Genomic DNA, 144,179 nt, shown 5'->3' with positions numbered 1-144,179 from the left:
CTCAGCTCCTTGCTAGCTGTGTGATCCTGGGCAAGTCATTGAACTCTGCCTCAGTTTCCACATCTGTAAAATGAGTTGGAGAAGGAAATGAAAAACTACTCTGGTGTCTTTCCCAAGAAAAACCCAAAAAGGGTCACAAAGAATCAGAGAGACACTGCTGAATGATAACAGCAAGAAGAAATTATTAAGTTTCAGAGAAGTGTGGGAAGACATATAAACTAATGCAGAATGAGGCAGAACCAGGAAGATGATATACACAGTGTAAATAAGAAGATAACAAGTAAAAAGAAGTTGAATGCTGAGCAATTATAATGATCTTGGAGAAGAGCTGAGATAATGTTTCTCCCTTCACTGCAGAGTTGTGAGATCACGTTGTGCAATGTCACACACACACAATCAGTTGTAACTGAGGGGTTTTTGTATTTGAGGTTGCTTTTTACTGAAGTGCCTTTTTTTCCTGTTTCTTTTTAAAATTTTTGTTACAGGGTATGCATCATTGAATAGTGGAAGGGAGAGGGTTACATTTGGAAAAAGAGTGTCACAAGAAAAGTCATAAATAATTTGTAAGCCTTCCCCGTAGGCTTTAAGATGCAGTATCTTCCTTCTTGTTTATTTGGTAGAACACTGCAAAGCTCCTGTCTGTTTGGATAAATGATATTTTGTTTTTTTTTTTATTTTTGAGTGAGTTCTTCATGTTGCTCTCCTGTGCTCTCTGCTTCCCTTCCTCATCGTTGTCATCATGCCCTTGCCCAGAGTTATATGTGTAATCATCTGTTCCATCTTTGCCCTTTCTGAAACCAATCTTCCCTGTCTTTTAGAATTATGTAAAGATGTTTTCCTCAAAGCCTACATAGCTATGGATTTATAAAACCTAGAGAGAAACCACCCCAGTTATGATAATGGATTCATAGGATCACATACTTTGGTCTGTAAGGCACCTGAAAAGCCATTTAGTTAAACTACTACTGCCCTCCCCCCTTTTATAGATGAGATATTGGTACTCATCAAGGTTCAATGATTTGCCCAGGGTCGGTGGAATTCAAATACACACTGTTCAATATGTCCTGTTGTTATTTCCTGTATTCAAAGCAGAAATAAATATATGGTAAAATCTCTTAACTAAAAATTTCCCTCCAAAAATAAGATGGGAAATCATTTTTATTAAAGGACAAAGAACAAACACAATAAACTTTAATTACTTTTTTGGAACTTTAAAATCTATTTCTGTTTTATCTTGATTTTTTAAATGCCCTTTTCAACATAACCATTTTGAAGTAAACTAGAAACTTTCAATAGGAGAACAAATTATGGAAGGAGGGAGAGGGAGACAAGAGGGACAGAGAAAATCCACAACAAATGAATCTGTAATCAATGGAGTGCTCCTCCTCCCCATAGTTAGATTGAACTTCAAGCCTGGTCATTTCTCAACCCGACATCCAAACCATCATTTCGTTGGTTGCTAAACTACTAACTGTTGATTATTATGCTAGCCTTGAACTAATCTAATTAAGTAAAATGGAAATCCAATTTCAAGCATTGTTGTCCACATTTGCATATGACACAAGGAGTCAAAATCTTTCTGGAGTTAAATGAATCACATATACTGTAAAGTACCCTTATCCATTTGAATATGGCTTTTCCTCCCCAAGATGCTCATTCTGAACTTGTGCCTTCCCAGCACCCAAAAATCAATCATTACCCAAACACCTTCACTAATGGTTGTTTTCTTTTCCTATTGCCATCACACCTCTTAGGGAGCATTAGTAACTACAGTAGACAAAATCTCATCTGTGTTTCAGAGAAATTAAACCTCCTCTGGGAATTTCTCAGTGAGAGAGAAAGCAAATAGATTTAATAACTCAGTGCCAAGTCAAAACAATCAAATTCTTCTTTGGGCACCAAAGAAAGACGGAGAGAAGATTAAATCTCTTGCTAGCTCAGGTGCTGAGAAGGAATGATTTTTTGACTGGAGGGTACTGAAGAAAATAGAAAGTCAAAAAATTTTGACTCCAGGAACACATGAGAAAACAGAGGCCCAGTGAAGTTAAACTACTTGCTCAATCATACAGCAAGTTACAGCTAGAACTCAGTTCTCCTGACTTCTGCCTCATCTATTGTGTTTTCTACTGTACTCTGACAAAAAGTGTATCAAGAAAATTATGTAAGACCACAAAAATATATGTGCTTCTTTAGCAAAGAAAACTGAAAGATTTTGAGGTTCAATGAAGAGTGAATAAAGCCAGGGACCATTAAAATAAAATTTGACCTCTTTTACTGCTAAATTTAAGCCCAGGGCAAGACAATGATTTCAGATACCATTTGGAATCTTACCAAATGTATGATTAGTTTTGTAATTCAAACACCTACAGCTTTTATAACCTTCATTTTTTTCTATTTTTTTTTTTATACTGGCAATATGGATCTCTCCCCACTCCTGATTTTGAAGTACCCTACTTTGAACTAGGAATATCTATTAGAGCATAATTGGATGCTGGTAAGAAGCCAATATGAAAGTAGCTTCTAGTCTCTATCTTTTCCCTGTCCTCAGTTTTCTACCCAAGAGGCTTTTAGGAACTTACCCTTGGGTGAGATCTAGGACTCTATTGATTGACCTGAGTTACCTCATTCCTACCTAACAAGAATGCTCCTTCAACCTGGATTGTCTGATACACACATACACACACACACACACACACACACACACACACACATGTACATATTTTCTTATGTATACTTTCTCTGATTTCTGTTTCACTATCTAATTGGATAAATGGGTTTCTTTGCTGATTCCTATGTATGTTCATTGTGGAATGCATATTTCATGGAAAAGAATATAAAACTTGGGTCTTCCTTTCCCCATCAATAAATAGCAATCACAAACAGAAACCTAAAACTTGAACCTGAAAAATCACATTCCCTGGATTAATAGTACTCAAGGGAACTGATAGATATAACTATTCCAGTACCCCCTCTCTTTAAGAAGAGCAGAGTGGCCAAGCTTCTGACCCCAAACTCACATTCCCCCTCTGTGAAGAGCCGAAGACTCTGGGAGAAGGGTGTGGAAACAAACATCTAAAGATGACCACTCTGCCTGCCTTCCTTCAAGTCACACTATGATATCCCCATGATAGATGGGGGAATACACTCATGATATATATATATATATATATATGTATATATATGTATATATATATATATGTATACACACATATACTCTCTATGAGATAAACAGATATGCACACAGTAATTTCAACTGGAGGAATAATAACAGCAGAGAATATGTAATCAAGAAAGATCTCACATAGAAGATGTCACTAGAAATAGAAAATAGAAGAGTCTACAACACATTTTTTAGCATCCTTAATTCACAAATACTGAGAATGGACTTGATTATTCAAAACAGTCATGTCATTTGAAATCAACCTTATTTAATAAGGTAGTTTATGAAGTTAGTTAATACCACTTTTTGCTCAAAAACAGTTAGTATAAAATAATAAAACTAATTTTCTTGTAGCATTAATGTAATCCTTATGTCTGAAACTCACTCCTAACACAAAGGAGTAGGTACGCTTTAGTGACCTCTTACTTATCTTACTCATTGTCACTCAACAGGACAGTTGGGGAATTTTAGTATACAGTCTTTCTCCAAGAGTAGCCATCACAGACCCTTATAAGCATTTAAACTCACAAAGTTTCAAAACACAGGAAAAAAAATATTTACATAGTAAATGTAAGGTACTTCCCCTTTCATATAAAATAGTTTTGTGTTATGAAAAAGGGGAAGAAAAATGGTGCTTTTATATAAATATAAATAGTTGTGTCAACTGATAAAGGACGTAAGATATTTCCTCAGGTAAAAATTCTGAAGGCTGAAATGAATAACAAAATCACTTCTGTTTAGTAAAAAGACTTATACGTGTGTGTGTGTGTGTGTGTGTGTGTGTGTGTGTGTATTAAGAAAGTTTTTACATGGGATTTGAGCAGTTTAGGACATAAAATGTACTGAGGTATTGAAACAAATTATCTTGTGATAAATGATGAATGATACCTCCTTTGTATAGGAATGGCTTAATGGTCTAAAAGGGAAGAGAAACATTATATACACATTATATATACATTAAAATTAAGAAAAATATTAAGAATGCTTTGATAACAGAAAATGAGATGGAGGACTGCTGGCAACTTAGTGCTGCAGACCATTATTGTTCCTCAACTCATTCTCTTACTGCTGTTTTAAGACTTTAGAGGACAATATCTTTTTTAATGAGATGTCATATAACCTCTTAGAGGATGAGACACAATTAACAAAGAATTGTCAGTTTCTTAGGGAAATCTGTGGAGTTTTTACATGTTAAGTGAAAAATGAGTCACCAGTGCCAGAAGGCTTTAACTCCAAAGAAGTTGAAGAACTTAGGAGAAAACTCATCAGGAAGGTTAAAAAGAGTAGCTTTGTAGATACCGTTTGAAGAGTCAAAAAGCAGCAGCAATCAGTCCACAGAAAGTTTCACAGTTACCTAATGCCTGATTGAGTGTAAAGAAGTTCACTCTCCCTGGACTAGAACTTCAGGTCCAGATATTATTCTTCAGTACCCCCATAGGTAGAAAAGTGATAATTCTTTGACCCATCTCCAATTTTAAAAGGGGGTGTTGTGGATACCACTCATGCCCCAGCATGAATGTGTTAACATTTTGGGGCTCATTGATCAGGATTTTTTCCTTTATATTGGCATAGTAAAGATTCATTCACTAGGATTTTCCACCTACATTTTATATATATATATATATATGCAAGAAGGATGTGTCTGGGAATTTCCGAGGTTCCCTTTGCAATGACTGAGACTCAATGGAGAGATTTTTTTTATCTATTATTTAGTAGATACCTAGTGTTACAGTGATCAGTTTAGGGAGGGGGGAGGAGAATTTGAAGGTGTGAATTTCTTTTATCAACAAGACCATTTATGTGATCTACTTTTTAGTATTTGAATATTTTAAGTATTAATTTATATTGAGTCACTAAAATCATTATTAAATATAGTTTAACATGAGTTACCTCTAAGTAACATTTTTAGTACATTTGTGCTTAGCAATGTAGATAGAATCGCAGAGAGATTAAGGATATTCTTTGTAAAATAGTGTCTTTTGCAAAATAGTATTGAAAATATAGGTAAACAAAATTTTGAGAGGCAACATACTCAAGATGCAAAGTGAGACACACGTTTCGACATTATTAATGTGGGAATTTGTTTTGCTTGACTGTGCATATATATTTGTTATGAGTGTCTCCCTCTCTGCCCCCCACAATGGAGGAGGAAGGAAAAGGAGATTAGGGATAGGATCCCTTCAAGAAAAATAGGAAGAGAACAGAAATAACAGAAGAAATCACAGGCAAATAAGCTTTCAGTTTTGAAAGTTATATGTTGGGCAGCTAGGTGGTGCAGTGGATAGAGCACTGGCCCTGGAGTCAGGAATACCTGAGTTCAAATCTAGCCTCAGACACTCACTAACTATGTGACCCTGAACAAGTCACATGACCCCGAATGCCTTCAAGACAAGAAAGTTATACATTGAATTTATTATACACCTTTTTAAGAAATAAGCTCTACATAATAGAGAAAAGCAGATTCCCATAGAATTCTCTCCTGTTCCACAACATCAATGAAAATGCTTATTTCACTTGGTGTTACATTAAAAACAAAGTAATGAATATAACCAGCATTTATACAGTGCTATAAGGTTAGCAAAGTACTTTAAAAGCATTATGTATCTTAGTCTCACAACAACCCTAGGAACAGACATTATCATTTTCCTTATTTTTCAGATGAGGAAACTGAGGATAAGAAAGGTTGAATGATTTGCCCAGGGTCACAAAGCTTGCAAGCATCTGTAGCAGATTTGAATTCAGGCCTTGTTAACTCCACATCTAGCATTTAATCACTGTGCCACCTAACTGGGAAGTATTAACTATAACATTTGAGAAAAAATATAAAAGCTTATCTGTTTCCTATAAATTACCAGAGGATATACACCATTCTTAGTTTTAAATAGGCTAGATATTTTAGGAAATCATCGGAATTTAATTATAAAATATTTTATAAAAGAGGAAAAAATATTTAATAGTTATTAATTAACTGAAGACCACCTACAGATAAATTATTAAAATAAACTTGGGGAAGCTAGGTGGTGCAGTGGATAGAGCACCAGTGCAGGAGTCGTTCAAATCTCACCTCAGATACTTGACAATCACTAGCTCTGTGACCTTGGGCAAGTCACTTAAGCCCAATTGCCTCATCCTGGGTCATCTCCAGTCATCCTGATGAATATCTGGTCACTGGATTCAGATGGCTCTGGAGGAGGTGAGGCTGGTGACCTGCACAGCCCTCCCTCACTCAAAACAGTCAAGTGCAAGTCATGTCATCATTTCCCTGATGGCATGGTCTTCTTTGGCAACGAAGGACAAACACACAAATTAAAATAAACTTAGAATGAAAAATCATTTGAAGCACAAGAAACAGCTCCAAGTGTTAAACAGGCTCCTTTTCACTATATATCATAGTAGAACTATAAACCTAAAGTAGTAATTTTCTCAGAGAGGGAGCCATGTCCCTTGGGGAAGAAAGTATGGAATGTTTGAATTAGAAACGAAACAAAAACTTTAGAAAAGAGCATGCTGCCTGAAGTAGAAAAAAGAGGCAGACTGAGAGAAAACCTTAAAATAGGATTGTCCAAACTATATTAAAGCTGAAATATCTGATATAACTTGGCAAAAATATTTGCAGGGACTAAAAAAGAAAATTGGGTGTTGGTAGGACACTTTTACCATTTTATGCTAATTTTTCTAAATATGCTATCCAGCAAAAAAAGATGAAAGATTATTTGAATTTGTAACTATAGAGGTAATCATCTTCAAAGTTTAATGCTGAGAGGAACTGTAAGACCTGAAGAAAAATATGAAAAGCAGAAATCAAATAGACAAAGTATATTAAGGTATGATATAGTTTTAAGGGTTGAAGGCAAATTGGATTTGCTTACTAGGAAAAGATGTCAAGTTTTGATGAATTATTGAAAATAGTTTCATTGTTTAAGTACTCAACTAATACCAGTTCCATAGACTTAATCCATGTGTATGCTACTGAAATCAAGAAAGAGGCACTGTCAGATTGTGAAGATTCAAAGGTAGGCATAGATTAACATGCTGATAATAGAATACCACTGACCTGGTACAAAGGAGTAAAAGATATCTTTTATTTTACCTTTGGTTTGAGATGGACATAGCAGTGATACTTATAAAACTACTGTCAAAAGTGAAGAAACTGCATGATCTTATTTCCAAGGAATAAAATAAGATTACAAAATTTTGTGAGAAAACTTCATTGCTTCATGAACTACAGGAGAAGCTTTGTCAATTAGTAAACACACACACACACACACGCACACGCAAAGAAAATCAATGACAAATAAATGTATAGTCAATGGAGAGATCACCATGGTTAGACTGATATCAGACTTAGAACTTGCTCTGTAGTGCTCAACCCTAGACTAAGACTGTGATTTCATTCTTGGCTAAAATATTGCTGATTATAATACAGAGTGCAACATAAGGAAACATAAAGAGCTTGTGTCCAAACCCGTGCAAGCAAGAGAGTTTCTTCCACTCATGGTGAGTCCACCCTCCACTTTCACTCAGGACTCGTATAAAATTGCTGATTCATGGAACTAAGTTAGGCAGGAGAGAATTCTCATTTCAATTGTCCTTTCTAAGCTTCCATTTCTATATTGGTCTCTTGCCACATGATTCTTAAATAACTCTAGCTCCCCAATGGTGCTGCCCTCTCTTTCTCGAAAAACTGAATCATTGCTCACCTTTCTGTCACTGTTATAGCTTCCGAGCCAGGTATTCTCCCTATTACTCCTAGGGTCCATCCAACTGCGTGAGAGAAGGGAAGGAACTAGCTCCTCTTTTCTGTAAGTACCACCACTCAGAGAGAAGGCCTGCGCCTGAGAGATAGGGTTTTTGTAGTTTCTGTTACATTAAAAAGAGCTTACATTTTGAATAGTGTATTTTTTATGACAAACATGTGAGGTAGGTAGGTATATTTGGCAAAATAATTAGAAATGTTCTGTTCATTTCCTATCACATACATTCAGTTACTTGTAACATCCGATGTTCAATCTGGCCAGTTAAAAAACACTGCTCAGATATGTTTCTCCTTGATTAGCCAGAGCCAACCAACCCTTGGAGTTCATTTAGCTGAGCGGCCAGTGTTGCCATAATAGAGGTCTTCCATAGCATGGTATGAAGTGTGTCGATAATTAGGTAAAATGCTATGTTTAAAAGGGCCAATTAAATGTTGCCATATCATCCAGGAAGACCACAAGAACTCAAGTCTATGATGGTCACATAAAAGTAGGCAGTCAAATATTATTGCCCTGTATACAACAACAAGAAAAAAATAGCACTATGTATAGGAAGAAGGAAGTGAAATAATACAAATCCAAATTTTATCTCATTTGATCCTCACAACAACCCTAAGAGGTAGGTGCAATCGTTGTCCTCATTTTAAATTTGAGAAAACTGAGCTAGAGGTAAAATGATTTACTCCATGCCACATTGCTGTTAAGTATCTGAGGCCAGATCTGAACTATGTTCTATCCACTGTGCCACATAACTGTATTATCATCTGTCTTTGATACCTGACTGATCTGTAAATAAGTATGCCGCTAAGACAGATAAACCTCAGTCTAAAGAAGCTATGTAGGATGCCAGCAGAGAACTGTCTAGCCTACCCAACCCCTACCCCTCCCCCCAAAAAAACTAATGTGACCTAGGGGTGCAGTAAGAGAGCCATTACTTCCAGAAAAAAGGAGAGGCAATAGTCCCTCATTCTTGGAACCTCATCAGTCCTGCTATAGAATCCTGTGTTCATTTATGTAAGTGCCACAGTTTAAAACTGGTAAGCTGGAGAATATTTAAAGGAGCAAAGGGGCAACCAGGATAGTGAAGGAACTTGAGTATGTATTTTGGAGTGCTGATTGGACGACTTGACATATTTTGCCCAGAGAAGAGAAGACTCAGACAAAACAGGAAGATGATAAAAGTTGGAGAAGATGTGGGAGAGCTGTTGGTGGAGCTGTGAGCTGATCCAACTATTCTGGAGAGCAATTTGGAACTATGCCCAAAGGGCTACAAAAATGTACATACCCATTTATAGCAGCACTCTTTGTGATGGCCAGAAACTGGAAATGTCTATCAATTGGGGAATGGCTGAATAAATTATGGTATATGAATGTAATGGAATATTATTGCACTATAAGAAATGATGACCAGGAAGACTTCAGAAAGGCCTAGAAAGACTTATACCATCTGATGATGAGCAAAAAGAGCAAAACCAGGAGAACTTTGTACACAGCAACAACCACAGTGTGTGAGGACTTTTTGTGATGGACTTAGAACTTCATTGCAATACAAAGACTTAAAAAATTCCCAATGGTCTTTTAAGGCAAAATGCCTTCCACATCCAGAAAAAGAACTATGGAATTCAATCACAGATTGTAGCAGATCATTTTCTTTTGTGTTACATTTTGATTTGTTATATGATTTCTCCCATTCATTTTAATTCTTCTATATAACATGACTATGGTGAAAACGTATTTAATAGGAATGTATGTGTAGAACCTATAAAAAAATTGTATGCTGTCTCAGGAGGGGGGAAGGAGAGAAAGGGAGGGGAAAAAATCTAAGATACATGGAAGTGATTGTAAAACACTGAAAACAAATAAAATAATTTAATTTTAAATAAAAGACTCAGGAGAGAACATGTCTCTAAGTATCTCAGCTAGAAGAGAGAATAAGCCCTTGGGCAGGATCAGGAACAACTTGTGGTTGTTGCAAAGAGGCAAATTTGGGCTTAAAAACTGGGGAAACTCCCTAATGATTATAACTGTCCCAAAGGGGAATGGACTGCCTTGATAAGCATGATTTCCTCTCCATGAAGTTCTTTAAGCAGAGGCTGGAGAACCAAAATTAAATTTATTATACTGAGCTTTCCTATCATGTATGGGCTGAACTCATGCCAATTCTCGAATTCTGTGATACTGTAAGAGAGCAAAAGTTATGATGTGAGAATTCCCACTTGACATTTATCATGAGAGCATTGCTATCACTTTCCATCACTACTTGAAAGGTCTAAAAGGGCAGAAGTTGGACGTGGCAGTGACCAGTGAGAGGGGAGTTTGGGATGGGACATGCTACAGCTCCAATAGCCATACCACCCTGTCCTGAGATGTCATGTAATTTCCTGAAGGTCTATCACTCTAATACCTCAGAAATCTAAGGGGATTGACCCCTTAGAGATCTGCACAGGAACTCAGGTGACCCAGTGTGAGAATAAAGAGGACTGATCATAGAATAAATTAGCAAATGACAAAACATTAAATAAAAGCTCTGGATGAAAGAATTAGAAAGAGATTAAATTGCAGAGGAGACAAAAAGGTAAAATTTTTTCCAAGTAACAGATGTTCTGAAAATCATAATACATCAAACCGTCAGTAACTAAGCACTTATTCAGTGCTAACTATATGGGAAGCATTGTACTTGCCATTGGAGATAGAAGGAAAGGGGGAAACATGATTCTTACCTTCATACTCTAAGAAGGAAACAACATTAAAAACAAGAATGTGCGATATGAGATACATACAAGGTAAATGGGAAGTGATCTCAAATAAAAGGTATTAGTAGAAATCAATGACTCCCTAAGAATGCTAAAATAAATAAATAGAAAAATGGCATAAAATCAAAAGATTGAAAAGTTGGAAGGAAACTTTGAATTGCAATATGAGTCAAATTAAACCTAAAAAGGTAAATTTATTTGAGTAATTAAAAGAGGCTATATGATGTGAATATTTTTTAGTGAGGTAAAGAAGTGTCTCTTTAGAACCTTGATGTCTTTAAAGACTACTGAAAAACAAAGGATCTAGGAGGTGAAGTAGTTCTGTTTTGATGGTTTCAAATAAGGGAAAAAGAAGAGACAGTAAAAGGAATACAGTAGTATAGAAAAGAACAATGAAATGGAACTTGCTATTTCTTGTAATGGGAGTGCATGAAGAGTATACAAACATGAAGGTAAAGGGGAATGGAAGCATACATCAAATGAACCTCATTGAAAAGAAAGAGATGAAAGAGTACTGGATGCCCAAACTGCATGGTATAGAAATACAGCGTATTGAACTGGGAAATAAGGAGAGATAGAGACTAGTTAAGAGGGAGGATAATACTGAGAATGGAATAACTACAAGCAAAACAAGCCTCCTGATCCCAAAAAAAGAAAGATTAAAAGGAAGAAAAAAATCAAAAACTGGACTCTAAGGAGGTACTCATTAATAAGGAGAATGACTAAACAAATTAATACTATGGCACAATAAGAAATTACAAAAAAAAAAAAAAAAAACAATGATTTCAGAGACTCCTCAGTGGTATAACTGATAAGTGAAATGAGCAAAGCCAAAAACTCCAATTCATATTGGACAACATCTTTGTAAAGAAAAACAACTTTGAGAGATGTAAGAGCTCTTATCAATACAATGATCAACAATGTCTCCAGATGATGCACCGGAGGATTTTATCCACAGGTTCTTTGTTTTTCTTATTTAACTCCTTCACATGTTACCCACCTCCTGACAGAGAGGTGATGGAGTCAAGGTACAAAGAGACATATATTTTTGGATGTGGTCACTGGAGGGATTTGTTTTTGCTTGACTATGATTCTTTGTTTCGAGAAGATTTTTTCTTTCTCTATTTTTTTTTTCCAATTAGGACTGGGATAAAGACAAGAAGGAGATAAGTAACACTATTAGGGAAAAAAGGACACTGAAATTTTTTTTCCTAATGTGTAGAAGAGAACAGAAGGAATTCCAGATAAGCAAAATGGTTTGGAAGTACTACATGAAATTATCGTATGTTTTCTAAAAAAATCAGTATGAAATGGAGATTATGGTTTCATAAATAGTCTTTTGTGGTTTTACATGGAAATGTTGTTTTTTGGTGTTTAAGTTTAAAGCTATTTTTCTAATATATATATACATTTTTAAAGAAAAAATAAAGGTCATTTAAACACCTTCCAGGAGATTGTGAGCCTAAGGAATGGCTCTTATTTTGATTTACAATTACCTTTATTCTTGCAGTGAGAGAACTTTATCCAGCTGAGCAAATTGCCTCTCTACTATAATAAATGACATTCCATTTTTAAAGAGTATAACAACCAGTTTCCACACCAAAAAAATGCTTAATTTTAATCATTCATAGGGAAGTCTCTGAAAATTCATATCTATTTCTCATACTTGAGGGGTGTGTGTGTGTGTGCGTGTGTGTGTGTGTTCTGAGAGCCAGATGTACTTTTTGTTGAGATTCTGCTCAAAACCAATTCTTAGTCCCTTGTTTTCATTCTTGGCTTGCTTAATACATAAATACATCCTTTTGGCCATGAGGCTGAAGTATTCAAATCACCAGTGCATGTTGTAGCCAAGGATTAACAATATCTCCTTGTATACTCCAGAGTAATTAGAATATGTAGTTACAGGAAGAGCTATGAATTGGTTATGCACCTGAAATTTTCTCAAAGACTCATTAAACAATCAAGGACAGTTGGAAGCAAAAAAAACAAAACAACACAAAACAAAACAAAGCACTTCTCTGTTTGTTCCCCAGATGTTTGCATAAGAATCGAGCTCTCAATTTGTCTCAGAGAAAACTGGTTCACTTTTACACCTGACTCACTGTCAGTTTAAAAATACATTACTTCTTTTGACAGAAAGCAGTTGCCACTAAATTATGAGTTGCCAGGCTCCTCAGTTCCATAATTTTATAAGTGTAACAATAAAATTCAGCATCAGACTATAGGGCCATCAGAGTCAGGTAGTAGATCTCAGAGAAGTGGAAGGAAAAAATATATATATGTAATATACATTATAACTTTGTGTGTGTATGTATACATATATGAATATAAGCCCTGTCCCAAAGCCCACTTATTTGGGACTCTCTCTATGCTGGTGAAGATGAAGACCCTGCTGGAGGAGTAAGCTGGGGTTGATGAGAGAGCTCCAGTTTTCACCAGTTTTGGGGGGGACTTTTCAAGTGTCAAGTCACTTCTGGCATTTCTGGCTTCCAGTCTCAAGAGGGAAGATGGAAGAGGTCAACTCCAGTTCAAGTTACTGAAGGAAAAGACTCTGGAAAGACATGAGAACAGCGAGAAGTGTTCATCATGTCCCCATTTCCAGCTTGCTAAACTAGAGATGGAAAGAAAGTGTTTCCTTTGGATGAGATCTAGAAATTTCTCTCTTAGTTAAGCTATCTCATTCCCAATGGGAGAGTTCCTTCATCTTGTATTATCGGATATACATTTTGCTACGTATACCTTCTCTGATTTGTGTTTTGCTATGATTTGGATAGATGGGTTTCTTTGCTATTCACTATGTTTATTCATATGTTGTGACCCTGATATTTGGTGGGAAAGGGGTCAGGTTTTGGACAGAGAATTTAGAGTCACCCTTCCTCAAAAAATAATGACAAATTAATCAGAAGTTAAATTGAACCCAATCATATCCTCTGGACTAAAAATATTTAGGGAAGTAGTCAGATAAACTTCTAGGCCTTCTCTATGAGGAGAGCAGATTGGCCTCTAGTTCCAACTTCCTACATCCCCTCCTAGGTAGAATAAAAGTCTCCCTTGGGGATGAGATGAGGGAAAAAGGCTAGGGATGTCCATTCTACCCAAGTCACAGGACAGCTTTCACTACATATGGGGCCCCACTCCTCCCCTATACATGGGGCTTCCATATTCTCTCACTCTCTTTCTCTCTTCTATTATAGACAGATATATACATAGAAAGAAATAAAGGAGCTTCACTTGCTAAGCTAAGGAAACATATATATACATGCATATGCATACGTGTGTGTTTGACAAAGAAGACAGTGCCATAAGAGAAATAATGGCATTACTTGCATTTGACTTTGTTTTGACTGAGGGAGGGCTGTGCAGGTCACCAGCCTCACTTTTCCTTCAGAGCCATCTGAATCCAGTAACCAGATATTCATCAGGATGACTGGAGATGACCCAGGATGAGGCAATTGGGGTAAAGGAACTTGCCCAAGGTCACAGAGCTAGTGAGTGTCAAGTGTCCGAGGTGAGATTTGTACTCAGGTCCTCCTGACTCCTGCACTGGTGCTCTATCCGCTGCACCACCTAGCTGCCCCAAATACATATGTATATATATATATATATATATATATATATACACACACACACACACACACACACGATCGAGAGATTAGATAGATAGACAGACAGACAGACAGACAGACAGACAGACAGACAGACAGACAGACAGACAGATAGATAGATAGATAGATAGATAGATAGATAGATAGATAGATGGACAGATAGGCAGACAAACAGGCAGATGTTTCCTCTCATTTCCCTATACTCCAGGTACTAAGTGTGTTTATTTACATGTAAGTAGAAACCTCTCATCTTCTCTTAAACTGTGCAATAGCTTGATGCTAGTAATATTTCTCTCCATGTAAATAGTTACCCTTGCTTTACATTATAACCACAGATTAGACCCCTACCTTTAGCTATCTTATGAATACATACTGCTGGTCATAAGGGGAATCGCTCAGATGTGATTAGCACCAATCACTGCTATTGGAAAAGTAATCAAAAGCATGTGCCTGGTAAATCTGTAGCATTATCTTTCAACAGTAATTCATTTCAACAAACATTTTTTTAAAAAATATTTGACATGCAGAACACTGTTGTGTAAACATTAGGGAATACATAAGGTTTAGTTAATACACCATTTCTTTCCGTAGGAAGTTTATAATTTAGTGAAGAAGAGGACACATACAAATAACCCAAAATATATGCTTTAAGAGTGTAAGAGAAGTCAAAAGCGCTACGTGTGGTCTGAGTTGAATCAATCAGTCAATAAACGTTGATTAAAAGTCGACCATGTTATCAGACACTGTACTGTGTTGGGGATGCAAAGAACAATTAAAAAAATTTCCTTGACCTCTAGGAGCTTACAGTATAATGGAAAAATCTGGCCTGTGGTAAGGTAGAGTCATTCTTCTGAAACAGAATGCATGTGATATGAATGGATGTATATTAACATGCACAAGTGCATATATATTTACATATACACATCTATACATATATATGTATGTATGGAGGGGCGTGGGGGGTGGTTGTGTGGGTAGGGAAAAATGTTCCCTTAGCATAAAAGAATGCCATGATATAGGGAAGGTGAAGAAGGCACAACACTATCAGTAAATACAGAAAAATCAATGCAAAAGTTATGGGCTAACTAAGCTTTGAGGATTATGGAGGCTGCAATAATGACTTAGAAATATATTTATTCAGCATGTAAAAGCAATCTCTCTATACAATTCATTATTCTAAGTACTGAGGAAATACATAAAAATTTAAAAATGAAGTCCTTGTCCTCCAAGAGCTTAGACTGCAGTAGGTCACAGCATGTCTTATCATAACTTTATACATCTCCAAGCACCAGTCATAGTGCACTGAAGGTACTCAATAAGTATTCTTTGAATCCATGAATAAACAATACACAGAGATCAAGCCAAAAGCAAATAAAAGCAGGCCAATATCTGACAGACCTGCTAAAAGTGAAGGGAAATCAATACCCAGAAAAGAGATGCTTTTCCATCCAGGACCTTAAATTTCATTTTTCAAAGAAAAACTACTAAGGAACATATGGGATCCGTTTACCATATTTATTTATCATTTACCATATCAATAGGATTATGGATTTGATCATGTGTGTATGATTAAGAGACTAATTAATTACCCCAATGACCTCAGAATTGGAGCTACAGGATGGTGGCTATCCAAGGCATCATCCTGTTGAAAGCAAATGTTTGTGCACCAAAAGCTGCTAAGCTGCATTTGCAAGAATTAGAGCTCTAACCTATCAACAAAGACTCACTATCTCAGTTATTGAGTTTCTGTATACAACAGAAGGGGCTTTCACCCTGAATAGGAGAACCATGGGATAAAAACATGATGGAAAAATGAGCCAAGTTTTGCCGAGTCTGGAGCACAGTTTAAGGAATCATTCTTTATAGTGAGGGCAAACAATAACAAATTTAAAAATCAAAATCCCTTTTTCACAATCAATTACCTAAAGGAGAAAGGTGACCCTTTTGTTCAAGACCTTGGTGACCATCTAATCCAACACATACCTAAACAAGAATCCCTTCTACAAAACATCTGAGAAGAGGTCATCCAGCCTTCACTTGACAATATCCAATAAGAGGAAGTCCACTACATCCCAAGGCAGTTCATTCCATTTTTGGATAGTTTTAATCACCAGGTTTGTTCCTTATATCTGAGTTTAATTTTGTTCCTTTGCAATTTTGACCAATTGTTCCCTGCTCTCTGAAACCAAGCAAAACCAATCAGTTCACTCTTCTATTTGCCAGTCCTTCAAATACCTGAAGACTGCAATTATGTCCCTCTTTAAATCTTTTCTTCTCCAGGCTAAAAGGCCTACTTCTTTCAAGAAATCCTTATACATATGAATTTATGACCCTTACCATTCTGATTGTCTATCTCTAAATACTCTACAATTTATCGATGTATTTCTAAAAATATGGCACCTCTGAACTGAACTCAGTACTTCAGATGTGGCCTAATCAGGGCAGAGTACAGTAGTATCATCACTTCTTTACTCTTGGAAGCTAAGCTACCTCAGGGCAGTATAAGATCACATTGATTTTCTTGGATACCTTATCACACTGTTGACTATTGAAATCCCCCAAATCATTTTTCAGACATACTGCTGTACTACAGAATTCAAGATTATGAAATAGTCTAGCATTCTGGTTTTTTCATTGATTTAAATTAAATGGAACATTAATACTTAGAAATCTAATATTTTCACTCAATGTCAAACCAGGACAGAAAGAACAAACTTCAAGTTTTAAATAAATTTTGATGTGTTACAGCTTTAGAATTAGAAAAAGGACTTTGTTCTTTGAAAAGACTGTTATCTCTTCTTATTTTCCTTTGGAAAAGAACAAGAAGAAGCAACAGAATTTAGTTTGTCCTAGACTGTGCTTCAATGTCATGACCTGAGTATGATATTATGTTATGAATTTTTTCCCCATTTCTTTCCAGTCCTACATGCCACCCATTTTGATTTTGCTGCTATTAAATTTGTGATCTATTTAGCACAAGACACCTTTTCTCCAATTTTTGTATTCTTTATGACCGTCAAAGGCCTAGAAAGGGAAACTAAAACGAGCTAGTATTCTTGATTAAAAGCTAAGCATTTTCCACATCTAATTTGGCATGCAAAGTAAATTTAAAATATTCTTTCCCAAAGTTTCCCCCAATCAAGATGCAGACCCTAACATCACAGTCTGTTCTGTACCATATCATGGCTTACAGTGAAGGCAAAACTTAGTGAATAATTTATACTGCATTCAGGCTTTCACCTCTGAAAAGAAAGCTCTCTATATATCATTTTGGGCAACATTTATCCCAGAAGTATATAAATCTCCATTGGATGCTTCCAACCTGACAGGAATCCGACCTACCACTTTGTGACTTGCTGCCAATCCTGGTTCTGAATCACCAGCCAGCTACACACATCAGTAAGTACCACAATATTAAGACATAAACTGTTAATGCCACATTGCACACTCTATTCAAGGCATAACCTTCACTATTTTCATAGAATAAGAGAGAATTTTTTTTAAAAGTCAAATGATTGAGTACCATCTATTCTTGGCAGCCTCATCTCTTTTAAACAAATGTTTCATGATTAATTTATCTATTCCCGAATCTTTTATGAAGTTTGATGTTACAATTATCAACTCTTAGCATATTCCTTAAGCTATACATCTTTCATTAGGATCTGGTCTTTAAAACGTTCTCTGTCCACTGTTACTCACATGTATAGATCAAGAGTCAGCCTGGGGTTAAATGCTTTGAGGGTGCTGCAAAAGCCCAGTTGCCTAAAGAGCTGCCTGATATCATTTCTAGCATTATAGTTGTTCCCCTGGGTGCAATCAGTGTGTATCCAAAACATTTCTGTTAACACAAATATGTTGCCTGGAAGAGGCACTACATTAAGAACCAATCATTATTTTAGCAGAGTAACTTATAAGATTATCTAGCTATCATCTTGTAGTGCAGAGAAAAGGCCTGGGAGGGACTAGGACACACAACAGGTAGGTGTTACTGGAAGGGCCAAAGGAAGAGGAAGAGAAAAGTCTGGGGGAGGAGTGTTTTCTATTTAGGAAAGATACAGGAGGGGAGTCACGGTGGGAGTCACATACAACATTAGTACTAGGCACCAATAAAAAAGGCAAAGTGCCAAAGAATATTCATTTATATACTTCATTTTGCCTGACATTGTCCTTTCATGGTGCTTTTCCTAACAAAGTATTTGCAAGAACATGTACTTATACATGTACATACATACACACACATATATACATACATATACATATACATGTATGTGTGTATATGTTTTAATTACCTTGGTGTTACCCTCAGAAAATTACTTTGAATATCATATGTATCACCATGACCTAGAAGTGAATCTGGCTGGAGGTTTGGGGTAAGTGATGTAGTCCTGTACACAAGCCATCTCAGACCCAAGAATTTAAAGTCTGATACCCTATTTTGACCTGGAGGACGAATTCAAATCCTAACTTTGACACTTTCCACTTATATAATCAGAAGCAAATCATTTATTATGGGCTGTCTACTGGTTATGCCTTGCTTTATTATGTGACCAGCCCATCTTCTTTTTCAATTATACATTTCTTTGGTGACATACTTAAACCCTTTCTTCATAATTCCTTATTTTGCAAAAATCCTGTCCATATCCATCATGTGCTTCTCCAGTGCCCTTTGCATGATCTTCAATTCAATTTTTCAGATATTATTGAAGTGGACATTATTTCCCCGCACCCTCCCCCCCCCCACCAGAGCCCCTGGGTTGAGAAATGTCTGTTGAGTTTCTAGGCAGTGTTGGGCCTAGTAGCCACTTTCTGTTGTGCCCCTTCACCTAGCAGCTACTCTCTGTTGTACCCCTTTGCCTGGCAGCTGCTTGGGTCCCCCTCTCTGTTGTGTCCCCTTGCCTAGCAGCACCAAGCAACCCCTGTCAAAACTGTTCTGTGAAAAATGTGTGCTATTGGAACCGCAAGGCTGTACCAGGAGGTGCTAAAATGCTTAAAAGGCACACACACACCTTTGTTCAGGGCTGCCTCCTCTGAGGACATAATAAAGACGCTCCCAAATTCTCAATTGACTCTTGCCTGTGCTTGTCTCGGTCTGTCCATTTCAATTATAAAATTATACAATTCACAATTATACAATATGACCAAGAGAGTTAGAGTTCCAAATTAATTTCTAGGAACTTAGGGTATAAAACAAGAGAAATTATAACCCCATTGCATTGGGCCTAGTCAAACCATGTCAACAATGTTGTATTTAGCTCCAGTTGTTATAATTTAGGAAGGACATTGACTAGCTTATCTGGAGAAAGAAAACAGAATATTGAATAAATGGGAACATTTCCATGGAAAGATTAGTTGACATCTAACTTACAGAAGAGACAAGGGAAGGCATGATAGGTGTTTTTAATGATTTGAAGTGCTGATATGTGGAAGGTGCATTCCATTTGTTTTAATTGGCTCCAAAGGACAAAGTCAGGAGCAATGGATGGATGATGTAGAGACAAACTTCCTAATAATGAAAGTTATCCAAAAGTGGAATGTGATGTCTCAGAAAGTAATAGGTCTAGCATTTCCAGGAGGCTTCACAAGTACATCAATAGCCACTTATGGGGAATGCTGCAGGAGAATAATTTGGATTAGATGACTTCATTAGTCCTTCCAGCTCTCAGATTCTAATGTCTAGGGAGCACCAAGCAATGGAAAGAGCAATTGGAAGAGATAAGCAATTTCATCTGAAAAGTCTAAAAACATCATTGTTGAAACATACAAAAGGTCACAGAATTCCAGTGGATTCAGAGAGCATCCAAGTAGGAAAGAGAATAGTACAATGGGATCAATAGCCACATGACTGGACTATAGATATCATAGATCTTATTTCAAGAGCTCAATGATTTTGGGAAGGGAAGGAGAATGGAAGAGTAACCCAGCCCTTTGAGCAATTTCCTCTATATATTTAGAAAATGGCAAAGATTTGTAGAAGTATCATCAACTTACTTTATATAATTATTCCCATTGCCTCCCCAAATGTTCTTTTAACTGTATTCCATCCTCTGGTTCTAGTTTGGAACAGAATGATTCAATGGAAAGAATACTGGAGTTGGAGTCACAGGACATAGATTTGAACACTGTCTCTACCACTATGTGACCTCATACGAGTAACTTGATGCTCTCTGTTCTCATCTCTGACATGAGTTTAGGTGAGTAGACAGACCTCTAAGATCCCTTCCAACTATAAATCCTATGATTCAATGTTCCTGTGATCTTAAGAAAAATGACAAGTCATAGTCTCTGAGTCACCCAACCTCTCCATGTCCATACCTCCCCTGAGTTGTCTTTCTCAAAATTCAAAAGGGATATTTCTCCTAGTCTCAGAGCCATCAAGGAGGGAAAAAAGAACAGCCATACAGGAGATGTGATTAAATTAAGGTCCTGCCAGTACTGCCACATGCTTATTTTCAGAATGGTTTAATTAAAGTCTCTGACATGAAGAGAGCTATTTCTGTTCATCTATTCAGCACTGGTTATGGAGGGGGGGGGACCCAATGAAATAGGCTGTTGCAGTCAATTTGTAACAATATAGATGTACAATTAAGCTTGAAGGGTAAAAAGGAGTTAGTCCATATAATTTTTCCTCTTGTTGAGGATACTCATTATCTTATAGAGATATTCATTAGAGTGCAAATTGAGGCTCTCAGATAGAATAATGTTCAGACAGATCAGTCAGAGAAAAGCAAAGTAGTTTTTTCAGATTATTCTACTCTTGACTCATGGGTTCATGGGATTTCAAATTAGATGGACAATGACAGATCACCTACTCCACAACGTCCGTCTCACTCCTTAAAGGAGAAAAATGAGGTTCCAAAAAGTTTAAGTGACTCAACCAACTTAACACAGGCAACAGAAGAGCCTGGATTAGAACTCAGGACTTCTCATTTCAAATCCAAGGCTTTTTTTTTACTGTATCACACTGCCTTTCTCAATGGGGAGACTGACCATATTTTATTAAAAGTTGAGTCTAAGAAACATACAAGAATCAAACTGAACTAGCATATATTATGATCACAGAAGAAACTAGAGATATTTATTGTAGAAAAGAAAGGTGGCAGAGGAGGGGTTACATGATAGCTGTCTTTGAGTACTTGACAGATAACTAATTAATAGTTATGCAACAGCAGCACTTATATAGTATTTTAAGGCTGGCAACACGCTTTAAAAATATCTTCTTATCTGAGAGGTAAATGTTATCATTATCCTCATTTTATAGATAAGGGAACTGAGGCAGACAGATGTTAAGTGGGCCCATTCTTCTTGTCCCTAAAAATAAGGAGAAATGAGGAAGAGTTGTAGAGAAGTTGACCAGCTTGATGGGAGGAATGTTTTCCCAATAATTCCAAAAGTGGAATTGATTACCTCAAGAAGACCACTATTTAGGTTACAGGGCAACTTCAAGGGCAAGTTGGATATCATCTTACTGAGCAGGTTGTAGAAGGAACTACTGGTTGGGTACAGGTTGAATGAGATAACCTCTTAGGTCCCCTCCAGTTCTGCAATTCCAGGATACAAACAGGTTTGCCTGCCTTTCAAATATCTCCATTGCACGAGTGATGCCTTAAGAATAAAGTGGCAAAGTGTTGAGATCAGACAATCTGATAAATAAATTATCAGAACAAACTTCCTATACAAGTGCTGAGACAGACCAAAAGTGGATAAATGCTGTAGACTGTGCCTTTCTCTTCTGTAAGCAGTCTTGAATGCTAGTACAAAAGTCATCACTCAACAGATAATAATAGTATTAGCCTACCCATCACAATATTCTATAGAAACTGAATTATGTGCTCGATTGTGTGCATTTTACTTCCTAAATAGGGCTATCGATTATATATCAATCCACCAGCAGACATTTATTAAGCATCTATCATATGCTAGATAGCTAGGCAGCTGTGTGGCGTAGTAGCAGTTAGGTGGCACACGACTGCTAGACCTGTCAGAAAGATTTGCCTTCATGACTTCAGATATAGTCTCAGACATGAGTTGTTTGACTCTGGGCAAGTCCTTAACCCTGTTTGCTTTGGTTTCCCCATTTGTAAAATGAGTTGGAGAAGGAAATAGCAAACTATTCCAAACTTTGCCAAGAAAACCCCAAATGGGGTCACAAAGGGTCAGACAGGACCAAAATGACTGAACAACACATGGCAGGCATTATGCTAAGTGTTGGGAAGAAAGAGACAAAAATCAGGCACTACCTGACTTCCAGATGCTTACATTCTATCTGAGAAACATAATGTATTTATGTAAGTTTATGCAAAATATATATAGAGAATAAGTAAAGTAATCGAGGGAGAAGAATGCAGCTTTTCCCTTCCTCTTTTAATAATTGAAATAGTGTCAAGAATAATTTTCTCAAAAGCTATCAAAAATAATAGGTGAATATAATGCCTATACAGTCAAAATAAGGTAAATGCCAAAATAAAGGAAAATAAGTAAAAACCAGTTAAGCTTTCACAATTGAATCAATATAGAATTTTTAAACTCTTTGCTATCAGACCTCAGCAAAGGTCTGACAGGTCATAGAGTACAACACATCTATTCCAACTGCTTACAGCCTGGGGTACCTAAAGAACTCTTTATTTGGTCTGTAAGGTACAAAATCATTTGTCAGTCTATCTGTGCAAGAACAAGAGGAGGATTTGTCAGTCACCTAGGGGGGTAGCAGCTGCTGGTATTCTACAGGCATGCAGAGGAGAAAAGGCAGGCTCCCTTCTACTGTGCCAGGATCCAGCTCCTTAGCTTGGATCGGTATCCAGTATCTACACACCTGGACAGGGGTATTAAACTCCATCCATTATGTCAACAATCACACAGGCCTCCAGCTTCCCTGGAAGCCAAAGGGAGGGATTCTTAATTGTACCACAGAAGGGTTCATTGGCAACAGATGCAGCCCTTCACATTCTAGTGATCTGGGCAGAGAGAACAGGAAGAGAGCAAGATAGGTCTGGAGAAATGGGAAAAGATGGAGAGCAGGGCCTCCTAACCATATTTCATGTCTTGGACAGCTTGGGCAGTCTGGTGGTAGCACTGAACCTCTTCTCAGAATAATATTTTTAATACATGGAATTAAAAAGGAAACTATTTACATTGAAATGTAGCCATCACAACATTTAAAAAAATCAAGTTCACAGACCTCCAAATTAAGACCCCCGTAGAGAGAAGAGGGGCCAAAGGCGGAGAAGATATAAAATCACACCTGAGTTTTAATTGAGTTATTAAGAGTCTGGGCTATGTTTCCTTCTGTTTCCACAGAATTATAATGGCTGAAGAAGAAAGAAACTATTGGCAGGTAGAAATCAGTCAGCCAATAAGTATTTATGAAGTATTTGCCATGTGCCAGACACTTTGCTAAGCGCTGACAATAACAAACGTTATGAGTCCACCTTTCAATGGTATTTAGACAAACCGAATATTTGATTCCACCTTCTTTCTTTTCCCAGGAGCTGTTTTGAGTGGTAAATATTTCACCATTTAATAATAATGCTGAATGATTATTATATTTTATTATTTGTTACTAATAATTAATATTAATAATTATGTATAGCTTTATAGATGTTATCTCTACCTATGCATGTTACATATACATATATAAATAAATTTATACATATGTTATATAAAATGGCTTATATATGTTACTTCATTTGCTCCTCCAAGCAATCCTGTGAGAATAGTACTTATTATAATTTCCATTTTGCAGATGAAGTTACCGAAGCTGAAAGAAATTAAGTGATTTACCCAGGGATTCACAGGTAATACGACTGAGGCAGGACTGGCCCTTAGGTATTTCTGTCTCCAGGTCCAATAGTCTATCTTCTTCATAACCTAGCTGCCATTCAACCAATGACCTATCCCAATATTATCTTCCACTGAAATATTTTCAACCCTGTAAGCTGAAATTATTACTTCATTCTTTTGAACCAAAGGTCTCCCACTGACTCCTGGGAAAGATTATGATTTATGCCTTTATCAGCTATTTTTATAGTTCTCCATGAACATTTTCCCAGAGATTAGGAGGAACGGGGAACAGTACAGGTCTCAGGAAAGTAAGTGTATATCTGGGGAGGGGAGTTAGTATGGGAAAATGTTTCATTATTGAAGAAAAAGGCATTAATAAGCAATCCTACAAGATGGCTTGTACATTTAACCCTCTTTACAAATAAGAAAAATAAGTCACTTGATTTCCTTAGGGTCAATGAAAAAGGTAGGACTCTAAATAAATGGCAGAAGCCAGCTGAACGCAGGTCTCCATATGTCAAGCACTATGCTCTTTTCTCTATATCCCAACATTATTTCTTCAATATTATCCCCAAAGACTAACTGTGCCTGCTTTACAGATAGACAGAAGTCTGACCCTGGCACTAGCCTTCAAAGAGCTTCCCACTTTTCCACCAGGCAAACAAAATCACTTGCTTCTAATCTGGAATGAGCTTTAGGAAGAAAGAATAGAAACTTTGTCTCAGAAAAGAAAAAGAGAAGAAGGAGTTTTCAAGGACGAATACAGTTATGAGTCAGAATAATGATCTGTATGACTCACAACCACTGGCGGATCATTCAGAGAGCTCAGGCAATGCTGCTATTCCCAGGATTGATGTACTGAAATTTGTAATTTCTACTTACAGATAGAGTAACAGAAAACATGTTATACTAGAGCTGATCAGAACTACCCTCTCTCCCAAAGAAGGGGAAGCAGTTTCCAAGTCAGGAAGGTGAAAGCAATAGGCCTACAAAGGGAACCAAGGGGAAAACAGATAAAAAAGAAAAACTGAGAAGAATATAAGCAATCAATAAGAATTTATTACGCATCTAGCATGTCTCGGGCGCTAGGGATATAAATGCAATTAATGAAACAATCCCTCGTCAGAAGCAGCTTGCATTCTAACAGGGGAGAAAATAAATCCACGTATATTATAGGTACTAGACTTGTGATTTCATTTTCACTTTTGTCATTCAGTTGTTTTCAATTGTATCTGACTCTGTGACCCTTTTGAGGGTTTTCTTGGCAAAGATTTCCTTCTCCAGTTCATTGTACAGATGAGGAAATTGAGCAAACAGAAGCTAAATGATTTTCCCTGGGTCACCAGGTCAGCATGTGTCAGAAAAAGGACTTAACCCAACTCTTCTTGGCTTCTAGAAGAATTTTCCACCTGCTTCAAAGGCTTTGCAGAACTTTAAGCACTATGTAAATATGCTTATTATCGTTATTATTATTATTAATTATTATTATAACTAGAGTTAATGGAGTATGACAGAATCAGATTTGTTTTTAAGGCAAATCTTTTTTTTTTGGTCCCCCTGACTCTAGGACCCATGCTCCATCCACTGTGCCACCTAGATGCTTGAGGCAAATCTTTTTGGCAATAGTATAAGCATGCCTTAGAAATATATCACTATTAAATGTGCAATAGCATTATATCTAAAAATAAGATGTATATATCTTAATTTAAAAATATCTTATTGCTAAAAAATGCTATCATCTGAGCTTTCAACAAGTCATAAATTTTTTTTGCTGGTGGAGAGTCTTGGAGGTCCCCAGTGTTGATGGCAGCTGACTGATCAGGGTGGTGGTTACTGAAGGTTGGGGTGACTGTGGCAACTTCTTAAAATAAGACAGCAATGGAGTTTATCATGTGGGTTGAAACTTCCTTTCACATAAACACTTAAGAGTCCATTGTAAAGTTATTAATTGTCCTAACTTCAATATTTTTCCTTTTCAGGGAATAAGAAGACCTGAGGACCAGTTGGTGGAAGAGTCAGAACACAAACATTTATTGATTAAGTTTACATTAGTGGTGCCCCAAAACAATTACAATTGTGACATCAAAGATCACTGATCACAGATTACCATAACAGATAATATAATAATGAAAAAACTTAAAATATTGCAAGAATTATCAAAATGTGACTCAAAGACACAATGGGACCACATGCTATTGGAAAGATAGAGCCAATAGACTTGCTCAATGAAGGGTTGCCACAAACCTTCAATTTGTAAAAAAAAAAAAAAAAAAATGCAATGTCTGCGAAGTGCAACAAAGCAAAGCACAACAAAACAAGGTATGCCTGTGTAGAAGCAGGGAAAGACTGGAGGCTGCTAGGAGACTACGAAAATTATCCAGGCAAGAAGCAACAAGGAAGGGCCTAAATTAAGTGGGTAGGTCTGTGAATAGAGAAGAGGCTGGATTCCAGACAGGGATCCAATCCACTGATTGGATATGTTGAGGTCAAGGAGGAATTGAAGACTACATTTGAGGTTATGAAACTCCAACACTTGAAAAATAGTGGTATGTTTAACAGAAATAGGAAAATTTGGAAGAAGAATAGGCTTGGGCTAAAAGTAAGGAGTGCTACTTTGGAAACTTGAGATTTGAGATGTCTCCAGGATAAGCAAAAGACAACAGGGCTTGGAAGACTGGAGCTCAGGAGACTAGGACTGGATATCTATATCTGAGAATCATCAGGACAGAGATGATGTGACCAAGGGACAGTGTGGGTATGTGGGGGAGACGGTAGAAGTGTGTGTTTGTGTGTGTGTGTGTGTGTGTGTGTGTGTGTGTCTTAAAGAGTCATCAGTACAGAGATGATGTCACGAAGAGAGAGAATGGGTTTAGGGGGAGGGGAGAGGTGTGTGTGTGTGTGTGTGTGTGTGTGTGTGTGTGTGTGTGTGTGTGTGTGTGTGTGTGTATTTCAATGGATGAAAAGAAGAGAAATGGGGAAAGGTAGGAGAGGGAGAGAGAAAAGTTGGAGGTGTAGGACAAAGACGGGGGTACCACGACACTTAGGAGGTGTAGTCTGAATAATGAACAAGCAAAGGAAATGGAAAAGGAAGCAAGTAGAGAGGTAGGAGGAGAACTAGGGGAAAGTATGTCATAGGACAACCCAGGGAAGACAGAGTATACGGAAGAAGAGGATGGTCATCAGTTTCAAAAACTGCAGAGAGGTGAAGGAGAATTGCAAAAGAACCATCAGATTTACCCATTAATAAGTTTGCCAATTTGTAACTTTAGAGAGAGCAGTTTCAACTGAGTGTGGAAACCAAATTTCTCAGAACCAAATAATGAATAAGAGGAAAGAATGTGGAGAAAGCAAGTATAGACTGTCCCACCCCACCAATGACTTTGGCTGAGAAAGTGAAGAGAGTTTAAGGGGATGCTAGGCTTCAGTGAAGGTTTTTTGAGGATAAGGAGACATGGAGGTATTGGAAGGCAGCACAGATGGAAACAATTGATATAGAGGGGTTGAAGATTAGAGAGAAGGGATAGATGATGTTGCAATCTTCTGGAGAAGACAGGAAGGGATCAAAGGCACACATGGATGAGTTGGCATTGGCAGGGAGAAGGGTCATGTCTTTGTAAGATACTGGAGGGAAAAAGGGGAGAATGGTGAATGTCTAAGCATTGCAAGATAAAAGAGAAGTGGGAGTTCACATCGAATGACCTAAAGTCAAATAACCTAAACTTTTCTCCCTAGAGTAAGAGGTAAAGTCCTCAGCTGAAAGAAAGGGGAAGAGAAGGCTTGGAAAAAAAGAAAAGATTTTTGTGGAAAAACCTTTGTGTGGAGTGAAATAAAGAATCAATAGAGAAGAATAAAATGATTGCCTTATTGCAGTAAACAGCACAAGAAAGCAACCAACTTCTCACACCTCAGAAAGGGCATGACTCCACCAGCCAAGGCCTCAGTTTCTTCATCTGCAAAATAAAATCACTGGACTAGATGACTTCTCATACTCCTTTTCCAGATTCAAGGTGCTGATCCCATGGTGACTACACTTTAGTAAAATAACAAAGGGGAAAAGGGCATGGATACCCCAAATTTTGTAAAGATGAAAAAGGTATGAGAGCCTGTTACCCAGCAGATAGGCCAATCACATTTCTGAACTCTCTTCTGTTCATTTAAGAAAATATCCTAAAGGCCAAGCAGGTTCAAAACTCCTTCATACACAGAATCATAAGTTTAGAAAGTAGTGGTAGAACATCAATGATCCAGCAATCTATTTTGGTCACTTCCTTGGTGGGGCACCATATTTAGAGCCATCAGCTCCTAGACTTTGGAAGTTCAGGCTTCCAATAAGCCAGATGTTCAAAGAAGCAGTGAGATTCCATCTTAACTTTTTTTAAATTGAAGAACTCAATTAAATGGAATTCTGACAATCATCTGAGAGAGGGGAAGAGGAAGATGGAGAGATAAATGATAGAAGAGACAAGAGAGATAATGAGAAAAAGGAAAAGAGGAAGGAAGGGAGGTCATCAAAGGTAGCAGAACTTCAGACTTGGGGTAGACTCACAACGAAAGCATTCGTGTGGTTTCACCTTGCTGCATGCTAAGAGTTTTAGGTTAAATATTATACCTTATTTTGTATGTTTATTATTTTGTTGACAGTTATTAAGTTTGTCACTTAAAAAATTAAATAGTTATAGTGTCATCTGAGGAAGATTTTTAGTGCTGGAGAACTTCAAGTCATTGGCAAATAGGAAGAGGTAGAAAAGTCACCATTTAAAAGAAATTCATTTTCTATCAGTACTTTTTGACATTACATTCACCTTGAGAAATATAAGAAGCACTGGTCCTTGTTCTATGCCTTTTTGAACACTGAAAGTCAGAGGATTATTGAACATAGTTTTATGTATGCAGCTACATATACATCATATACATATGTATGTACATATGCATACATATGTAAATACTGCATATATGAGAAAACTTGTTGAAGAAAAGAGAGCATTTTATTCCACCAAATCCAAATTTTTGCCATCAACAAATTCATAAAAGGATGTTATATTCTCTATGTACCTCAATCAATTACTTAACCATGACGATTTGTTCTTCAATAGAAAGAGCTTCTGCTTTAGAAGGCTGAATTCTCTTTTATGTATTTATCAAAGGTATCGTCAATATGTACACAGATCTATCTCATAAACATTTTTAAATGAGAAAAGAGATACAAGGGTCAATGGTTTCTCCTATCTTTTCATTATCTTTCTTCAAGTCTTGGTCTCTAAATGCATCTTGTGATTGTTAACTGTACAGAAACAATTTACAAGAGAACAAGGACAAGGACAAGATCAGAAAGCAATGGTGGGTGCTATCAGCATTGTTGGAGAGTCTACTCATATCACAGAATAGAAGAGCTAGAAGAGACCTCAGCTGCCATCCTATGCCTCAAAAAGGATCCAGTGGCACTTAGTAGTTGTGTCACTCTGGGCAAATCACTTAACCCCAATTGCCTCCAAAAGAGAAAGGAAGTTTTTTTCTTTTCTATCAACTCCAGTTTTGCCTCTTTGCAGTTTCAATCTATTGCTTCTTGCTTTGCCTTCTGGCACCAACTAGAACAAGTCTAATCTCTCAGTGTAAAAGCCCTTCAAGTCCCTGAAAACACCTACCATACTTACCCATACCCAAGTCTTTCTTTTCTTCCCCAGGCTAAATATCTCGGGGCTACTAGTTAGCACAGTGGTTGAAGTGCTGGGCCTGGAGTTGGGAAGACCCATCTTACTGAGTTCAAATCTGACCTCACACACTTACTAGTTTGTATGACCCTGAGCAAGTCACTTAACCCTATTTGCTTCAGTTTCCTCATCTTAAAATGAGCTGGAGAAGAAAATGGCAAACTACTCCAGTACCTCTGCCAAGAAGATCAGGAAGGGTTGGACATGACTGAAAAAAGACTGAATGGCAACAAAAAATATCCTCAGCTCCCTTGTCAGACCCTTACAGTTTATGAAGGCAAATTTCTTTACCATTGTGGTCATCTTCCTCTGCATATTGGCCAGCTATCAATGTCCTTCTTAAAATGTAGCACCAAGAATTGAACACAGTGCTCACAATGCTCTCCCTTTTCCATTCTATTGGCTGACCTCCCTAGTTTCCTTTATGTCCAAACTGAAATCACATCTTCTACAGGAAGCCCTCCCCAACACTTCTTAATTCAAGTGTCTTCCCTACATTAATGATTTCTATTTAATCTGCCTATTGCCTGCTTGGTATATAATTATTCACATATTGTCTGTCTCATTGGATTATAAATTCCTTGACAGTTGAGATAATCTTTTCATTCTTTAGTTTAGCACAATACCCAGCAAAATACACAACAGGTGTTTAACGAACGTTGACTGTTTGATTGAACTGGGTGGTACCATGGAGACAGTGCTGGGCCTGGAGTTCAAATCTGGCTTCGGACACTTACTAGCTGTGTGACCCTTAATCTCCTAAATCACTTAATCTCTGTTTGTGTCAGTTTCTTCTGCAAAATGAGGCTAATAACAGCACCTACCTCCTAGGATTGTTGTGAGGATCAAGTGAGATAATCATTGTAAAGTACTTAGCACAGTGCCTGGCACATAGTAAAAGCTACATGAATGTTAGTTATTATTTCTACACGTGTGAACTCACCAGGACTGAGCATATAGGGGGATTAAAATTTCCCTAATACCCTGGGCATTCCATCATAATTTGAGTATATTAGTCAGTCAACAAATATTCATTAAGTGCTCACTATGTGCAAAGGTGGTGAGTACACGGTGCCAAATGTTAACAATACCAAAGAAAAAAGAGAAAACAAAAGCCCTGTCCTCAAGGAGTTCACATTCTAAGCGATATAACACACAAAAATTGAAAGCAATCTCAGAGGGAAGGCACATGAATCCCATCTATGGAATCACAGGTCCATTAGAGTATTCATCATCAAATAAATGTCAGAAGGAAAAATAGTACTTTTATAATGCAAAACTTATTCCTGGTTTCTTGAAACATGTGATGTGGCTCATGCTGTTGCCTTTCTTTTTGTACACATGGAACTTGGGCACTGAGAGGTGGAGAATGAATGGCCATCTGGGTCACATAGTATGACAGTCACAGGTCTGGGACTGAAAATTGCCTCCTCTTGCTGATGGCCACACCATTGTGTGTTGTTGCCTCACTGAAGAGTTTCTTTCTCAGCCACTCGTTCTATTGCTGTGATGCTCAAGCTTTGCCTTTTTCCATGAGAAAATAGCACTTTTCCCAGCAATGCTAATTTTAAAAACTGAGATACATGAAAGACTTGGGCAGTGCTCTTCATATTCTGATAACAATCAAGATTCTTAAAAAGTAGGAGCTACCACTCAGCACCCATCTGCACCCCTACCTCACCCCACCTCCACCTCCCTTGCAAACAGACCCAGGAACCAAAGGGATGGACTTCATCTGAAGAGCACCAGACTGGGGAAGCGAACCCAGTCACATCAACATTTTAAATCTACCTTGGGGCTCCTTCGCCCTACATGCTTCTCTACCTGCTCAGAGCTTGCCTTCCCTCATGACTAATAAGACCCTCCCCGCTCATCTCCCAAATCATTGCTTCCAAAGGCACCTTCTCTAGGCACCATCCCCACAATCCCTCCCCAGCAATCTCATCTCTAATCTCCTTATTGTGTTCCTGCTCAGTGCCTCTCTTTTCCTGCCTGCCCCTTCACCTGTTTCCTCTGTAACCTCATTTCTAACTTTAAACTTTCTTTGTATCTGTACTTCTTCTTCCTACCTTAAAATTTTTTCTACCTTGAATCAATTCACTGAAAGCTGAATTTCTTCTTAGGAGTCCACATTTCCAGTTGCCCTGTCAACTTCTGCCCATTCTTTTGCTTATTCCCTTAATCTCACAAAGTCTGAATGGAAGGCAGTACGCTCTTTGTTCTCCTTTCATCACTCAATGTATCCTCTGAAATTTATTTAAATTATCATTTATTTTTTATTTATTATTTCTATTTTTATTTATTTCATTTTATTATATATTAAATTTATTTCATTATATTTTATTTATTTTTTATCTCTTTATGTCATTATTTAATTTAGTATTTAAATTAACACACCCTTCTGATCCATGTTCTCATCCACCAACCTCCTGGTTACTCCCATGTTTTACCATGTGGCACCATGATTCTGTTATTCTTCACTGCCTCTTAGCATTATCCTCAAATATGTCAATATCCATTTTTAACCCCAAATTCTTAGAATTTCTTGAATTCTTTAACTTTTCCACGCCACAACATCACTTTCTTTCTGGGACTGTTACACTTTAAACCTTCCCATCTCTCAAACCTCAACTCTGACAAATTCCCAACTTCTGAAATTTCCTTCTCTGCTCAGTCTCTTGTCCTTGCATATCCTTGCTTCTTTTTTCTTTTTATACCTATTTTTACTATGCAATAACCTTGATTATCCCATGCCCTTCTAGTCTATCAAACCTATACTAGCTTCCCTCCCAAGCTTTAATTCTATGGTTAGCCACACAAATAATATTCTCAAGTCTTCCAGACTTCAGGTCTAAACCCCCTCGCTTAGCCAACTCATTAAGTTCAGTAGCCACACCTAGGTGAAGCAACTATTTGGGGGACTAGAGAGATTGGAAGGAATGGATGTTTCACTCTTTGGGGTATACTAGACATCATCCCAAATCTCCAAATTCCTTTGGGGTCCTTATCTGGAACTGACCCCAGGTGACTGAAATGATTCTTCAGATCCAAGGAGGAAAATTCTATCATTCTTACTCTCTCCTTTTCATTATTTTTCCAAGCCTACTTTAAAAAAGAAAGATGGAAGGAAGGAAGGAAGGAAGGAAGGAAGGAAGGAAGGAAGGAAGGAAGGAAGGAAGGAAGGAAGGAAGGAAGGAAGGGAGACAAGGAGAAAGAAAAAGATTCCATTCTAATCTGCCTTAAGAGTAAGTCCCTTCTGTTTTTTGGTACCCATAAGCACAAAGTATGTCAAGGACTGATGTATACAAAATATATCTCAAGTAGATTCTTTAAATTAGAAAAAAGCTTCATCTGTTAAGAGAAGTAAATGAATTCTTTAAATGGCATCAGATATTTGGGTTTCTCTAGATGATTCTTCAGAACAACTCTGATCCTTGCTCAAAAAGCTGCCATTGTGCTTTACACTATAGAAAAATACTTGTACTAACCCATTCTGTAGTGCTTTAGTGAGAAGTTATGATGGAACTGGGTAATCCATTCCAAATCACTGTGAGCATCCATAACATATGTTAGACACAAAACTATCTCCAGGTCATACTTCTGATAATAAATTAAAAGGTGCATTTAATAGCCTGTCTTTAAGACTAGGTGTTCTAAAGACCACTATGGGACCATTAATCAAATCTCACACAAAACTGGAGCTTTGGGGGTGATTTGATTTCTTCAGGGGATGGGAGAGAAAGATCACTCTCAATTAATAATTTAGTCTCACAGAATATTAGCAGAAAAACCACCCAATCAAAAAAAAAAAAAAAACTAAGGATTCTGCCAATTCAAAAAATTTGCAGAACTAACTAAAAAGTAAAAATACTTTGAAATCTTAAGTTCTAGAGTATAAATGTGGCTCATGGTACCATGACAATACTTTCTTTCACTTTCTCTCTCTCTTTTTCTTTTTGTAATGAAATTGATTAATTATCCCTTGAACTTGCAAAATGTCAGTCTGAACAGAAATATCAAAAGTACTTCTTTCTTCAACTAACATTCTCCCATTTCTCTCCTCCTGAGCTTGTCATGATAGAAACACTGGAGGTTAGTCTGCAGAAGAAATCTTGATCACCTTTTCTGTTTTAAATTCATGACGCATTATGGAGATTAAGAAGCCAGCATTCTAAAGTAGCACTGAAGATTCTGAGATGAGAGATATATGTAAAACTCAAACTAAATACAACCCCATGGGGAGATGACTGGCAGGAGGAGGTTGGAGTGGGGGAGAATAGTTTTGTTTCTAATTTAATTTCCTATGAATATTTGCTGCCTGGAAATTGAACCAGTTGAACACAAGTAAATTTCACAAGATATTGTGAGCTGTCACTAAAAGGTAATGTGACTGATTTCTTAAACCTCACATGAAAATCAGATTCATTACCTAATCACAGTGAGTGTTTGTGTCACTAAGTATAACCATATTCTTCATGGATCCCTGATCATATGGATGTAAAGCAAGTCCCTCTACCAGTGCAGACTGCCATCCATCCATGCTTTCTCATTTTGACTTCTTGTCTTTGTCCTCCCATAAATTCTCAGTAGGTGGTATACCCAAAAGTACCTTCCTCTTTATCTTTTTTATGCTAATAATAATAACTGATATTTACATAGAGTTACCAAGTTTACAAGGTATCTTACATAGATTATCACTGTTGTAGGCATTATTCACATTTTACAAAGGAGGAAATTGAAACTCATAAAGGATAAATGAGTTGTAGCCAATTAAGTGTCAGAAGCAAAATTCAAACCCAGGTCTCTCCTGACTCCAAATGCAAACATGTTCTTCTAAACCAAGCTACCTCTTCTGAATGTTGGGAATAATAAAGCAAACATGCTTACAAGGAATATGTTCTCTATCCTCCCTCTTTCTCATAATATAACCAAGTCCTTTATTTCTGATCATATATGTGAATTTCTCTGCCTCTTTAGAGCTTTTTTTTAATGGAAAGGAAAGATAATCAGTCTCTCCTATACTTGGCAGCAAATGCTTCACCAAATGAGTGATTTTCTGGTAACTCTGCATTCCCACTAGAAAAAGAAAAGAAGACAGCCAGCACAGGAAACTTACATAACAAAGTGAAATTTACTGAAGGATGTTCTTTATAGCAAATGAGGTCTCATAAGAGCTGGAGACAAGGAATGCTGAAGATTCTAATATCTACCTACCTCCCAGGGTTATGGTGAGGATTAAATGAGATAATATTTGTAAAGTATTTCTATTGTGGATTTAGGTGGCCAATTGGCTTGTGGGGGTGGAGGAGAGGAAAACAACAATAGAACTAAAGACTGACTGGGATAAGTTGATGGACAGTGACAAAAATAGATACAGATATAGAACATGTATAAAGCGATTTATTAAGTACTTGCAATATTACAGGCACTGTGCTAATTTTTGAAGATACAAATATAAACAAAAGATTCAGCCTCTGTGCTCAAGGAGCTTACAGCCTAATGGTGAAGACAATACATAAATGGGAGTTAGAAACAAGTCAAGAGTACCTTTGGGGGTGGGGTGAGAGGTCAGTGCAGCTGGCAAGGAGAAGGAAAAGGAATCTGGAGAGTACAGAAGTGATGTGATGTACAGCATGGCTGGAGTCCTCCTTAAAATGGTATTCCTAGGAAAGGAATCACCAATTGGGAGAGGAGAACCTGGAGGCAATGGGGAGGGAAGGATTCTCCAAGGTAACTGATATGGAAGGTAAGGAAGAGGAGGAGGAGTCTAGAGATAGATTCTGGACATCCCAGCTCTCCTTTTTATGTGCCACATTTCTCATTTTTGGCCTGTGTTGGTTTTCCTGGGATTCTAAGACAGTAACTGGTGGAGGATTGATTTAATCTATTACTCTGATCCCAGAACAATGTTTGGCGATCTCTGGGCACTATAATGCGTTGGGAAGAGGAAGAGATAAGAAAAGGAAAGCTAGAGATGGTCTGACTTACCCACATGGCTGACTTTGGGCTCTATCTACCTGGGACTGTTTCCAAATGCAGGAGCCAACTACTTCTCTAAACAAAAAGTCATAAGTGCAAAAGGAACTTAACTCAAAATTCCTGAGTTGGGAAGGAGAAGAAGATTGCAATCTAATGAGGGGAGTGGTACCTGGGAAGGGTACTTTGGTGCAGAAAGTTACAGGAATAGTGAGTGTGAACTTAGGGGAATAGAGTAACACACCCCATCTAAGATTTGATCTTGGTTCAAGGTTTCAGATAGGTAGCAAAAAGGAGAGAAAGGTATTCCCTTGTTGAAGAGGCTGACCTGTTTGAGGTAGTGAAGTGAAGCTGGGTATTCCTTGAAATAATAAAGGGGCAGGAGTCAAGAAGCCCTAAGTTCAAATTCAGCCTCAAACACTTACAAAGTTGTTATAAGGATCAAAGGAGATAATATTTGCAAAGCACTTAGCACAGTGTCTGGCACATAGTAGTTACTATATAAATGCTATCTATTAGAGAACATGGAGGAGGAGGAGGAAAAGGAGGAATGAGTAGTAGTATTCCAGGAGAGGTGGTTTCCAAATCATCTATACCATTACCTCCTTCAGTTTTGATTCTTTGATGGTCTGTAGGTAATAGTTATACAGCATCAACACAACATTAATAATGTCCAAAAAAATGGGCTTTTGCATCATGGTGGAGCCTAGGTCTACTGAAAGGCCTACACAATTTCCCAAGTATTATTTATCCCACTCATCTCCCATTTCTCAATCCTAAGGCAAACACTTTGTCCACATGCAGTGTCTGACTGGGTCATGTCAAGATAACCAGTGAATGGACACAGACACACAAGCACAATAGCACTTTTAGTTACCAGTACAAAAGAACACAACTTTTCCTATTGGAGATTGTACTGAACAAGTGTATGGCTATACGAATCTTAGCAAAGAACCCCAGTGAGACATCCAGAACTGAGTTCTATGTTATGTTTATAAAGGAGCTAGAGAGGAGCCAAGGCAGCTAGGTGGTGCAGTGGATAGAGCAGTGGACTTCAAATCAGGAAGATTCATTTTCATGAGTTCAAATTTGGCCTCCGATACTTAACCGTATGATCCTAGGCAACTCACTTAACCCTGTTTGCCTCTGTTTCCTCATCTGTAAAATGACCTGGAGAAGGAAATGGCAAACCACTCCAGTACCTTTGCCAAGAAAACCCCAAATGGGGTCAGGAGGAGACAGGCATGACTGAAATGACAACAACAACAAAAGGGAGGAGCCATGCTTACATGTGTCTGTGACTTTGGAGGGGACTATTGAATTTGAGATGCTATCTACAGAAAGGAAGCTAGACATGCAGTGCTATGCAAAGACTAATACAACAGACTGATGGATATTGGACCAGATGGCCTCTAAAGAAGAGAACAGCTAGTTTCAGGGGTTGAGTATAGCTAACCACTCCCAGGAAAAGGTTTCATATTGCCTGTGGGCTACTTTGGTGATCAGACTGGAAGAGAGATGGTGAAGCCTGAATGTTTCACCGGGAATATGCACAAATCTAAAGCCTCAAAATCCTTTGGGCTTTTGAGCAGGCAACAGCAGGAAAGATTTTGGAACTAGACTCAGGTGGAATACTTGGGCCTAATCCTCTAAATCCAATGAAACATAATTCCTATTAGTAACAGTGGATCACTGCAAACAATAGGTGAGAGGGAAAAAGGATATGATTCTTACTGTTTGAGTAAAAGTGACCCTCCTACTAATGGGGAGGCTCTGATGTCAAGTAAAATGAAGGCCTATCACTTTCATCACCATGAATTAGAATATGCAGAACTAAATGTGGCCCGAGATGGGTCTACATCTGATTGAATCCCTCCATTTGCCATACGTAGTCAACAAGCATTTATTAAATACCTACTACATACTAGGAATACAAGGAAAAGCAAAAAGTCCCTGCTCTAAAGGAGCTTACAATCTAACGGAGGAGATAGCATTGAAACAATTATGCATAACTCTTACACAGGATACAAGATAAATGGGAGATAATCAATGAAGGGAAGGCACTAGCATTAAGGGAGAATGAGAGAATGAAGGCAGGATTTTAGCTGGGACTTAAAAGAAACCAGGGAAGCAAGGAGTTGAAGATGAGTAATGCTTACAATCTATACTAATCAAAAGCATCAATAAAAATTGAGAGGAGGAGCCAGTAATGATTTTTTCTCAGATAAATTTAGCAGCATCCCTTTCATTACTTGACACTCAGCAACCATACCCCTTACATTTATATAGTCACCATTTTCCATTGTTTATGAATAGACATACTATGCATAGAAATCAGAAGGAAATCAAATGTGAAGAAGTCATCAAGAACTTTGAAATAACAAAAATCCAATATGAAAAAATGTGAACATGATAAACAATAATTACTTTTTCAATGAAATAAAAACTAGCTAAATAGAACATTTAAATTAATACTCTCTGACTATGTTCCTATTTTATGATATTTATGAAATGTTATATTATTATAAAGCAACAAATGTTGGATATCACAATCAAGCAAGATAAACAACCCAAACTCAGCCCATAGTATGGTCATAGTTTCCTGCCTCAATGCATAATTTATGCTGTCTATAAAACAAACACCTGGGAACCTCTAATTTAATTAGTTTGTATTGAACACTTAATTGTAGTAAGCCAAGGTTTCAGACTAGTTTGACAGCTGTTTTCATTACTTCTAATTAATCTGCATGTTGGGTTCCTTTTCATACCTTGCACAGATTTTAAAAGCCTTTTTTTATTAAGAAACCAGCTAAACAAGATGAGATAATATCAATTTCATTGCCCCCTTAATTTCTTATAAACACAAAATATATAATTATATTAGGGGGCATGAATTGGCTTATTATTTACCTATCTAAAATGGGCCTTCTTGGCCCTATTTCAATGTGGAAAACTAGGCAAAGCCAGTCCTCTCCTCTTTGAAGCCTTTCCTGGCTCCCCTCAATCTGAATTCATCTCTTCTCTGAACTCACGGTAATTATTGCTGGTACAATTCATTTGTCACTCACATATAGTGTCACCATGACATTCCTTCTATCATGGTCTTGAACTATTTTATATAAGTTTTCATCATTATTTTACTTTTCAAGTGTTAATGTATCTTCCCACTAGACTACAAACTTCTTAACAGTCTTTTCTTATACTTTGGGTCACCCACAGTGGATTACATATAAAAGGTATACAATATAAATCTATGGATTCAATTTAAAACCACCTTAAGTATCAGGGCACATTGCAATAGAGCTATTAATGAAAACCTCAAATAATTTCTTATATATGTTAAACAGAACAAAATAAGGATTCCCCTAGAAATGTTTTTTAATCCAGCCAAATCACTAAAAGGTGATTTTAAGACATTCACACTATGAGAATTTGACACTAATAAAAGAAAAAAATTGGACCAGTTAGTTACTACCTAAGCAGGGGTTGTTTATCCTGATTTTAACCAAAGCTGCTAGCTCTAATCAACAACTGTGCCTGTTTGTTGACCTAAATATGAACACCTTGAAAAAATAGTTTCTAAAAATCTATTAGTCCACTAAATTTTACTTATTCTATTTTATGTTTTTTAAGGAAATAAATGTAGACAAGCAATGACCATGAAAATAATTTTTTGCCGATACATAATATGCTTGTTAAAGGCTACAGAATAAAAAAAATTAGAAGAGAATTTGGAGTATCTTTCACAACTATGGGTAGGGAAAGGAGTCAACTAAAGAAGGGGGAGAGGAAATCACAAAAAGATTAAATAGAAACTCTTGATTACAAGAAAGTGAAAGGCTTTTGCATTAACAAAATCAATCCAATTAGGGCAATTGGGGAAAAAATCTACATTAAATATATCTGAAAAAAGTCTGACATCCAAAATATAAAGAAAACAAAATATGCACACACACACACACACACACACACACACACACACACCATTTTCTAATGACTACGTAAGTTGTCAAAGGGTATGAACAATGATTTTTGAAAAGAAAATTTCAAACTAATACTACATGAAAGACTATTTCAAACTACTGTTAAAAGAGAAGCATCGAGACAATTGGATTTTTACTTCATCCCAGCAAAGATGACAATACATGAGAATATACAGTGTTGGAGAAATCATAGAAAGATAGTCAGACTAATATACCACTGGTAACATTCTTAAATATTCTGAAAAGCAATTTGGAGAAGAGGACAAAAAGTCACATACTCTTGAGCCAGGGTTCCCATTACTAGGCATATATACCATGTAGGTCAAAGAATTACAATGCTTTCTATAGTGGCAAAGAACTTGAATCGAATCAAATGCTCATTGACTGGGGAAAGACTAAACAAATTGTGGTATAAAGTTTAGAGTAACATGTATGTTCCATAAGAAAGGGTGAATATGAAAAATAAAGCAAAGAACTAGAAGATTTATATGAACTGATGCAAAGTGAAGAAATCAGAATCAAGAAAATGAAATACAATGACTGCAATAATGTAAATGCAAAGAAAAAATCAAAACATGATGTAATGATAAGTAATTATAATGACCAAGATTGGCTTCAAAGAATAAATTCGAGAATTTTCCTCCCTTTCTTTGCAGAGGTAGGAGGTGATAGCTGCAGAACCCTACGTACATATTGCATTAGACCCAACTATACAGCATATAGTGTTGTCTCCTTTCACTGAGAGTATCTAAGTGGCTCAGTGGATGGAGTCCTGGGCCTAGAGTCAGGAAGTCTTATCTTCCTGTGTTCAAATCTGGCCTCAGATGCTTAATAGCTGTGTGACTCTGGGCAAGTCACTTAACCCTGTTTGCTTCAACTTCCTCATCTGTAAAATGAGCTAGAGAAGGAAATGCCAAATCATTCCAGTACCTTTGCCAAGAGAACCCCAAATGGGGTCATGAAGAGTTGGACGCAACTAAACAACTTTTCCTTGTAAATTTGCAACTTTCAATTTTAATTTTTTTATGGTTATTCTCTTCATTTACATTTTGTAACCATTATGTATATTGCTTTCTTGGCTCTACTACCTTACTCTGTATCATCTTGATTTTTCTATGTTTCTCTATATTCATCATCTCTTTTAGCCCAGTAATAAAGTAAATAAATAAATAAAATAAAATAAAAAAGCAATATAGCATCATATTTATAACATTTCAAGGACTGCTATGACCACATGATAGACAGAAATAAATATAGACCAATATTTACATACTGGTACAAGTAAAATTAAAGGAATCAAAAGAAAGTATCAATCATGAAAAGATGTTCATTTCCCAAAATGGACAAACATTATTTGACATGGTTAATTTTATGGCAGAAGTTAACTTTGGATGCTACATCTAGGAAAAAGGTGCAGATTTTTGCACCTTTAATATTGCTTGAAATCAGTAGGGCATTCACGTGGAAATCCTTTATACGGTGATTTTTGTTGTAAGGGACTATATTATAATAAATCTTGTACTGTAAATCACAAAACCTTTTACTCAAGGCAGAAAATGAAATGAGACTCAAATATATCAGAAAAAAAAAATCCTCCACTGACATATATCCAAGTGGCTTTCCTGAGACCAGAGCCAGGATTTACCTGCACAATCTGATTTAAAGAAAACATCACTGGATTTGAATTCACAAAGTTGTACTTTCAGTCAAGGTGGAGAGTAATAGACTAGACAATAATGCAGTTAGGCAGATCTAGAACTGGTAAATGACCAGACCCGAAATAGACATTAATGATTGAATGTGTATGTGGGCGGGGAAGGAGTTAATCTGGGATCCAAGAACTTATTTTTATATAGATTTAAAGGAAGAAAGAGATAGAGATACATATTTCAATATAGTTGATTTTCTTTGTAATATTATGTATTTTATGTATTTAAAACATTATTTCAAGAAGGACTCTATGTCACAAAAAAAAATATTAAGAAGCCCTGATTGACAGCATCTTGGAATCTCATATGGAGTGACCTGTGGAATTGTGTTCACACTGTGCTATTTAACATTTTTATCAATAACTTGGATAAAGTCATAGGTGGCACGCACATAGAAAATGTAGATGACAGTATATACTTTAAAAATGCTTATTGACAACTTGACAAAATTAGAAGGGTTAGCTTAACAACCTGGATGACAACACAGAACTCAAAATCTTGAATCTTAGAACACTGAGCTCAATCTAATGGCAAAATTGCATCGGGGAAAATGTCAAGTCTTTCAAAAAAGTCATTTTCACAAGAACAGCAAAGGAGAGATATGACTAGATAGCAGCTTACCTGTAAAAGAGTTTAAATAGAAGATAAATATGAACACATAGTATGATATGAAAGCCCAGAAAATAGTGCAATCTTTAGCTGCACTGATTGTATCATTTTCTACATGGCATAGTAGATAGAGCACTGAGCTTGAAACAAGGAAGACTTCATTTCTGGGAATTCAAAATTGGCCTCAGATACTTACTAGCTGCAAGTGACCCTGGACAAGTCACTTAACCCTTAGCCTCAGTTCCTCATCTGAAAACTGATCTGGAGAAGGAAATGGCAAAGCATTAATTTCTTTGCCAAGAAAATCCCAAATGGGGTCAACAAAGATAAGACTGAAAAATGACACAAAGCAACAACAAAAAGTTACATTGAAAGGTATAGTTTCTAAGAATAAAGAGTCGATTGTATCATGGTACTCTCTCCTGGTCATTCCTACCTGGAATACTATGTTCTGTTCTAGGAGTGACATTTTAGGAAGAGAAGCTCTCCAATGACCATGCTCCATAAGGATTAGTTGAAGCAACTATGAATCTTGAGCTGAGAGACAAGACTATTTAGGGGGAATGTCATAGACCTTCTTGAAAGCAACTAACACATGAAAAGGAGTTGTTCTGTTTGGCTCCAGAGGGCAGAACTGGGAGCAATTCATAAAAGTTGAAGAAAGGCAGATTTGTTTATTAAAAAATTAGAAAAACTGGGAGTGTATAAGGGCTAACTTGTATAGTACAGCTACATCAACTCTCTATAGCCCTCATAGCCTATGAATCATAGTCCAAATTAATCAATAATTTTTCCAGGTTCTGAGGTTCTGAAGAAGTATAACTTGAACTAAGTCTTTAAAGATGAGTAGGCTTTTACATAATTTAGAGAAGGAAAAAAAAAAAGGAAAGGGGAAGAACCAGCATGCTCTATTTCCCTCCTCTTCACCAGGAGCACTTGTCAAGCTTATTTCCTGCTTTTTAATTATGACTCGTCTTCCCACAAGAAAGGTGTTCAGTTGACTAAAAGTCCTCCCAACCACAAACCCAAGGGAATGAAAACTCTCGAAATCACTCATATACCTTCCAATTTTCAATCCCTTTGAGAATTAAGCTGTTATAAGTATGTAGGAGTAAGAATCATCATCAAAGATGATACATATGAATCATCACGCTCCAATAAACCATGTGGAAAGAGTGTATCTGAACTGCAAGGGAAAGCTCTTTCCAAAGTTGCACATTTCTTAAAGTTTAGTTGAGACAGATTTGACTTAAAGGAGCACCTCTCCCAGACTGACTCAAGCTCATCTCTAGCTATTCAAAATTCACAGGATGCACCTTCTGCATAGCAAAAAGAAAGGTCTTAGGAAATGCTTAATATATTTTTTGTTTCTGTACTATTATACTACACCCCTCCCCACCACCACCAAAAGGTAGCACCTCTTGGTGAAACTTCTGTGAAACAGCACAAGTACTCACAGTGCATTAAGAAGCATCTCTTACCTCTTTGTCCCTTTTCCTCACATGTAACAGCACCAGAGATGGCAGAAATGAGAAAAATACTTTTTCCCTTGAAATTTCAAATCCTCCTGGTTCTGTAGTTATTGGGCATATCTTGATGGGCAGCACAGGATGACAGATGGTGCTCTCTATTAAGAAAGAAAGAAAAGGGGAGCTGTTTCTAGAAGAGATTCATGCCTGGTGTGTATTACCTGCTAACTGATCTTTTGGACTCTGCCTATTACTTCTACATCATTGGTGTGCTGTTAAAGGATTTAAACACTGCCGGGCCACTCAAGGAATCCTCACACAGTCTCCACATACTCCTTCCTCGACACCCCCCCCCCCATTTCTGACTTTACTGAAACTTTTTAAAATTAAAAAGGGAAAAATCTTCCACTCCTAGGAAACCCATAGGCTCCTCTGCTGCTTTTGAATAAAATCTCTATGATCCTCATCTTACTAAAGAAAAGAGTTAAGAACAAAAGGTCAGCAATATAGTGGAAGGGAGGGAAGGATCAGCTGGGAGTCTTTTGTGCTTGGTGTCAAAGTCAAGAGTCATAAACTAAAGTCAATTAATTCCAGTAGCATCTCAGAAGGGAGAGCAAGGAAAGGGAGATTTCAAACTGCTTCATTATTAAGGCAAGAACTGTAATATAGTTAATATCAACCGTCTACAGATATGAAAGGTAATACAAAAAAAAAACCACTCTGTAGCCTAATGGATGGGGAATGCTTAAGCCAAGCAAAGATTTCTACTGTAATTACTATGATTGGTAATCAAATAAATTAGCAAAAGTGGATTTATTATGTCTTACCCTTTGAATGAAAACTAAGGCATGGAAATAAATCCCCACACATACCTTTTGGCAAAACAGGGGGAGTTCATATGTCAGACACAAACTCAATCAACAGTTTATGATGCATGGGTTCATTTCATATGCTACATAGCACTAGGTACAGAAAATATAACTGGCTTCTCCCCCATTACCATCATGTTTCCTTTGATATTCACAGATTTTATCCAGCCTCATTGTTTCCTTAGTAAGGTATCTGATTCAGTGGCACATACTGGCCTCTCATTACAGCCTTTCTGTAGTTCAAAATAAATGATCTCAATATCGACCATGCCTGTGAAAGTAAGATTAATATATCTATGTGAGTTAAAAATAGACATAGAGGTGATAGATGAAATCAAACTGTATTCAGATCATTGAGGGAGCTGATACACTAGTACACTATTCTTTTCATCACTTTCATTCTACAGTCAGTCTCCAGAGTTCTCCTAAAACCCTGGGTCAAATGTCACTACACACTACCCATCATCCTGAGTCATGTAGGCCAAGTCAGTACAAGTTTTTTTCTCCATAACACTGTATGAAACAAGGTTGATTTAGCATCACTGACAGATAGGAAACACACACAATGCTGAACTTTGAATGTCTGAAGCTAGTAAGACTCTAAATGGAATTACTTTTTTAAAACAACTGTTTTTTGATGAGACGATAGCAAGCAAAATCTCTACTCATCTGTTTCTTGTGACGTTAAATTTTTACTTGATATCTCCACTGTAAAAAAAAAGGTTATTGCTCTCATTAGGATTAGAAGACATATAGTGCAATATATCTGCATCTAATTTGAATTTTGTCTAAGCTATTTGTTTTCTATCTTATATATGATCCACTTTAAAGAGGTTTGGGTTCTTATCTAATAAATCACTTAGTCCTTAGTCATCAAAATGTAATCGTGAAAAAAGGAAATACCAATACCCTTTTAGGATAGCATTTAGAAGCTGCTTAATAATTGTTGACTCAACTTGGGTAACAACACAAAGAGTCAAGGAACAATCTTGAAAAATGTTCTCTGGGCAAAAACTAAAAAAAATTAAAATTTTTATTTAAAAAACCTGTTAAAACATTTCCATCTTAAACTACTTTCAAATATAAAGTACCAGAATTCCAGGGGACAAAAAAAATAATGCTGACCAAAAAAACCAGTTGGCATACATAAAATTCCTCCACCTTCAGTCAGTCTAATATTTTAACCAACAAGGAGGTTTCTTGCAAGACAAGGCCTCTTCACCAGTTGCAGTGGGTATAAAAAATATTTCTTCCTTCTCTTTCTGACTCTAATAATTCTTCAGGAGGCCTAGCTGAGAAATTACTTGCAAGTGGTACTATAGTCAACAGAGAGCCTGTCTTACACACTATATCTTTTATAGCATAGGCTCCATCATCTCAAACATAGTGAAAGGAATCCACCTTAATTCAACACCATGGTTTCTAGCAAAGACTGATTCTTGTGGAAAACATGAACAAAAAGTAAATAGAGAGCACCTGAATATATTGTTAGTCCTGTAAATCTTCATTATTCCTTGATTGAGATAACTAAAAGAAGTCCTGAGATACCTGCCCTCCCCCAGTAATTCATGAAGACTGAATCTTGTTATTGAACATGGAGTGACTTGGTATATAATGAGAAGCCTTTTCAGAAACTATATAAAAATATACAAAAGATTAGTGACTTTTGTCACTATGAGGAACTCCTACTTTGGAAAGTCCTTCCACCAGTGGAGATGAACAACTCATCTATGACTGAATATATAAATTCGAGAGAGTTACCTGAGCATGTGGCAATTAACTGATTTGCCTGAAGTAACACAGCTGATAACGTAAAAGGTAAGATTTGAATGGGGCACCTAGGTGGTTCAGTGGATAGAGTGTTGGCCCTGGAGCCCAGTGGATCTGACTTTGAATCTAACCTCAGACACTTACTAGTTGTGTGACCCTGGGGAAGTCACTTAACCCTGTTGCCTCAGTTCTCCATCTGTAAAAGAAGCTGGAGAAGGAAATAGCAAACCACTCTAATATCTTTGCCAAGAGAACCCCAAATGGAGTCACAACTGAAATGACTCAACAAGAAAAAGATTCTAACCCAAGCCTTCCTAACTCCAAACCCAGCACTCTTTCCATTGCACCTTCTTGCTGCTGATTATAGTAGCAGATAATTAAGATGGAGCCAAATACAAAGCATTTTTAAAAGAATATCACAATCATTCCTCCTCTGAACATTCTAAATCAATACCAATTTTTATCCAACGATTCTTGTTTATTTGCCATTGAGAAGTAGGTGCCTTTGGTAAGACAGGCTGAGTAGCCAGGGATAAGCCACTCTCCTTTTCCATCCTTTTCAATGTCAGAATCAATTGAAGGCAATCAGATGTAGCTTCTAACCAGTGCTTTCCTGCAAATACATCCTGGCTGTGCTATCCATAGTTTGGTCAAGAAAATGTGATAACCACCTTCTGGAATAACAATGCGATTTCCCCATAAAAGGAATCTTAATGGGAAGATAAATCACGTTGACAGCTTGTGAATCATTTGAATTCCTCAGGCAATTGCTTTACTGGTAACCCCTCCACATCCAATTTTAGATACAGGTTAATATGAAATCCTGTAACACTAATCATGAGATCTGATCAACCATAAAGTGGTAAGCCAGGAAGATTACTTAACAATAAATCTTGCAGGGAAGGCAGCACAGGATAATCGGGGATCTGCCATGCTGAAGGAGTCAGGGTGTGAGCACTGGAATATATACAGACTTCTAGGTAAGCGCCGGGCAAAAGATACCAGCACTGGGAAAATCAGAGTCCCTAAAGAGACTTGTGATCAGGACGAACTGAAAAGACAGACATGATCATAGAGGTCATGAACGTCCTGCTGATACCTCTAACTCAGTATCTTCAAAACCAAAATCACCTTCATGAACTCCTTCCTCTGCCCTGCCCTCTGCATCTTACCTCCCAAAATAAAACTAATTCTTCTTTCTATATACCTTATCTTTTTACAGCACTCAATCTAGAAAGTTACCCAGGCTAGAGACCTCAGAACAACCTTTACTCATTGAATGATTCATTCATTTCAAAATACACTTATTAAGTAGCACTGTGTTAGGCACTAGGCATACAAATTTACAAATGAAACAGTCCCTGTCCTTGAGGAACTTACAATCTATTGAGGGGAAAAAAAACACCTGCAAATACAAAGTAATTTTGGAGAGTAGGAATCAGAAAAGGCTTTGTTATAGAAGGTGCTATTTGAACTGAATCTTGTAAGAAGCTATAGATTTTAAGATGTGTTGGTGAGGAGGTATGTAGAATAGCCCGTAAAAGGTACAGAGGTAGGAGATGGTAATCTCATTTGAAGAGAAGAGGAGAAGAAAAGGAAAGGGCAGGGCAGGGCAGAGGGAAGGGAAGGGAAGGGCAGAGGAGAGGACATATGACAGGGAGCAATGTACAAAAAGCTCATCAAGGTAGGCTAGAGCTAAATAGGGGACAGCCTAGCGTGCAGATCTGAGTTCAAATCCAGTTTCAGAAATACTGGGCAAGTCACTTAACCACATTTGCCCCTGTTTATTTCCCCATCTATAAGAATTGAGACAAAAGATGGCCTCTTGGCCTTCACAAAAGATTCAGTCTGGGAGGGGAGGACCCTCAGGGTTTCTGGCCAGGAAAAAGCATTGCTATTACCCTCACTCTGAGCCACCAAAACCCAATCAATGAACAAGTGAGCCTTGGGCTGGGACCTGTTTTTGGCCAATCAGTAAGAGTCAGAGCGATTTGGGTTCAAAAGCATAATGGAATAGCTCCATTTGAATACCAAGAGGCTTTATCAAAGCCTGGTTTTCCAGAGCTATATTTCAGATGAAAACTACATGAGGCAAAGAAGTTAATTGTCTCAGTTTGTCAGGGAAAATGATAGAATAAATAAGTAAAGAAGAAAAAAATGTCTAGCCCCCAAACCCTGAGAAATCGTTACATGTATGGGCATGACTTGTCCTTCTGTCTCAAAGAGGACCTTACACCATCAAGAAGGTGAAGCCATGACTTGCAAGTGAATTGGATTTAAATGAGGCAGGGCTGTGCAAAGTCATCAGCCTCACTCTCTCCTCCAGAGTCATTGGAGTCCAGTGACAAGACATAGGTCAGGACAATTGGCAATGGCCCCTCTTCCCACTGTATATGAAAGAGAACTCAGTCCTTCAGATCTACCATTCAAAGCTCTTTACTATTTGGATCTGTGCTGAAGCCAGTTCTTATCAACTCAGAAGAGCTAAGTGTTAAACTTTCCTTGTGAACATTTACACCTCAAAAATCAGCAAAAACTACAAATCAGGACTGGATTTATTGTCTTCTTGATTTTCAATATACAAAGTGATGGGGGAATGTTAATAATGCAGATTATACTGGAAAGGTGTCTTTTGTTTTCAGAGAGCTGGTTTTTAAACATTTCCCAGCATACCACCATGTCAAACCTACTTTTGTGGCTTCATTTTTCACTACCCCCCCATCTCTTCATATACATTATGTTCAAGCCACGCCGGAACACATATTGTTCCTAGAATATGTTACTTGGTTTCCTAATGCTTTGTTCATGCTATTCTTTTTGCTAAGAATGCTCTATGTACACATACTACCCTCCTCCATTTTCATGATATCAAAGAAAATGTACATCCCACGCTGGTCCAAAAAAGTCGGTCAATAAGTATTTAGTAAGTGCCTACAACATGTCAGGATTGTGCACTGAGAATACAAAAAGGGCAAAATACAGCCCCTAGTCTCCGGAAGGTTTATAGTTTCAGGACAGTACCCTTCATTTCAGACTTTACTGTGTTGCTCCCTTCATGATGGAATAAGATCTCAGGAACCTCCTAACATCAAACTCTTGAATATGCCTCTAGACCAGCCATTTTAATTAGAAAATCTATTGAATTTCCATGGTGAAGGACATTTTTAATAGTTTACAAATAATACTTCAGAGTAATGTTAGACTAACTTCTATTGCCCAACTTTTCTGTTATTAATTTTAACAGGATCCCACCCATTTGCCAGAAAAGGAGTTTTGACAATAAAATCAAGCAGGCAACAAGCAGACTTTTACTACAAAAGTCCTTTACTGCTGCTAAATTACTCTAGTGTAAGTCCTTCTTAAATTATCCAAGCATGCAGCTACAAGAAATCAAGAACAATTATCAATAGTATTGAACCACAGTGCCCCCTAGAGTGCATACCAACATAATCCAGAATTTAAATATTGGGGGGAAAAATTTATATTTGAACAAGTACTAATTTTCAAAATGCTTTGATTTATCCTAGGTCAGATTCCAGAATTCTTCAAAATATAAATTTCTAAAATGTATTTATCATCTCCCCTCACCTTGTAATCAAGTCAATTGAAATAACTATACTTCTTACTTCATATATACACTCTTCTGCCCACCCCCCCATTCACAAAGCAAAGGCATTTAAAGCTTATGAATCTAGAACCAAATTTAATAGTTAATCCAATCTTTAATGCAAAATTTGAACATTTCTTTCTCGTAAAAATAAAAGGCACTGGTACCAAGTATTTGCTAGAAAAAAAGTTTTCTAGAACAACTATGGTACACTACAACTCACATAGTTTCAGGAAAAAAAAGTAAAGATTATCCAGCTAAAAAACCTATTCGTCTATGAGAAATAGTGAAAAACAAATTTTAAAATGAGGAAAGACCTGAGTTCAAACACTACCTCTGAACTAACTGGCTGTGTAAACTATCTTCAAGTCACAATATTGTTGTCTTCAGTTTCCTCATACTTAAAATAGAAACAATAACACTTGTATTTGTAGAGAATGGAATGAGAACAAGGTTGGACAACTTAACCAGGTTCAAGTAGGTGGCCTTTGTTTGGTACTTTGAGTAAGTCCCCTCGATAGAAATGGTAATGGTCCTAGGGATTAGGTCAGGCAATTGGATATCTAATATGCATCCACTGAAGTGGTTCAATATAAAGGAGGTGATAAGAGGAGACACAGAAAGCAGGTCTACACAAGAGAGGAGTCAAATCCAAGAGAATCAGCACTGAACCCCAATCGCAAAAGAAGCCACAGGTAGAATGAAGCCTGCTTTCGCATATCACCCCACAGTCACCTTATGACACACACAGTCAGCCCCAGAAAGGCAGTAGCACAGCCTCACTGCCAGAGAGATGGCAGCAGCCAGGGGCTGAGATTTACATCTTTTCCATCTAGTAAGAAATCCTGGACCTAAACCTGTAGCAGAGCAGTGGTAGAAGCTCTCAGACTCTCAGACTCAGAGATGACAATCCAGATTTAGAGATTTAGAGATAGAAAAGTAGGCTAGCTCAACCACCTCATGAGACTGAGGGGCAAAGCAGTGAAGTGACTTATCCAAAATGTCACAGGGAGTAAGCAGGACAGGTGGAATTTGTATCTGGATTTTCTACCTCCAAACGCTCTTTCTACCGTGTTGTGGAGAGGAGAATCATGTGGTCAAGCAGTGGGGGTTGACCTCTGGAGAATGGTAACAAGAATTCCTGGACTATGAATAGATGCCCTGGCCCTAGACATGGAGGAGCAGCCAAGGACTGAGCCACGGTTCAGAGGAGCAAAAATTAAGCTTTGCCTTCATTATTTTTTGTTGTTGTTGTGTTGTTTCACTTGCATCTGACTCTCTTGGAGTTTTCTTGGCAAAGATACTGGAGTGGTTTGCCATTTCCTTCTCCAACTTGTTTCATAGAGGAAGAAACTGAGTCAAACAGGGTTAAGCAGCTTGCCCAGGGTCATATAGCTTGTAACCTTCTGAGGCTGGATTTGAATTCACGTTCTTCTGACTCCAGGATTGGCACTCTCTCCACTGAACCACTTAGTTGCCCCCTGCTACTACTACTACTAGTGTGATTTACTTAGACTGTTTCTTCATTTTGAAAGAAGTTAGAGTAAATAGTTTAAGCTCCCTTTCAATTCTAAATGCTATGATTCTGCTTTCAAACTTCTCACTATGAATTAAGACACAGATAAAAGCTAAATCCACAATTTCATTGATAGAGAAAACTCCAGATGAGGAAACTCGCTCTCTCAAAATAGGCCAGTACCTTCTTTTTACCTTAGAATCTCAGTTGCCTTGTTCAGTGATGTCAAACTCAAATGGAAATGGGGGCCATTAAATCTGTACATAAGGATCCCTGTGGCCACATATTGGCTTAGAAAACTACCTCTTAATATGGTCTACTTTCTCTTTTATTTTTATTTTGTTACATATTTCCCAATTGAATTATAATCTAGTTCCCAGGCACTAACACTCCCTAGGCATTTTTAATTACTCTGACCTAAATCACATTCCAGGTCACACAGTCAGTATGTCTCAGAGATGAGGCTTAAATGCATATCTCCCTGCCTTTGAGGCTAACTCTTTATCTACTCTGTCATACTTATCCACTATACCATACTGACTCTAATATTTGACAGGTAAGGAAAATTAATTCATTGATTTGTCCAAGGTCACTCAGTTGTTAATGAAGCCAGGCCCAGAAATAGTATGTTTTCAATCTGACTCCAAACAGGATTGTACAGGATATATAGATTAATTTAAGAGTACTAAGCATGCAAATTCCAATGAATTCAGATAAATAAAACACTGAAAGTATGTCATTGTAAAAATTAAATGACTGAACTTTCAAGTTTTCCAGAAAGGCCTAATCAAAACACTAATTTTATTAATTTATTAAGCTTATGCCATAAATTGTTCCCTTCAATTTAGTATCTTCATGAAGTTTTAAGAGACTAATAGATAAATAACCTAACTAGCCAGAGAAACTATAAAAATGCACCCTTGAAAACTGCCTAAAACCTTGGTCAATACTTCTTACATCCCTTTCTAACAAATGTGAAAATTCCATACATCAGCTAACTGTACCTGTAATTAGCTAGACTCTCTATCCCAATTAAGTACACGTAACAATTATGTTGGTGTGAGGAAAACTAGCTCATAAAATAAGGGCTAAGTAGATAATCATGCCTGCAGTTAAGTAATTAAAGATACAACTGAGGTAAGTGTCTACACTCTAAAAAATTCTAGGGTGTTTGAGGAAGAGTTTTGATAAAAAGGTAGAGGGAGGCGAATTCTGCACTCAGAGGCCACGCAATATTGGAGCAAGGGAGATTTCTGTTCCGGAGAGACCTGCAAACCTCTCACGGGGGGGGGGGGGGGGGGGGGGGGGGGGGGGGTCCTTCGCGCTGTAGACGCGGAGCCCAGCCCAGACCTGCCACGGCCACAGCACCGAGAGGTACAGATCCGAGCAGGCTTCAGGGACGGGATCTCCAGCGGCCACACAAGTCCCTCCACCCACAGGTGACGGGGGTTGGTGAGAGAGTCTCTTTGGTGGGTCAAGAGGGGAGTGGGGTGCCCCCATAACTCAGGCCCCCCCGGGAGGTAGAAGCTGAGAGGTGGCTGCAGACTGGGGCTCCCCAAGGGGGCAGGAGCCTGAATCCATTGTGGAAGGTCTGTGCATAAACCCCCTGAGGGAACTGAGCCTGAGAGGCAGCCCTGCCCCAACCTGACCACCTGAACTTAATCTCACACTGAATAGCAGCCCTGCCCCCGCCAAAAGCCCTAAGGCTGGAAGCAGCATTTGAATCTCAGTCCCCAAACGCTGGCTGGGAGGATCAGGAGGTGAAGTGGGTGTGAGGAGAATATTCAGAGGTCAAGTCACTGGCTGGGAAAATGCCCAGAAAAGGGAAAAGAAATAAGACTATTGAAGGCTACTTTCTTGGAGAACAGGCATTTCCTCCCTTCCTTTCTGATGAGGAAGAACAATGCTTACCATCAGGCAGAGACACAGAAATCAAGGCTTCTGTGTCCCAGCCCACCCAATGGGCTCAGGCCATGGAAGAGCTCAAAAAGAATTTTGAAAATCAAGTTAGAGAGGTGGAGGAAAAACTGGGAAGAGAAATGAGAGAGATGAAAGAAAAGCATGAAAAGCAGATCAGCTCCCTGCTAAAGGAGAACCAAAAAAATGTTGAAGAAATTAACACCTAGAAAACTAGCCTAACTCAATTGGCAAAAGAGGTTCAAAAAGCCAATGAGGAGAAGAATGCTTTCAAAAGCAGAATTAGCCAAATGGAAAAGGAGATTCAAAAGCTCACTGAAGAAAATAATTCTTTCAAAATTAGAATGGCACAGATGGAGGCTAAGGACTTTATGAGAAAGCAAGAAATCACAGAACAAAGCAAGAAGAATGGAAAAATGGAAGATAATGTGAAATATCTCATTGGAAAAACAACTGACCTGGAAAATAGATCCAGGAGAGACAATTTAAAAATTATGGGACTACCTGAAAGCCATGATCAAAAGAAGAGCCTAGACATCATCTTTCATGAAATTATCAAGGAAAACTGCCCTGAGATTCTAGAACCAGAGGGCAAAATAAATATTCAAGGAATCCACAGAACACCGCCTGAAAGAGATCCAAAAAGAGAAACTCCTAGGAACATTGTGGCCAAATTCCAGAGTTCCCAGGTCAAGGAGAAAATATTGCAAGCAGCTAGAAAGAAACAATTCAAGTATTGTGGAAATACAATCAGGATAACACAAGATCTAGCAGCCTCTACATTAAGGGATCAAAGGGCATGGAATAGGATATTCCAGAAGTCAAAGGAACTAGGACTAAAACCAAGAATCACCTACCCAGCAAAACTGAGTATAATACTTCAGGGGAAAAATTGGTCTTTCAATGAAATAGAGGATTTTCAAGCATTCTTGATGAAAAGACCAGAGCTGAAAAGAAAATTTGACTTTCAAACACAAGAATGAAGAGAACCATGAAAAGGTGAACAGCAAAGAGAAGTCATAAGGGACTTACTAAAGCTGAACTGTTTACATTCCTACATGGAAAGACAATATTTGTAACTCTTGAAACATTTTAGTATCTGGGTACTGGGTGGGAGTACACACACACACATGCACACACGCACACATACATAGAGACAGAGTGCACAGAGTGAATTGAAGAGGATGGGATCATATCTTAAAAAAAAAATGAAATCAAGCAGTGAGAGAGAAATATATTGGGAGGAGAAAGGGAGAAATTGAATGGAGCAAATTATCTCTCATAAGAGAGGCAAGCAAAAGACTCATTAGTGGAGGGATAAAGAGGGGAGGTGAGAGAAAAACATGAGGTCTACTCTCATCACATTCCACTAAAGGAAAGAATAAAATGCACACTCATTTTGGTAGGAAAACCTATCTCACAATACAGGAAAGTGGGGGATAAGGGGACAAGCAGGGTGGGGGGGATGATAGAAGGGAGGGCATGGGGAGGAGAGGCAATTCGAGGTCGACACTCATGGGGAGGGATAGGATCAAAAGAGAATAGAAGTAATGGGGGACAGGATAGGATGGAGGGAAATATAGTTAGTCCTATACAACACAACTATTATGGAAGTCATTTGCAAAACTACACAGATTTGGCCTATATTGAATTGCTTGCCTTCCAAAGGGAAGGGGTGGAGAGGGAAGGAGGTAAAGAAGTTGGAACTCAAAGTGTTAGGATCAACTGTTGAGTAATGTTCTTGCCACTAGGAAATAAGAAATACAGGTAAAGGGGTATAGAAAGCTATCTGGCCCTACAGGACAAAAGAGAAGACGGAGACAAGGGCAGAGAGGGATGAGAGAAGAGAGAGCAGATTGGTCATAGGGGCAATTAGAATGCTTGGTGTTTGGGTGGGGGAGGGGATAAAAGGGGAGAAAATTTGTAACCCAAAATTTTGTGAAAATGAATGTTAAAAGTTAAATAAATAAATTTAATTAAAAACAAAAGGTAAAGGGAGAGACTTTGAAAACCTGCTTCTTAATTCTTTGATTTTATGAAAGAGGAGTATTTCATATCCCCTCAACTCCAATTAAAAAAACTAACAAGATGTGCTACTCCAGATTCATTTATCAAATAAGAATATCTCTAACATAAAGAATCAAATGTGTAAAGTAGAAATAATTCCTAGACACCTCTATTGAATCAGTCAGATCAATCAAAGGCCTAAAGTAGGTGCAAACAATTAAGTTAATCACATTGAGAAAGAGTGAAGTGGTCAAGCCGTTGGATAAAATCATATGACTAAATTTCAGGGAGCTGGTTGATAGAACTAGGCACACCTCTAGGCCTCTGTAAATCAAAGAAAAAGATTCCTGCAGGAAAATTCCAGCAATTTTTTTGAGAGTTAACTTTGGAAAGTACTTTGAGGAGCCAGAACCAGGCAGGATGAGGTAAGTGCCCCAGTTTCCTCACCCAGCCACCCCATGACCACCACCATTGAAGATGTTATCAGGAAGTCTAGAGCAGTAACAAAGAATTCAATCTTCTAGAAGCTGAGGGAGAACACACTCAGGAAAGGCAATTTCAGGAAATCCAACTTCTTCAGGGCACAGAGAAGAACTCAGAATTCTACACTTATCTTGATCCTTAGGGCCTAGTGAAGACAGCACATACCTCAAGGAAAATTCATAAGGACTTCAGGAAGGGAGAAAAGGACTTCCATCCAACCAGGAACTGGAATTTATTCTATGTACCACATATACTCTAAGCCTGACCCACTTTTCCCTGGATTCTCTATGTGAAATAGTGTGCCCCAGACTTTTGGGGAGATGTTTTTGTAACAACTGTTTTTACTCTACCAAAAGCTAATTAGCTCTAGTTAGCTAATTGGTAATCACAAGGGAACACACTGATAAAGGTTCATGAGTGACAGTAATAGAAACTCCACCAAGTCTTCATTGTTACCCCTAGAATCATTAGGGGAAGAATAGTCAGCTACCATCTGGGGAAATTAGTTTAGCAATGTGAGTAGGAGAAGCAGTCTGGGACAGTGCTTCTTAAACTGTGGGTCACAAACCCAAAAACATCTGGTACATCTGAATGTGCTAGCACCAAAAGTTAATTCAAAATCAAACACATAACGAATCCAAGGTGTTTCTGGCAGTGCTTGCCCATGCTGCATCACTCACCTTGAATGCAACCTTGGTTCTGAACACACAACATGTGCATTTTGCACTGCATGACAAAAAATGCTGCCAAAATTCCAAAAGCAGTAGAAAGTGGAAAATGTTTAAGAAGCCCTGGTCTAGGAAGGGTTGTCACACTATATTACCATGTCAAGCAGCTTTTCAGTCACTGATTCTTTTTCTCTTTATGTGCTGCTAGGCAGGTCACTTCTGTGTTTCCTTGCCCATTCCTGGGCATCCAAGTTACTTATTAATCCAAGCTAAGTATCTGTCCCCCTGCCTCATGAATTTTCCAAGGTACCACTGTGTTCCTGTCTGAAAATTACTTACATTCAGACTTCAGAATATGAAAAATAACTGTTTCCTACATTATCAGAGCCTACTAAGTGAAATCCAGGATGACTTAGTCTGGTCTAACTATATACATGAAAAATAAATGGATTAAGAATGACTATTGTCCAGATTATGAAAGAAATCAATTAACTGATCAGTAAGGATTTATTGAGCACTTAACTCTATGTCAGGATGGGCAACCCATAGAACTGACTCATCATTGTGTATATGTGTGTGTATATGTATTGTACATATATAAAAACACACATATACACATGAGTAATGCTAGACATGTCTAATACAGAAATATATTTTGCATGATTTCACATATATAATTGATATATTGCTTGCCTTCTCAGTGGGTGGGGGAGGGGCAAAAGAGAGAGAGAATTTGCAACTCAAAAAATTTTTAAATGAATGTTAAAAATAAATAAATAATTATTTTTCAAAAAAGAGTTGATGTTACATATAAGTAATGAACTAGACCCAGAATGGAATAGCGGAAAGATAGAGGGGTAAATTCCATTTTGGAAACTATACAATGTCTTCAATGACCCTAAGTTTCTACCTGAAGCAAAGGCTAATCTTTTTAGTGCCAGTACTCTCCCATCAATGCCACATATTTGCAAATCATACAGTAATACAGGCTCCAAAGAATTCAAATTATGTGTCACCCCAAAAACAACATGGTATTATAAAGATGCCACAGCGCATTACCACTGAAGACTCTCACACAAAAGAAAAATATATCAAAGAGATATATGACCAGAAAAGGTAATTGGCTGGTCACATGGGATAGCCAGGAATAAAAAATGAAGAGTCCCCCTGTGTTGCTGAAGCCCACATAATATCAAGAGTGTGGCAAACTTTCAGAACATTGTCATAATTTATGGGAGAACATAGACACGGTTCTCCTAAGGTAAGAAATAATGGATAAGTTGCCTCCATTTGAGGGTGTGCCCACACTGATGAGATCACAGGTCCAAAAATCTATAGAAGTACCTTATCTACTCATTCAGTTTGAAATGGCAAGTTCATTCAAAACTAGGCATGAATATCTGATGTGCATTCTTATCCAATCTATCAGAGCACATGTTCTCATCTCAAAAAGTGTTTAATAAGGAGGAAAACAATTTTTCAGATATTCAACCGTATCCCGCTGGCTTTCTTCAACCCCTTGCAGTCATGTGCATTTAAAAAAATATGAAACGTGAGATTTTAGTTCGTTTACAGTCTCAAATGTTAAGAAAGGAAAAGAAGGTAATTTATTCATTCAAATGCCTCCGATTTCTTTACCATCTTTCTCAAAACAACAAATGCCATTTCAGACTATAGTGGACTTTAAACTTTGTCCCTGAAAACTCTCCAGGTAAAACATTATTACTCAATATCTCCCTAATTAGATGATCTCCGAAGAGATAGTAAGGGTAAAAATGCATTTTAATCAGTTTTTAAACTGTGAAAAGATCTCATGGTCCCTAGTAGTCATATTTCAAAAGTAATTGAATTGCACAGAACTTACATCTTGTTAAAGGGTTGCTCTGTATGCATTAACTCACTATAATCGGATATTTCTCTATGAAAAGGTCTGTCAACTCAGGAACCACCATTCTTACTCGAAGAGGAAAAAAGAAGAGACTGTATTCTCTGTGCTGTCATTTCCCTGCAGGAAAGGGAAGAAGAAAAAAAATTATTTTATCTTTCAACTATTCCTATCATTTCCAGTTAACGAGGAGCAAAAAAAGAAAATCCTAGTTCTCTATGACTAATTTATTCTTCAATTTTGGTTTTAACTAGGAGGTGAAGGGGAGGAGAATATTCACCATTCTTCAGTGAGGAGAAAGGAAAAAGTCCCAGTACTTGCCCCAAATTTACCCTAGGCCCCTGCTTGTGATCCATGACTAATAAACTATGACTTCTCCCTAAGCCAGGAAGTGAATATCTGGGGAAAACTCTTAAAAGGTACATTTGAACTCTCCCAACTTCCTGTTTGTACAATTTTCATGACCAATTTTGGGTCACGATCTAGTTTTCAGCCCTTTTGTAACATCACAACGTCTCTCATTAGGCAACAGAGTGGAAAGTGTTGGACTCTGGTGTCAAAAAGACCCAATCCTTCCTAAAGCTCTTAGTAGTACTATGACACTAAGCAAGTCACTTAACTTCTCTGAGTCTCAGTTTCCTCATTTGGAAAATGGGATGGATAGGCTGTTGCTAGCAAAATTAGATCACATGCAAAAGCACTTTGGGAACCTTAAAGCTCTATACAAATGCTAGCTGTTATAATACTTGGAACTTTTCATCATGCTTTTGCATGTGTTATTTCATTACTGTAAAACATTTTTTCTATTTTTTCAGGGAAATTTCCTACATTTAGATTTATTTAATAAAGATTTATTAAATGCTTACTATGTGCAAGAGAGTAAGGTAGGCAATTTTTGCACCAAAAAACCATCTATAGCCTTAAGGAGTTTACACTTATCTGTACACAGATAAGTCAAACAATAAAAAGTTATTTGGGGGAATTGACATCAACAATTGGAGGGATTATGAAAGGTCTTTTGTAGGACACATCTTTGAGCTATGCCTCAAAGCAGTCCTGCACAACCTGCAGCCTACTGCTTGCCACAAACCAAAGGATTTCCTCTACACACAAAGGATATTTTCCTCTACATTTTTCTTGGGTCACCTGAAATCTTTTGGCATGTGATAAGTAGCCAGCAGGCCATAGATTGTGCAGATCTGCCTTAAAATAAGATAAGGATTCTAAAAAGTGAAAGTGATAAGGAAGGATATTCCAGGTATGAGAGAATACCCTGTTTCCTCATGAGGAAATGGAATACCATTCTTGGTGTTAGTTGTCAGGCCAAGATTAGCACAAGTGGCAGAGAATCAATCCATACTTTGTTGTATCTCAACCTCAAAGGCTGCATTCCATGCACAATCATCTGCAAACAAAAAGTCATGCACCAATTCTCCCTCCACTTTAGTCCTGGCTAGTAGCTTTTTCAAGTTAAATTAAATTAGCCAAAACTTGAGTAAATAGCTAGATAACAATTCCCTCAGCCTCCTTCTACAACTGCTAGGTTAGTCCCTTGGGTCCCTTCAGACTGAAATTCCAACCTACTTAGTAACTACTTCAGTTATAATTCCCATGAACACTGGAATCTAAGGTATAATAGGAATAATCTAAGGCATAATAGTATTGTGTCTAAAATAATGTCTCAGGAATAATAGTGCCTCCCAAAAAAATATTAAGTGCACAAAAAAGCACAAAAGAAGTGACCATACTTGCCATTTCTATAAAATTAAATCTGTATTTACATTCTTTGCATGTGGTTGGGTACAAGCAGTGTGATAAGCACCCATTCACACACATTTGTGCATACATATCCATTTAGCACTGCCAAATTTCCAATGGATATCAAAACTTTAAACAGATAATTCGTGGAATTCTGAGCTATATGTTTCCAGGCAAAATTTAAATGGATTTTCCTTTAGGAGCAGGGAAATGTAATATGGACTAAAAGCCTAATTTTTAAATCTGATTGTACTCTTCTGTCAAAACCTTTAACGTATCATATATTTAATCTGGTCCTCTGGTGAAGGTGTTGATTCTTTTTTTTTTTTAATTAAATTTATTTATTTAACTTTTAACATTCATTTTCACAAAATTTTGGGTTACAAATTTTCTCCCCTTTTATCCCCTCCCCCACCCAAACACCAAGCATTCTAATTGCCCCTATGACCAATCTGCTCTCTCTTCTCTCATCCCTCTCTGCCCTTGTCTCCGTCTTCTCTTTTGTCCTGTAGGGCCAGATAGCTTTCTATACCCCTTTACCTGTATTTCTTATTTCCTAGTGGCAAGAACATTACTCAACAGTTGATCCTAACACTTTGAGTTCCAACTTCTTTACCTCCTTCCCTCTCCACCCCTTCCCTTTGGAAGGCAAGCAATTCAATATAGGCCAAATCTGTGTAGTTTTGCAAATGACTTCCATAATAGTTGTGTTGTATAGGACTAACTATATTTCCCTCCATCCTATCCTGTCCCCCATTACTTCTATTCTCTTTTGATCCTATCCCTCCCCATGAGTGTCGACCTCGAATTGCCTCTCCTCCCCATGCCCTCCCTTCTATCATCCCCCCCACCCTGCTTGTCCCCTTATCCCCCACTTTCCTGTATTGTGAGATAGGTTTTCCTACCAAAATGAGTGTGCATTTTATTCTTTCCTTTAGTGGAATGTGATGAGAGTAGACCTCATGTTTTTCTCTCACCTCCCCTCTTTATCCCTCCACTAATGAGTCTTTTGCTTGCCTCTCTTATGAGAGATAATTTGCTCCATTCAATTTCTCCCTTTCTCCTCCCAATATATTTCTCTCTCACTGCTTGATTTCATTTTTTTTTAAGATATGATCCCATCCTCTTCAATTCACTCTGTGCACTCTGTCTCTATGTATGTGTGCGTGTGTGCATGTGTGTGTGTGTACTCCCACCCAGTACCCAGATACTAAAATGTTTCAAGAGTTACAAATATTGTCTTTCCATGTAGGAATGTAAACAGTTCAGCTTTAGTAAGTCCCTTATGACTTCTCTTTGCTGTTCACCTTTTCATGGTTCTCTTCATTCTTGTGTTTGAAAGTCAAATTTTCTTTTCAGCTCTGGTCTTTTCATCAAGAATGCTTGAAAATCCTCTATTTCATTGAAAGACCAATTTTTCCCCTGAAGTATTATACTCAGTTTTGCTGGGTAGGTGATTCTTGGTTTTAGTCCTAGTTCCTTTGACTTCTGGAATATCCTATTCCATGCCCTTTGATCCCTTAATGTAGAGGCTGCTAGATCTTGTGTTATCCTGATTGTATTTCCACAATACTTGAATTGTTTCTTTCTAGCTGCTTGCAATATTTTCTCCTTGACCTGGGAACTCTGGAATTTGGCCACAATGTTCCTAGGAGTTTCTCTTTTTGGATCTCTTTCAGGCGGTGTTCTGTGGATTCCTTGAATATTTATTTTGCCCTCTGGTTCTAGAATCTCAGGGCAGTTTTCCTTGATAATTTCATGAAAGATGATGTCTAGGCTCTTCTTTTGATCATGGCTTTCAGGTAGTCCCATAATTTTTAAATTGTCTCTCCTGGATCTATTTTCCAGGTCAGTTGTTTTTCCAATGAGATATTTCACATTATCTTCCATTTTTCCATTCTTCTTGCTTTGTTCTGTGATTTCTTGCTTTCTCATAAAGTCCTTAGCCTCCATCTGTGCCATTCTAATTTTGAAAGAATTATTTTCTTCAGTGAGCTTTTGAATCTCCTTTTCCATTTGGCTAATTCTGCTTTTGAAAGCATTCTTCTCCTCATTGGCTTTTTGAACCTCTTTTGCCAATTGAGTTAGGCTAGTTTTCTAGGTGTTAATTTCTTCAACATTTTTTTGGTTCTCCTTTAGCAGGGAGCTGATCTGCTTTTCATGCTTTTCTTTCATCTCTCTCATTTCTCTTCCCAGTTTTTCCTCCACCTCTCTAACTTGATTTTCAAAATTCTTTTTGAGCTCTTCCATGGCCTGAGCCCATTGGGTGGGCTGGGACACAGAAGCCTTGATTTCTGTGTCTCTGCCTGATGGTAAGCATTGTTCTTCCTCATCAGAAAGGAAGGGAGGAAATGCCTGTTCTCCAAGAAAGTAGCCTTCAATAGTCTTATTTCTTTTCCCTTTTCTGGGCATTTTCCCAGCCAGTGACTTGACCTCTGAATATTCTCCTCACACCCACTTCACCTCCTGATCCTCCCAGCCAGCGTTTGGGGACTGAGATTCAAATGCTGCTTCCAGCCTTAGGGCTTTTGGCGGGGGCAGGGCTGCTATTCAGTGTGAGATTAAGTTCAGGTGGTCAGGTTGGGGCAGGGCTGCCTCTCAGGCTCAGTTCCCTCAGGGGGTTTATGCACAGACCTTCCACAATGGATTCAGGCTCCTGCCCCCTTGGGGAGCCCCAGTCTGCAGCCACCTCTCAGCTTCTACCTCCCGGGGGGGCCTGAGTTATGGGGGCACCCCACTCCCCTCTTGACCCACCAAAGAGACTCTCTCACCAACCCCCGTCACCTGTGGGTGGAGGGACTTGTGTGGCCGCTGGAGATCCCGTCCCTGAAGCCTGCTCGGATCTGTACCTCTCGGTGCTGTGGCCGTGGCAGGTCTGGGCTGGGCTCCGCGTCTGCAACGCCTCGGACCTTTTGCGAGAGGTTTGCAGGTCCCTCTGTGGGTGGAGGGACCTGCGTGGCCACTGGAGATCCCATCCCTGAAGCCCGCTCGGATCTTTTCCTCTCGATGTCCCAGCCGCGGCAGGGCTGCACTCAGCTCCCAGTCCCGGCGCCCAGTCCACAGTGTGAAGGACCCCCGGCGAGAGGTTTGCAGGTTTCTCCGGAACAGAGATCTCCCTCGCTCCAATGTTCCGTGGCCTCTGGGTGCAGAATTCGCCGTGAGTTACTTCCCTGTAGCCGTTCTATGGGTTGTGGGTTCAGAGCTATGTGTATGTGGGTCTTTCTACTCTGCCATCTTGGCTCCCCCCTTCAAAGGTGTTGATTCTGATAATATGGAAATGTGGTATGATGGAAAGAATGTGGGTCAGAAGACCTGTAAAGTCTTGACCCTGCACTTAATGGCTCCTTGACCTTAAGCAAGTAACTTCACCATTCAAGTCACAGTTTCTTAATGTGTCAAATGGTATTTCTTGTACTGCCCACCTTATAGAGTTGTTTTAGGATCAAATGAAATAATGTAATATTAGCATATTGTAAATAGTAAGAATACTGTACAATATCAGCTATTGCTGTGTACATCGATCACTCAAAGGGCATTGGAGAGGCTTACAATGACTGTGAGTGGGTTGTAAAACATAATGAAGGAGTGGAAAAAATGTCATCTACACAGGAGAAGGTAGATAAAGGCTGTCATGTAAGTCATATAATTCCACAGCAAAAGCAAAGGAAAATTCATGGAGAGCCCACTGGTATCCTCACACTATTGGAATTTCAGGAAGGCAGCCAGCATGCTGGGTATCCCCCTCCTATACCATGATGAATTTATGGGAGTACATGGAGAAAAAGCCTCACAGGGTCAAGACAAATGGTTGGGATGTAGATCATTGGAGGATATAAGTACACAGATGAGATCACTGCTCCATATTATTAGGTACATTGACACTTCAGAGAGATAAAGGACTTCGAAGAGAAAGAAAGTCTCAGAAAATTATCCTTCCAATATGAGGGCTTTTTTCCTAGCACTTCCTTGCCCCTTCATAACTAAAGGACACTAAAAACAATATTGCTTTCTAATAATATTGCTTTCTAAATAGACATTGCCTCAAAGGTACATTTGAGCAAAGGTCTGCTAAATCTCAGCTATTCTTAACTCCCATCATGGGCTTGATGAGCTCTAAAGTCTCTAGAAAAGGGGAGGACAATTCATTTTATGTCTCCAGTGAGAAAGTGAACTTATTCCGTTAAAGACATGATTCAAAAGAAAACTAGCTGAAAATCTGGAGAGGGAGCCAGTCCGGGGCTAACAAAATTAATTCGCAACCTCTGAATCTTTTAAGTAATAAAACACAATGACAGGCAGAGAACTTCCGGGAGATTATTGCTCCCCCAGGTGCCATGCACTCCTTTCCAGCACCTGAAAAACATAATCATGTCTCACTTTCTCAACTCAATTCTGATATTGCTAGTGGGAATCAAATGTTCCAAAAATAGATGTGTGGGGAATTCTCTTGTGTTTGAATGGCTAACTTAGTCTATGTCAGCATGTTCAAGGGTCCAATAAGTGGCAGGAAAAAAAAGTGTGTTAGAGGTAAATCAGTACTGAAGGAATACAGTAAAATTTAAGGCTTTAACAAGATCAAGCAAAAGCCCTATTAGGAATCAGAGAGGGCTAGGACAGGGATGGCCACCCTCAGGGAACACGAGAGGCCATTGTTGGTAACGTTGCATTACTTCCCAAATACAAACCACTTCCCTTCCATTTCCTCTACACCCCTCTTTGAATTCTCACATATTCCTTTTCTCCTACTTTTTTTTTGCCTCTACCCTGGGCATTGTTCCTCTCGTTGCTACAATTTACAGGATTATGAAATTTAAAGATAGGAGAAATTTTAGAGAATATCTCATCCAACTCCCTTATTTTATACAGCTACAAATGACCTAGTCTAGTTCCTTGCAATTACTTCCTGTGTCCTTCCTTAAATTCTCCATAAAGGCCTACCAAATGTGTCAGAGGCTTTTATCTTTATATTTCATGGATACCAGTGCCTAATTCAAATTGTCCATCTCTTATCTAACCCATTCCGTATGACTGACCCACTTCTGATTCTCATCAGATTTGTCTGTGATGTCTTTTGTAATACATGTGCAAGTCATTGTTGATAACAAGCTCCAACCAGGGACACTCACCAAATGTCTCTCCATTGCCCTTTGAGTCTCTCACAAAGGTGATTCTTTTGAGACAGCAGTGTTCTCTACTTCTCAAGCATATGGTATCTGGTTCCTTAAGAACCTCTATGTCTCTGCCACTCAGGATCAGAGAGGTGGCGAACTACTGAACTAAGAACTAAGCATAGGAGATTTAACAGGGATTCTAAATTTCCAGAAGCCAAGGTTGGACAGATAGCTCATGACCTGCAGCTCTCTCCCAGGCCTCTGTAATCTTATGGATATAGGCCTTCCAGTGCCCTTGTTCTCAACCCCAGAGGTATGTGAGAGCCATCTACTTGTCATCCAGTAAAAATTAGATGAAAAGAATCTATGTTGTATCCTATCAACTCTGAGTATTAATTTCCATAGGAAAAGGCAGATCAGTTTTAAATAGACAAAGTCACACAATTGAAGACCTGAAAGATCCCTTGCAGGTCATATGTTCAATTCTGATTTAACAGATAACAGAACCTCAGAATTTCAAAGTAGAAGGGAACTCAGTGACCATATAGTCAAACCCACACCCCAGGAAAAGAGTCCACACTACAATATACCCAACAAGGAGTCACCCAGCTTCAACTTGATGGTATCAAGTGTGGGAGAATCCACTGTCTCCCAAGATCATTCTTTTTCCACCACACTCTCCTCTGAATAGTCTGAATAATTTCTCAACTGTGGCATTCAGAGCTAAGCACAGTACTCTGGATAAGAGATTCTCAACCTTTTTTGTATCATGGTCCCCTCTGGCATTCTAGTGAAGCCTATGGACCACTTCTTAGAATAATGTTTTTAAAACATAGCATGAAATGCATAACATTTTAAAGAAAGCCAATTATATTGAAATACAATTATCAAAAAAAAAATTTTTAATAAAAAGGTCACATTCCAGGTTAAGAACAAACACCTTTGCTCTAAACAGATCCTGGTTCATAGTAAGTGCTTACTAAATGCAGAACAAAATTATCTTTTCTTGGTGGCCATTATTGTTTGTTATTCATCCTTTGTCTGCTACTGAAAACTCATTGACTAGAGGAGGAAACAGAGACCTAGAGAGTCACTTAACTGAGGTCACATAGATCATAATAGAACTTCAATTCAAATCCAGGTCTTTCAACTCTAAATCTAAGGCTCCTCCAAAACACCATCCTAAATGGAAGATTGCAATGGGACATGGTCACATAGACCATATCCAGAAACCATATAAGAAAAAGGATAGATAAAAGTTAGGGCTTTGGGAAGGAGGGGAGAGGCAGAGAGAGACAAAATGACTTGCCTACATTTCCACAACCGGCAAGTAGTAGAGCATTTATTTATATCCTTGTATCTTCTGACTCTCAAGTCCAACATTCCTTTCACTTCACACAACCTCTTTAGTTAGAGACAGCGAAGAGATGAGAGCAGGACAGGCAGGTGTGTGTTTGGCAGGCTGGGACTGGGATCAGAAAAGTTGAAGAGCTCGGCAAGGCAATAGCTAGTCAAAATCAGAGACAACAGCTGGGCCTGCTCCCAGAGGAGAGAACTGAGCCGGCAGAGCCTGGCTACCAGATGCTCACTTATTTTCTTTTTTTTTTCTTCCAAACCTAGCTACTCCAGCCTTAAAGGGCAAGTTTCTTGTGGCTTTGTCTCCTGCCCCAAAGTACTCTGAGGCTATGTCAGAAGGGAGGGCTACCATTTTAAGACTAGACATAAAGGTTTCTAAAACATCTACTGTGTTAAACATACACAGCTTTAATCATGTCACATCCGCCTCTAAGATCACCATTGGCTCCTCAAGTAAAGCTCACATTTCTTAGCTGGTATTCGAGACCCTCAAAGTCTAGCTCCAAACAGCTTTCTAACTTTATTTCCCAGCACTCCAATTCACATACCATAAAAACTAGTGTCAAACCACACTACTTAGTTTGTCTCCAAATTCATATACCAATTTACCAATTAACAGAGGTGATTTACACAAGTATTTGAATTGGTTTTCCAACTAAGGGTCCTATATTGCTACTTTAATAAAGGAGAGGGTTATTTTCTCTGAAACTCTAAAAGTGGTATTTGGCCTAGAAGTATGGGAAACTGTAAGCACCTATCACAGATCAAATTAATCAACTGGGCTCATTACAATTACAGATAAAAAACTCCATAGACCTAGAAGGGTCTAACAATAGAGAAGTCATCTCATCCAAACTACTAATTTTGAAGATGAAGAAAACTGAAGGTCAAAGATGCTGTGTTTTGCCCAAGGTCAGACAGTTAGTAGGCAGCAGAGTTAGGGAGACTTGTTTTAATTCTGGATTAGATACCATTCAGTGACCTCTAAGGTCCCTTCTAACTCTAATTCCATGATCCTGTGAGATGGAAAAGGGGCTTCACTTGGGCTTACAATCCTTTCACTCACTAAAATCATCAGCAGTCAAATTTATTTTCTAGACTCCAAGCCCACCTCATTGGCTAAAGTTAAAACATCTCTCCACAGTGTGAAATAATCCTAAATTTCCTTTTTTTAGTCTACTGGATTCTGCTTGCAGAAATACCCCAACTTGCCCATCCTGTCTTCAAAAACATGCCCAGTCTGCCAGTAGAATCAGACATGAATAAAAAATCGGTAGGTCCAATTTGCAACTGTTCAAGTCATACCAGCTAGACTGTGGACATTCCCCATGGCTCTGTTCTGAACCATTTTCTCTTCTGCCTCTATTGCATTTTGTTTGGTTATCTCATCAATTCCCATGGATTCAATTATCACAATACTGATGATTTTCAGAACTATTTATCCATTCCTAACCTCTCTCCTGACCTCCATTCTCACATCTCCAACTACCTATTAGACATCTCAAAGTGGATGACCCCTAGACATCTTAAATTGAACATTTCCAAATATGAAATTCATAATCTCTCTCCCTAAACCCTCCCCATTTCCAGTTGTCCTTATTATTTCAAGGGCATCAACATCCCAGTCACCCAGGCTTGCAATTTAGGTATCATTCTCAGATCCTCACTCTCTCTCACCCCCTACCCATGTCCAATCTACTGCCAAGTTCCATCAATTTGACCTTTTTTTATATCTTTCCTTTATACTCCTCTCTCTCCTGTGACACTGACACCACTGTAGGACAGGGTCTCATCACCTTACAGCTTGCTGCTTGATTTCCCTGTCTCAAGTCTATTCCTACTCCAATCCATTCTTAATTTTCCTAAAGTGCAAATATGACCATGTCATCCCCCACCACCCCATTCAATCAATTCCTGTGGTTTTTCTGTTAACCTTCAGGATCAAATAAAAAATATTCCATTTGGTTTCATAAACCATACCTTTCTTATTTTTCTACCTTTTAATACCAAATTGCCTTCTATATACACTGCAATCCAGTCATGCTGATCTCTGTGCTATGACCTTCCATCTTCTGACCCAGCATTTTCACTGGCTTTCCCTATGCCTGGACTTCTTTCCCTTCTTATCTTCATTTCCTGGCTTCCTGACTTCCTTCAGGTTCCAGCTAAAATCCCACCTCTGCAAGAAACCTTTCCTAATCCCCCTTAAGTCTAGTGCTTTCCCTCTAAAATGATCTCCCTTTACTCCTACATCTATCTTATTTACACATAGTTGTCTGTACATTGTCTCCTCACTTAAAAGGGGAGCTTCTTGAAAGCAAGGATTAATTTTTGCCTTTCTTTGTGTCCTCAGTTCTTAACAGTACATATAATGAATTTAATAAGATTTGTCTTATCAAGCTACACAATTAAACCAACAGCAGAGAATCTGGAAGCAAAGGTCATAATGACAGCAACAATAATAACACTTTTTAGGTCTATAGAGTGTGTTACAAATGTTATTTATTCTCACAAAACCCTGTGAGGTAGGGTGTTATTATTATTAGAAATGAGGAAACTGAGGCAGAGAAAAGCTAAGGTCTTACCCTAGGTCACACAACTACTAAGTTTCTGAGAAAGGATTTGGACTAAGGTCTTACCAATGCCAAGTCTAACATTTTCTCCACTACACCAGCTTCCTACCTTCCTTAGTTTTGGCTCTGGACCATAACCTTCCCCAAACCCTATACCTCAAGGGAGACTTTTTTCCAATAATCCAACCAGCATTTACTAGTTATGTGACTTTAGGCAAAGCATTTGGTTTCTTTGAACCTCAATTTCCCCATTTGTAAAATATGCTGTTGGACTGTATTATCTCTTAAGATATCTTCCAGCTCAAAGTTTCTGTGAAATGGGGCAAGATACTGAGAATGGTGACATTTGGAAGTCAAATTTAGAGTAAATAGGAAATGGCTAAGGAATTTTAATTAGAGTTTTGTAATGTGTTGGGGAAAATAACTACAGAAAAAAGGAAAAATAGTCAAGAAAAAAGTTGAAAAGGAAATAATTGAAATGCATTTGAATTATAGTTAAAGGTCTACAGAGGGCAACGTAGTTAGGTAAGAATGTGAAAAGAATAAGAAAGCAATAAGAATGGATTCTAAAAATAATATAAGTAGTCTCGGGGAATATGAAGAAAATTTGTCTAAAAAAATAAGCAGGCAGAAAAACAATTAAATGTGCAAAGATAAACATTATAATTCAAATGTGAGGATTTTCCCTTCCCAAGTTTCTTGAAAATATATTCACAGCAGTCAAAAGGCAGAAGGACCAAATTGGTCCCCTGAAATTGTCATGAGGAGAAAAGCAATCCTGGTCAGGAAAATAGCAGATGTGATTTAGACAAGCATTTGGCTTGGCTTTCCAACTGAGAGTCCTATATTTCTACTCTAATAAAGGACAAGTTGGGTTATTTTCTCTGAAACTCTAAAAATGATGTTTGGCCTAGAAGTATGGCAGGCTGTAAGCAACTATCACAGACCAAAGTAATCAACTGGGCTACTTACAATTGCAGGTGACACTCCCTGCCCACCTCTAATAATAAAGCAAGGTAACATGATAATACAGTATGGTAGAAACAACACTTAATTTGGCAACAGAGACCTGGTTTCAATGCTTTTTGATACTAGTTTCAAATCATCTCTCTGATTTCCATTTCCTGGTCTGTGAAATAAGAGGGTCAGATGAAATGATCTCCAAAATCACATTCAGCATTAAATATATATCTATGTATATATATTTATCCATCATATCCTGACCAACATCTTTCCTGAAATAATGTCATCAGTACCAACTGGTGCCATACAATCATATAACTAAATGGTGCCATACAATCATTCTAATTATCCAAGATACCAATTGAATGGTTGGCTATAGTCTCATCTAGCATTTGAATGCCAAAGATGTTAACTTCCCCAGGGAATTCATCTGCTCTTCCCACATCACTTAACACAGGAATCATGTTATTAACTCTGGATGGGACCTTACAAGTCATCTTGTGCCACCCTCTCATTTTATACATAAGGAAACTAAAGGTCTGGAGAGTCACAGTGACTGTAAGTGGCACAATTCATATTCTCTGGCTCCAGACTCCAACACTCTTTCCATCGTACCAATGCTATATCTTGTCCTACCACTTTCCCCCAGTATGCACAAGCATTTCTTCTATGGCACTAATTTACTCCTAATATCTATCTTCTGTGTACTGAATTAACAATGCCATATCATATTTCCACAACTGGAGACTCAAAAGCAAGGATCTGCAACCTTAAAGAATTACTTTCTAGTAGAAATCCTGGTGACACATGGCAATCCAATTTATTTCAATATACATTATGCATCTACTATGTATAAGGGATCTCTAAAGTTCATTCCAGTTCTAACATTCTAAATCTATTGCCTATATATAATATTTGACCTTGAGAAAATCACTCTCCCTTCTCTGGGCCTCAGTTTCTTCAACTTTAGAATGAGGGCTTTAGACTAGATCTACCATCCATCTAAACTCTATAGAAACAAGGTCCTGTGTAGATAATTCCACATGCAGAGTTGAGCATTAGTTTTCCTGCTTGTCAGTCCTGGTTCAATTATCTTAATCACCCCTCCTCCCTCCACAATTAAGACCCCCATTCCACTCAGTCTCCAAAATCTTTGGCATTGAGCTTTTTACTCAGTAGTGTTTTCAACCCTGGGCATTTCTTTAGCCTTACATAATCTGTATGCAAGGAACTCACTTCAGCAGAAGACTGAGTAAAATTGCATTTTCTGCCTTTGTTTGGATGGTTGATTAAAAGAGAACATGAGCATTGGAAAAAAGAAGAGAGGTCCTGTCAGGGAGCTACTGAACCATCAGCAAGAAGATGAGGAGTAAATGAAATGCAGAGGGGATGGGGAGGGAATCCACTTCAGGTAAGTACATTGCTGCCAAATTCTACCATTCAAGTCTTGTTTTCAGCAAGAAAAGAAAACTGACTCAGGGATAATGTTTAGAAAATGTGTCTAATGTCTTCTCCCCAAGTAGTTTCAGATAATGAGAGCATCTTCCTTAAACTATTTTTAAAAATAAACCAAGTGCAAGAAAAACTGTAGAAACAAATTCTATTACCTATATAATCTCTTCTCTGTAAATCTATGGTATATACATTTTTGAGTGGCTTTACAAATAATAAATAATAGGTTCTTTTGAATTTTCCTTTTGACTAATTCAATGAAGAAAGTGTAAAAACCCTTGTCAGATTAACTTTCCCAAAACACAGCCTTTATAAGATTTAAGGTTAGAAGAGGCTTTATGGATTACCTAGTTCAACACCTTCATTTTGACAGTCAGCTTCAAAGACAGAAACACCTGAGTTCAAGTTCATGTTTAACAGTCCATGTGAGCCTGGGCAAGGTGCTTGATTTCTCAGTGTTCTAGACAACTTTCAGGCTCTCCTTTCAGAGAAGGTGCTGACCTGCACTGGCAGAGGCAGTTTCCTCATCTGAGAATTCCCTGTACGGGTGAAATCATAAGTATCTCCCTACATCTCTATTCAAAAAGGAGAAGAGAATTTTCAAAAGGCTAATAATTTCATTAGTCAAAAACTTTCAATAGGCATCCATTGACAACTAAATAAAGACCAAGTTCATTAATCTGGCATTAAAGGCCCCCCACAATCTGACTTCAACCTAACTTTTTCCAGTCTTAACTCCCATCATTTCTCTTTATGTCCCACTCCCCAGACTCAGACTGTCAAAGCTAGAAGGAGCATGGCAGAATATCTAGCCTCATTTTACAGATGAAGAAACTGACTCAAACAGGTAAGTAGCTTTTTTAAGGGGTAAAACCAGAACTCAAACCTTAGAGGATGTAGAGTTACTAAATACTCACTTAGCCTGTCCTGTCTTTCCTCCCTGAATTTGCTCACACTACCCTCAAAGCCTGGGATGCATCTACCCTTCTCCACCTTTTGGATATCTTTCCCATTCTACAAGATCTAGCTTCAGTGCAACCTAGTTCATGAAGCCATATGTGATCCCCATAGCTGGGAGGTCCTCTATAGATAATTTCACATTTTTTTTGTACCTTTGCTATTCTATTATCTAGGATAGTTATTGTACGTGTCCTTTCTCTTCTGTAAGATTATAGGGTCCCCAAGGACAGAGACAAAGGCTCATTTATTTTCACAGTCCCCCTCATGCCTAAATGATGATAACAATAAGAGCATCTAGAGAGTGCCTACTATAGGTAAGGTATTGTGCAAAGTGTTATAAATATTATCCTATTTTTATAATAATAATAAATAGCCAACATATAGCGCTTACCATGTGTCAGGTACTGCTCTAAGAGCTATAGAATTATCATCTCGCTTGATTCTCACAATAACCCTGGGAGGTAAGTATTATCCTCATTTTACAGATGAAAAAACTGAGGCAAATAGAGTTTTGTACATAGCAGATACTTAATCATTGTTTTTAGGTTAGATTGATAATCTTTTTCTATAGTGTGCTCTCCACGTAGAAAGAAACAGCTAATCCAACCTCTAGTCTAATTTTATTTCATCATTTCTTAGGCAGGGAATGAAGAGGCAAAAAGGGGTCTAAGATCTAAAACACCACAATTCTATCCCCACCACCCTGATTTTCTTCTTTAGACCCCTAATGCTTTATTTTTTTAAGCCAGATTTCATTTGTTAAAAGAAATGTTGGAAGAAAGAAACATACAAATTCCCATAAAGGAGGACTTATAGGGGTTTACTCCAGACACAGAACAAATTTTAGACATTCTCTCTGAAAGATATCCATATTACTCCATTCCATTACTATATCTCAAAATGATATTGAAAAATAAATGCTGAATAAAGTGACTAAAATATCTATACTCTTTGATCCAGAGATTCTAGCGTTAGACACATACAAGGCAAATGTCAAGTTGGCCATTGACAAAAAGAAATGCACCATAAACAATAAAATATCCATAGCAGCACTTTTGTGATAACAAAAAAACTGGAAACAAAAAAGATGACCATTGACCAGGGAAAGGCTAAACAAACTGTGGTATATGAATGCAATGAAATGTTGCTGCGCTATAAAAAAGGATGAACATGAATGGAACAAAGCATGGAAACACTTTTATGAACTGACGCAAAGAAAAACAAGCGAGACCACAAAATGACTGCAATAACCTAAATAGAAAAAAAAAAAAAGAATGTTGCAAATTATAAGGAACAAGCTTGACCCCAGACAGAAGACATGGAAAGAATACACACACACACACACACACACACACACACACACACACACACACACACACATTCCTTTGCAGGCATTGCTATCTACAGATGTAGAACATTGCATATAACATATTTTTCAATGTGTTAAGAAGTTTTACTGAATTTTTTCTTTCTTTTACTCTTTTAAAATAATTCTTTGTTTTAATGAATGGCTCTCAGGGAGATGTGGGGAGGCAGAATATAGAGGAAAATCTAGGCAATGTAAAAACAAAAGGTATCAATACAAATCTATTTAAGTAAAAAGAAAAAGAAAAGCCTCATTATGGCTATAAGGTATTTTTCTCCATAACTAATCTCTTCACCCTAGTGGGGAGAAGTTTAGGTAAGTGCCTACCTATTGTGTGTGAAAATTAAATGTGCTAACATCCCTAGATGTTTTCCAAATTACAATCAAGCATTCCCTTTTTTTCCTCTAAAAATTCAGGTGCTTGTTGTGGAGTACTCTCTGGAATTTTCACCCTTTGCACTGGCTTTGCTTGTTATGAAGCATCACCAGGAACCATGCTATAATCTTTGTGGAGTTGTTCAATAAAGCTGGAGTAATATAAGTTGCAGATAAATGTCTATTCTCATCACCCAAGAGGATAAACAAAGGATAAATTACATTCAAGGAGCTCAATTTTAGTAGGAATTTTGAAGGTACTCAATATCCACCAAAGCTAATCAGAGGCAGCCTTTGGGGAAAAACTCAGGCATCTCTATTTGTTTGGGTTTTTTTCAGTATCTATGGGAATGGAGATGAAGTTAAAAGGTTTTAATTTTTTTTAGAAAAAAAGACACTAGCTTTTAAAAGTCTGCTATTTCATTGCATTACCACAAAGAAAAGTCTGCAAAATAGTTGTCATGCATTTTAGAAAATTTTTAAAAGATCTAAATAGAAAGGAAATTCCTGGGAAGAGGAAACAAGATAGGCTATGAGGAGTGTAGGGGTATTGCCATTCAATATTATACTAAGGATCTCCATATGCCCAATTTTATATGAGTGCCATAGGGAATAGATGGGGATTTTTTAAAATTAATTTGCATTGCTTTCTTTTGATTTTTCATCAACTTCATTTCCAAGTGCATCCCTTTGCTCCTTCCCAGATGTTTACCTCCCTTGAAACAAAGAATAAAAAAGAAAAAAAGAGGGAACAGCACTCCAGCAAAAACTAACCAACGTCATTTGTGTCTAAGAGTATAGACAAAATGCCGCACCTTCCAAAGAAGAGAGAGAGGAGGGAGGTGCATTTTCTCATCTCTTCTTCAGAGCTGTTTGATGATTTCAGTTATATGATATCCAGGTTCTTGTTTTCATTACTGTTGTTCTTTCAAGTTACATTCTCATTATCATACTACATACATATTTTTGCTGATTCTGCCTACTCCATTCTGACTCAGTTCATACATCTTCTCATGATTATTGGTAGTCTCCATATTCATTACTTTTTATGGAATACCACAATTTTTAGCCATTCTCTAGTCAATGGACATCTACTTTGCTTCCAATCCTTACTACTACCAAAAAAAAAGTACTGCTTTAAATGTTTTAGGCTTGATGAAGTTTGGATCAGACATAGCATGACTAAGTTTAAACCTTTTCAATAAGCCATCCAGGAAGATCCGCAAATTGCAGTCCTTTAAGAGTAGCTACATGGCAGAGTGTATAGAGTGTTGGACTTGCAGTTAGAAAGATCCTAAAAGAAATCTTGCTTCACTCAGTTGCTAGATGTGTGGCCCTGGGTAAATCACTTAGCCTCTCTTGGTCTCAGTTTCCCTTTCTATAAATTGGGGATAATACTGGCTCTTGTCTAAGAGTTGTTTGTTGTGTTATCAAACAAGATAACCTGAAAAGTGCTCTGCAAATCTTTAAGAACTATATAAATGCTAGCCATTACTTTTCTTATTTGAGTTTTAGGTAATTATGCCTCATATCCTGGAAGTCACAAGTTTACGCTGGCAGTCACAGGTTGACCAAACTAGGTGACAAGCAAGAGTATTCATGTTTCTTCATTTTAAGAATAAATGAACCAACCTGCTTCTAAACTGAGCCCATTCACTCTCCTGATAATTTTCAAAAAGTTGGTTCATGTTGTCCCTAGACTACTCTGAATGCCTTGCAGCAAAGAATTACCTTAAAATCCTTTTCACAGAACAACCAAACCTTATCCTCTAATAAAATGTATGAGCCAGCCTGAGTAAGGAGAAAATGATCATTGCTCAATCATTTAACAGCTAAGAGCAAAATAGAGACCCAATACAATACACACTGGAGAACAATTTCTGTTAAATCCATCCTGCCTTCAACTAACAAATCGTATTTTCCTCATGGCTGGGTTGGTGTTACTGATACTGTTCAAGTTCGTACAATTGAATGTATTTCCAGGGCTCTCATTACTACTAAAGATTTATTTTAATAGTCCTGTGCTTCTTGCCATTTGATCAATAAGACTTCCAAACATGAGAGATGGCAAATCGAAATGCATTGTGGATGTAAGTCATTGAGTTATTTGTGGTCTATAAACTAATCTAATAGTGAAATTGTGACTGGCCCTGGAATACTCTGTTGTACAATTCTCAGTCCTCTATTTTTCATCATTATATTCAGTTCTTGTAAGAAAAGAAAAAAAAGACAAGAGAGGGCAAAGAAGCAGCAGAAGGAAGGATGAAAGAGAGAAAGGAGGAAGTAGTGTGTGGATAGGAAATGGACATTATAGCATCTTTGATGATGGCCAAAAGTAAATTTAAATTCATCCTCTGTGTTCTGGTCAAAGATAATTATTACATATTCTAATTGGTGACAAATGTATACTGTATTGTAGTCAAAAAAGCACACTGGATTTGAATCCAGGAGACACAGGGTTCAAATTTTTTTTCTGCAGCTTTCTAGTTGTGTGAATCCCTAGGCAAAAGACTTAACCTTTCTGAGATTTGGAGAATCACAGACTGAAAATTGCAAAGAACCTCACAGATAACTGAGTCTAACTCCATCATTTTACAAATGAAGGGGTTGAAACCCAACTGAGTTAATCAGCTTGCCAAAGGTCACAAAAATCATGAATGGTAAAGCAGGAATTAGAACCCATGACCTCTAGCTTCAAATCCTTCTCAATATTTCCACTGCATGAACTTAATTTCTTGAATTGTAAAAACTGGATAACAATATTTACAGTACCTGTCTCATAGGCTTGCTGTGTGGAGTTAAAACAAGATTTTTTTTTTTTAATTGAGCATGGGGTGTGGAGTCAAGATGGTGGAGTAGAAAGACAGACCTGCTCTAGCTCTCCCCTCATAGCTCATAAAATACCTGTAAAAAATGATTTTAACCAAATTATAGAGCAGCAGAAGCCACAAAACAACAGAGTGAAAGAGATTTCCAGCCCAAGACAGCCTGGAAGGCCTACAGGAAAATTCTGTCGTACTGGACTCAGAGCAGAGCAGCCTTGGAGCATGGCACAGACAAGACTGGAGCAGGTTTTAGGGTGCAGAATCATGGATAGCAACTGCAGTTCCCACATTTCTCGACCCACAAATGCCAAAGACAGCTTCAAAGGTGAGTGAGAAAGCTCTTTCACCTGGGTGAGAGGGGTGTGCAGTTTGACCCCAGCCCCAGCCCCAGGGCATCAGTAGCAACTGAGGCAGCAATATCCTCTTTTGGAGACCCTGCCTAAAGATCTTGGAGGAATCAAATAGTGGATCTGGGTCTCAGTCCTGAGTGGTGGTCCTGGGGGAATGAGGAGCTCTGGCATGGTGGAGCTGGTAGAGGCTCTGGAGAGGGAATCCTAGTTGAAGATCCTGGGCAGGAAAGAGTGCTCATGGTTACTCCCAGACCAGAGTGCAGGCCAGGAGAGGAGTAAACTCCTCTCCCTTGAATGTGCCACCTTGGAGGAACTGAGAACTTACAGGTCCCTAGAGTAAACCCTCCACTTAACAAAGGATTCAAAAGTCAAGTAACTGGATGGGAAAATGCCCCCAAAAAGGGGAAAAAAGTAAAACTATAAAAGGTTACCTTCTGGATGAAAAAGTATTTTCTTCCGTCCTTTTGGATGAGGAAGAACAAAGCATGCCATCAGAGGAGGACATGAAAGTACAGGCTTCTACATCCAAAATCTCCAAAAGAAATATGGAATGGTCTCATGCTATGGAAGAGTTCAGAAAGGATTTTGAAAATCAAGTAAGAGAGGTGGAGGAAAAATTGGGAAGAGAAATGAAATTGATGCAAGAAAATACTGAAAAACAAGTTAACAGCTTGCTAAAGGAGACCCAAAAAATGCTGAAGAAAATAACACCTTTAAAAATAGACTAACCCAAATGGCAAAAGAGATCCAAAAAGCCAATGAGAAGAAGACTGCTTTAAAAAGCAGAATTAGCCAAATATAAAAGGAGATTCAAAAGCCCACTGAAGAAAATAGTTCTTTAAAAATTAGGATGGAGCAGATGGAAGCTAATGACTTTATGAGAAACCAATAAATTATAAAATTATAAAACAAAACCAAAAGAATGAAAAAATAGAAAACAATGTGAAATATCTCATTGGAAAAACAACTGACTTAGAAAATAGATCCAGAAGAGATAATTTAAAAATTATTGGTCTACCTGAAAACCATGATCAAAAAAGGAGCCTAGACATCATCTACCAAGAAATTATCAAGGAAAACTGCCCTGACATTCTAGAACCAGAGGATAAAATACAAATTGAAAGAATTCACCAATCACTTCCTGAAATAGATTCCAAAAGGAAAACACCTAGGAATATTATAGCCAAATTCCAGAGTTCCTGAGTCAAGGTGAAAATATTACAAGCAGCCAGAAAGAAACAATTCAAGTACTGTGAAAATACAATCAGGATAACACAGGATTTAGCAGCTTCTACACTAAGGGATCAAAGGGCTTGGAATATGATATTCCACAGGTCACAGGAGATAGGATTAAAACCCAGAATCACCTACCCAGCAAAACTGAGCATAATACTTCAGGAGAAAAAATGGAATTTCAATGAAGTGGAGGACTTCCAAGCATTCTTGTTGAAAAGACCAGAGCTGAATAGACAATTTGACTTTCAAATACAAGAATCAAGACAAACATGACTAGGTAAACAGGAAAGAGAAGGCTTATGGAACTCATTAAAGATGAACTGTTTACATTCCTAAATGGAAATATGTTATTTGTAACTCATGAGACCTTTTCCAGTATTAGGGTAGTTAGAGGGAATATATATATGTTAGAGGAAATATGTATGTATGTATGTATGTATGTATTATACATGCAGGCATGTATGTGTACACGTGAGTATGTGTGTTATGCATGTGTATATATGTATATGGACATGTGTATATGTGTGTGCATATATGTATCTATGTATATGTATATATTTATACATATACATATAAATATATACAAAGACATAGACAGAGGGCACAGGGTGAGCTGAATATGAAGGGAGAATACCTAAAATAAAATAAAATTTACTGTTGAATGAAATGTATTAGGAGTAAGAGAAAGGGAGAGGTAGAATGTAGCAAAACATCTCACATAAAAGAGAGAAGAAAGAGCTTTCACAATGCAGGGGAAGAGGGGAGAGATGAAAGGAAATAATTGAGCCTTACTCTCATGGGATTTGGATTAAGGAGGAAATAACACACACTCAATTGGATATGGAAGTCTATTTTACCCTGCAGGAAGGCAAGGGGGGAGGGGGATAGGAGAGGGAAGATAATAAAAGGGACAGCAAATTGGGGAAAGGGATAATCAGAAACAAACACTGTTATGGGAGGACAGGTCAAGGGAGAGAACAGAATAAATGAAGGGCAGGATAGGACAGAGGGAAATGTGGTTAGTCTTTTACAACATAACTATTATGGAAGGGCTTTGCATTGTTACACATGTATGACCTATATTGAATTGCTTGTTTTCTCAATGAGGGTGGGTGGGGAGGGAGGGAGAGAATATGGAACTCAAAGCTTCAAGAATGAATGTTAACAATTGTTTTAGCATGCAACTGAAAATTAAGCTATACAGGCAATGGAGTACAGAAATCTATTTTTCCCTACAGGAAAATCGAAGGGAAGGGGGAATGGAAGAAGAGTAATAGAAGGGAGGACAGACTAGAGGAAGGGGTGGATAGGGTGCATGCTATACTGGGATGGGGGTGGGGAGAGGTGGGGAGAAAATTTGGAATTCAAACTTTTGTGGAGGTGAATGTTAAGAACTGAGAAATTAATAAATTATATTTTTTTTAAAAAAAAAAGGAAAAAAATAAACATTTGGTAAACCTTAACACACCAGAAAATGTTAGGTCTCTGCTTCTATTTTGTCCAATAACCACAGAATTCTGCCAATCCTTCCATTACACTGTTAAATTGTGTATGTTTATGTCTGTGTTATAAACATACACATGTGTATATATATAAAACATATGCATTTGTGTACATTATATATACATACATATTTCTTAAAAAGCAAACTATATCTAACAGAAATTTAGTTTCTTATATATGCCCCTTTCTTATTCTTTTTTGTATGTTGAAGTGTTTATGTCTGTTGATGGACTCAGGATACAATATTGAAAATTTAATTTGAATTTTAAAAGAAAGAGAGCAATGGATTGGATTCTAGTTCTGGCTCTGACCTTCTACAAGCCACTTAAATCTCTCTGAGACTCTATTTCTTCATCTATAAAATGGAAGTAATAATATCAGTCCTACCTACCTCGGAGGCTTTTAAGAGAATTCAGCAAATAATGTAGGTCAAGGAAGGATGGTGCTGCCCTTAATAGGGAAAAAGTTTGGAGGAAGGGAGGATTTCATGGGGAGAAAGAGTGATTTATGTTCTACACATGATGAATTTGAAATGCCTACAGGACATCCAGTATGAAATGTAGGCAATTAGTGATGTGGAACAGGAACTCAAGAGAGAGACCAGATCTATATAGATGCTATAACCGTGTGTGTGTGTGTGTGTGTGTGTGTGTGTGTGTGTGTGTGTGCGTGTGCGTGTGCATGTGTGTATGTGTGATCTGCATAGAGATGATAGTTGAAACCAGTAGAGCCGATACAGACACTGAAGGAGGATGTAGAACAAAAGTTCCTAACCTTTTATGTCACAGACTCCTTTGATGATACTGGTGAAGCCTATAGAACCCCACTCAGAATACTGCTTTTAAATGCATAAAATTACATGTGTAGGATTATAAAAGAAACTAACTGTATTGAAATGCAATCAAAATATCAGAAAGTTTATAAAAACTACTTTTAAGAAGTTTATGGACCTCAGGTTAAAAACTTGATATAGAGAAAAAGGGGCAGCTAGGTGACACAGCGAATAGAGTGCTGGGTCTGAAATCAGGAAAACTCACCTTCCCAAATTCAATTCTGACCTCAGACACTAGCTATGTGACCTTGAGCAAATCACTTTACCCTGCTTACCTCAGTTTCCTCATCTGCAAAATGAGCTAGAGAAGGAAATGGTAGACTACTCCCGTATCTTTGCTAAGAAAACCCTCAAAGGGGTCACAGAGTCAGACACAAATGAAAATGACTGAACAAGAACAAAAATAGAGAAAAAAGGGAATAAGGCCCAGGACAAAATTTTAGGATTATATAGCCACAATTGGTAAACATTACTGTAATAAATAATCAGCAAAAAAATAAATAAATAAATAAATAAATAAATAAATAAATAATCAGCAACAGAAACTGGGAAGAAGAACTGTCAACAAGACAAGTAGATGGAGAACCAGGTTAATTGTCCTTCATCTTCAAAGAGGACCAAAATGACATCACCATTGTAAAGTGAAATTTCAGTGTGTCCAACTGTGGTTGATCAGACCAATACGAGCTTGGAATGCTCTCCCACAGGCTGGGCACAGATAGTCCATGTGAACATTTGGGGTGAATATCCCAAATTTGCGCATCCTGTATTTACTTTGTGCTGTCTCAATTGTACTTTGCTCAAAGAGCATAGCACCTTTTCTTATGTGGGCATGCCATACTGAGAGGTCCTGTGCCAGTGTCTTCCATATTGCATAGTCAAATCCAAAGTTCTTGAGAGAGACCTTGAGAGTGTCCTTGTATTGTTTCTTCTGGCCACCATGAGATTGCCTGCCCCATGTGAGCTCTCCATAAAATAGTCTTTTTAATTTCTCCAACTTTTTTCTTCAACATTTTTTTAGTTCTCCTTTAGCAGGGAGCTGATCTGCTTTTCATGCTTTTCTTTCATCTCTCTCATTTCTCTTCCCAGTTTTTCCATAAAATAGTCTTTTTGGCAAGCATATATTTTGCATTCAAACAATGTGGCCAGCCCATCAGAGTTGCACTCTCTAAAGCATAGTTTAAATACTTGGCAGTTCAACTCGAGCAAGGACTTCAGTCTGGTACTTTATCCTGCCAGGTGATGCTCAGAATCTTTCTAAGACAGTTCAAATGAAAATGATTCCATTTCCTGGCATGGCACTGGTAGACTGTCCATGTTTTACAAGCGTATAACAATGAGGTCAGCACAATAGCTCTGTAGACCTTCAGTTTGGTAGTCAGTTTAATACCTCTTTTCTCCCAGTCTTTTCTTTGGAGACTCCCAAACACTGAGTTAGCTCTGGCAATGCATGCATCAACCTCATTGTCAATGTGTACATCCCTGGAAAGTACACTACCAAGGTAAGTGAACTTACCCACAGCATTCAAAACTTCTCCATTTGTTGTAACCGATGGTTCCACGTATGGATGGTGTGGTGATGGCTGAGGGAGCACCTGTGTTTTTTTTGGTATTAATTATTAGGCCAAAATTAGCACAGGCAGCAGAGAATTGATCCATACTTTGTTGCATCTCAGCTGCAGAGGCTGCATTGAGCGTACAATCATCTGCAAACAGAAAACTATGCACCAACACTCCCTCTACTTTGGTCTTAGCTTGTAGCCTTTTCAAATTTAAGAACTTACCACCAGTATGATAGTTGACCTTGATGCCATGTTTACAAAGTAGGGGGAGAACCAGGAGAGAGAGAGGAATATCATAAAAATCCATAAAGGACTATCTAGAAAGAGTAGATCTCAACAGGATTAAATGTATCAGAGGGTCAAGACATGAAGACTGAGAAAAGGCCATTATATCTGATCATTAGGATATTGTTAGAAACTTTGGAGAGAACGGTTTCAGTTGAATGACATTGTTGGAAACCAGATTGCAGAGGGCTTTATAGAGAGAGTGGCTGCCCCTGACCCAATCAAATCACTCTGACTCTCATTGATTGGCCAATTGGTCACAGGCCAAACCTCATTTGGGCATTGTTTAAGCCCTAATTGGTTCAGAGTGAATGCACATAGCAATTGTTTCTGTTTTGGTCAGAAACTATGAAGGTCTTCCCCTCCCAGGCTGATTTTTTTTTGAACAGGTAAAGAACACATTCTCTGCCTCATTTCTTACCTAGCCTTAATCACTGAATGGGCATTGCCTCAGTCAAACTGAGACCTGGGAAAGACCTTAGCTTAAAAAGGCCAAGATCTCCCATTGAGCCATCTCCAGTCATCCTGATCTGTATCTGACCACTGGACCAAGATTCCTCCAGAGGAGAAAGTGATGCTGGTGACTTTGCATAGCCTCCCTTGCATAAATACAATTCACTTGCATGTCATGGCATCATCTCCCAGCCTCCCAACAACATCTTTTGCTTTGAGACTTTGCCAAACCCACATGGACCTTCCTCATTTACTGTTTCTCATTGTACTGATTCTATCAATTCTTCCTAGAGGTTGATTGAAGATTGAGGAATCAATCCATCGACCACAAGGCATTTAAGTCTGATATGTACCAGACACTGGGCTAGATGTTTGGGATACAAATATGCAGAAGGAAACAGTCTCTATTCTCAAGGATCTTGCATGATGCACTTGCCTGCCTCCACTACCCAATCCTCAATACTGTCACCAAGATATTGTAAGGAAAATTTTTTTAAAAACCATCTAATGCTCAGAACAGTTGCTACCCTCCTCCATTGAAAGGTGTGATCTCCATTCAGCCTAGATAAAGCATCACTGGGTCTGTTTTGAAAGCAGATACTTTGCCTTTGCAGCCATTCTTTGCTAGCAGCAGGGGACCATTATCTTGTCCCAATGTTCTCTTCATTTGACATTCTCTCTTAAATATACTGCTTTTCTCATTTTCATTAATAATCCTTCTTTAACACCTGATCAGCCTAGCTGTCTGTTCTCCATTAAAGCCAGATTATCCTATTAGAGTTTGACATTTGGTATGCAATGAGGCATTCGAGCAGAGGTGGCATTAATGGGGGAAATGGCTTGAATTAGGGCTCTGTGCACAGCACAGCTTGGGAAAATGAGAGTTCTATCAGGCAAAGCAATCTGCCTGACCCCCAGTCACGCCATGCTGAAGAAGAGACAAGCCATGTCACAGACATGGCCCCTGGATACTGAAATGCCCTTTTCCATCATCTAGCGCCAAGGATCAATCAAACAGGTCTCTTCCCAAACACATTCCCAGAACCCAAAAGAAATTATGGTGGACCTGAAAGAAATCAGTCAACAGACTTGATGAGAATCATTCAGGGGTTCTAAAAAAAATGTAATGCACTCTGCTTTTCCTGTTTATATCCTTTCCATTTGATTTTAGAGAAAACCATGTTTGTGGGGTAATTCTTAATGTCTTTTGCTACAAAAATAATTTGCATTTATTGAGGGCTTTAAAATTAAAAAGGTTTTGGAAAGCATTAGTCCATTCAATTCTCAGAAGTCATGGAAGGCAGGTAGTATAATCCATTCCCATTTTTCACTGAGGAAGAGGAGGCTCAAAAAACAGTCTTTGAATTATTTTTCTAAAATAACTAAAAAGTAAAGTTAACTGAATGAACCCATATTTTGAACTCCAACTCCAGTGTTCATAGCCTACATTCCTGTGGCATCCCGCTCACTGACTTTCTACTTCTTCAGTATAGTCTCCTGATCCTTGCTTCCATAGCCCACCTGGTAATGTTATCCCTTTACATTTGAATGATGGTATATAGCTCATGTTAGTCAAAGCACTTACTTGATCCTCACAATAAACCCATGAAAGAGATAGAGAAGATATTGTTACCACCAATTTACAAGAGAAAACAACTGAGATGCAGAAAGAAGGGCAGTAACAGATAGAGCCAGGTCTCATCTCAAGCTTGTACTTTGTTCCACTCTATCACACCAGCTCTCAAAGGGAAATTAGACTTTTGCTGACTACCTATCCCCAATCCAACAGCACTGACTCCTAGAACTAGCTTTTCTTTCCTTCCTTTCCCAGCCTAATGTGCTTAGCATACTTATAACTTACATATTGACCTTCCCCCAATATGATTGGCAAATAGCAGAATCCTACTGGGCATTGCCAATAAGTTGTTGCCTGTGTTCTTAGATCCACATACCTAAAAAACATTAGAGAAAGATATAGAAAACCAGAATCAAGAAGTTACCACTGAGTTGAGCCAATATCAACTTTGTCAACTGAATTGAAGTTTCATAATCCTAAGGTTTTTGAAAAGGTGTTTGTTAAGTTCAATTTTTTATTCAATCTTTCAATAAATATTTATTTATTAGTATCTGGTACCTGCCAGGTGATCCTCAGAATCTTCCTAAGACAGTTCAAATGGAAGCAATTCAGTTTCCTGGCATGGTACTGGTAGACTATCCATATTTCACAGGCATACAATAGTGAGGTCACCACAATGGCTCTGTAGACCTTCAGTTTGGTAGTGAGTTTAATACCTCTTCTCTCCCAACCTTTTCTTTGGAGACTCCCAAAAACTGAGTTAGCTCTGGAAATGCATGCATCAACCTCATTGTCAATGTGTACATCCCTGGAAAGTACACTACCAAGGTAAGTGAACTTATCCACAGCATTCAAAACTTCTCCATTTATTGTAACTAATGGTTCCACATATGAATGGTGTGGTGGTGGTTGATGGAGCACCTGTGTTTTCTTGGTGTTAATTATTAGGCCAAAATTAACACAGGCAGCAGAGAATTGATCCATACTTTGTTGCATCTCAGCTGCAGAGGCTGCATTGAGTGCATAATCATCTGCAAACAGAAAACCATGCACCAATACTCCCTCCACTTTGGTCTTGGCTTGTAGCCTTTTCAAACTGAAGAACTTACCATCAGTATAGTAGTTGACCTTGATGCCATGTTCATCCTCATTAAAAGCATTTGTCAACATGGCCAAAAACATCATGCCAAAAAGCATGGGAGCAAGCACACAGTCCTGTTTCACCCCATTGGTGACTGGGAAGGCACGAGATCTTTGTGCATTATCCAGAAACCTAAATGCGCTTTGCCACATGAAAGGAGCCTGATGGCCCTCAAAACCTCTTCTTTAGTTGGAAGTTAAGAAGGGATTGACTTCAACCTGAGGTAAATGGTCAATGGCCTCAGCATTGATTGATGATGGTCTACTGAGAACACTATGGAAGTGTTCAGCCCATCTCTCTAGGATCATGTCCTTATCACTAATCAATATGACTCCATCAGTACTGAGTAGTTATGATGCACCATAGGTTTTTTGGTCCATAAATAGCTTTCAGGGAATCATAAAAGCGCTTTGGATTGTTAGTATCAGCATAAAACTGAATTTCATCTGCCTTCTTACTGAGGCAGGAATCCTGCATCTCTCTAAGCTTTGCTTGTATTTTGCTTTTGATGGAATTAAATGCTGTCTTCTTAATCCTTGCTCGAGTTGAACTGCCAAGCATTCAAACTATGCATCAGAGAGCACAACTCTGATGGGCTGGCCATGTTGTTCAAATGCAAAATACACGCTTGCCACAAAGATTATTTTATGGAGAACTCACATGGGTCAGGAAATCACATGGTGGTCAGAAGAAATGATGCAAGAACACTCTCAAGGTCTCTCTCAAGAACTTTGGATTTGACTGTGCAACATGGAAGACACTGGCACAGGACCAGTCAGCAAGGCATGCCCACATCAGAAAGGGTGCTGTGCTCTTTGAGTAAAGCAAAACTGAGACAGCACAAAGTAAATGTAGCATGCACAAATTTGGAGTATCCACCCCAAATATTCACATGCATTATAGGTGCCCAATGTGTGGTAGAGCATTCTGAGCTCGTATTGGTCTGATCAGTCACAGTTGGACACACTGAAATTTCATTTTATCATGGTGATGTCATTTTGGTCCTCTTTGAAAATGAAGGACAACAACCAACCCAACTAAACATTTATTCATTAAGTGACACCTATGTACATAGTACTATGGTAGCCTCTATGGAAGCATGCAAAACAGCAGACTTTATGTTCTCAAGAAGGATTTTACAATCTAGCTGGGTAACGTAGACATACAACTGTGGAAAGTTATGTAATGTGGATATCAATGTTGTATGCAATATATGATCACATACTAAATGAATGATACTATTTTTAAAACATAGTGTAGATGGAAGAGTCCAATATGAATTAGGACGATAGAATTATGGGGTTTAAACTGTACCTTAAAAACTGAGTTAGTTTTGGACAAAACAGGAGAAGGAATAGATAAGGGGAAGAGGGAGGGGAAAGGATCTACCAGTAGAAGAAAATGTAAGGGCAAAGTTGTATTGGTAATAATGATTATTAGTAAAAAAGTGAATAGAATCCTCTGCCTATGGGAGAAGGTTACTAAATAGGAAAAATGAGATATGAATCTGGAAAGATATCTGGGGGAAGGAAGAAAGGAAGGAAGGAAGGAAGGAAGGAAGGAAGGAAGGAAGGAAGGAAGGAAGGAAGGAAGGAAGGAAGGAAGGAACGAAGGAACGAAGGAACGAAGGAACGAAGGAACGAAGGAACGAAGGAACGAAGGAAGGATTTATGAAATATCTAATATGTGCTAAGATTGTGCTAAGTGCTTTACAAATATTCTCATTTGAGCCTCACAACAACCCTGGAAGGTTAAGTATAATTATTATCCCCATTTTATGGTTAAGAGAACTGAGGCAGAGGTGAAATGACTTGCCCAGGGTTTTACAACTAATAGGTGTCTGAGGTCATATTTGAACCCAGCTCTTCTCGACTCTAGGTCCTGCATTTTCTCCACTTTGCTGCTGAGCTGCAGCATAATTAATGGATATTTATTAGGTTAGAGTAAATGAAGTAAAAACAAATAAGAGCTTGGAAAAGAGAAGCACCAATTCATAAAACCAAAAGGAAAAAAATAAACCCTATGATGAAATTCTTTAGACTTGAGATTTTAAAAAGTACATCATATTCTTCAGGCTCCCAGATTAAGAGGACTATCGATCATTTGTTAAATAAATGAACTCAGGTAAATTTCTTTGAATAATAAGAACAATGAACAATCATTAAGATCTCTGGTTCTACTGATGCCCTGCAGATAGATGCCCCTGAATCTGTCATTTAAAGACTTCCATAATATGGACCCATCTATTCTAGTAACCTTATGTGATGCTCTACATTCCAGTTAAGCTGGTGTCCTAGAAGTTGCCTGAACTCAGCATTCTATCTCTGTACTTCCATAGAGACTATCCCTCCTCACCTCTAACTCTTAGAATCCTCAGCTTTCTTCCAGGCTCAAACTAAAGGTCCCTTTCTACTGAGAGGCAGGGATATGCTGGAGCAAACCCAGTAGGCTTGGGAGTCCATTGTTAAATTTTCTATGTGAGCATTTAAGCCTCAGAAATTAATTAGGGAAAGCTTGATTCATTGTTTTGTGGATTGTCTAAACTTAAGAAAAAATGTCAATAAATGCCGATTCAATTAAAAAGTCCCCTTGTAGGGCCATTTTTTTTTTGCTGTTGTTTGGTTATTTTTTGTTTTTGTTTTTGGCAGAGAGCCAGTTGTAAAACACTTACTGGCACACCCTACCTTAAGAGTGTTTTCTGATCCCAGTTGGATCCCCAGTGGTAGTGTTCTCTCTTTCCTCAAATTATGGAGCATTCACTTATCTAAACACATGTTCACAGACTATAAGGTAAAGTGAATACAGCACTGACCTTGGGAAAACCTGGATTCACCCCCTACTTCTAATAGATCCTTGCTGGGTAACTACAGGCCTGACACTTAACCTCTGATTGCCTCCAGGCAGCTCTCTAACACTATAAAGGAAGGTGAGTTGTCTTATTTGCATTTGTAGAAGGAATTTCTACACTGAGGGTTTCCTACGTTATGATTTCCTAACTATGAAATCACAAGCCCAGATCAAAACGAAAACATATACAAGTGGTATCTCTCCAGTGGGCAGTTAGGTGGCACAGTAGATAGAGTGCCAGGCCTGAGGTCAAATCAGGCCTCAGCCTCTTGCTAACTGGGTGATGTTGAGCAAGTCACTTAACCCTGTTTGCCTCAGTTTCCTCCTCTATAAAATGAACTAGAAAAGGAAACGGCAAATCACTCCAATATCTTGGCCAAGAAAACCCCAAATGGGGACACAACTAAAAAACAACCAATCTCTTCAAGGGGCTATAAATTTCTTGAAGGCAGGAATTGCTTTTTAATTTAATCTTTCACCCTCTATGCCTGAAATAGTGCCTTGCATATAGTAGGCCCTTAATAATTTTTTATTGTTTAATTGAGCTGATTGTTTTATTTAATTGTTTAATTTTTTAATTGAGCTGAAATAGAGAATAGATAGAACATTTATTAAACACATATCAGATGCCAGACACTCTGCTAAGCACTGGGGATACAAAAACAAGTCAGTTCCTACTGACATTTGAATAAGAAAGGACAAAAACATAAAGGGAAGCTAGAAGCAAGGAGGAGAAGTGGTTAGAGAAGAAGGTTACCTACTGGGGACCAGGCAGTCAGTGTGGAGGCGGAGTAAACCAGAGAGTAAGCTGAAGGCACCATGACAATGGGACTGGGATTCCTCTAGGGAGATGGTTTCAGGCAAAGACTCACCAATCATCAAATAAGTCTCCAAGAGAATCATCCTTGGGAGAAGGGGCTGGTGCCCCACAAGGCAGCCAGTTTAGAGGTGGAGCGGACAGGAGAGTGAACTGGAAGGGATATGAACAGTATAGATGGGATTTCATATCCAGAATGCTGAAATTTACTACCCTCCATAATATAAGGGTCATTGAAGAGATCCAGTCATCAGTATCCCAATCCAACATGGATGTAAACCCCTAATTTTCCACGAAAATTGATCTGTGACATTCACAATCTGAAAATACAAAACTGACCCAAGGAACATTTGACTAACTCATATTATTTCTTCAGTGGGTTTTCTGAGAACTTCTACATCTCTTAGCTTCAAGTCCATGGACTAAAGCTACCTTCCTTCTATACAATGTCCACCCAAACTAAAGCATGGAAGTGTCAGGACTAGCCTCTGCAACTGAATCTGCTCACGCTTATCATGTTCTCGCATTACAAACATGAAAACTGTAGGCCAGATAGAGAAGACAATTTGTGCTTTCGAACAGAATCTTTGGATACAATAATAAATAGCTCATATTTATATAATATTTTCAGGTTTACAAATCATTTCATACATTTTTGTCTCATTTGAGCCTCACAATAGCTAGGTTACATAGTTTCTATTGTTATCTCCATTTTACAAATGAAGAAACAGAGGCTCTGAGAGATCAAATGGCTTGCATTACACCCCATACTGCAACTATTAGAGGTAGGAGTCAAACCAAAATGTACCTGACTCCAAACCCAGTGTTTTATCCACTAGGACCTATGAAACCTTAAATAGTAACCAGATTCCAGACACTCAGCATGGGAACTAGTAATATTTTCCTGCCATACATCTATCAAATGCTTTAGATTTTCTGGGTATGTGGAATTAGTAATGCAGAGCACATCCAGCCTATTAGAGGAGAAAACTACAACACTCAAACTTGGCTAAAATTAATGATGTCAAGCCATCCATAAAGAAATTCATCTCCCGAGTGACAGACTCAACAGAGCCACATGTGTTTCCAACACCAATGTCTAGACAAAGTGACTTTAAAATATACAACCCAAACCCAGACAGCCTGAAGTTTCCCAGCCAGCGGCCAGTCAAGGTTCAAAACAAGAGACCAAGAAGGAATTGTAGGCTTTGAAAGATTATAAATACCCTTATTCAGAGGAAAAGCAACCCTGTGTATAGCAAGCTAAAATTTACAACCTATAAAGAATGACCGACTCATCCATAAAACTGTAAAGTACTGTCTTATGGTGATCAAACAGCATGACAGATTCATTGTCCTTAAACTTGAAATTCTCTGACATGCCAGACCCCCCATCAACAGGCAGCAATGCACAGATCTGGCCTCATTAAACTTTCCAGGTGCTCCCATCCAGCAGAGGCAGTCAGCTCTACCACATCAGACTCTGGCATCACAAACTTCCTGAGCTGCAGCCCAGTATGTGGGCAAGTCAAAAGGATAAGACCTAGACCTTTGGGTCTGGACCATTTGATTATTTCTGAGACATTTTAATTTTGATTGGTATATTCTAGTGCAAAACATCTCAACAGGTAGACAGGGTCAGTCTGAGAGCAACCTTGGACGGCCGGCAGCTGATGAAGCAGCAGGTTAGAAGCACCACCCGCCATTAATCATGCCTCTGGAAAGTCTCAGAATTAAACAGAAAAATCAAACAAAGCCATGTATGTATTCCAGCAACTTGCACTGTTTCCTACTGTATTTCAGTTACCTAAAGAGTACCCACCCAGTTTTAGAATGCAAAATGCATAGAATCTAATTTCTGACTTTTTTGAGATAAAAGATACAATGTCAGTCTATAAGCCAGCATTTTTAAGTGTCTGTGAGGTGCCAGGCACTAAGTACAGTGGGATGGAAGACAGTCTCTGCTCTCAAGGAGCCTACAGTTAAAAGGAGGAAAAAATCAAAGAACTCACATTGGTTATCTGAGAAACCTGGGTTAAAGTCCCATCTCTGATTATTAAGTATCTGACCATGGCCAAGTCACTTAACTACTCTGAGTCTCAGTTGGCTCATCTGCAAGTGGGGATATAAAAAATAGTGAGGGGCATCATGGTGTAATTCAGAGGCAGCGTTTTAGTGAAAAGAGCGCCCTGATTTGGAATCAGAAGACTTAGGTAGAAATCCTCAATTACTTATGTGACCTCAGACAAGTCATTTAACTTTTCTGGTCCCCATAAAATGAGGACTTGAGTCTTTTTCAGCCTTGAAGTCCTCGTGGTGTTTGTATTACTGATTTCAAAGAGTTGTTGAGAGATACATGCTTTGCATAATACTACATTGAAAACAATGACTTTTGATTTCAGTGGTGTGAATGTCCATTCCATTGACAAGGAATACGACTCCTCTCTTAGATGATTTTCAACAATTACTGTGGCCAAAAAATTAATTCCCCTACAATCCATTTTGCCAAATGAGCTAGATGGGTTCTTGCATCACTGAAATGTAATCTTGGGAAGATCTAACAAAGTTCTTGATTCTCTTGGTACAGTGTTCAAAAAGCCAGGGTGCTCTAATAAATCTTAAAGCATTATAAAAATGTGAATTGTGGTTATTGTTGGAGAGACCGTAAATCATCCTGGGGTCTACAAGAAGTGGTAAAAAAAAAATGCCGTGTGACTCTACATTGGGACCAAGCAATAGGAGTCAACAACATAAGCCTTTCTTGTGAAACCAAATTCAAGCAATAATCATAAATAAATGTGCCCGTCACAACACATCTCATCTCAGTCAGTTAGTCAACAAAATATTATCTGAGCCTCCACCACCTTTTTGACACGGTCAAAGAACTACAGAGTCAGAGAACCTAGGATAAAGCCCTAGGTAAAAAGTCATCACTGAGAGAAATTAATATTATACTTTTATATTAATAACTAATTATTATAATCCACCTTTTCTATTTTCTGTAAAGGCTCAACTCCTGTTAAGTTTAATCAGTTTCTGAAGGGCATGGCTGATTGATGATATTGCCCCTAGCCATCCTGTCAATTTTGGGTGGGACTTCACCCAACTAGGAGACCAAATTTTTGTTTAAAGTATAAATAGAATCCAGTCTGAGCAAACTTGTACCCCAAAGAAAGGAATTCCTGTCCTTGGTCCATTAAAGTTTAGAGTGACCCAGATTGTAAAGGAGAAAACCAAGCAGAGAGATCCAGATGGAAATGGCTTCCCCTGCCCAGATTGCTGAAGGCTGCTGAGTCTCATGACCAAGCCAACACCCTCAGCAGGAGCTGAAAGCTTTTAGCCCACCTCTTTGTTAAAGGTCCACCAATAAAAGCTGATTTTCACTTGTCAGATGAATTCCTTTTCAGAAGGAATTTAAGGTTTTTCAAGGTCTCCCTTGGGATCTTTGTTTATAAGAGAAACCTCTGATCATCAATTTATTGATTACTGACTAACCTAATTAATAAACTAATTATTAATTACTCAGAAATTGTCTTAGAATTTTCATTTATCCCAGCATTTAGTATGTGTGTGACCTGGTGTTAAGTCACAGCACTTCTGAAACTGTTGTTGTTGTGTTTGTCTTTCCTTCTCGAAGAGGACCATGACATCAAGTTACTTCATCTGTGAATGAGGTGGGAGGGAGTGGGCTTAATATCCTCTAGGGTTCCTTATGAGTCTAAATCTATGGGGCTTCTAGATAGCACAGTGGATAGTACACCAGCCCTGGAGTCAGGAGAACTGAGTTCAAATGTGACCTCAGCTACTTGTTAGCTGAGTGACCTTATGCAAGTCACTTAACCCTTATTGCCTAAAAAAAAAGTCTAAATCTGCAGTCACATGCATTTGGAAGTGAAGCAAGGAATATAGCAGATAGGTCCCTTCCCACGAGGAATAACAATCTATGGGAAACTTTCATTAGCCCAAGAAAAGCAGAGTACTAGGAAGATCTGATTAATTAAACATACTGATTAACCAAGAGGTGTCATGTGTACAATAAAGAGATCACTAATTTTGAAACATTTAAAATATAATTAAAATGACTATTTTATTTTTGTATTGCATCCCTATCAAGAGTATCATAGGATCATAGATTTCAAATTGGAAGAGACTTTAAGGGAGAAAACAAAGAGAATAAGCATTTTTAATGTCACCTTCTATGTGCCAGGCACTGTGCTAAGCACTTTATGATTATTATCTCCTTTGATCCTCACAACAATCCTGTGAGATAGGTACTATCGTTTTACAGTTGAAGAAATAGAGGCAAACAGAAGTTAAAGAACTTACCTAGGATCACACAGCTAGTAAGCATCTGAGGGTGGATTTGAACTCAAGTCTTCATGATTCCTCGCCAAGCAGTCTATCTACTGGGACACCTAGCTGTCAAAATCATGTACCTCAGGGGTTCTTTACCTATAACTCCACAGACCCCCATAGTAGTCCATGGAAAAAATTCAGGGGAGTCTATGATATTGAAAAGAAAAGATATATCTTTATTTTTCTATTTTCAATTATTTTATAATTGGCTTCCTTTATAATCTTCTTATTTTATTCATTTAAATATATTATCCTGAGAAACGATCCAAAGGCTTCACCAAACTGCTGCCAAGGAAGATTATAATGTGGGAAAAAAAATTAAGAACTCCTGCTTTAGTCCAATCTTCTCACTTTATAATGGGATAAATTGAGTCAGGGAAATTAAGTAATTTACCTAAAGACATAGTTGATAAGTGGAAGAGACAGAATGCAAACTGAGGTTCAACCCAGGTTTGTATTTCAGTTTCTCACTTTTTCCATGGTCTCAAGGCTATTATTTGATGAAGCAGTGTTCTAGGATGGCCTCTCATAATTCTGAAGCACATACATTGAGCATTAGCTACTATGTCCTCTCCTCAGACATTGTGCCCTCCAGCATAAACAAGTGTTCCTGATTTTCCATTATCAGTGGTAAGGAAAGATTCAGAGAGAGAGATGAAGCACCTAAGTCGGGGTGGGGAACCTTCAGCCTCAAGGCCATATGTAGCCTTCTAGGTCCTGAAGTGTGGCCCTTTGGCTCAATTCAAGCTTAACAGAACAAATCCCCTTCATAAAAGGATTTTTTTCTGTAAAACTTGGATTCAGTCAAAAGTCCACACCCAAGGACCGAAAAGGCCACATGTGGCCTTGAGGTAGCAGGTTCCCTACCCCTGACTAAGTCCTAGAAAACAACAGTGTAACCCATAGTGGACCCTGAGTAAGGAAAGTAGTCTAAGAGAAGAAGAATATCTAGAACCCCACAGAGGAAGTCAGCCCAGGAGGTACAGGAAACTGTCAAGAAGGAAACTCTCAATTCCAAAGAGAAACATTCTGAAAGGGGGAAAAAGTAGATTGTCTAAAAGGCCAATGCCAATGCATAGAGCAATCATCCATGTGACTTAGATTTTCAATGTCCTGTGCAAAAGAATAGACACAAGGGCAAATAAGAGAATATAGGTGCAACCGTAAGCCATTGTCCTGCCAAAAGAGTATCAAAATTGCTTAAGCTCAGAGGGAGCTGAGACTAATAGAAAAAACTAAGAAAATAAAAAGATGGGGTTTGGGAGAGAGGGTAGTCATATTGGGAGGGGGGGGGGCAGTGCATAGGATGAAAAGGACAAGCAATAAATCAATCAATCAGTAAACATTTACTAAATACTTACTATGTGGCAGGCACTATGTGAAGTACTGGAGATAGAAAAGAAAAGATAAAATGTAGTCCCTGCCCTCAAGGAGCTCACAATCTGATAGATGATAACAGTGACAAACAAAAGGCAGAGCCGATCAATTTTTATTTTATTTCTGTTTTCTTTGTAGAAAGGATAAATCTTTGAATTGAAAAGAACAGAGTAGAATGCCTAATTTTTGTTGATAGTCCAAATAAGTAAGGAGATAGAGAGTGAGAGCACCTAGCTGCTTTAAGGAGTTCCTAATCAAAAGGAATTCTTCAGGTATTGAAAGAATTAAGAGATGTGATGACTGAGTCACTGTCAGTGATTTCTGAAAGATTGTGGAGGTCCTGGAAAAGGGCAAATGTACAGATATTTAAAGGGGGTGGGGAGACAGAGAGAGACAGAGAGAGAAAGGGAGACAGAGTGGCTCAAGCCTGAAAGGCAATGTGCTTGATTTTGATTCCTAGAATGATTCTTAAGTATATATGGTGAGTGAACATATCAAAAGGGAAATAATGATCACAAAGAGTTTGGTTTCATCAAGAACAGGTCATGACAGGCTAACTTCATAACCTCATTTTCTTGTTTGATAAGGCCCTATGACTCACATGTGGGAGAAATACTATAAATAGAGCTTACACAGATTTTTAAAAATAATTTCCCACTATTCTGAACCCTGTGTAGCACAAAGAGAAGATGCTGTAAGATAGCTTTCCTTTAAACTTCTTTCAGTACAAAATAAAGAAAATTAATGTAATATATGTACATATATATATATGTATACCTGATAAAAGCCCTCATACTATTCTTATTTAAAAGATGGAGAGAAGTGAGCTGGATGATTTTGATTTGGAATTGCTTCAGTGACCTAAAGAATCTTGGTCATTAATGGTATAATGATAGCTTGCAAAGAGGTCACTGGTGCAAAGCCCCAGGGATCTGTACTTGGTCTTCTGATGTCTAATATTTTAATCACTGGATTACATAAGCTGCATGCTAATCAAATTTGCAGATGACAGAGTTGAGAGATACAACTTACATACAGGATGACAGAGTCAGGAACCGAAAAGATCTCAGTAGCCTAAAATCCTGAACCGAATAAAACAAAAGCTGAAGAAAGGTAAATAAATAAATTTAATGAGGATCAATAAAAAGTCTTATACCACAATAAACTTTGTAAGTACATATAGGAAAAGCATAGTCACATAACAGTTGGTCTGGAAAAAAAGCTTCCAGCCAGGATGAGTCAATAGTGTGATATAGAAGCCACAGAAACTAAAGTGACTGAGAAATAGAATCAAGATGGCAGAGTGAGAGTAAGTGTTAGAGCCCAGCTCTCTCCTACACCTCCTCAACAAAGACCTAGAGAGTACACCAGATCCAATTGTTAGGAAAAGTCAAGAAGTCATCATGGTGAGTCATTTTTCCAACTGAGAGTGGCTTAGGGAGATGGACAGAGAGTTCTGCGGAGGGGAGGACATCAGGTCAGGAGCATATGGCTATAGTTCTAGAGGCTCTGAGCATTCCAGCACCCAGGGAGTGAAAGAGGAGTCAAAACAGGACACCAAAAAGAGATCCCAGGAGATGCCTAAGCAAGCACTGGGTGCAGGAACAGGTACCATTTTGCAACACATCCAGGATGGGAAGGAGTTTTGCAAGGGGCCTTAGTTTTGATTAAGTATGGAGGAAGTTCCAGGAAACACATGATAGCTGTGTGGCTCTGTTCCCTGGAGCAGAGAAGTGTCCCAGATCAGGGAAGAGATAGTAGTTCAGTCACTCTGAACTTACAGAGCCTCTCAGCAGACCAATAGTAGCTTAGTAAAGCAGCAGCCTAGTGAAACTCCCAACAAGAAATAAGCCAATAAGCCCAAATCTGGGTCAAGAACTTGCAGAAAACTCAGACTAAGAGAACAGTGAACAGAATTCCCCCTGGATCGCACCATCTCAGAAGGATAGAAAACTTGCAGTCCCCTAGCCAGATTTATGAAAGCAGTAGAAGAGCTTAAGAAGACAAGCCTGACATCCCCCAGAAGTATGCGGAGTCAAGCACTACCATCAAGGCAGAAGTCAGGAAGTATGATAAAAGAATGAGAAAATATAAAAACTGACCATAAGGAGCTATTATGGCAATGGAGAAGCTTAAGACACACAGAAGAAAATGACTCAAAAGACATCCACAAATAATACCTAAAAAATAAAATGCAGTTGGGTCACAAGCTCAATAAAAATTCTTAGAAGAGCTAAAGCAAATATTAAAGAAGTAGCTAAAATGATTTTAAGAAACAAATGACAGCAGTAGCAAAAAGAATGGGAAAAGAGGTAACAACTAGGGAAGCAAAATGAGAAAAGAAAATTAACAGTTTGGAAAAAGAAGTACAAAACCTTACTGAAGAAAATAACTGCTTGAAAATTGGAACTAGCAAAATGGAAATCAATGACTGCATGAAACATTAAGAAATAATAAAACAAGGTCAAAAGATGGAAAAATAAGAAAAAAACAAGAAATATCTAATTGGAAAAACAGCATACCTAGAAAACAGATCAAGGATTAATCATTTAAGAACCAAAGGACTTTCTGAAAACCATGAACAAAGTGCCTAGAAATCATATTTCAAGAAATCATAAAAGAAGACCGACTCTTCCCTGTATCTCTACTATCACATTCATGTGCCTTATTTTGTGACTCATTTGTTGTTTAAAATCAGACAGTCATTACACAGGGTTATTTCAGTTTTGATGTTTCAAGTAATCTAAAAACATTAACTATCCATTTGTTTAAAAAAAAAACACCAGAAATCAGAAGAATTAATAATGTTTATGTAAAACTAAGAGCCAGAATTGTGTGTAATGGTGATTGAAGTAAAGGCTTTTCCAGTGAGGTTGTTATTGTTGTTGTATTTGTCCTTTGTTTTTGAAGAGGATCTTGACATCAGAGAAATGATGACATGACTTGCACTTGACTTTGTTTTGAGTGAGGGAGGGCTGTGGAAGGTTGACAGCCTCACTTTCTCCTCCTGAGACATCTGGATCCAGTGGCCAGATATTCATCAGGATGACTTGAGATAGCCCAGGATACAATGGGAGACCTTGGCCTTTTAGGCTAAGGTATTTTCAGGTACTCATTTAAAGTGGGGTAATGCCCATTCAGTGATAAAGTTAAGGCTTTTCCAATGAGGTAGGGTTAGAGTAAGGATATTCATTATCACCATTGTTTGATATGGTGTTAAAATTGTTAACTATAGTAATGAAATGAACTGAGACAGAGTGAAGCAAGCAGAACCAAGAGGAAAATGGATATGATAACATTTAAAGATAAATAACCTTGAAAGGCTTAATGTCTCCAGTCAATATAATGACTAGCTATGATTTCAGAGGGCCAGTGATAATCTATGCTACCTTCTTCCAAACAGAAAGGTGATAGATTCAAGATGTAGAATGAGACATGTATTTTTGAACATAAACAATATGGGAATTTGTATTGCTTAAAATTATTCATGTTTGTTACAAGTGTGTATTTTCTTTTAAATTTGTCAGGGACAGAAGGGGGAGAAAAATAAAGTCATCAATTGAAAAATAAAAGTTAAAAACAAATAATCCTTGATGATTTAGATATGTAGATGGAAAAGTGGGACGAATGTCCATTTCCCACTTTTTGTTTTCAATTAATTCTTTAGAAGGAAGAATACTTCGTTATTTCTTGTTATTTTTTCTTCTTGCCTTTTGCAAAATCTCATGTTAACTCTGAGAAGTCAGTGATCTGACTGCCAACCTCTGATTTGGGGATAACTTGCACATCAATAAGTCTTTTCCTGTCTGCTAAAATGCAACCTCTTCTCAACTTTTTGATATTATTTGGTGTTCACTATGCCCTGGCCTATCAATTCTTTTCTCAAAGAAACTGTTCATGTTCTTAAAACATAAGGATGCAGTGCAGTCTACAAGTCTTTGGCCCCTTTCATCCCCTCTTTTTTAATAATGCTTTCCCATATAATTCTTTCCATTTTCACTTTTGCATTGATGTTATCAAGTATCCTAGTGTATACTGATTTAATTTGGACAGCCTCATCAAATTCTTTGCATCATTTCTCTCCTTCATCCTTAACACTGTGGCAAATAAGCTGCATTTTTCATGCATGGTCATTTAGGGAGCATTTTTGTAAAGGTTTGTCACTAATATTGTAATATATAATGATAAAATATATAATAAATATATTAAATATATATATAAAATAATATTTGTGTTATCCTTATAATACATTAAAAAGTCAACTTCTCTCATTACTTCTCCAAAGAATATCCTGAGACATAATTTAACTGTAACTTTTTTCTGGTTACATATACAGCAAAAATTTCAACATTAGTAGGATCCAACAGTACATCCACTCATTGGTCTTGGACAAGGACCTTACTTATAGAACACAATACATCAAATTATGGTTTATACATGGTCTGAAAACTGTATGATATTTACACTGTTATCACTCTATTGTATTCTTTTCCCCATCATTCTACCATCATCACTGTAGAGGAAGGAGGAGGGTCCTAATGGTCATTTTACATTTTTCTTTGTCTCCTGTGGTGCTTTTCCTTGAGAATTATCATCATGTAGCCAGTCTACTGGGAATGAACACTTCCATATTAAGCTATTAATATTCTGTTATCGGAACTATTCTTAAAGCTTTTCTAGTGTGGTAGAATCTTTCTGAGCTTATGTTCGACTGACATAGTTATCAAGAACTCAGGGACACCTCCATGCCATAATAAAGCACAATAATGGGACCTTGGAAAGGAGATTCAAGATCATAGTTTTGGTCAAACAACAGTTTATATTTGACTATATATAATATATATACATACACATATGCCAGGCCTAGAGGCCTGAGGGCTACCCGAGTCTTCCCTTACCTCTATCGGAGGTCTTCGGTTGGCCAAACCGGATGCTCGTATGAGAGAAAGGACGTTCCAGAGTCGAACAAGGGTTGAGCTTTATTTCAGGGTCTAGTTACAAGTGCAGGGGAATTCTTCCTTAGGAGGGAGCGAAGAATCTCCCAAGGAGGCAAAGATCTTACAATAAGAGATTGGAAGTAGAAGTATAAGTGGGGAGAGAGGGGGAGGGGAGAGAAGAGAGAGGAAAAGCGGAGCCTTCTGTCCTGTCCGCTCCGCGCCCCTCCCACCAAGAGAACTTTCAGGCTTTCCTGATGCTACTTAAGTTCTCCAGCTGCATAGTTTGCATCTGAATACCGTGCTGTTAGGTGTGCCCAGATCCGGGACAATCTTGAGGGTGGGGAGAGCTCTCTCCCATCACGTTTCTCACGGGAAGAGGCGGAAATACACGAGATAGCTCAGTTCACCTTGATTCCCAGTCATTTCCTGGGGGGGCCTCATGAGAACTCAAAGATTTAGAAGTTCCCACCTTTACCCGCCCCAGACTGTCCACATGGAATTGAGCTTCCATCCCCAGCACACATACATATATGTATGTATGTGTGAGGGTGTATATATATATATATATATATATATATATATATATATATATATATATATATATATATATATATATATATATATTTATATAGTAACATGGAAAGAAACAGAAAGTGTGTAACATTCCACTCACATCCCAGGGTCCAACTTCTTACCTTTGAAGCAGAGGAAAAATTCCATTCAGGTCAGCATGCATTTTCCCTACTGCATTCAACATATCTTCCAAACCAAAGTCTGGATTACAAAACCATAGAAAGTCAATATATGATCTTAAACCTTCTGGACCCCAGCTACAAGACAAAACAAAGGAAGTCTAACCGCATAAGTATATCTATTTTCAAGCAGACTCCATTCAATACTGTGGAGCAGAGACCAGCCATGTACACCAGTTGCTAACCAACTATCATTCATGGAGTGGACAAAACAGAGTAGCTGAAATAGTCAAATATACTCATGTAGAAACAAGAAATAATATGTGCCAGACATATCCAACCATTGCCTTCCATCTCCTCTCAGACCCTGATGGAGTAATCCCTAGGAACATGAACCAATTAAAACTGCAATGCTCCCAGCACACTGAAGCAACATCCTGGGATGCAACTCCTGTAAAGATGTAGCCTGGCAACTGCTTCTGCAGGTGCCACAGCCACAGCTATTAAAGATTCAGCAAAGAAAATGCTCATTACCAGTCTTTGGCACTGTGAAATGGTTCAACAGCAGAAACTGATATGATTTGATCAATGGATATAACATTAAAAAAAGAATCATTCTCATGTGCTTTCCCATCCCACCTTAAAAATGATTGTATTTTTCCATCTAACTTTCAGCTAAAACCTTCTATATGTGTGTTATCTCCCCAGTTAGAATATGAACTCATTAAAACAAGGGACTGTCTTGCTTCTCTACTTGTATTCCCAGAACTTAAAACAGTGCTTTGCAAATAGTAAGTACTTACCAAATGTTTTATTCATATTTTTGTGACCGGTATGAATTTCTAGTGCTTCATATGAGAAAAAAATATATATACTGCCAGAAAGATGCTAGAAAGCATTTCACAGGGTTTTGAAGTCAACATGATATGGGAGAGACAATATGGTATATTGGAAATAACATTTATTGTCAAGAAAGCCTGGATTCAAATCCCTGCTCTGCCACTTACTAGATTTATGATGTTTTTAAAAGTTTCTTCCCTTTTCTTGAGTCTCAGTTTCTTCAACTGCAAAAATTAAAGGTTTAAGATAATGTGATATCTAAAGTCTCTTCTAAATCTAAATATAATACTCATCTATGACTGTAAAATCTGAGTAAGAAAATGTAGTACTTATGGACATGTTTATTGTTTTCATCACTGGTATAGATGTAAGGCAGAGGCTTCAGAAGTAAAAAGGCAGATTCTGGAAATGATCATTTAGCTAAGATGTACCTGGGTACTAAGATCCCTTGTAGAGGATTTGAATTTTTAGACTACAGATTAAAATAAGGGAAAGGCAGGTTCTGGATCAGAGTTAGAATATACTTAATGAGGACCTGTAAAAAATATATTTGTCTAGAGATGTATAAATCTAGTCAAGAAGATTTTAAACTGAAAATGACAGAAGGAAAAAATGTCTCATACATATACATGCAAACATATTCAACAGAGAGTAACTGGCATGGCATAGAAATAAGAGTATCAGCAGAAAAGACAAATAATTCAAAAGAGACAAGAGTCAAGAAGAACAGTAAGACCTAAGATCTTTGACAACAAGATACAAATGTGCAAAATAAGTAAGGTAAAGTAGATATTTCAGTGCGAGAAGGTAAATTTCCCCTTACTCATACTTGAGAGTTAGTATGATACAATTAAAGGACTGAAGTATAGCAATGAAAGAACATATATGTTACACAAAAGAAATAGATTGAAAAGCACTGAGAAGCACATATATTCATGTGAAGAAACCCATGAACCTAAGGAGAGAAGCAGAGTAGAGAACATTTAGGTAAGGAACAATGAATGGAGAAATATCACTGCTGCAGCGTGGGAGCATGACACAATCTCACCCATCGTTCATACTTTCCAATCTTGTGCAATTCCTTTCCAAATCCTCCCAAATTCCTCCAAAGGCCTTCCTCTCAGTGTTTTTACTTTCTTGGATAATAAGCTCACTTACATAGTTTTTATATAACACACAAAGTAATAATAATAGTTGCTAGTACTTATATAGTACTCTTTTAAGGTTTACAAAGTACTCTACAAATATTACCCCATTTTATCTTCACAACAAGTCTAGGACAGTGGTGCTAATGTTATCTCCATTGTACAGCTTAGCAAAATGAGGTACATAAAGGTAAAGGATCACCACTAGTGAGTTTCTCTAAGCTGAATGTGAACTCAAGTCTTCCTGACTCCTGGGTTGGACTCTATGGATATACCACTTGGGTGCCTCAGCAGCCAGAAAAGGAGATTAAGTTGTATTATGAGTAATCACTTTTCCATACAGTCAGTCCACAAATATTTCTAAGTGCCTACTATGTATTACATACATATTATATAATAAAGGTATTATAGTAAGCCCTGGAGACATAAAGAAATGCAAAAGAAAGTCCTTATTCTTAAAGAGCTCATAGTCTAGTACATCATGCAAAGGTGGAGGGGAGGAGCACTTCTAGCTGCCTCACAGCAATCCTGAGAAACCAGAGTTCAGTTAGATTAAGTGACTCCCATGGTCACACAGCTGGCATTACAATAAGAATTAATCATCCATCTACTGGATTCTCAAAAGTAATTGAGCTGAACCAACCTTGGTCCTAGAATTCTACACTCCCTTTCAGATGGAAATTGTTGGGGGATTTTCTGGGCATACAAAAACTCTACCTCCAACCTGGGGCCAAAATAGTATCAAGAGAATAAAAATCACAGGAAGGGTTATTTATAATGAAAGAGAATTTTGAAAAGTAGCAGATTAGATTTCAGCATTCTCTGCCATGAATTCTATATTGTACCTCTTCAACCCCTCTTTTTCTTTGTCTCTTGAGAAGCTGGACATTAATTATTAAATTAAAAAGCTTAGAGTAAGTCCTAACAGAACCCTTAAGAACAAATGCCTTGGGTGAAGTAGAGATACTGGGGACAAAAGCAGAAGAGATAAACTGCCTGAATTATCCACTTTCCATCTTTGGTCTAAACAGCCATACCATCTAGTTCCACTTCTGGTTCTTATGTGTCTATACAACACAAAAACAACTAGTCAAAATACAATAGAAAAAATTCAGACTGATTTTTTTGTGTAATGTAAACCAGAGAAGGACAAGCTCCCTTATGTGAAAATATTTTATCTCTTATGAGCTTTCCCTGACTATCCCGCAAGGTAATGTAACATTCATCAAAATCTCTCATCAGGCAATAACAGAAGGTTATCCAAAAATGGGGAATTCTGTTTATTTAAGGAATTCTGTCATGTGGTGGGACTGTGTAGGACATTGTGAAGATTACCATATCATTAAATATCTAAGTGGATGGTCCTCTGGAGCAATATACAGGGCAAGTTTAATTCTTTCTCTTTTTAAGCTAGCTAGGAATTTCATTTTGCTTCTCTGCCATATACATCTTTCTTCTGCTCTCTATAACAAACACACAAAAGCATTCAATAAAGTTCCACTCATGAGTATCAAATATTCTGTATAGGAAAAATAGGTATTTTGTCTTCTGTCTTGTCATTGTTCATTAATGGCATTCTGAGCTGGGCCTTTTGACTTGGTAGTTTTTACATCTGTTTTGTGACATGCAAACTTTAGTGAAAAAGATTCATGCATTGTCATTATTCCACATTTATCTGCACTGCACTTTCTTTCTTGTCTATTATCCTTTAAGAGATCTAAGTCCCTTTGTATCTGGGCATCCTCTGTACCTCATTATCTGCCATTCCACTCTCATCCTCTTCTGACTGGTGGAGTTCTTTGTTCTCTGTCTTTCATTTTTAGAGGCAAATATCAATACTCCTCACACTGTTTTAATGTTTAAAATCAAAAGCCCCATTAAAGATTCTTTCTGAATATGTTATCCATATTCAAAATTTCTTTTTTATTTATATTGACTAATTTTTACATAAAAGAATGCACACATTTGCTTCAATTAACTGTACTCTTTGATCTACTAAAGGACTGAGGGGAAAAACAACCTGCCATTGGGCACTGCCAGCTCATATTTAGTGACACACACAGATTTGACTTTCACTCAGTCCAATCTTCCTCCCTATCATTCATACTTAATGCCACACACACTTGACTTCTTGACATTTTTTTAATCTCATATGCTGAATGGCACACAAATTAGTCCCATAATCCTCTTTGCAGCCATTTGTCATTATTTATCAGCATGGACTGAGTTATCATTGTCATCTATTCATTAGCCTTCTCAAGATTGAAGCCTCTTCCTGTGTATAATCTCACTGTATTATTCATCACATTCTGTCAGTATTACCAGTCCTCTTTCTGTTGGTATCTGGTTTTACAGTAATAGATCATTTTCTGGGCCAAACTTCTTGTTAGTTCCAGGGCTGAGACACTTTTAACTATTAACATTAACCTTGATACATTTTCTCCTAAACACTCACTACCCAGATGGATCACATCTCTGTCATACATGCAACATAGCAACAGCTTTCCATCACGATTCTTATTAAATGCTCCATCATTTCATAACCTTTCTGTACCTCTGATACTCATTAAGGAGAGCTGCCACATAGGTAGTTAGACTTTGCTCCTGTCTGCCAGTAGTCTCAGAGAACAGATCTAGTCTAAGCACTTGGGGAAACAGTACCTCCATCCCATCGCATCTCTTCTTTTTAATGGTTTATTCCATGATGACCTTTTTTGTGGGGGATGGTAACGGGGGGCAGAAAATATAGTACAAACTAATTTATAGCAACACATATAGCTTCATTTCTCCAAGAGAATCAAATGGAGAGGAAGGTCTGAAATTGTGCTTTCAATATGTTCCCTTGAATGTTGCTTTTGAAATCCCCGAGAAAGTCAATCCGTAGGACTAAAATGGACTTGACTCATAAAGTAATAGCATAAACACCAAAGCAGCACCCATCCTGACTTCTTCACCCAATAAACAAACTGTTGCTAGTAAGTGATTGACAGTCTTTTGTTGAATATTGGTTATATACAAATCAGATAATGTTCTAAGAATGTCCAGAAGTAGAGTTCTGTCCCTGAACTAAGGACGTTAGCAATCTCTAAAATGTTTCCCCCAGGCAATCTGATTTTTTCTTAGGGATATTTCTGTAAGAACACTCATAACTAGTGGTCATTTAAACCTCATAAGAGCAAATTGTGTATTACCAAGTTAAGAGATACAAATCACAAAGTGTCCAGCTGTCATTTAGATCCGGATCATGGCAATAAATGGGTTTACTTTTGCACATACTGTCATTAAAATGAAGAAAGAAAAGAAATGAATCACAAGGTATATTTTAATCTCGTATAGTTTCTTGGACTATAGAAGCAAACTAGAAGTCTATTAATGCTGAACATGACAAAGAGAAATATTACAACACATAATCCCAAATCAACTACACAGTAAATCCTGTGAGTAGGATGTTTAATATCTTTTGTCTATCCCTCAGTACCTTGGACAGCATGATGCATGTGGTATAGGTGTTCAATAAATAATGAATATGGGAATGAATGAATGAATGATATTGCCATATTTCCATGACTATTTCACTAACTGTTTTGAATACCTAGAATAGCATCGCTAGAATAGCAGTGAAACATTAAATCCTGGCATCCTGATACAATTTGAGAGAATAATATCCCTTTTTCTCTCATGAGCTTGGCTTTTGTGCCCAAGTTGATGCTTTTTTCTTAGATTACAGCATCTCCTCTGGCCTTTTCTCTCCTGCATAAACATTTTGAATTGATATTTACCATCTAAAACACAGTAGACACAGGTGTTGCTACAAATTTCGTGTTGCACTGCACTGCATGACTTACAGCATGTTTTATCATGGTGCCACATTTTGGTCTTAATAAAACACAGCCCAGCACAGCATGACACTCACTATAATCTAATTAAATGCAATGCCAAGGGAAATATGTCACTATGAAGGTGAAAAATACAGGCTATTTTCTTCTCTTTTCTATACAAGAGGAATCCTAGGCATGAGTTTAGTGAGCTACTTAATGCATTGATGCTTCAGGGGATGGTAAGGAATTTACCTGTCTACCTCCTCTACAACTCACCAGCAGGACTTATCCAAGAATCCCCCTTGAAAGATAGATAATAAAGGTGAGAAAGAGGACAAAGAAGAGAAGAGGTGAGAGGAAAGAGCAAACAGAGATAACATAACCTACAGGTAATTTAGTCAAGAGCAGTAGCTAATCTCTTGCTTAGAAAGGAAGTAAACATTTTTTAATCATACGCCATATGCCAGATATTATGCTAAGCAGTTGACAAATATTATCTCCTTTAGGTGCTATTATTATCCTCATTTTATAGTTAAGGAAATTAAAGAAGACAGAGGTTAAGTGACCTGCCCAGGGTTACACAGCTAGTAAATGTCTGAGGTTGATTTTAAACTCAGGTGTTCCTGACTCCAGGCCCAGAGTTCTATCTACTGCATTGCCTTAACTGCCCAGATTCATTCTCTACAAGAACAAATATAAACTGTCTCTCCAAACTGCATTTTCATTCTCTTCATGAGAGACAGGATTTAAAAGCCAATTGGGCTAAACAAACCTGGGCAAATCACACAAACCTCTCTGGCCTTATGTTGCTTCATCTATAAATAAGGAGGTTCAAATAGATTTTCATTACCAGAAGTCATTCCTTTAACCATGGTGCTGACATAACTGGAGAGATCACGGAACAGACTACTAACCATGCTGCTCACTTGGCAAGCTAAGGGTATTTTGATGTCCATATAGTTGTACACTGCAGGTAAAGGAACCATTTCTACCACACAGTTATTACTAACAAATGTTGAGGAAATGTATCATCATATCCAATTTTCTAGGCTGCAATTCAAATGAGCATATTTTATGGGAGCCAGGATAGAAGTCCCACCTTTGATACTTAGCTAACACTAGCCTACCTATCTTTAATATGCTGAGACCTCTTAGAATATCTAACTCTAGAATGCATTTGGAGAGCAAATCACTCCTGGATTTAATGCCCTGAGGAACTCCATTCCTTATCTTTGGTGATTCTCTCCTTCATTACTGACAATTCAATGTATCCTGCCATATTATTGTTGAGTTGTTTTTCAGTTGTGTCCAAATCTTCATGGGGGTTTGCTGGGCAAAGGTTCTGGAGTTGTTTACCATTTCCTTTTCCAGCTCATTTTACAGATAAGGAACTGAGGCAGAGTTTAGTGACTTTCCCAGGGTCACCCAGTTAGTAAAGCATCTGAGATGGCATTTGAACGCAGGGAAAGGAGTCTTCCTATCCACTACACCATCTAGCTGCCCTAGTTGTCATTAACTCAGGATAATAGTAAAGTAAAATCCCTTGATGGGAATCTATATATAAAAAATCAGAGCCTGGATCTGAGTTAGCTGAGCCAAAAATAAGTTAGTGACCTAGAATGAAAATTAGCTTTTAGTCAAGTATTTCCTTGATCTCTATCTAGAATATAGTGTCCTCAGCCCTATCCTCCATCACTGGATAGAGTAGACAAGTGAAAAAACCAAATCTCATGTAGATTATTTCCATGGTTCTTTAACTAAATGATCCCTAAGGTTCTTTCCAGCTTTAAAATTCTGTGATTTTATAGGACAACATAGTCATGGCCCATAAATTGTTAACTCATCCATGTCTCATCATTTTATGATTCTATACTATTCTATGTTAGGAAATAATTCCTTCCCTATTTCTACCTGTTTGTATGGCCTATAAATTACTTAAGGATAGGGACCAGGGAATAAGTTCTTTCTCTAAAAAAACCACTGGATACGTGACCAAATATGAAACATACAAACTCAGTGACCCAAGTAACTTTTTAAATTATAAATGCCAGAGCAGTTGTTAATCTGTGTCAGTGAAAGGAGTTTATACACTGGGAGGTACCTATATCATTAAAATCATTGGTTTAGACCACCCCCAAAATTTATGTGTGGCATCCAACATAGTATCATTCATACTCAAGAGTTTAACAAAAATTAAGAATATATATAATATACATTTGTATGTATACAAGCACATATCTTCTCATCACTGGGGCTTGTGTGATCTGGTCAGGAAGGTAAACTACATGCATAGTTGGCATAATGACCACAGATCCAAATATGTAGGCATGTTGAATGTGCTACATGCTTGGCAGTCATTTTCATATATTTGTCTATGTATTGTGTATTATGAATTATGCCAAGTATTATACATATTCCCATTACTTGACTTTCAATTAGACACAAGAACTAAGAAATTTTAGAGTTGGAAAGGACCTCAATGAACATCTGTTACAACCCATAAAGACATATGATCCTAAATTTAAATTCCTGTCCTTAAGAGTCTTACAATAGTCTCAAAATTATATGGGAGAGGAATAGGGATTAGACATGTAATTATATTGGTGTAGGGAACTCCCAGGTGAGGAAACCCCCTCAGACAATGTAGATTGACACCTTTTCTAAATCTTAGACTCTCAGAGGGTTACCTAGAGCACCAAAAGTTAAGTGACTCACCCAGAGTCATACAGTCAATATGTGTCAGAAGCAAGAGTTAAACAGGTTTTCCAGGTCCAAAAAATGAATGAATAGATAAATAAACTATTTTTAAAATGCTTACTATGTGTAAAGCACTATGCTCAAGCACTGGAGATACAATTTAGAAAGCAAGATAGTCCCTAGTCACCAAAAGGTCATATTCTAATGGAGGAAATAACACATATAGAAGGTTTCAGTCACAAGTCAGATGGAGAGGTATGGAATAGAATGAAATAAGCATTTATTAAGCACCTGCTGCATATCAGGCATTGTGCTAAATGCTTTATAAGTATTATCTCATTAACTCTGGGAGGTAGGTGTTATCATCTTCATTTCACAATTGAGGAAATGAAGGCAGACCAAGGTTAAATGATTTACCCATGGTCAAATACCTAGGGAGTGCTTGAGGTCATATTTGAACTCAGGCCTTCCTATGAGAGAAATGATTAATAACCAATGATTTGGAGAGATTCAGATTTCTCCCTTTTTCTTTTATGTTCATTTCAAGACCTGTCTCTGAAGGTTGAGCTAACTTTTTCTTCTATCCAGACCACACCCAGGTGGGGCAGCCATTGTATTCTCAGGTTTGGGTGGGGATAGATTCTTTAAATAGATTGCCCCAGGCTGGGGTTAACTTAAGAAGTAAATGACATAGTCAAAGTTCAAGTCCAACCCCACATTGCAATATTCATTCTCTCATTAATTGCTAACCAATCAGAATTGACTGTCACTCTTGGGAACACTCCTCTTCCAGAAGGACCTATAAGCATGAACCCTGCCACCATGATTGTCTTTGGTTGAAGAGAGAGATGACCAAATGACCATCCTTTTATTAAAATGTTGGCATTATTAATAAAATGATCAAATTACCCAGAAATTATGTCTCTTAAACCTTTTTAAACTTCATACATGATTCCAGGATCCTTAAGACGCAATGACAAAGCAGATATGAATGCTTCTTTAATGTCATTTTCCTAAAAAAAAAATAACATCAGTTTCTGATGCTGAATCATTTGACAGCATGAAGAATTTTCTTTCCTGGGGCTTCAGCAGCCATGGCTATGGCACCTGCAGGAACTGCAGCCAGGCTGCATCTCCACAGGGGTTACTTCACAGGATGATGGCTGAGGGCATGGGACCGGAAGCCATGCTATTCCCAAGGTCAAGAGGATTCAGAATGTTTGGCTAAGTCAGACCTGTACAACATACAGCCTGCAGGCCACTTGCCAAAGGATTTTGAGCAGCCCTCAAAAAATGTAGAGAATGAAAAAGAAAGTAAAGATATAATAAACGTGCCCTGCTTAACCCACTTTCCAGTAGTCACTAATTGTGCCATCATGTAACTTGGTGGGTAGGTTGCCACTGTGTGCTTGCTCCTGTTTGTCACATGACCCATACATAGTAAGCAATCATCATTAGTCTGTCTCTAGTTACCTTTACTTGGAAAGTGAGCAGCTAAAATCCTATCTGTGGTCTGAAGAAATTGAGCCTATGTTCATTTTGGCCCTTTCCTACCGCCAACTTGTGCAGGTCTGATGTAAAAAGAGACTGCAGTTAAGTTTTGCTGTCTGGCACTTTGGGTATCCTTTTACTCCTTCGGTGTGCCTTTTGGATTCAGCCAGGTTGACTGGCTTGCCTTGGGTGTGGCAGATGCTTGATAGTGGGTGGGGATGTCTTGCCCCTTCTCCACAAGAATTATTTCCCCAGATGATAGTTGTGAGGGCTGGCCTAGAAGCAGCTCCAATGGTCCTTAAGGTGTTGCCACTCCTAGGGCTATTGTACAGGTAGTCAACAGTTATTCCTAGAGGTGATGAGACAGATGAGATCCCTCTCCACAATAATTTCTCCCTTCAAAGATGGTTGTAGCTTGACACAGATCTTGTGGCTTGGAGGCCACTGTTATTTCTAAGGCTTTGGGACTCGCGACTCTAAGTTAAATAATCAGCCATTGACCCAAAATAAAATAATCCATTTTTTTTAATAAATTTCACTGAATTTATCCAACCAGATGGGAATTCAAAAAGTCACCATGATCATGAGGCTCCAATAAACATTATATATTACTTAAAACTTTGGGGCTTAGAACATTGAGTCCTAGAAATTTAATAGCATAAATTTTTACCCAGGTCCAGAAGATGCAGTTGTACATTGATGTAACAGGGAATTATTCTGCTGACTGTAACCCCTATAGCCACTGAACAGAATGTAAAAGGAATATTAAGCAAAGTCTTTCTTGCTATCAGCCCACAATTTTGCCCTCTGAGTGGGCTTCTCAAAAAATTCTTCCTACTAACTTGTTCTTGCACTCAATCAACATGTAAGCATTTTAAGAGACGATGAATTTGATGGACAGTATTGACAGTACTTGAAGAAGAAAACTATTTAAATCAACCTTATTGCCAAATATCTATAATAGTTGCAGTTGTTCCAAAGACACTTACTTCTGATAGAAGTCTCAAGGACAGAATTGTTCACCTCCTTAATCACTTTTATGACAAAGAGACTTGAACTAAAGTAGGAAAACTCAAACTCTGGTCCCTATATTAACTGTATAATTTTCTGAAGTTGATTCTCTATTAAAAAACAACAACTATTCTAAGGTATTGAGAATTAATGCACACAACAGGAAAGAGAGTTTTGTTTTTTTGTTTTTTTGTTTTTGTCAAGGGCAAGCCTAACAACCCCTCCATAAGGTCAATCAATGTCTATGTAAGTAAATTAGCATTTAATTTTCATACCTTGTTTCATTGCTCTTTTTTTTTTGCTTTCAAAAATATAAAACTCTACATTATCTTACTTAGTGATCTCATACGCTCCCATGGTTTCAGTTATCATCTCTATAGAGGTGAATACCACATATGTTTTTCTAGCTCAAGTCACTCTCCTGAGCCACAGTCACAATTACCAAGTATTTTTTGGCATCTGGAACTAGATTCAACATGTCCAAAAACACATGATCTTTCCCCTAAACCCATTTCTCTTCTGAACTTCCCTCTTGTTATAAGAAAACGACCATTCTTTGAGTTCACTCAGGCTCATGATTTCATTGTCCTTCTCAGCTTCTCACTATCATTCACCCTATGTACGATGGTGTACTTGAAGCCAGCTTGTACCAGTCAGAGAGAACCAGTTGTTAAATTTTCAGTGTGAGCCTTTATATCCTAGAAAATGGTGAACACCACAAATCAGAATGTTATTTACTGTTTTGTTGATTTCTAGACTTAAAGTGATGGAGAAAATGTTAATAATGAAGATTAAACTTCAAAGTGTGTCAGGTACATTTTTTTTTTAAAGAACTATTTGTTAAACATTTACCAACACATTACTGGCTATATATCAAATATGTTGCCACATCTTGTCATTTGTACATTCATAATATTATATATATATGTATATACACACATACATATATATGTGTATACATAATACACATATATACATACATACCCACACATACTGCTGAAATAGTATTCTAATTACTCTCCCTACCAAGTGTCTCTCCACTCCATTCCATCCTCCACTCAACTGCCAATGAGAGTTTTCTAAAGTGAAGATCTATCTGACCATGTCACTCCTTACTCAATAAGCTTTAATGGTCCTCTATTAGCTCCGAATAAACTATAATATCCCATTTTGCTTTCAAAGTTCTAAATAATCTGGCCTCTTCTGAACTTTCCAGCCTTCTTACACTTATACTCCATATACTCTATAATCCATAGGTATTGGTCTTCTTGTAGGTTTTCAAACACAACCCTCCATCTCCTCTCTCTAAGCCTTTGCAGTGTCTAGCCTTTATCCCTGTAGTGTATTTCTTTCTCAAGTCTGCCCCTCCACCTTGTTTGATTTCCTTCAAGAATCAGCTCAAATCCTACCTTCTGTGGGAGGACTTTTCTAATTCTCCATCCCTTTTGCCTCACTCCAACTTCCACTTCACTGCTAGAGTCTTCCCTTAAAGACGACCTTGCATTTACATTCTATACATATTGTATATACACAATTGTTTGTATATCCAATCCCCCTCCATTGAAATGTGAGTTCCTTGATAGTAGGGATGGTTTTTGCCTTTCTTTGTAAGCTCCAAACATAGCAAATGCTTTATAAATACCTGCTGACTAATTACACATTTTGTTTGCTTATTTGTTTATTTATTTATTTTGAATTAATAACAGGTGACATAAAAAAGGAAGAGTAAATTATAGTTCAGGGCTATATTATGTGAGGAGGGTGGAAGAACAGATGGAAGAAAGAGGTTTACTGTTGTGACAGAACTCATATTTACTAATATTCCCCTGATGCAACTTCTTTTCCTTCATCCACAACATGGGGAGGTCCCCCTTATGGGTTAGTTTTAAAAAACTGTCCCTGGGACCTGGTGTAAATGTGATTATAATTGAACTGAGAGAGTTCAATGGGAGCTGAGAAAATCACCAAGCAAGAGAAAGGGAGAAAAGAAAAGAGCCCAGCACAGAGTCTTGGGAAGTATCCATAGTTATTGGGAATAACCTAGATTAAATTCCAACAAAGGAGACTGAGAAGGAGTGGTCAGAGAGGTAGGAAAATAAGGACAGCAGAGGGTCAATGAAAACTTGGAGAGGAAAGTATATCCAGGAGGTGTTGATGGACAGTGTCAGAGGTTATAGAGAGGTCAAGAAGCATCAGGAATAAGAAAAGGCCATCAGTCTGGAAATCTCCAGGTCACTAGTGACTTTGGAGAGAACAGATTCACATGAATGTTGTGGTTTGAAACCAGATTTCAGATTTAAAAAGATAACAAGCAGAGAGAAGTAGAGGGATTTGTCTTCTCAAGGATAAAGACTACCGCTTCTTGTGAGACAGAGGCAAAGATGGATATAGTGGGGGAAGACGTTACAGTGATATGAGATAAGGAATTCTGGGCAAATGGCCTCAATTTTAGTGAAGTTTAAGGCAAAGTTATTGTCTGAGAGGGTGGGGGGTGGGGATTGTTATGGAAGGCCTAAAGAAGGATTAAAAGGTTTGGAATAGCCTCTATGGTGTACTAGATAATGAATTGATTAGGGAGTGTAAAAGGATTGCCTTATTGCAATGAGAGTCCAGTTGAGATTATGACATATAAGTTGGTCATGGACCTAGTCAGTATATTTTTGGAATTTTTTTACAGTCCCTTACAGTAGCACATGAATAAAAGAGAAAGTATTGTCAGCAATAGGATAGGGAGGCAAGGAATATCATAAAGTTGAATTGGTTCACTCAGGGGACAAGATAGAGAAGGGAGGAGAGTATGGCCAGTGCATTTGGGTTATGTTTGTCCTTCATTCTTGAAAAGGACCATGACATCAAGATGATGACATGACTTGCAGCTGACTTTGATTTGATTGAGGGAGGGCTATGCAAGGTCACCAACCTCAATTTCTTCTCCTGAGCCATGTGGGTCTAGTGGCCTGATATTCATCAGAAAGACTGGAGATGGTCCAGGATGCAATGTGAGACCCTGACCCTTCAAGCTAAGGTCTTATCATATTCTCACTTTGAGTGAGATAAACCCATTCCATGAATAAGCTTCTTTAAGTAGTTACTCAAGGCATGGCCCAGGTTGTGTTTGTCCTTCCTTCTTGAAAAGGACCATGACCTCAAGTAGATAATATACTGGAGTAAACAGAGACTCATGGCAGGGAGATCAACCAGCAGACTATTGCTAGTGATAGAGGTCTGCATAAGAGTGGTAGCAATGCATTTGGGTGATGATTTGGAAAAAGAACTGAAGTGTGGAGGGAATAAAAAGAAAAACATAGTTAAAGGGTCATGAGGCAGAGGGAAAGAGAAAATCATTAAAAAATTATGATTAAATAAGGAAATTTCAGCATTTATAAATTTATAAAGAAGAACGCTTGTTGTAATAGCAAGAAAGGATTTGACAATCTATGCATGCACAACTGAGGTGGAGTGAAAGAGCAGGTGATGGGTAGATGAGTAGATTGAAGACCTGCAAAGTCAGGGTGTTTGACAGAGTATCAGTATGTATGAAGTTCCCTAGCAGTAAGGTAAGAATTCCCCCATCAGGAAGATACTAACATTGAAAAAAGGAGAGTTTCCTGAAGCTACCAGAATCTTGACTGGGTGATAGAGATTGAATGAACTTCAAATGAGGGGAAGTTAATGAGTAAGCAACCCTTTGAGAGAGTTTGGGGGCAGCTAGGTAGTAAAGTAAATAAAGCACCAGGCCTAGGGTCAGAAATATCCAGTCTCAGATACTTACTATGTGACTCCAGGTAAGTCACTTAACCATTCTTTGCCTTAGTTCCTCATCTGTAAAATGGAGGCACGCTGGAGAAAGAGATGGCAAATTACTCCAGTATCTTTGCCAAGAAAACCCCATGGACAAAGTTCATGAGATCATGTAGAGTCAGACACAACCAAAGAACAAAGCTGAGGGAGTGCTGAGAAGTTGACAATGGGGAATACAAAATATTCTACAAAATGAAAGAACAGGTGTAAGGAAGAGGGAGAGAGAAAGGCAAAGGATGTTGGATAGCTAGAAGAGATTAGATAGAGATTAGGAGGCTGATGTGAATGAAGGTATTCCTGTTCCTCTTGCTCCCTTTGTGTCTTTTTCTGTTTGCAGATCTCACAGTTTCCCTCTAACTCACTGTGTCCATCTGCCCATATGGGTTCATCCTTTCCCATATTCATATACATGTTCGAAATTGTCTTTAAAACATATTCTTGTATTTTTCTTGACTATATCTTTGTCTCTCTCTGGGTCTTTCTCATTACCTTTTTCATTTGTGAGCTCCTAGAGGTCATTTTCTAAGATAGGCTTGTTCTCTTTCCTCTCAAATTTTTATGTGCCTTCTTTCCTTACTTTTTAGCCCCACAGTTCCTAAAACAGTACAAGCCACATAGTATATACTTAATAAATGGCTTTAGAGAATCAAGATTGGAAACATACCTTGGCATTCAAAGGTCTTCATAATTTTTCCTCAACATATATTTCCAAATTTATCTTCCACCATTGCTACACAAATCTTCCCTTCTAGCTACACTTGCTATTCATTATGCCCTGAATATGTAACATATTGTACCTCCACACATTTGTTTACCCTGCTTTCCTCAAATGGAATACACACACACACACACACACACACACACACACATACACATTTACCTAAGTCATACCTTTCCTTCAAGCTTCATCTCACACCCCATCTCCTACTTGAAGCCTTTCTTGACCATACTAGGTCACAGTGATTCCTCACTACAGTAAACACTTATTATCTGTGTGGTATACCATATATTGTATTTATTGCCATATAAACACCATAGAATGATTTGTATTATTTTAATTTTATTATATATGTATATGTGTATATGTATGTATATATTTTTTTTCCACCAACTCTAGCACCTAATACTATGATTTACACATAGTAGGTCCTCAGCAGAGGATTAATGAATGGATGAACTATGAATGGAATGATAGATGAGGAGGAGGAAGATGAAAGATAGAGGGATAGAAAGAAAGGGAAGAAGGAAAGGAGGAGAAAAAGAATACACATAAACCATACTAAGTAGACAATCCAAGTAAAGTAAGAGGTAACTAAGGGCAGGGATACGTCCTTTTTAAGTTAATAATCATTTTATCATCCATGGATCAAGCTTTTGTCTTGAACAGTCCTAAGCAGGAGGCTAGGCAAAGTATATACATTGAAATTTTTATTGAATGAACCCTTGCTGATGATGATTCCCAGTTTCATATATTCAACACTAATCTTTTTTGTAAGCTCAGGTCTTCTAACACCTCAATGTTACATAGGCACCCCAAACTCATAACACAACTCATAATCTTCTGCCTTAATACCTATCCCTTCTCCAACCTTCCTTATTCCTGTTGAAAGCAAATTTATTTTTTTCTAGTCACCCAGGTTTGCAACCTTGGAGCCATCCTCAGTTTTTCCCTATCCCTCACCCTTCTACATACAGTCAGCTGTCAAGACATATTAATCTTTCCTCTACACTTTCTTTGTATCCATATCCTCATCTTCACTCACATGATAACTATTCTAGTACAATCCTTCATCATCTCTTATGCAGATCATCACAATAGCCTCCTGGTTGAATTCCTAATGTCTAGATTCTCCTCTCCTAAAACCATCCTTTACTCAGCTGCCAAAACATTTTTTAAAATTACTATCAGATCAGATTATATCACATCACTGCCATTCTTGAAAACCTTTTAATCTTGAAGATTCTTATTGCCTCTAGAGGAGGAAAGAACCCTCCACAAATAATAATGCCCTGAATAATCTTGCTCCAGCCTACAATTCTAGGTTTATTTTATGTCAGTTCCTTTTATTCAACTTTCATTTAATCAATCAAAAATCATTTATTAAGCACTTACAATGTGCCAACACCGTGCTGGGTACAATGAATAAAATAATTTCTGCTCTCAAGGAGCTTACATTCTAACAAGAAACATTTTTTTAAATGTATAAGTGCATAAAGAACAAGAATACATATAAATAATTACATAGCAGTGAAGGTAATTTTGGGACAGAGGACACTAGTAGATGAGGGAATTAGGAACAGCTTGCTTCCTGCAGAAAACGGTACCTAAACAAACCTAAACCTTAAAGAGAGGGACTCTTATTTATTAGAGTTACCTCAGAGATTTCAGTCCTGGGAGCCATTGAGTGCAAAGGCTGAGTCCAACCCACAGATGCAATGTTATGGGTAAGGAACAGAGAGATCAGTTTTACAAACTGAAGATTATGGCAAGAAGAGGAATCATATCCACTCAGACTGGAAATTAGATTAAAAACAAAGCAGGGGAGTTTGTATTTTATTCTAGAGGCAATAGGAAACCTCTAGGTTTGGTCGAGTCGAGTAACCACACAGTCAGATCTGTGCTTAAGGACAATTATTTTGACAGTGGTGTGCAGACTGTACTGGAGTAATGAGAGATTTGAGGCAAAGAAATGTGAGATGATATGGATCTGAACTCTTCCAATAAGACCTCAATTCGAACTATTGTGAGAGCTTACCTCTTACTTCTCTCTTTTTAAAATTTTTTTAAATGACATAAATAAGTTTTCTTTGAATGAGGTTTAATTTCCTACAACAGATTCAAATATGTTTGACTAAATTCTACTGTTAAAAGTAGAGCTGAAAAACATCAGATTTTCACATCTCTTTTCTATAACCTTATCTATCCAATAAAGTGACAAGGATGTTAACGAGGGTGACATAGAGAGAATTACGACCCAAGAAATTGTTTGCCCATCCAATGTATTATTATTTTTTCCTTCAAAAACACTTTCTATAGCCATGCCTATGGGAAGGAACTAGAAGATCTATAAATTGTGAAATACAGCCTGTGTTCATGAGGAGAAAAGCTTGATTCATGATTTTCAACTGGTCACCTAATCAAATCCCTAATTTTGCTTGTAAGGAGATTGAGGCCCAAAGAAGTGAGATCACTTACTCAAGGTTATATGACTACTTAATGTTAGATTCAGGACTAGAACTCATCTTCTAACAGTCTCTCCTACTACATCACTCTATGTCCCCTGCAAGACTTAAAATGCAGTTAAAGGTAGAGATAGAAGACATTCCTATTCAATTCAATAAATGAATTATTCATTTTAATTTTAAAAAAGAATTTGTCTTTCTTTCTCTGTTGATGAGGTTAGTAAATTCTGGTCCCTACCCTTGGTCAGGTCAATTTTTTAAATAATAATTGATTAAATTTTAAACAGGCATTGAGTACAAAACCAGCAGGCTAGGTTACATTAGTACAACAGCTACCCTTTGTAATTTAAAAGTTTGTATTCAATTTGTTTCTAATTCAGTATCAATTCCAATAAATTATTTTAATCAACTTTATGTTTCCTTGTTTGATGTCTTATTGCAATGCCTCATTGTAGTATGGTAATGACCCTATATTTTCAAAACCTATGCAAAGAGAACACAAATTCTAACAGATCCTACTCTAAGCTGAAAACAACTTGAAGTAAGGGCCCAGTGAAAATCTAGATCTCTTTCAGGTGAGGATCAGTCTAACTACGGTTTCTAAAGCCTAATCACCGGAATGGTAAACACCAGGTGACGATTTTTTTTCCAACTGAAACAGCTTAAATAGACCATCTACCAATATGCAGAGGTACTGTCATCTCCATTAAAGTTGACAGCATTGTTGTTCAGCAATTTTTCAGTCGTATCTGATTCTTCATGACCCCATTTGGGGTGTTCCTGATAGAAATACAGGAATGGTTTGTCATTTCCTTTTCCAACTCATTTTTATAGATGAGCAAATAGGGTTAAATGACTTGGCCAGGGTCACACAGCTAGTAAGTGTCAGGCCAGATTTGAACTCAGGAAGATGAATCTTCTGGACTCTTGACCCAGCACTTTATCCACTTTACCACATAACTGCCCGAAGGAGGGAGTATTCATCCCATTTAAGATAAAAATCCTCAGAGTTTTGAGAAATACATTTTTAAGTCTTTGTTCTATAGAACTTTGGTTGTTGCTAACCATCACTTACATGATGGATTTTGAGTATTTGGGTAATTCTTCACAAGCTTTCTAGTTCTAGGCTCAGAGCTTTAGCTTATCCTTCAGGTTGGTGCCAGAGGGAAAAAGAGCTAGATTTTTATAGCTTTGGTTGAACAGGTCTAGCAACTTCAAAATACATAAATATACAGAGATCCAAAACCAGCTTCCAAATATTTCTCAGTTTTTATAGTTCTAGTTTATAAAACGTTAATAATAGGCAAAAGTAAGATTTATTATTAAATCACAGAAAATTATAACATTTTTCTATCCAATTCACTGAACCCAATCTACTTCAATTTAGTAATTCATGTGAAAGGCGCTGTGTTGGACATTGGGAATAAAATTTTTTAAATTACACAGATCTTATCTGAAGGAGCTCAGATTCCACTGGGGGTAACATGATCTGTATTTAGATAAGTCTAATTCAAGATAGGGTATAATGGAAAAAAGAGAGAGATCTATACAAAGTATATACTCCAAGAAAATTTAAGAAGGGAGAAAATGTACTTTTTTGAGAAGAGAAAAAAATACTTTCAACTCAGGAGAGCAGGAAAGGTCAGCAGGTGATATCTTTTAAGATGAACCTTAAGAGAAGATAAAAATTCTGAAAGGGGCAGCTGAGAAAGGATTTTATTCCTGGCACTAGAGACCACTTGTAAGAATAAACAGAGGCAGAAACCCAGAGGCAGGAAACGTATTATAGACCTCAGGGGAAAATAGTCCAGTTTGGGTTGATTGTGGAATTGATAATCTTTGGAAATAAAACTAGAATCGGATTGTAGAAGTTCTTAAATCCAGAAAGGAATCTTATAGACTCCATTTTGTAGATAAATCTGAGGCACAGAAAAGTTAAGTGACTGCCCAAAGTCACGTAGCTAGTAGTAGGATTTGAGCCCATATCTTCATGACTCAAAGTCTATTGTCTACTATGCTCCCATGTTATACATGCACACACATGTATGCAACACAGTATGATGTATACAAATATATCCAACACTCCATATCCATAGATAATTCAGCAATGTTGGAAATAATGATTGTTGGGGAAAGACAGTGTTAAGCAGATTTAAAAAACTCTAAGCTAACCTTCTTCTTTGTGTATTCTATACCTAGACATGTGATCTCACAAGAGTGAAGTTAAAATCAATTATTTCCTGGTGTGATTTTTCCTTTTTTAATTATTTTTTAAGTTCAATTTCTTTTCCTCTCTAGAAGTATCAGGCCATGGGCAGGCCGCACACATCTGGTTGTCGCTAGGAACACATATTGGAATAATCATTTAATGACAAATTGCTCTATTAATATGTTCTGGTGAGTCTTTCCACAGACAAGTTGCTTCCTTCTCACAAGCTATTTGTCATATGTCTTTTTAAGTGATCATTCTGGAAAGGACTAAAAATCGCACACATTTTTCACCCAGTCATTGACAGTGACCAATGAGCATGTTTCCCTGGGCATATGTTTGGCAGGTGGTTTGTCTTATTTTAAAGCAAAATTTTGCATTTCTTTTCCTTTATTAATGAACTTATTTTTTGACATTGGCTGTCACATTTTTGATGTATATCACAGCCTTCTGAACACTAATAAACAGATTAAGAAAAACTTTGATCTGCCTGGTTGATCGCTTACCTGCTGCAGAAATCATCTACTGACTTATTAAGTAAAATCATTATATCAGCCTTGCCAAGGAGCTGAAGGGTATCAGCCATTTCAGATTCAATGAATAACATAAAAGTTTGAGCAAAGTCTGACCTAAGTGTCAAGCTGCTGAGCATCTATTGATCTAGCTGTTTTTCCACTTTTAATTAGAAATTGACTTCTGTACTTCTCTTACTAATGTAAAATGCTGCCTTTTACATTAGTAACAGATTATAACTACTAGGGAGAAATAGAACATTCCAATATTTTCCTAGAAAACCTAATATCATATAAAATGTCTATAAAACTCAATTTAAAAGAAGATTTGTGTCTATTACCTGGATAAATTAGTCCTGTCCAAAAAATAATTCAACACCCCAGAATCTGATGTTAAAGAGACAGGAATAGAGGAGAAAAAGAGATTCAAATTACCAAAAATAAGGCCTAGGGGAATTCATTAGCAACCTCTTGTAATATTATTTTCCCAAGCAAATGCTTAATTTGGGTAGCAAGACTTTCCAAAGAAAAATTTCAAAAATAATAACAAAAACACCAAAATTCCTGTTCTCTAGGGCCATTAAGATGACCAAGTATTTTCAAAATGGCCAGGTTTTTCTTCTCTAAAACACAGGCATCTCTCAAGAGAGAAGTATTCTCCTTATGCTATGGCTTCTGAGCTTTCATTGTGCCATGGGAGCCCTTTGGAAATCTGGCGAAGGCTATGCACCCTTTCTAAGAATCCTGTTTTAAAATCATTGAAGAGAATGCTAAATTCCAGGTAGAGATTAGTGAAAATAAAGATTTGCGCATGCAAGTTCACAGGCCCCCTGAAATCTCCCTAGTACTCCATGGACCCTAGGTTAAAAATCCCTGCCCTGCTGGGATCATGAGTAAAAATTTGTTCATTTTATTTAGTCTGTTCCAGACAAGTGTAGTAAAGTATACTTCAAAGCTTTTATAAAAATGCTTCTAATTCCTTCAGAATGGAGTAGCTGATCCTTCCTTCAATAAAACTCCTATTAGATATATGTGCCACTATAGTTGTTTTGTTTAGGATTTGTATTTTGTTTGGGATTCATTTGCTTCGGGCTTGTTGGGGGTTTTTTTGTGTTGTTTTTTTTTTGGTGGCGGTGGTGGTAGTGGTGGATTTTTGGGGTTGCTTTGTTCTGTTTTGTTTTTGAAGCTAGGATACCTTCTCTCATCCAGTCTAGAAATACAGTAGCCACTCATGGGCCCAATCTCAGTACTGAATGGAGCCAAAGATTTGGATCTGCCTCATCTCTGACTTGAACCAATTTGACTCTTTTTGGGCAATCAAGTGCTCCCTCTCCACTCCCACAAGTTCACCATATAGGTACAGGACTTATTGTGGCCACCCAATCAGCTGGACCTCACTGCAGCTCAGAACTCAGACTCAGTCAATCCACCAGCTTCAGCCTCCTTAGTAACAGGGATTACAGGCATACTCCACCACTCCCAAAGCAGACTTGACAATACAAAAATGGTTTTAAAATGAGAGAAAATTTATCTTTCCCCCTCTGAGAATAACTCAGTGTCAGAGCATGAACCAGAGAGTCCTTTGGCTTCCTATTCGATATTCTGCTATCTTGCACTATTATTAGACTGACATCTCAGGACAAGAAGCTGGAGCAATTTCGGGGAAGTCCTACCTGTCTGCACATGGGACACAATACTTTGTCCTAATATTAACCCGGGGGCAGCATTCCTTGTTGGCCTGTACATTGTTTCTTTGAGAAAACCATGCTTCACAGTTTCGTTTGACAATTTAACATGAAGAGTTGCTTTCCTTTGATATGGCCCAGAGTTCATGCTTTTTGAACAGGTTGTCTGAGGTAAAATAAACCCACCATCTGTTCCCAATGCTTGTTTAATTTTGGAGGGAATCTAAAATTTGACTAACTCTGTAAGATGAACTGAGAAAACGTAAACAAAGCCTCTTTATTTAAAATTGACTAAATGCGTGTTTTTCCTTGTTCCAGATGATCTGCTTCCTTCCAGCTGTGCCTGTTCAATTCACACATCATTCAGAGAGCTCCAGTGTCACAGCAGTGAACAGGCAGAGTTCAAGGAAGATGATGCTGGGCCAATCTTACCTTCACCTACTGAATACAAATGCGAGCCCTTAGGAGGGCATTAATAATGCAAAAATAAAGCCAGGAAGACGGGTTTATGCAGCCCTTCAAGCATCAACAAAGGCAGTTGGGACGCACCACATTGAATGTGTCTAGGGACACTGACCATCTGCATGGATTCCAAGTCCCCTTTTCCATCACCCTCAAGGGCTTCATGAATAAAGATGAAACCAACAGACACTCTCAGTCTCCTCTGTCTCTTGAGTACCACTGCAGGTGCACACTTAATAGACTTCCTTATCTCTTTGGAGAAGAGCTACCTCAGAGACCCTACAGATCCAATAGCTGCAATCTTTTCTGTTTTAAAGGTATATATATTTATATTCAAATCACTGAGGAGAATGATAAGAGGAGACATAACTAACAACAGGGAAGAAATGTATTTATCTTGAGGAGATGCTGGGAGCAGCACAGAGTGTCAGCACCAAAAATATTCACCAAGTAACAAATGTGCCTTAAACCTCAGCATCCTACTTCACTCTCCAGGGAAAGGCAACCAAACTCTGAAGTAATCCTGGGCAAGCTGATGCTGTTATGTTACCACTATCACAAGGAGAGATTCTTTCAGCACCTTTTGAAAGAAAAGTCTTGTTTTCATTCATTTGATTATATATTGCGTCTCTAATGCTTCACATGGCTCTTCAGAGTCTTGGTTGTAGGTCCTAAAATTTGGTGGAAGAGCAAACAAGAATTGGATAAGGAGGGGGAGGAATCAGAATAGGCTTCCTCTAAGAGCACTCACTTGAACTAAGCCTTACAGGAAATTAGGAATTCTGAGAGGCAAGGATGAGGAGCCAGGGCATTCCAGGCATTAGGGGTGGGAGTACCCTTCATCAGCCAAAAGGGAGCCTTTAGACAAAGGCAAGGATATCACATATGGAAAGCAGCAAGGAGGCAAGATTGACTGGAACACAGAGTGAATGAAAGGAAATTATATGCAGCAAACCTGGAAAGGAAGGATGGTAGGAACCAATTGTGAAGGCATCTAAATGCCAGAGGAGTTTGCACTTGGCCCTAGAGGCAATAAGGAGCCATTAAAATTTCTTGAGCAGGAGAGTAACATGGTCAGACTTGTGCCTTAGGAACTTCTCTATGGAGCTCTATTAAGGGTGATCTAGAGAAGAATGAGATTTGAGCAAGGAAAATCAATTAGAAAGCTACTGCAGCAGTTTAAGCGAGAGGTTAGGAGAGCCCAGACTAGGGTGGTAGCCAAGTAAGTGGGAAGAAGGAAACTGGCACAAGTGATGGTGTGGGAGCAGAATCAGTGAAACATCATCTGATGATAAGGGATAGAAGACGGGAAAAAGATTATCTCCATTTTTCATTTGTTGAGCTTGAAATGTCTATGGGATATTTTCTTATCCTTCTCCCCTTCCCACAAAGAAGTGGCCCTTTTCCTTGCCCAACTTAACCCTTCCATCTGCATCTTTCATCCTATTCCCTTCCAAGTTCTCTATGAGATCATCCCTGCTATTATCCCCATTCTCTTCCTTATCTTTAATCTTGCCTTGCCTCCTAGTTTCTTCCCTGCTTACAAATATGCTCATATCTCCTTTATCATTTATTTAAAAAAAAAAACCTCTCTTGATCCTATCATCCTTGCTAGTCATCATCTTATATCTCTCATTCCTTTCTTGATGCCAAAATTGATGTGTCAAGATTCCTCAAGAAAGTCATCTATCCTAAATGCCTCCATTTCCTCTCCTGTCATTCTCTTCTAAATTTTCTGTGAAGGGTTTCTGACCCCATCATTAAATTGAAACTTTCCTCTCCAAAGTCATCAATGATCTTTTAACTGATAAATATAATGACTTTTTCTCAATTTTGATCCTTCTTGACTTCTCCATAGCATTTATACTGTTGATCACATTCTCCTCCTGGATATTCTCTCCTCGGTCAGTTTTTCTAACTCTACCCTTTCTTGGTCCTTTGCCTATCTGTCTAACTACTCCTCAGTCACCTTTTCTAGTTCTTTATCCATGTCATACCCATTAACCATGGGTGATCCCCCAGGATTTTGCCATGGGTCCTAATTTCTATACATACTATCTTATTTAGTGACCTCATCAGGGAAAGAAAGGGAAAAGAATGAGAATGTACTGAGCACTATGTTCTTTTGCACTATGCTTAGCATTTTGTAAATATTATCTCAGTTTATCCTCACAAGAGCCTTGGGAGGTGGGTTCTTTTACTATCCTCATTTTACTGAGAGAGGTGAGGAAGACAGAGGTTAAGTGATTTATCCAGGGTCACATAGCTAGTAAGTGTCTGAGGCTGGATTTGAACTCATTAGCTCCCATAAGTTCAATTATCACCTTTCTGTAGATAATTCCCAGGTCTATATATCCAACCCTGACCTTTTCTCTGAGTTCCAATCACCCATCCCCAAATGCCTTTTGGACATCTCACATTGAATGTTCCAAAGGCATCTCAAACTTCTCATCAACTTCTTCCCAACTTTCCTATTGCTGTTGAGGGTACCACCATTCACCCAGCCTCACAACCTTCATAGTATCTTTGACTCTTCACAATCATTCACTTCATATATCTAATCTGTTTCCAAATCTTACTGCTTCTACTTTCACAACACTTCTCATATGCCGTCTGTTCCTTTCTTTCCACTTTCAAAACTACAACCCTAGTTTAGCCCCTCATCAACCATCCCCCTGGACTATTAAAATAATCTGCTTTTGACTCCCTGCACCTCAAGTCTCTCTCCACTCCAATCCATCATCCACTTAGCTGCCAACATTAGTGTTCTATAGTGTAGATCTTACCCCATCTCTCCACTGCTCAATGAACTCTAGTGGCTTTCTATCATTATAAAGGATCATATATAAACTTCTTTGATTGTCATTTAAAGTTCTTCATGATCTGGTCCCTTTCTACCTTTCTAGTTTTCTTGCACCTTGATATCTTTCACATGTTCCACATTCCAATTACATTGGCCTCTTAAGAGATCCTTAAGCATAATATTCCACTTTCCATTTATGTACCTTTGTACTGACTACCTTCCATGCCTGGATTGCTCTGCCTCCTCATCTATATCTCTTAATTCACCTTCAAGACTCAGCTCAAATCCTGCTAATGCCTTCTCCCTCTCAGAATATCTTCTATCTGCTCTGCAGATATCTTCTATCTAACAAGTTAACTAACCTAGAGGTTCCCAAACTTATTTGCCCTACTATCCCCTTTTTTAAAAAATCATTCAGCACACCCCTGGAAATCTGCTTTCCTTAACTCTTTAATTTTTTTTAAATTTGCATCATTTCAAAAAATATCAAAAAATATTTTTAAATAACACATCATAAACTTAATAATTTATTGTACCAGGGGTTTTTTCCTGCATTGAAGTTTTGATGATGCAATATTGCATCATATAACCATAAAGTATCGTACTGCAAACGTCATTACATACACATATTCTTGTGGATGCATGCTCAACTTCCCAACAACATGTGAAACGCTTGACTGTCAACACTTGCTTGTTAAGACCTGCTGGTGGACTTGACCACTCATCAGTTATAACTTGCATTTTGTGTGTTTATTTGGAAAATAATGTAATCACTATGACTTTAACTCTGTTATACAACAGATGAAACATGTACAAACAGTTTTTCAAACTTATCTACTTTTTTTATGCTTCCAATGCCTTCTTAATTTTATTCAGCACCCCTCAATTGCACCCAAGGCCACTACCTCCTGGATCATTCCAGTGCCCCCCAGAAGGAGGCATCACCCACTTTGGGAACCTCTGGAATCCATTAAAAGGCAAGCAACTTGCAGGCAGGGACTTTTTCCATTTTTTTTTTTTTTGTATCCTTAGCACTTAGCACATTACCTGGAGTATACTAGACATTTAATAAATGTTTTTTTACTTAATTTGATTAGTACACAGGGCCCTGCCTGCAAAGAATAAATAAACACTTTCTGAAGTCCTATTAAGGGGGTAGGTCTTAAGGATGGAGATTCAGTTTAGCATTAATATGCTCTCAGTGAACTCATGTTGATTTCTAGTGATCACTGAGAAATATTTATTCTTCCTAAATGAAGATCCACATTCAAATGAATAGCCATTCTCTATAGAATGCTTTTATTTACATTTGAAGTACAATGATAAGTTCTACACGCTCCCCATGTTTTTAAATCATGATGTCACTGAGCTGAAAACTGGAGCTATTATTCTAATACCTAAAATATTCATACCCTTTAATCCAAAAATCCCACCAAATCCCAGATATATAACTCAAGAAGGTGAAAGAAAGAAAAGAAAAATCCTATAGATACCAAAATATCCATAGCAGCATATTTTGTTGATGCAAAGGAATGAAGACAATGTAGATGCCCATCAACTGAGGAATCAAATTATACAATGGGGGCAGTAAAATACCATGAGAAAATGAACAAGTATGAGAAAACATTTGAGTTGATGCAAAATAAAGAGGAACTAAAAGTGGGGTGTATAATAACTACAGCAATGTAATTAATGAGTAAAATCACAAAAATACCTAGTGCTATAGAACTATAATAACCAAGCTTGGCCTGAAGAAAAGATGAGGAAAAATGCATTTCCATGCCTTTGTTGCCGAGATGGGTGACTATGGCTGTACAATTCTGCATATACTGTCAAACTTGGCTAATGTCTTGGTTAGTTTTGCTGACTGATTTCCCTCCTTGTCTTTTCTTAAAAAGTCTTTGTTAGAGCAACTGGGTAACAGGGGAGAGATACCATGAGAAATGAAGGGTGTGTGTGTGTGTGTGTGTGTGTGTGTGTGTGTGTGTGTGTGTGTGTGTGTGTGTGTGTGCGTGTGTGTATGCATGTGTATCAACAACTATATTTTAAAAGCTAGAATGTCCTCCTTCTTGAGATTGATCCTTCAGGGAAGATAGGCAGAAAATTTCTACTTGCTGTCACAATTGTATAGTTGGCTCAATTAGGACTGGATTTGCCCAGAAGGCAAAGTTGCTCAACTTTACTTACATTTTCATTTTTGCCATCAAAGACTCTGACTCCTAGACCAACGCTGGAGTCAAAAAAAAAAAAAAAAGGACATTGATATTGATTGTGAATCGTAAGGTGAAATGTAAACTTACCTCACCTGGTCATTCTCTTGTTCTGTATAGGGATGTGAGCCACAGAGCTAACTCTTCTTGCTATCATAGTGCAATCATTCAGTGAGGGTCTTCAAGATTAAACAGCCCTATGCAGTACCAAGTATGCCATTTACAAAGGTGACATTACTAACCCAGCATTCTTTAAGGATAGTTTTGTCAGCTGCTTTTCTGGATAGTTGGGATGTATTTGCACTGATTCATTCATGCTTATCTAGTCCCTTTCATAATTAAGGATATTCATTTGGATAGTGGTCATGCAAGATTAAAAGTATACCATTTATGACCATGGGACATTGGAGTCAATTAATTAATTAGCAAGAATTTATTAAGTACCTACTATATGTCAGGCTCCCAAAAGAAAGAATGAACCAATCAATTCCTACTTGCAATAAGATTACATTCTAAAAAAAAGTATGGGCCTACATGATATTCAAACCAACATCATTGACTTCAATGACTATGTAGAATTGTAGAAAGTACACTGACCTGGGAGACAGCAGAGGGTGGTTCTAATCCGAGCTCTGATATGTGTAGTCTTGAACAAAACACCCAACCTATTTGGGCCTCAGTTTCCTCATCTCCAAAGTGAGAGATTTAAGCTAAATGATTGATGTTTTCTTTTAGCTGAGATTCTATGTGACTCAATGTCTGTGAGCTAACAAATCACTGACAACTAGAAAATTCATACAAATGAAAAGACTGGATCAAAGGGAGGGTTGGATCAGTGAGGAAGAGAAGGGGACAGAGTGCCATGGAGGGTGGAAAAAACCCGAGAAGGGAGTCTGGGGATCTTTGCCATTTTGCCAACAATGGGCTCTAAAGCTATTGCTATTGATTTATTCTAGGATATAAATAAGGCCTGAATGAAAATGACCAATCTGCATGGTATGAAACTGACAGCTTATGGCTCATTGAAACTAGGGCATCCCTTTGATCTCTGACAAAAATGACAGGTTCTGAAACTGTCAGCTCAAAGAGGATCAAATGGAATACATTGGTAGATGTAAAAAAAAATACTTTACAGAAAAGTGTTAAGAGAAAAATTAACATTTCACCATCACAAAGAAATATAATTGGTCTCTTCAGAACAAAATAAGAAAAAAGTGGAAAAAATACTGGAAAGGTCAGTTTCTTTCCTAAATTGGGGCAGGCACATTATTTTCTACAACCAGAAAAATTTAGGTGAGGATGAAACACCTTCTTAGAAGCACCAAGCTGTTCTGTGAAAAGATAAAACAAAAAAAAAACTATTTAAACAGTTGGACTCTGGTAAAGATGAAACAGACTAGAACATACCTCCAGGTGTGATGCTGTGGCTGGTATCTTCACAGAAGATAATTTGCCTTCAGGGGTGGCAGCAGCATCCACTGCCCCTACCAATCCATCGTTGAGCATTGCGCAGAGACCATTGATTCTATTTGGGATTAAGCAGCCCCTTCCTCCCCCTCTCTTTTTCCCCCTTTGTTGATATAAAGCAACCCACTGAAACAGTTAGCAATTTAGTCAATATAATACTCTAGAGGTCCTCAGATTTGAGATGTTGGAAGAATGAAAAGCAAAAAGGTAATAGAAGGTATGTCTTTTTTATGAAGCTTGAGGTGCTACAAAATATAAACTATTATTATTTTAATAATAATAAAATAATGTTATTTTAAAAACAATAAAATAATATCATTTTTTTATTTCAGAACACTGGTGTCTTAAGAACAACAGTCATTATATCAGTATTATTGCACTGGAACCAATCCATCCACATGACTTGGGAGCTGACAGTCCTATCCTCATAAATTCCTACTTTTAGGGACTTGGGCCTTAGAAGCTTACTTCATAACTAAACAAATGCGTTTATCTTGTCCCCATACTCCTTAAAATCTGTTCAGAGTACCTGTAACCTAGAGATCTCTCTGCAATTCACCTGGATTATAATATTTAATAACAGTAATATCTATGCCCAAATAAAATGAAGGAAAAATAGGCAATGGTTCACTTTTGAAAGGAGCATCAACACTTACGGAAGCAGTCTATAGTGAGCCTAGGAAGCTGGGTTGGGAGACAGGAAGAGCTGGGTACAAATCCCTCCTCTCACACCTATTAGGTATGTATCCTCCACTAAGACATGTTTGTGTGTCTTCAGCAACTCCACAGGGACAGGGAACATTCGACTCGAAGCTACATGTGACCTTCCAGGTCCTTAGGTGTGGCCTTTTGACTGAGTCCAAGTTGTATAGAACAAATCCTTTCCTTAAGGGAATTTGTTCTGTGAAGTTTGTATTCAGTTAAAGGTCTGCACTTGAGGACCTAAAGGGCTACATGTGGCCTCAAGGCTGCAGGTTCCCCACTCCTGGCCTAGGACTTGTCTACTAAGTCACTGTTGTAATGTCCGTAATGGAAAACCAGAGCTGGAGTTCTCCAAACTTGGTGTTAGGTATTGATCCTTGGAATTTTTAATTATTTTATGTAAGTTGTCTTATCTCCTAAATATAGTAAAGTACTTGGAGACAGGGATTATTAAATATTCTTAGTATTTTAGGATTTAGAAATGAAAAGTACCTTGGAGAGCCCATTGGAGATTTTCAACTGAATGTCCCATAGTGATCTCAAATCCAGTATGTCCAAAATAAAACTTACCTTTTTCTAAAAATCTACCTCTTCCAAACTTCCCTATTTCAGTCAAGGGTGCCACTACCCTTCCAGTCATTCAGGTGTGCAACTTTAGAAACATCCTCAGTTTTTCATTCTTCCACACCTCCCATATGCAATCAGTTGCCAAGTCAATAATTCTACTACCATAGAATCTCTTATATCCAACTCCTTTTTTGTAGTTGTTTAGTCACCACCTTCATTACCTCTTTCCTGAACAATAGGAGGTAATAATAGCTTGAATCAACTCCCCCCTTTCTAATCCATTACCCACACAGCTGCCAAAATGATATTTCTAAAGCACAAGTCCAGCCAAGAAGATTTCCTCAAAAAAACCAGTGGCTTTCCATTTCCTCTAAAAACAAATACAATCTCCTATTCATCATTTAAAGCCCTTCAAAACCTGGCCCCAACCTCCCCTTCTAAGCTTATACATTATTCTTCTTCACACACTGTACATTCCAGCTAAATTTGCCTTTTTGCTCTTCCTCACACAGGACTCCCCACCTTCCATCTCTGGGACTTTGAACAGACTATCTCCCTCATCACTCCTTCCCTTTCAAATCTCTGGCTTTCTTCAAAGCTCAACTCAAAAGCCATCTGCTACATTAGACTTTTTTCTGATCTTCCCAGACGTTAAGTGCCTCCCCAGAGAAATCACCTTGCATTTTCTTTGTATACATTTCTACATGTACATGTCATTGTTGTTGTTGTTTAGTCATTCCAATCCATCCAACTCTTCATGACCCCATTTGGGGTTTTCTTGGCAAAGATATTGCAATGTTTGCCATTTTCTTCTCCATCTCATTTTACAGATAAGGAACTGAGGCAAACAAGGTTAAATGATTTGCCCAGGGTCACAAACAAGATTTGAACTCAGGAAGATGAGCCTTCCTAACTCCACACCCAGCACTCTATCCTCAGGGCCACCTAGCGGCCCTCCACCATGTACATGTTCTTCCCCCAAATAGAACATAAGCTCCTTGAGGGCAGAGAATGCTTCATTTTTGGCTCTATATTCCCAGCCACTGCACATGGCATGTAATAGGTACTTCATAAATATTTATTGACTAATAAGTCTTGGCACTTCATTTAACAGATGAACAAGTTGAGACATGGGGACATAAACTGATCTTAGGGTCATAGAAGTAAGTGGCAGTGGCAGGATTTGATTGCAGAACTCTGAGTCCAACCAGTGCTCTTTTCCCTGCTGCCCATTGTCCCTTCTGCTGTCTCTCCAGCCATCTCTTGCATAGTACTAGGCACACAGTAGGCATTAACTTGTTGAATTGTGCTACCATTTTCCCTCATGCCATTACCATTACAATTTTCCCTAGGTCACAAAAGCTCACCTCCTCTCCCCAAAAAAAAGGTCCAGAATCCTCATGATACTGAAAAGGGAACCCCTTTTTACTAGCAGAATATGACTACTCTCTCAGAAACTAACTCCCAAGAGGCTGTTGCTCATGCTCCTGGTTAAGACCTAGGCATAACATGAAAGCTATTACTGACTAAAGCACATTAATTTTAGCCTATGTTAATGTCCTCTTCCTCTGACTTCCTCTTATACTTACATTCAGTGGCACATAGCTCAGGAACACAGTCATATCTCAGTCAAGAAAACTTGGGATCAAATCCTTCCTCTGACTCTTACAACCTCCACGAACATGGGTCATCATTTAATTTCTCTGAGACTCAGTTCTTTCATATGTTAAAAAAAAAAAAAAAAGAAAAAACATTACTGCCATTTGATTGTTTTTCACCATTTACAAAGTGCTTTTAGCCAATGTCTTCTAAAGGTTCACAAATTTAAGGTTTTAGAAGGATAAAATCTTTTTGCAAAGCTTGAGGTGCTATAAAAATATATACTATCATTATTTCAATAATGATAATAATAATATTGTTGTTCTTATTTTAGAGCAGGAACTTTCTCCCATTCGTGAGTACATATCTCCATCCAAATCTCCTACTAGTGTTCTGAGCCTCCATGACCCAGAGCCGGACTCAAATAAAGCTTAGGACATCGTCTTCATTCTTATGGTACTGAATATTTGCATGTCCAGGACTCTTTTTCACTTTTCCCGTGATAGATGATAAATAATATGAAACATCAATAAAATTCATTCAACTTGCTTTGCATCTATTTTCATTTTAAAAATTGAAATTCAATCCACAAAATTCCATAACAATTTTTTTTTTCATTCCCTCTAAGTGTCCTGCAAGGTTGTTTCTTGGTCCCTTTCTTCTCTGATCATTTTCACTCTTATATGGTCATAATCCGTGAGTATTATATTCTTCTGCTTCTGATTTTTTCACTCAGAATGAATTCCTCTTTCCCTATTTCCTTATATTCATCATTCCTCGTACTTCATTCTTATTTTCACCTTAACTCTATTCTATTAATGTGCAACAATTTATTCAGCCATTCCTTCACTGGTTAGCATTTAGGTTGCTTACGGTTTGGGGTTTTGTTTGTTATGGTGGTGATTGTATAGCAGTAGTAGTGGCAGCAGCTCTTGTTGTTGGGGATGGGGGTGGGGTGCAATTATAAATTAATCACTACTTGTAGCATCAATGCAATATTCACAGCAGCCAGGCATATCTTGGCCCAGTTCAGAATCGTAAAATACCACAGACTCTCCACGTGGAAGGCAGAACCAAAACATTTATTCAGACCCAAATCCATCACACAATACACAATATACATACACAATAACAGTTCAGAGGACAACACCATCCCCAAGCCTTCCTCCTGCTAGACTTTCCACCAACCAGGTCCATTACACTCCTCATAAGCAGAGTCTCTTAAACAAAATCACAATCACAAAATCACTCAAGCTACCCAGGAGCCTGCATCCTTCCCAGGTCTGGCTGCTCTCAAGACTAACTTCTTCTCAGCTCTACTCTAGCTAGGCCTCTTCCTGCTCCACCCATTCAGCAAACTCCTCCCACCACAGGCTCCATGTGACTTAATGGGCCTATCAATGAATAGGAAAGATTTTCCAATTCAAATTACCATTACACGACTCTGGAAGAGAGTTTTCTCACCAGTCCTGCCCAAGATAGGAAGCTGATCTACATTGTGCTCAAAGTTCTTTCTAGGTCAAGTAGACTCTAATGTGGCTTTCATATATGCTTCCTAGATGCAAAGGATAGAGAATGGTGGAGAGATAGCAAACATTTCCATAAATTCTGTCTTAATGCACTAAACCAGGTATTGTTCACCCTTTTTCTGTCAAGGACCCATTTGACACTCTGGGGAAACTTATAGATTCATTCTCAGAATAATGTTTTTAAATTCATAAAACAGAATTACAAAAGAAAGTTTATAAAAATTATTAAAAATGAAGATGGAAATTTTTTCTCATCCAAGTTCATAGACCCCCAGGTTAAAAACTCCTACCAACACTATCCATTGATCCTTCATCTGGATCTTTTGTTGCTGTTCAGTCATTTTTTAGTTATGCCTTGACTTTTTGTGACCCCTTTTGGGGTTTCCTGCACAAAGATCCTGAAGTGGTATGCCATTTCTTTTTACCTCAATTTACAGATGTGGAAACTGAGGCAAACAGGGTGAAGTGATTTGCCCAGGATCACACAGCTAGTAAGTGTCTGAGGTTGGATTTGAAATCAGGAAGATGAGTTTTTTTGATTAGAGGCCCAGCACTCTATCCACTGCACCACCTAGCTGCCCTTACTATCTAGATCTAATATGAGCCACTGACTAACTGATAGGTCTACCTACCCACCAATGATAAGATGCTGATTGTACTTATCTTTCTTCTTCTCTGCCTGACTTGTTAGGAAGGAAGGAAGGGAGGAAGGGAGAAAGGAAGGAAGGAAGGGAGGAAGGAAGGAAGGAAGGGAGGAAGGAAGGAAGGAAGGAAGGAAGGGAAGGAGGGAGGGAGGGAAGGAAGTGGTAACTGTTCCTAAGCAGCATGGCCTCAACACCATATGTATAAATTTTCCTCCCTTCCCCACAGTTCTTGGAGCACATGTTCTATTTTGCCACCTTGGTCCCTGTAAAGAGTGATTTCGTACTTAAAAAGATTGCAACAACTTATTGGCCTCATGAAGGTCATTTGTGAAAGTAGCATAGCCAAGGGATAGGTTCTCTCCATTGCTTGTAAGACACTGCTGGGCTGGGTCAAGTAGGTCACTCCTCAGGGCTTTGTGAGCACACTGGGCTTAGCTTCCAAAAAAGAAAGTCAAGGTGTAGTAACTCATACCTTGTACACCCCACAGTAAAGAAAGTAGTCTTGACTATGGGGATTAAGGATTTCTTTGATCCTAAGGCATACACGTAGATGCTCTTCAGCAGTTCAGAATGTTCCTGGAATTCAAAACAACTTAATAGCAGACCTGTAGTTACAAAAATTGCACATAGAACTACATCCAGGACATCTCTAGGTTGCCCTGTCAGAATGAGAGATGTGCCAGCTGGACACACTAAAACATACTATGGAGATTCATATTGACTCCAGATCAGCACAATTGCAAAATCAACAAGATTGTTTCACTCCACTTAAACATTTTGACTGAATGGGTTCCCAACCTGCATGAAAATGCTGATGCACAATCATGATGTGATGACCATACCGGCTCACTTCCTGCTCCCATGGCTCATTTGTTTTGCCTTTCTTTCCAGTGCTAACACAATGTCTATAAGGAAACTCCATGAGTGGTGCTAATGGTACTGAGACCATCAACTGTGGCTTTTCTAAAACAGAATATGAAAGAGCATAATTCTGATGCTGTTCAGGAACAGTCACTTTGGGGGCAGGCAGGAAACTTGACTTTTCAGCCAAAGCCTATGATAGTTTGGGAATATACCCATTGTTTAATTCTTTGTGTGAATTACGTGTGTAATTCTGTAAGTTCTCTTCACAAGGCTACTGTATCTCAGGGAAATCTGGCTGTTTTCCTCTGAATTTCAGGAATGAACTTGATGAGAGATGAAAATCTGTTATAGTTAACTGAAAATTCCAGTGATGATAGACTGACTCCAATGCAAACTTAGTAATACATATTTAAATGTTATCACTTAAGATGTTTCCCTCACCCACAGTCAAGGTACAGTAGTGCTGAACAGGATTACATGCCAGAAACAGATTCAATGACTTGCTGAAATTCAAAAAAAATGGTACTCAAGCCTTGACTTCATAGTGATAGAACCCATGGGAGTTCCTCTAAAAGGGTCTGACCAAAACAGCCTGTTGGTTGAAATTTACAAGCAGAGTCTTTAAAGGAGGGTGAATAGAGGTTTTAACCATACCTTCAGAGACTCTTCCATGGAGAAGGACATTCCATTCTTCTAGTCACAGAAATGTCATTCCCTGGATATTTCCTTCTAGCAGAAGGAGATATAAGCAGTTTTTTTGCCTTCATGATAACCTCCTTTCTTGGCAGCAAAATACCTGCTGAAAATAGTGATTATATAAAGTCTTTCACACTGGCTTCGACCTTAGGAACAGGATTGAAGGCATACTTACTTCTTCCTCCCAAAAAATAGCCCTCATTTGGCCTTTTTGTGGCTGACACCAGGGGTCAATTTGCCTGGAGATGACACAGTAGTATTGACAGCTATTGTCTATGTTACTGGACCTCTGGTTTGGAAATTATTAGCAGCTGTTTTCTTCATGAGTATTAAAGAACTGATCTTTTGCTAACATGGAAAACAAGGAAATAAAGGTCATTTCTCAAGAATGATGCTTTCAGTATGAGGCATTTTACTTCGCTCAAAACTTTTTTTTCCCTTTTTCCTGAGTAAAACAAAAATTGTGTGGGTTTATCTCTAGGAAATGTCAGCATGGCTGTGAACACTGGGGAAATTAAAGGAGTGAAAACAATGTATTTCTTGGGGGGAAATGGGTGTGGGTATACACAGACTTGTTTGGCTTATTTATTAAATTGTGTGCTAAGGAAGGATTACCTGACCAAGTCTTATCTGTTACCATGTGTCAGTGATTTTAAGTACAAGGTTTTTTTAAAATATAGGGGTTTATTCTTCGCATGCGGATGGGCCAAGTTCAAATGGAATGAAAAACTTAGGAATGTCAGAAACTTTACCTCTGATACAAAAATCAGGAAATAAATACTGGACCACTATAGCCCCACAAAGGAAAAAATGCTAAAGAGCATTTCTGGCAGAATTGTACTATCTCAGAAGAGTAGGAATCCTCAGAGCTATTTAGTTCACCCCATTTCTGAATAAAGATATCCTCTACAATATTACCAGGAAGTGGTCACCCGGCCTTCACTTGAAGATCTTTTGCAAGGGGGAAATATACTTCACTAGGTATCCCATTCACTGCCACTTAGCTCTAACAATTAACAAGGCTTTTCTTCTCTTAAGCCTAAATTTATCTCTTTGTAATTTTCATCCATTTTTCTAGTTTTGCTCAATGGAATCAGATAGAATAAGTTTAACAGGAAAGGACTACCTCAGGTTATAAATCCAAAAGCCTGTTTCCCTTCCCATCAAATGTGTGTTCATCCGTTGCCGAAGAAGACTATGCCATCAGAGAAATAATGACATGATTTGCACTTGACTCTGATTTTTGAGTGAGGGAGGGCTGTGCAGGTCACCAGCCTCACTTCTCCTCCAGAGCCATCTGAATCCAGTGACCAGATATTCATCAGGATGACTGGAGATGACCCAGGATGAGGCAATTGGGGTTGTAACTTGCCCAAGGTCACACAGCTAGTGAGTGTCAAGTGTCTGAGGTGAGATTTGAACTCAGGTTCTTCTGACTCCTGCACTGGTTATATCCACTGCACCACTTAGCTGCTCCTTCCCATCAAATGCCAGTTGCACAAACACCATCATACATAGCACATAGGGAATAACCCATTTATCAAAGTTGATAATGTACAGAAGTCAGAAAGGTTGCACATGACAACCTTTCAGTACTTGAAGACAGCTATTGGGTCCCCTCTAAGTCTTCTCTTCTCCCCAGTAAGTATCCCCTTCCTTTAACTGATCCTTATGTGGCTTGATTCTGTCTCCTTTTACCTGCCACCAGTGATATTGTGCTAATAAAAACAGGAAAAGGGGGAGAGAAGGAGAAAAGAAGAATGTTTTATTTCTCGTATCCCTGGGGAAATTAGCCTGCTTAACTTTGGAATTCCATCATAGAGATGAACTTGATTAGACAGTGAATGAGTATAAACTTACCTAACTTCCTATATCTAGCTACACTATATTTCTACCCCAGGCATGTTGCCATTCTCATTCTCTATCTGCGTGTGTGTGTGTGTGTGTGTGTGTGTGTGTGTCTCTCTCTCTCTCTCTCTCTCTCTCTCTCTCTCTCTCTCACCTTTCTACTTCATGTTCTAGCAATATTATTCAAGTCAAAGCCAACAGTGATCATGAAAAGGCCAACTGCCTAATAGTTATGCACAGCAGTGCTGCTTCAGTTCCCCAGACAAAAGCTTTCTTCCATGGCCACCACCTCCCCATATGTACTGTCTCCCCTTATTATAAAGTAATCTCCATGAGAACTGTCTGAATTTTATATTTATATTCCCAGGACCTAACAATCCCAGTGCCTGGCACATACTAGAAGCTTAATTTGCATAAGATTCTTTTCATTGATGGAGAATAATTATTCCACACTCCTTGTTTGCAAGAGAGGCAAGAGTTGGCGAAAGCACGGAAGAGGAAAGATTCTGCATATTCTGGTTTCAAGAAAGTATACATGTGATTCTTTATTCACTTCAAAAAGAAATATCTGGAGATAGAAGAGCCAATATGTAGAAGAGCCAGTACCACAACCAAGTCCTTTCTCCCAGCTTACTACATTAGAGACTTCGGGGAATTTCCCTTTGAGTTTGATAGGTGGTATCTCTAGGTTGAGCAGAGATATCTCATTCATTGTTCATTGTTCATTTATTTGTCCTTCATTTTCTAAGAGGAACATGACATCAGGAACATGATGTCATGACTTACAAGTGAATTGGATTTATGTGAGGGAGGTCTGTGCAAAGTCACCAACCTCAGTATCTCCTCTGTGGCCATCTGGATCCAGTGGCAAGATATAAACTAGGTAAACTGGAGATGGTCCCAAATATAGTGAGAGACCTTGGCCTTTTTAAGCTAAGGTATGTCCCAGGTCTCAGTTTAATTGAGGCAATGCCTATTCAGTGATTAACCATAGGTAAGAAATAAGGCAAAGAATGGCCTCTTTTGCCTAGTCAAAAAACAAAAACAAAATCAGGCTGGGAGGGGAAGACACTTAAAACAGAAACAATTGATATTCACACTCACTCCAAGACATCATAGCCCAAAGAATGCCTAGGTAAGGCTTGAGCTGGGACCTATTGTTGGCCAATCAATGAGAGCTAGAGTGAGTTGGGTTTAAGGCATGGTCCTTAGAAAAGAAATCTAGCCTGGAAACCCCAAGATATCTCACAAGGTTTCAGCAATCAAAATTTGTGTTCCTTTGGGCAGAGCACTCACAGGTAAGGCTCCAATTCCCTAGGTGGATAGAGGGGAGAGGGGAGAAGGAAGAGGGGAAGAAGGACAGAGGAAACAAGAGAGGTATAAGAATGAATATTATTGTATTTTGTTTTGCTCACACAGATTTTCTTGAGAGAGCAAAGCTCCCAGAATGATGGGAGTTGGTGTTTTGCCAGGACAGTAGTCAACACATCCTGGTTTCAGGGGAAATATAAGTGTTGGGATGTGACAAACTGCTCAGATCCCAAGGGGTCATTCCCCAGGTACAAGCATCCTCACTACCACACCTGTGTAATTAGCCTCTGGCATATTAACTGACCCACCTTAAGGTGAAGTTTTCCACCATTTTCTAATCATGGCTCATATGACCAAGGAGGGGGGAATATGCTAAGGAGGGAAAGTAGTGGTAAAATTAAGAAAAAATGTGACCCTGAAGACTGATCCTGACTCTGATGGGAAGTATGACTGCAGTAACAGTATTTAAGCTTGTTCTTGCTTCTGTACTGGTGTGGGGTGTCCCTAATGAGCACTACATTGCTTTCTCGAGAGAAGTATAATAAATGCCTTCTTCCACCCACTCTATTTCTGAGTTCTTTCCATGAGAATGGGTCTATCGTGTGGATCTTCCTGAAGACTAGCAACCAGGGAAGCAGTGGACAGCAGCAGCTCACCCAGGTTTACTCCCTGGCCTTGCCCAGGAAGTCCTGTGATGCCCATAAGTGTGTTTGTCACAGAAGGTAAGAAGGAAGGAGGGAGGGGAAAAGAAGGAAGGAAGGAAGGAAGGAAGGAAGAAAGGAAGGAAGGAAGGAAGGAAGGAAGGAAGGAAGGAAGGAAGGAAGGAAGGAAGGAAGGAAGGAAGGAAGGAAGGAAGGAAGGAGGGAAGGAAGGAAGGACTACATTGACAACTAGAACTAGCCAGTTGCGTTCCCAGTAGGGTAACTCCTACTATTCACAGATGGTTGTTTGTCCTCCATTCTTGAAGAAGACTATAACATCAGGAAGATAATGTCATGACTTGCAAGAAAATTGGATTTAAGTGAGGGAGGGCTGTGCAAAGTCACCAGCCTCACTCTTTCCTGCCATCAGGGTCCAGTGGCAAAATATAGATCAGGATGACTGGAGAAGTCCCAGGACGCAATGGGGGACCTTGATCTTTTTAAGTTATCTCACTCCAAGTGGGAGAACATATTCATTCTATATATTATCTGATTTCTGCTTGGCTTGGATAAATTGATTTATTTCCTATTCATTATGCATGATAATCTTTTTGGAACTGACATCTGATGGGAAGGGAAAACAAGACTTTGGATATATGGCCTAGGCTGGGTACTCCTTCAGCATTAAGGCATAGCAATCAGGAGAGTGGCTTGAACCCAACAATAATTTTCCCTAAACTAATGATATTTAGGGGGTGATGGACATAATTCTGGACTAATCTAGTCTCTTTCCTGAGTAAAGCAGATTGGTCAATCATGTGGCCTCAGTCTCCTGCTTTTCTCATAGGAGAAATCAAAGTCTCCTTTGGAGAGGGGTAGTTAGAGGAGACTCTAGAGATATGTATTCCTACTTCCCTACAGAGTCACTTCTAGATGGATCCATATGCACACATCCATATCCATCTGTAGGAGCAACTTACGTACATATACACATACACACAACACCCTACATACATGCCTTCTTATTCATTAATTCTGATCACTGATAAAGATACTCATCTCAATCTGGTCCAACATGGCTGAAGATAAAATTGCCTTTATTGTTGGCCTGAAAGAACAAAATCAGATTTATTTATTATGGAAAAGCAGGGGGAGTAATGGATCTCAGTATGCATCACAGATCACAAATAGTTAGAGGTCCACTCTATAGAATGCATGTGCATAGCACCTATCATTTCAAAGCTGAAAGTTTTAATGAATAAATGAAGTAATTTTGGCTTTCTTGGTGCCTTCTGAGATGAACAATGCCAGACAATATTATTATCCAATATTCAAATAGCTCTTTGTATTTGGAAAGGTTTTTGCAGTCACTGGTCAATCTTCATCTCTTGTCATTCTTTCAAGTCTCAGCTAAAACCTTGCCTTCTGCAAGGATGCTTTTCCATCCATATTAATGCTAGTGCCTTCCCTCTGAGGCTGGCTCCACTTTACACTATCCAGTATCTATCTTATTTGTTATAGTCACTTGCATGTTGTTTCCCCCACTAGACTGCAAGCTCCTTGAGATCAGGGAACTTTTTCACTCCTTTTTTTATCCCTGGCATCTAGCATGTGGAAGAGAATTAATAAATGTTTGTTGACTGACTGTTTCGACTGTTTCAACTGTTTCTCTGAAGACAGATTACCACAACTAGCCTGAATTTACATATAGGGACTGCTAGAAAATCAGCCATATCCTGAGAAGTTAAGAAAAATCAGAATAAAAACTAGAACTCAAAAAGTCTCAATTTCCATCTTAGCTGGACTCAGTCCATCTGACTATAGATAATGTCTCTTACAAGAAACAATGAAATGTCCCCTAATCATCTCAGAATGACATTAGCTAAACAAGTCTGTTTTGGACAAAGAAATAAATTTTCAACTTTTTTTTGGAAAATGGATCTTGTGTATCTCATAAATATCGAGTAACGAGAGCACAGTTTCCCAGTGTACAACAAATACTTGTTTTATTGGAAGCAAAGAACTCATACGATCATACTATAATGCTTCATCTAGAAGACTGACATAGACTTCTGGGACATGGAGTTTTTCATTTATCTCTTAAGGCAAGAAAATATATGTTTTGGAATGTGATAACACGAGGGGAAAGACTGTGAAAAAATAAGAAAATAATATACTAGGAGGAGAAAGGATACTATGGGGATTCTGGAAGTCACCTCATCTAAGACTCTAAGGAGCTCCCTCATTCTCACCTACCCTCGTACAAGGATTCCACCATTTCTCTTGTGAAGAGTTAAAAGAACTTTGCTATTAGAACATACTTTCTTTGAATGCATCTAATAAGTCAACTTCTTTCAAGTCAGTTTTGCTTCCCAAATTATAGCACTGTCTTTCTATATCATATACTATACTTCTGTCCTATCTATCCTACTTCATTCAGATGTTCCCTTGGCTCTTGCCTTCCACTGTGGAAGAAAATTGTAACTTTTGCTCAGAGATCAAAAAAAGACCTTCTTTGCAGGTCCTTTGGTCAACAAAAATGAGAGTTCTTCATTCTTTAGTTTAAAAACCCCCAAAAAAGCCCCCTACTGAACAGAAGGCTAATAATCCTACCAATAAAAGTAACTCAAGCCAGGATGGGTTGAAAATCATTTGATTTTAACTTTAGGTATTTTATAAAGTCTTCCTAAATTAGGAGAGTCATATCAAATCTACTACTGTCATCCAGAGCAATCTTGATAACTCCCTGGTAGGTGTGTATTTATCCTATTTTAAGGATCATCAGGAGCCAAAAATCTATAATCTTCCCCAGTAAACTTTTTTTCAGTGTCTAACTACCCCTACTGACAACAATCTCATTCAGCATCCCTCCTGTAAAGTTTGCACCTTTAGACGTGGTTCTATCTTTGGTTTAGCCTCCTTGGAAATGGATTAACATCTAGTCATTTTTTTTCTGACCATCTCTCCCATACTTCTCACCAAAGGAAAAAAATGAATATAAAAATTTCTCAGAAAAGGAAGTTACTTTTCTGAATCTGGTTTCAAATCATTTTATGCTATAATCCATGAGTCTTACAGTTGCCACAGTAAGTTTTGAACTATAAGCTAAAAAATTTTTTTAAACTGAAATAGTTTCTCTTTCACACAAGGAGTAAAAAGTAACTAGCAATTTCATCTCTAAAATAAAAACGTTTCTATGTAAAGTCGATCTGAAAATACATTTGAGAAATTGTTTTTTTTAACCTGACCTAAAATTCGTCTGAAAGTGATTTACTTTTTCTTGAATCAAGAAATCTTTATCAATATGAACAGTTGAGGAAAAAGTATGACTTTTACAAAATAAATGTCACTTAAGAACCAGAATTTTTACATTAAATACTAAGAAAAGCTTTTAGAAAATATTCCTGGCTTCATTTGGGGGCAACTTTCCCACTTTCTTATTTCTTCATTTTCTCTCCTTTTAAGCAGAAATCTGTTTCTTTAACAATCCGGTCAGAATGACATTTCTTGTTATTG

The sequence above is a fragment of the Notamacropus eugenii genome, chromosome 1 (assembly GCF_028372415.1).
Source record: "Notamacropus eugenii isolate mMacEug1 chromosome 1, mMacEug1.pri_v2, whole genome shotgun sequence".
Classification (NCBI taxonomy): domain Eukaryota; kingdom Metazoa; phylum Chordata; class Mammalia; order Diprotodontia; family Macropodidae; genus Notamacropus; species Notamacropus eugenii.
The sequence above is the reverse complement of the archived record's forward strand: the minus strand, read 5'-3'. Positions refer to the sequence as shown.